The sequence below is a fragment of the Pristis pectinata genome, chromosome 13, assembly GCF_009764475.1.
Source record: "Pristis pectinata isolate sPriPec2 chromosome 13, sPriPec2.1.pri, whole genome shotgun sequence".
NCBI classification, from domain to species: domain Eukaryota; kingdom Metazoa; phylum Chordata; class Chondrichthyes; order Rhinopristiformes; family Pristidae; genus Pristis; species Pristis pectinata.
Genome location: NC_067417.1, coordinates 37,891,676 through 38,035,854, shown reverse-complemented (window position 1 = coordinate 38,035,854; position 144,179 = coordinate 37,891,676). Strand labels below are relative to the sequence as shown.

At 39.5% G+C, this 144,179-nt stretch overlaps 2 protein-coding genes across 2 annotated transcripts in view; one reads left to right on the top strand and one right to left on the bottom strand.

Moving 5' to 3' along the window:
• The window catches only part of LOC127577484 (uncharacterized), a 22,427-nt gene extending 8,676 nt beyond the window's left edge, over positions 1-13,751 (top strand). The window contains exons 8-13 of the mRNA XM_052028708.1: positions 1,896-1,977; positions 2,689-2,769; positions 3,096-3,176; positions 5,034-6,052; positions 7,685-7,764; positions 11,271-13,751. Of these exons, the coding sequence (XP_051884668.1) occupies positions 1,896-1,977; positions 2,689-2,769; positions 3,096-3,176; positions 5,034-6,052; positions 7,685-7,764; positions 11,271-11,337 (1,410 nt within the window). The 3' untranslated portion in view covers positions 11,338-13,751. The remainder of the gene's footprint in view (positions 1-1,895; positions 1,978-2,688; positions 2,770-3,095; positions 3,177-5,033; positions 6,053-7,684; positions 7,765-11,270) is intronic.
• A 17,879-nt stretch (positions 13,752-31,630) lies between these two features.
• Positions 31,631-129,351, bottom strand: carmil2 (capping protein regulator and myosin 1 linker 2). Its single transcript, XM_052028337.1, has 33 exons — positions 129,255-129,351; positions 120,504-120,595; positions 109,026-109,076; positions 103,092-103,151; positions 95,319-95,440; positions 92,699-92,796; positions 90,418-90,488; positions 87,873-87,946; positions 87,032-87,107; positions 84,530-84,618; positions 82,523-82,617; positions 80,181-80,267; positions 77,427-77,536; positions 74,702-74,779; positions 71,802-71,878; positions 69,965-70,069; positions 67,473-67,542; positions 65,952-66,033; positions 65,777-65,873; positions 65,616-65,670; positions 63,493-63,665; positions 59,545-59,613; positions 58,167-58,260; positions 57,948-58,046; positions 57,278-57,406; positions 55,916-56,029; positions 52,406-52,581; positions 51,300-51,387; positions 50,262-50,396; positions 46,103-46,169; positions 40,553-40,812; positions 38,099-38,201; positions 31,631-31,670 (listed from the first exon to the last, which is right to left on the bottom strand). Exons 1-31 carry the CDS (start codon positions 129,292-129,294, stop codon positions 40,745-40,747), a joined length of 2,841 nt encoding a protein of 946 aa, XP_051884297.1. The 5' UTR covers positions 129,295-129,351; the 3' UTR covers positions 31,631-31,670; positions 38,099-38,201; positions 40,553-40,744.
• Between the last annotated feature and the right edge of the window lie 14,828 nt (positions 129,352-144,179).

Below are 144,179 nucleotides of genomic sequence, written 5' to 3'. Positions count from 1 at the left end.
AATTTTTTTCCCTCAGTTATTTGCAGTTGTTGCTGTTGTTTGTGTTGTGTGAGGAGGATAAGAGTTCATTATGCTTTTAGTAAGTTATAAAACTTTGACGGTAACCTTCATGGTCAGTCCAAGTTGATAAAATACACATTTTTCCAGAACACCTAAGAGTGGGGCTTTCAAGTGAGATCGTTGCTGTCTCTAGTTTCACATCTGTATGCTGTACGACAGTCGTATATTAACAAGTCAACTTCCACATGTACCCAGACAGTACTCAGTGAGTCATCTGCCCCCTGTCACAAAATAGAACATGTATTGACCTCTGTTTAATCGTTCAAATGATTTTACTGTTGGGCAAGGTTTGTGGGAAAACTTCCATCTCCTCCTTGTGGAACTGCTGACATTTCCATTGCTGACATTTTTCCACATTAGGGGCAGAAAGTGTGGGATTTCTGCACACAAGCCAGCAAGTTCCAATCTTGATATTCACACTGAATATTCACAACTATCCCCTGACATTGGAGACCTCATGAGGTCTAGCGGCAACATGATTACAGATATTAGCTTGAATCTCTTTAATGTTGACTGTCAGGCCTTTAATCCTATGCCCAAGCCCATGATTTCGGTCTGTGAATATCTCAGTACCACATTATCTTGGGAATTACATGATTTAAGTGATTGTCCGTGTTTTCACTGAACTTGCTTGCTTCACTTATGTAATTAATCCAATTGTTGCTATCCTTTTTAAAAGTCTGATATCATTATCTATCCACTTGACACTGATGTACTACTTGTTTCTGAGAGATTTGCAACAAATTGTTAAAGCGAATTGTTAATCAATCAGTGATCAGACTAACACATTGCTCAATGGTTAAGGAGCAGGTTGCTATTAGGTGAATGTCACTTTAAAATAGAGTACAGTGGAGTAGTAGTGTGTGTGTGTGTGTGTGTGTGATGTCATCACGACAACAAGATAACAATATGCTGACGTTTTTTGCTCAGTGAGTCAGTGAGAAGAGAGAGACACTGACTGCTGGTCTCTGTATCGATGGATGAAGAACAGTAACTGTGTCTGTCACTACAATCCACATATGGATTATGGGAGCAATCCAGTGGAGTCCACTTTGTTGTTAACCTGTAGAGGGAAACAGGTATTTGTGTGGACGGCCACATCTCAAATGCCTTTCAGGGTGGCAGATACTTTGGAACAAAGGAATGGAGATCATCAGTGATTGAGGTGTCGTATGGGTTCCATCGTGGAACATTTGGATTTCGTAATTTCTCTCTCTCCTCTCTCTACATTTTCTCTTCAGTCAACGGTGGTTCTGCAAAAGCCTTTGCTCATGTTTCACCTTATGACTTGCTGAACTGAACTTTGAGAACTATTCCTGGACTTGGAGTTTGGGAATTTGCCACACACACACACGCTTTGAGTTTAGTTTTTGGGGTAATGTTTAATATCTAACATTTTTACTTATTATCATTAGTTATTAATAAAATAGTTTCTAACACTTATACATGACTCGGTGTGCTTTTGTTGCTGGTACGTAACAATGATTCATTGAAATATGTTTGCTTATTGTTAATTGTTGCAGATTGCTTGTTTATCTCCCTACTATGATCTTGGTAGAGCCACCTGATAAATAGGTGCATTTTAGATATAGACTATCTTAGAATGCCAGAAGAGCAAGTGAGTTATACTGACCATCAACAAAACAGACATTTATTGCAAATGAATGAAACCAGAGAAATGTTTGTTAGGATGGCATTATACCTAATCAGTTTGAGTTATTCACTTTTCTAGGGAAAAATGTTGAATATTTGATGATAAATTAAAAAAAATTAATGTTCCAAGCTAGCTAGTAAAGAACGAAATTAATTGTTTTAATTTTTGCTGTTTTTAATAGAACAAGAGAAACATTTTCACTGTATCAGAAGCAATGCTGATGATTTCTTCTCATCAAGAAGAAGCTTTAAATAATATAAAAGGTGAGCAAACTGAACAATACCCCAACATTTCTCTTTTTCCAAAACTTTATTATCAAGTATTAAAAAAATTCTGCTTTATGAAATTGTTTTTTAAAATATATTGTCTGGTACGTTCATTCCTGTTGGTGTATTTTGTCCCTCATTGCAAACAAATATTGCCATGGCTGCAAATTCTGTTGGTTCTGTTTTAAACCATTAATGCAGATGAGGCACCAATGGGGCAAAAATAAGGGAAGTTGATTGCTTGGGAGTTGCGGTTTCTAATTGAACAACATGATTAAGCTACTGGGCTGTCTGCATGCTTGCAACTTGTATTAAATGTACAAAGATACCATCCATATAAGACCTTGCGGTGAAATAAATGACAGAAGAGTAAAAATGCAAATAACAAGTCTGTGTGCATCTTTTCAAATTACTCAACTTTGAAGGAAAGCAACTAGAGTTATTTCAGTGCATCTCTTTTCAGATTTTAATTTTTCTTAACTGCTGTCTGGATTATATTTGATAAATAAGTCAATATTACTTGAATAATTTTAAAGAACATCATGAACTGTGATTGCTTGTTTTGACACTGTTTTGAATTTTTATGCTGTCAGACTCTTCTCGAAGCCTTTTTTTTGTTTTGTCTTTACTTTTTAAAGTTAAAGTAAACAAGAAAGCAGAAATAATTTTGTTGTAAGCTATTGGAAAACATTTCATTTTCTTCATTAGAATGGAAGGATGATTTTGTGTGCGCTGAAGATCCAGAATCTGAGCATAATGGCTACACGGATACATCTATGTGTATTGCAGGTATGTTTTACACATAATAAGAGTATTAGCCTTTGGAAAATCAAGTTTAACCATTATTTAAAAGGAATTTGGAAGCTTGGAGGGCTTACACCTGGCAGTAAACCACTTGCTGCAGAAAGGGGAAAACAACTTTTTATAGAGGTTGGGGCAAAATGAAACATTTCAACTTCTGCGTGAAAGTGTTCGTTCCAAGTACCGCTCTAATGGTTTCCCCTGACTCCAGTTTTGCAAGAATTCTTTCCACCTCTCCCTCACCCACTGCCTATTATAGTTTAAAATTACATCATAAAACAAATGGGTAAAATTGGTTATAATGTGTGTTACAGAAGAGCAGGAGGCTCCATCTTCACAGAATCCTTGGAATGCAGTATCACCTGTGTGCCTTGGTGGAATTCCATCTTCAGGAGGTGAGTAATACGCTTGGATTGATCAAACATTTCAGATTTAAGAAACAGCTTCACAAAAGAATTACTTATTTGCTCCACCCTCCTCTGCAGCAGAATCAGATTTTAATGTTTTCTTATGCTGAGCAGGGTGCATTTGGTAAGTATCTGCAAAGGGCAGTGTGAAGTTCTGTGGATTACCAGTTAGTTGCAAGTACCACTTGTTCTTGCAGATGTTCTTGCTTTGGATTCAACTTGGATCAAGTTGATCTCAGCATTGTCAAAACTGAAAATTGTACTGCAATCTATTACCTGAAATGTAATGTGTTGCTTAGCTGAATTATGCATTTTGTGCTTAAAAATTCTCCCATTCGTTTGAAAGAAGTTTCTCTATCTTGATATATCTGGAGCATTTATCAAGATATTGTTTCTCCCCCTCGTCTGTTGAAACGTCTTGAGTTTTAATCTTTACATAGACAATGGTGTTTGTGCTCACAGGATTTTCTTTTTTGAAATTCTGAATTTAAGTATTTGGGTTCGCTAATAGATGAGAAGAAATGTGCAAATAGAATATATGAAATATGCAAACAATCGCCAGACTGAAAGGATGAGAGTCTCTTCTGGGTATAACTTGCATATTCAGCCCTGCTATTCTCTCACCAAACTACTTATCAGAACTGACACCTTCCTTCACAACCAAGTTTCATTCTTTCTAATGCATATGAGAGGGAGGAAAAAATGGAAAAGATTTAAATTTAGATGTAGGGATGTATGATTTTCCTATCTTAAACATTGGTCAGATGATTTTCACTTTACTGCTTTATTCATTCTTAACTTTCTTTTTCCTGGCTTGTTAAGCACTTGTTTCTTAGGGGCATTGATCTGTATCCCATCATTTTTTTTTTGAACACATCCATTGATCTGTTATGAGTTTGCTAATCTCAATTTAAATGAAAGTTAAAATTCCCATTAAACCACCATCCCTCAGTTACATACTTGTTTAATCGATACATAACCCCCACTAGGGAAATAAATGCTTTACTATTTTTATCTCTTTTATGCTTCTCAGGTGCTCTCTCAGATCAGCAAAGGGATTTCATCCTTGATTACTGACGCTCCTCCTTCCCCTCTAATGTTCCTCTAACCTTCCTATAAACCTTGTAGCCTGTTTTATTTAATTCCTAACTGGCTGAATTACTTGGTCTTTTCATTTTTCTTACCTTTAGTGCCTAAAACAGAATTTCTGACTTTTGGACAATAGAACAGTTATTTAGAAACATCAAAGAAAAGCTCTAGTTATTTAATTAAATGTAATACATGAAAGCACTATATAATGCAAGTCTTTTTGTAGTTATTGCTTCCAAAAGGTGTTTAGGGACATTATTCTCATTATTGTCAGTTGGTTTACTAGGAGCATTCTCACTTCTGACAGAAAATCCAGGTTTCAAGCCCCACTCCAGTACTTGAATATGAAATCTAGACTAATGTTTCAGTGCGATACCAAGGATAGTTGCATCAGAGATAGTATTTCTGGCATGAGACTAAACTGACGTTCAGTGAAATATTCTGAGACAATATTTGAAGAGGAGGATTAGAGGTCTCAGTGTCCTAGCAAAATTTATCACTCAACCAATTGCACTGCAGGCTAGATTTTATTTATAGGATTTTGTTGCCACACACAAATTGTTACTGCCTACATAATAAGAGTGACAACAACTTGTCATGCTATAATTGTATCCACCTCCAGTGATGGCAGTGCAGTTTCCATTATAAATGATAACAAAGAATAACATTGATGAGAAGGATATGAGATTAGTTTTTTAATGTGTAAATTGAATGAAGTAACACAATTAATGCAATTGATCATTTATTTAATTCCAGAAACTTGTATTTCATGTACATGTACATCAGAATCTTGTAAGAAGCACGATGGCAAATGTCATGCCCTTTGCTCCACGTTCGTTGATGCTCCTGCTTGTGGTGGTCCAGCTGTTGAGTTTCAGCTTCCAGATAGCAACACACAGGATGACCCAGACAAATCGGTAGAGCTATATACAGAAGAGTCCGAACATTCAGAAGTACAATTCAGAAGTGCTAAAGGCCTGTTGCTCTCTCCAGCCACATCAGCAGACAAAGGAATGGACAGTATGTATGTGGCAGAGCTCAAGGAGGGCAACAGAGAGAAATCCATGAACTCCAGTATGACTGCCTATAACCATTTGTTTAAAAGCCTTTCCCCTCTATCAAGTACAACTATTAATTCCAGTGGCTTGAATTGTGTGGGCTCATTCAAAAATGTAGCCCCTGTATCAGCAGTTAAAAATGGTGGCCAGTGTAGACCAAGCGTGGCCATGTACAATCATGCAGCAGTAGCTGGAAACAGTGTACTGGAAATGGAAGAAAAGCAGGTAAATGATAGCAGAGATGAAGAATGTTATGAGATTCCAAGAGCTGCAAAAAGAAAACGGCAGCATATGAATGCAGAAGATCAATTGGATGGAAATGGTGTCGATCAGGGCACTTCCTGGATGCAGACAAGGGCTGAAGTTGAGGATGAGAACTCCAGGAACTTGAGTAGCAATGGGACCTTCATTGAAACAGATCATTGTGAAGAAATAGCTAATGATGTTTGTCAGGTGAATATCAATACTGAACACAAAAAGGAAGGTGGAATGAATAAAATGCTTAAAGATATTGATTTGAATAATTTGCCAGGAAACAAGAAGGCAATATTATCATCAAAGTATAATAAATTAGAATTTGTTTCCGAGAGACCATCTCAAGTTCGAAATTTTGAAGGACAGGCATCAGTAGTTACTCCAATTGGCCAGCACACAGAGGATGATTGGATGCATGTTTTGCATCAACATAATGCTAACCAAAACAAAGATGAACCTCAGGTAAGTTCTCTGAAAAATGGTATTGAGAAACTGAAACCAGTTTTTACGGAATTTTTTGGTTCTTTGAATTCCAATGCAATGTTTCAAGTTAGCATTTAAAATGCTTCTGAGTTCTGCTGTTGGTTTTACCGAATGTTGCCAGAACTTGCTGATTGCATCCACAAATTGGCACCATTTGGATTGTAGGCCTGCAGGTGTGGTGGAGCTTTTGCTACTTTCTGTGCACTGAACCTTTTACACAATGTATTCTGGTTCACCATGACTATACACACACACTTGTCATAACTCCTTTTAAAAAGATGCCCGCTTTTAAAAAAAAGGCAGCCAGGAAATGATAAAGAAAAATTGATGTTTCTATACCCTATGAATCTTAGAGTGCTATTTTGTAACATAGCTTGCCATTTCCGTCAATTGTCAGTATGTGAGGTAATTACAGAGTTTGGAGAAATTAGAATAGGTTTATGATGAATTTAGCAAATTACACCAGGTAAAGTGGGATTGAGATCCTGCATTAAATTGCATCCTAATGTAAGTAAGTTGTGAGCAACATCCCACAATACTCCTGGTTTTAATCATTCAGTTATTGAAAGCAATTTTTTTTAATGAGGATAATATTGATAGAAGTGGTGCACAATTATATTGCTAGATTATAAATGGCAGCAAATCAAATTAGCAATAAAGACACTGTGAATAGATTCAAAATCCCCTGAGAAGATTCGGTTTCGGCCTATATTTCTGATGTGGACAAAGAACACAATAGCTTACAAACACAGGTGTTCAAATTTTATACTGTGAGTGGAATGAAGCATTCACATTTTCTTTGTAAAGGCCAGTGCCACAGATGTCTGCTTGGATGCAGAATTGAAAACATGATTTAAACTTGACCTGAATACAGCCAATTTGGGCTCAAGCCAAGTAGTCATAATTTTTTGCCAAGTCCAACCAGACCATCATCGTAAATATAACGGTCTCAGACATGGTTATCTGCTTTCATGAATGAAATGCCAAATATGGGTCAGAAACAGAATACAAAGTAAATTGTCCTGACCTGGATGAAGTACTGAGCTGACATAATTTGAATATTTTATTACAACATTCACGCTACATGATCTGAACCTAGCGTATGTAATTGGGTTCTGTTGGGCATGGCTCAGTCAGCCATGATGTTGCCATAAAGCAGCTTTGGTGTTGCTCATCAGGGCAGTCCCAGCAAAGAATAAGTGCAGTCATCCTAAAGTGAATCAAACTTCCACAGATGACCAGGCCAGGGTGTCCCAATAGCAATGAGAGAGACAACTGGCATGATGGTCCCATTCCAGTAAAAGGTCCTAAACAAAAAACGAATGCAGCTGAATGCATTTTCAGTTAATGTGGAAACAGTTATGCCATTTTATATTGATGCTTCACTATGATTAGGGGATAAAAAAACTTCATCAAACACGCATTTGTATTAAGTTTGGTTTAGTAATAATGTTGCTTAACATTAACCAATTCTTTACATTGTTACCAAGTTTGCCAAACAGTTGGATGAATAGGCATGCTTGTGAAGTAAACACTTCGCAGCAGAAATTTCTGTAAGGTTTTGGGTTTCTTGTATGATATGAATCAAAATTCTTTCTGTAACTTTTGCAGAGACATCCTGATGGAAGCAGATTTTTATACAGCTATCCAGCACCTACTGCTGAGCTAATTGCTCAGGTGAACTCTGTAAGGTCTGTTCACTGTTAACATGTGTCTTCGTCTTTTTAAAGATGTCTCTCTCAATAAGTGTCTCTGCAAATACTGTCAATGTTAGAGCTATAGAGATTTACAGCATGAAAACAGATTTTTGGCTCACTGAGTCTATGCTAACCATTACCTACCCATTTACACTAATCCTACATTAATCCCACATTCTCATCAACTTCCCCCACATTCTACCACTCACCTACACGAGCAATTTACAGTGGCTAGTTAATCTACTGATCTTTGGGATGTGAGAGGAAACCGGAGCACCCCTGTGAGGAAACCCCATGTGGTCACAGAGAGACCGTGCAAGCTCCACACAAGTCAGGATTGAACCCGAGTGTCTCATACTGTGAGGCAGTGGCTCTTACAAGGTCTGCTACCCGTAATGGTTTATGAGTTAACCCAACTGCTTGTATACAAACAGCTTCACAACCAACTATTTACCTTCCCTCTCTCAGATAGCCACTTCAAGAGTAATTGCACATCCTTTTGGAGTAATTTAAGCATTATCAGAAAATGATAGCCTATTGTACCATAAAAATGCTCACCAGCCTAACCCCAATGCCCGTCTCTTGGTCCTTAAAGACTACAGCACATTAAGAGTTCATCCAAAAACTCTTAATGTGGTGATTTTCGGTTTCTGAATTGACTATCCTTTTAGATCCAGACCTATATCATCCTCTGTACGCAGGGAGGTTGTGGTAAACCTCAATCCCCACCCCTCTAATCCTTGACCCATTATTTATATTTTGTGACTCTTAATTAGGTCTTTGCTAAGGGTAAATGGGTCCTTCCCGTCCACTCTTAGGCCTATTGAAATAACGCAGGGGCTTCCTGGATTACAAAGGACCTAATTTATGAAAATCTGAGTTTACGCAAATTCCCCCATACATTTTTAAAGCCTATTTCAAACTGGTAATAGTAATAATAAAATGTTTCATGGTGTTCATTAATGACTGGATACAGCATATATTCCATCAGTTTAATCACCATGATTATTCAATGAAATGAAAGAATTATAGCAAGTGAATGTAGAGCGATATATTGGTAGCTTTTGAAAAGAATGTTTCTGACTTGTGGATAAATCAGTTTACAGATAGTACTAAGCAACACAGCTCTTAAGTAAACCAGGAACTGCCTGTCTATACCTTCAGCATCTTCCGTAATGGAAAAAAAACTACTCTGCCCAGCTAATAGCTCTTCAAGACTAAAATTCTCCAGGCCTGAAAATATGTTTGTAAATCTCCTATGTAAGCTCTCTGCTGTTGTTTTTCTGAACTGACCTGGCTTGCATCAAATCTCGTAAGCCCCCTTGTTACCTCAAAAAAAAAGTCATTAAAATTTTGCTCACTATCCTTGGCTCATGTATTTCCAACTGACTGTGTTCATTGTGTTAGAATTTTTCCCACCACTGACATTGAACATATTGACTTGTAATTGCTCAGTCTAGTGCTTTCTCCCTCTTAAATACAATAACATGTTAGCAGGTTTCCTGCCTTCTGGCACCAAGCTTTTAGTGAAAATGGATTAAAAAACAGTGATCAGAACCAATATTATTTCCTTTCATGAATCTCTTCCATTGACACTTCAGGGTACTCTTCATTTGGACCTAGTGATTTATCTATTTCAAAGATGCTAAAGCCCTTAATGTTTCCTATTCCATGCTTATCTGATAGATTCCATCTTTATCCATGTTTCCTTTTTTTGAAGACAACAAAATGCATTTTATATACACCCTGGTATTTTACCTCCACACATGGGTTACCACTTTGGCCTTTAATAGGCTAACTCTTTTATTGGAATTCCTCTTGTTCTTTTTGTATCAATTAAGAAAAGAAAAACTTTAGATTTTATTTTACTTGCCAATATATTTTCAATATCTTCCTATTTTCCTTCATAACTTCACCCCTGTGTACATAGTTCAAGAAGGGATGCTGTTTGGGAAGGATCCCCTTTTTCAGCCCAACGTTGCATATCCATGCTTCTGCCTGTATTGCTACTGCTTAGTGTGCTAACAAAAACTATTTCTTTGGTGGAGGAACTCAGCAGGTCAGGCAGCACCTACAGAGGGAAATGGACAGTCGACATTTAGGTTGAGACTCTTCATCTGGACTAGATGAAGGGTCTTGACCCAAAAATTTGACTCCTCATTTCCCTCTGTAGATGCTGCCCGACCTGCTGAGTTCCTCCAACATTTTGGGCTGCTCCAGATTCCAGCATCTCCATTTTCCATTTTGCTGCTCCACTGTGAAATATCTTCATTGGTATGCCCACTTTGAAGAAGTTTTCCTCCTTTGGGAGTTCTGTGACCACTCTCATTGCTCCTCTGTGATTTCTGCTGCTCTCTTCTTTGACCACACTCTCACCCAGACTTGTTAAATCAAGATGAAGGGTCTCAACACAAAATGTCGACTGTCCATTTTCTGCCATAGCTACTGCCTGACTTGCTGAGTTCCTTAGCGTTTTTGTGTGTTGCTCCAGGTTCCTGAAGTCTCCTGTGTCTTTATTTCTTTGGTGCTTTTCAAGTTTAGAAAAATATTCAACAGTGTTATTGAAGTCTGTTTAGGAGAAACAAGAATGATTTGAAGACTCATTTAACTGTATGTTTTAAGGAGCCTTCAGAAAGTAAGGAAGTAAATTAGCTGGAATGAGGTCCAGACGGTGAGAGCATTAAGGTTAAAGTCTGACTGTCATTGGCAAATAGAGAAATGATGATAAAACTGATGCTGAAAAAGGGCAGGGTTTATGCAGAGATGTATACTTGGGGTAAATCACAGAAATATGATGTGGGCTCTTAGAGGTTTTTGGAAGTCATAGTAAAATTGATTTCTGGGAATATGAGCGAGCTTGATGAGGATATAGGTAAGAATGCAAGTTGATAGATTCTGGGTGAGGGACAAACATAGAGAGCATTGGAAGTGTTGATTTTGAAACTGATGAAATAGTGGATAAAGGTTTTGATGTTACAGGGAAATGTCAGGATTTCAAATGTATAAGCAGACAATTTTAAGTGATCTGGATGGGAGAAGAGGAATTGAGTGCTGGGTTGAGCAGATCATGAGTTCGTATCTCAGTCTAAGCCTGAAATAAACCTGGAGAGGTTGGGGCAAAGGCTGAAGGCTGTATTCAGGAATCCAAAGAATGGTAATAACACAGAAAGAATGGTTATAATAAATGTAATGAATGGATCTGCTGAGAATAGCTCACAAAGAGTTGCCACACTCTGGTGCCATAGTAGCAGTGGTCTTAAGTTCAATGGCAGAAGCAATAACACACACCATTGTATGGTGTACAGGGATAGGACAGGGCTCTCAATAGAGGAAAGAAAATCACCAAATGAGCATTGGATGTGGTGTTGGAGGGAATATATCGTCTGCTCTCTGACTTGCAGGAGGAGAATCACAAGATAGCTGTATTCCAAAGATGGCTTGTAAACAGTTCTTTGAAAAGAATGGAATAGTCAACAAATATACATCTTCGTATTTTTCAGGGTTTCAAGTGAGCTACTGAAGTGGGCGGTTTCGTATCTCTCTGGACCAAGTTTGACTCGAGACTGACTGCTGCTCAATGCTGACATGCAATTAGCTATTGCTTGAATTCTTTCAAAGCATTTATTACATTTGAATGCCATTTTCTTTTGGTTTCAATGATGGTTCATATTAAAAGTGTGTTACTGTTAATTCTGCTAAATACCTCACTGGTTTATTTATAGGTACTATTGTATAGTAGTGGTGATAAACCCAACGTTGCAAGAGTGGAAAAACAGATATTACACTACATTTCCTGTTGACTCAGAGCAGCTTTGTCTTTGGACAAAAGACCAAAAGAATTGAGAGAGATCACAAAAATTTCTTGCTCTCGCCAAGAAGTGTAATTAAGTTTTTGAGGGGAATTTTGTGGCAGACTCGTAATTAGCCTTTAAGGAGGTGTATTATTATAGTGAAGGTATTATATCTAACTTTACTGTTTCTATATTTTTCTCTTGACATGTTTAACTCCAAATTCAGAGCTGTATTTTTGGTATGTGTAACATTCGGAGAGGAGCCTTTACTGTTGTTTTGTTAGTAAATAAACTTCTAATATTTTTCTTCAACAGTGTTTAATTTTTAGAAACTAAATTTGTTGTCAAGTAAGGAGTTTGTGTATTGAAACTTAATATACATTTGTTCACGATCGTTCTTGCTAAATCCAAAAATTCCACTGGTATAGTAATTAGGGTTAGGAATGATCAAAAAACCAATCTCAGGCGTAAAGATACTTCAAAGTTTTACAAAGAGATTACAAAGGTGGGAAGGGGCGAGATTATGGAGGGATTTGAAAATGAGTAAGAATTTTAAAGTCATAATGTTTGCTTGAAAAAAGGTATCTTCCTAAGACCAGTACCTGGAGCTCAAAAACAGCTTGAAAGCATGTGAGTATATACAGCATTTTCAATATTCATCAGATAAGGTAGCATTTGAGGTGAGAGAAACAGTGTGAATGTTCTAAGGTAACTGAAAATATAGTTTTAAAAACTACATCTCTGTGTGTAGCTGGACTGCATTTGGGTAATAGCATGTATTGGTGATTGAATCAGGCCTACCTGAAGTATTAGGTATAGTTTTAGTCAATATTGTTGTTTTCTTGTAACTTGCATTGGTTAATAGCCAACAATCCATTTGTTAATTGGAAAGGAAATTCAGCATTAATAAGGACAATTATTTTGCTCTACTTGGTGCCCTACTAGTATTGTTAGAGAACCCACCTTATGAAGTAAGACCAACTAATGTGTTTTGTCTCCAGACAACAGTATATACAAGTTCACTTCTAGCTGTTCATCCAGTTGCTAGATAAAGACAGGGGCCTAGAAACTAGAAAAGAAAACATCGGAATCTATCTATGCATAATCATGCATAGAAATCATTTTGTGTAGCTTTTGAAGTGAAAACACCCATTTCCCATTGGGTAATTGAACTAGTTATTTAGTGACATCATCGGGATACAAGATGCACATTTATGACTAACAGAAGTTACGTAACAGGTCACAACTATGACTTCTATTGTTCACTTACTGATAAATGAGCAGCAAATTAGACAGCAAGTCACGAACCATACATGATTCAAAGGATCCCTACTGGGACATCGACTTTATCTCCATTGAGACCCCCATATTAATTTTCAGGTGCTGAACTTTTCCATACAGCCAGTACCAAGGAAGACAGTATACATCTTAATGCAAGATGTGGAGAGTCGTGGCCCTGGTTTTTGCAGTGGCACTGTCAGTCATTATAGCAGGGGTGTGGGGGCTTCAGACTCCAGTGTGCCACTTCCACTCTTCCTCTTCTTTTCCCTCAGTTCCTTAATGGCACTGTTGTGCTTCCCAGTGGGCGACACACAAATGGATGTGGCAGCCTGCAAGCAGCTGCTGTCCATGAAAGCACATCTCTTCTATTGATGTAAATGGGAGGTGACCACACTGGTGATTTCTTCATGCAAGGATATCTCAAGTTACAATTAAGCAAATTTATTATTTTTGGGTGATCCGGATATGGTCTTGGGAAAAGCATAGCACCATTTAGTGCTTCGAGAATGGATGAAATCCATTTTGAGCCTTAAATCTGCTGGAATTGGCATTGAAGGGAGAACTGTGCTATTGGTCATCTCTGAGCTCTTGCGATATGACTATTGTAAAGTGCATGAACACATGTGCCTAATTTTTCTGAAGTCAAAATTGTCAATGAGATGAAGAAATTATTATTAATTGATGCACCGGGAAGGTAAATTAGACCTTGGCTTTTATGAAAATATGAGGAGGAAAGAAAATAGGATTTGTGTAATGGGTGTTTGATAGTCGACACTAAAGGGCTCGTTTCCATGCTGTATGACTCTGACTCTATTTTGTTGACTGGTCAGTAAATTAAAATTCTCGCTGGCCTCTTACATGAATTTGTGCATTTGATTGTATTGAGCTGTTACGACCTGTCAACGGCACTGGCAGACATCATGATTTTAAACTAACACTTTTGTTATTATTTAAATAAAGCAATAAATGCAATTACATTAAGATTTATTTTACCACTTTAGAGGATCTGTACTCTTTCGCCTGGAAGCATTGCATATTAATAATGTTTAACTGGTTTCTATTAACTACTTTTCAGAAGATATTTCAATTGACTGTTTTTTGTGTACAGTGAGAAAAATATTTAATGTCCAAATTGGAGCTGCCACTCAAGGACAGCTTCCTTTGTGTTGTCCACAGGCCAAACTGATTAATTCCTCAGTACCTGTAGTTTAGAACTTTAAAGAAATCAGGAAAAGGAAAATCATTACTCAGTTATTATTTCTGGTTTAATAGGCTTCTTTTGGCATGAAGGCTTTGATACACCTATGCATCTTTAGTTCACTTGACTGGGACTGTTTCCAGTTCACTGTCCCAAGACAACGGTACAATGTAAAACTTGTAACTTAAATAAAAAGGAAAATTTATTTCAGAAATCTATTGCAGAGGAATGGTAATAGGCGTGACATGCAGCCTTTCCATTGTCATTATATTCCTGAGAACGTATAGAAAGAATCATGGAACTGCTATGGCACAGAAGTAGGTCATTCAGCCCATTGAGACAGTGCCAGCTCCTATTGGAGTAATTCCATCAGTCTGTTCCCTTGCCCTTTCCCCGCAGCCCTGCATGTTATTCTTTTTGCCAGCGTGTATCACTTTACATTGTGTTACCTGCTACTTGACCAAGCAATTTGGGCAGCCTTTCAATGTCACCTTGCAATCTATTTCTGTCCTCCTTATTGTTTGCTACAGTTCCAGGCTTTGCATCATTTGCAAAATTAGAAATTTTATCCTGCATGTTCATGCTTGAATCATAAATGTGTACAAGAGAGAACAGTAATCCCAGCTCTGACTCGTAGAGCACACACTGCCATCTTCAACCTGAAAAGCAAGAGTTTCCCACTACTCTCTGCTTTATGCCTTTTAACCCTTTGTCCATACTACATACCCTTTAACTCCATGGGCCTCAACTGATCAGCCAGCTTCTGAAAATACACACAGAGAACATCGTCAGTATTCCCTTCATCTACCTTCTCTGTTACTTCATGTATAAGAGAGGGTTTTGTTTAACATGCTTGTACATTTTGGATTAAGCATTAGCAAAGGATTCTGAGGTGGGTTGAATTGCAATAGACCTATAAAAATTGTACAGTTTCTTCAGCGATTCTTCCATTGTGAACTTGGACAACATGCTGGGAGATTTCTCCACAGCCATTACTTTAGTGTTGGGTGGGTGTAAATGTTGACATCTTGTGGGGGTTGTCAAAACAGCTTTGCCAAGAAAATCAAGCATGCTGATAAGATGCCCCAGACTTAGCTGGAACTACTTAATGTTTAAACTTATAAAAGATTAAAAGTTTCTGAACGTTTTTAAATCTTTAAACAAATCTAAATTAGCAAGTTAATTCAGATTTTAAAAATCTTAAATTGTTAATTTAAAAAGCCCCCAAGACTAATTTACTTAAAATCTGTAACCTGGGCCTCTTGCAGCAGTTCTTTTCCATTATTATAATCTCCTGCTCAAAAGAAAATCTATGTGCTGCTTTAGACCTGGTGGAAAATTGCTGGATGAATTATTTCCTGTGGAACTTTGCAGTTAGCCCAGTTCCTTATTTCTGCTTGTTGTCGATTCTACTTGTTGAGTTCAGTGAACTTGTTGATTTCTGCATCTGAGTGCAGTAATAATAAATCGCTGACAAACTTTAGGATTCTTGCTTTCAAATGGGCATGTGGAGAAATCCTGAAGTTCTTATCAACTTTGCAGAATAATGATGATAATCATCAATAATTTTGCTGCCATTACTGCCTTATCACCTGTACCACCTTTTTAAAATAGCATTTTAAGGGTGGAATTTAAATTGAAGATAGTGATTTAATATTTACAGGTTGGGTGTTTTAAAATTTGCTGTAATCTAAAGTAATCAACCTGTGTGGATTCTGCATGTTTAAATGAATTGTTAACTAATTCATGATTCTTTGGTTAACCCACTGAAATAGTCATTTGAGTTTATAATATTATGTTGTTAAGGGAGATACAATGGGGGTGAAACAGATGGGTGGAGGGAATGTTATAAACTGCTTTCAATTCTTCCAGTTGTCTCCTGTGCAGAAACTGATACACAATTCGGAGCACACCATTTAAGTTCTTTTACTGCAGCCTTTGTACTTAGATTTGTCAAATCTGTCTTATGAAGAATTACAGTTCATCCTCAGTGGGATTTATTTGCATCATGTTTTGAAACTAGTTTACATCTTGCAAGAAGCACTATTATCTGGAGGATTTGGGAAAATGATTGCTTTTTGAAAGTATAAAACAAGATCCAATCATTATTTTGCAGATCAATCACAGCTTTAAAATTTTAGTTGTCCTTTTATAACGTTGGTAGACACCTTTATTATGGTTATTTTTAATGCTTGTTAGACCAGGCTTTACAGCCAGGCAGTGAAGACAAGAATAAGGGGGGGGGGGGGGGGGGGGGGGTGCACTACCCTGAATTACTTGCCAAAGATGCTTGTATTAAAAATGGATCTTTTGTATAGCCGAGCCAGTGAAAAGAATGTATAGTACCTCTGCAGTATTGTCTGGCTTCATCTCTAGGACTTCTACTACCAAAATAAATTTACTGATCTTGGTTATAAGGAATGAGCCCATAACCATACAGTATGGGAAATGATGGTTCACATTTTGGATTGTTGTTTCCTCTGCCTGTGGGTAGCTATTGCAGATTGTATTCACTTTTTCACCAGTGAGATCCTGGGTGGGCTTAAGCATTGGTACATTGCCAGTCAATAATTTAAAATTCTTGAGAAGTAGATGTTTGAGTCAATAATGTAGAGGGGCCCCAAAATCACTAGAAGTCAGAAGTATTTGTTAGGCAAGGTCTAATTATATCCATCCGACTGAATGCCTTTTCTTTATATATAAAAAAAAGTTTAATCATGAAATTTAAATATGCAGTGAATGTTAGATGACACCTGCACTTGGCTGAGTCTGCAGACGGTCAGAGAGAAAGTACAACTAAACAGTCTGCTTAATAACTTGAAATTTAACAAATTGACTTCCAATGAGTTTTACGTATGTAATTTGTAATTACATATTACAGGAGGAGTACAGTAGCATTATGCAGTTTTTGAGATTCAGTTCTAATCATACTAATGGAATGAACTGAAAATGTTATCTTGTCAGAATGTAAAAAGTGCATTGGAACTTATTCGTCTAATCTCTTCCCCTACAGACGCTAATCAAGTTTCCGTTTGTAGTGCAGAACTTGACAAATATTTTGATGTTCCTGAATGGTGATCCATTGGTAAGTACATTCTTTTTAGGAAATTAAGTTGTAATTGTAGCATCATAGAATTATACAGCACAAGGGACCTTTGAGCCGATTATGCTTGTTTAAAATGAACTGTCCACTCATCTGCTCTTTCCCTCTTTGCTCTGCAGCTTTACCCCTGCAAATACTTTTCCAATTCTACTTTTAAAATTATTTATTGATGAATTGGTTCCTAAGACATCTTTGTAATTGTTTATGTCTTGCAGCATAAATTTCCTCTTTATTCTTGGGTCTCCTCCAGTTGCTTTGTCAGGTTTGTATTCACTTGTTACCAATCCTAGAACAGGGCAGAGGCTGCTGATGGTAGATTGGCTTTGGCTTGACTTTTGTTCAAGGAAATGTAGAGCCCTCAGGTTGTGCCATAGGGTTTGGAGATGTGAAAAAGAGAGGATTAGAACCGGGAAATTTATGATTTAAGAGGTATTGGAAGCATTGTGAAGGCACTGGATACGAGAGGAAGAAAATGTTCAAGTAGAAAGAGAGAACAAGTTCTGTGGTGTAGGAACAAACTGAAATAAAATGTCTTGTCAGAAAGTCCTTCTAGTGGATCTGGGAAAGGAAGTAGAAGTGGTGTGTTGGGGAACTGGGAGGCTTTGGATAGATGATCTTCCATGGGATGAAGTTGGTGACTACCCAGAGAATAGCAGTGTGGTTAAAGTCCAGAGGAAGTTGAAAGTTATTAGAGTATAAAATAGCAAGATACCGTGTTCTTGCTGAATGGAGTGCAAACCAGGCCTCCATTCAGTGAAAACCATCAATGCCATCTAGTACTGGCTTTTCAAAAAAAAATCTGATCCCCTTTTCCAATGCAATAAATGCACACAAGCTTTAACAACTAATAGTGTATGCTCCAACTATGTCTTTTTAGAACTTACTTATAAAATAAAAGTACGAGTAGGCCATTCAGCCCCTTGCATCGTTCAACAAGTTCATGGCTGATCTAATCAGTGTCATTCCCCTGCAGTAATCCCTCAATTCCTTGAAAATCCAAAATTCCATCTGAAAATTATGACCTTATCTCAGAATCTCAACGATTCAGTACTTGGTGAAGAAATTTCATGCAATTTTCATCCCGAATGGCTGACCTGTTATTCGGAGACAGTACCCCTTGTGTTAGATATACCAGACGGGAAGCAGCATCACTGCATTCATCCTGTCAAACCCAATAAGAATGATGTATGTTTCAATGTGTAATCCTGATTTTCATTGTTTTATTTATTCAACATATGAACAATGCCTTAAAGATGCCAGACACTAGGATTTTTATCAATGTGTAATTTCTCATCAGTCTCCAAAAAAAATTTGTATTGACATAGCATTTTTACTATTTCAAAATGTCACAAGGTAGTTTACAGGCATGTAATCAAACAAAACCAACAACTGAGCCACAAGCCATTTCCCAGTCCACTGAGCTGTTCTTCCTGCATTTAAGAAAAAGTTGCCATGCACATCCAAGTACGTTATAATACTACTTTCTTTTCTCTCTTCATGGACTACTTGTATTAGGTTCTACTGGGGTACTCTTACAGGTCAGTAACTGTGGAGATATGAGTGGCTAATTAATCCTCCTCCTGTCATATGTAAAATTACCCAAAGAATAAACTGTAGAGTCTCATGATGAAACAGTAGTTCATCTAATCATTTGTTCCTGCATTCCTTCTCTGGGATTGAAAACAGACAAGGTAAAACGTAGACAAGCTGCAAATGGATATAATGCAGTGTGCTTTTGCCTTCATCCAGATATGTAATGTGGGTGATGCTGTTAGGGCCAGCATCTATTGCCTAACCCTAGGAACCGCAGTCTATTTCCAAATCAAAATGGTGCTTCTGTGTGCCTGCTGCTCTGGTCTTTCCAGGTGATGTAGATTTGGGAGGTGCTATTGGATAAACCTTAAGGTTACTACAGAGCTTCTTACAGTGGAGGATAGGATGCATTAAAAAGCTTTGTGCTGGAATGGTGTCAAATTTCTTGAGTATCATTGGAACTCAAGTGGAGGGTGTTTCCATTGCACCCCTAATTTGTGCATTATAGATGGCGGATCTCCACAGAATACTGACTTATTCCTGTCAACACATTTGTTTTTGGTTAATGGTTACTGTTGAATGTCACTGGGAAGTAGTCAGAATCTTGTTGCCTGCCTGCCAGCCAGCCACTCGATTGATCCAAGTCGGCATGCTTCGCTACTCGTACCATCACTCACCTTAACTCCAGAAAAGAACACTTTTGGCCATGTTTGAAACCATTGATGGAGAGTGATCTTGGCAAAACTAGATTATTGATACCTGTCATTTTGTTTATGATTAAGAGAAAACTATTGGCACTGGTTACCCGAGTTGATTTCATCCAGGCAAGTTTATACAATGTCAGGTAAATGGCAGTGGGAACTGTAATAGAATAGCTGCAGTAAAACTGGAATATTGGATGGAAAGGCCTGGGTTCTGCCAATGTCCACAGCTGTTTGATAACACATGGAATGAATCCAGTTGCCCGAATGCTGGTTTTTGTGACGATGGGGACCTCAAGATTGATCTGGACACTTTGGGCTGAAGATGATCCTGCATCAGATCAGAATTGCAAATGCAATTCACGTGTATTTTAAATCCACATTTCATATAAATTGTATCAAAAATATATAGCTGTCAAATGGAACTTATTTTCTATTCCAATTCCTTTTTCAACAGCTGTTCAGAGTAGGTAAACCAGACTGCAGCCTACTTTCACTTCAGCATTTTACTCATGAATGCACATGCTGGTTTTAGACAGTCCATCAACAATGATCATGAAGATTTTCCTCTTAAAAACGACGGCTGTTTCTCCAGCACATTTGGTGATCTCTTGAGGTAACAGTTCTACAGTGTGGGTTTCACTTTTATCTGGAAAACCAAAGAACACAAGTCAATAATGAACTAAATTTGCCATCAGCTTCTTATCAGTTGCTAATTACCTGCTTGGAAGGGGAGGGATGAGGAGTGGTGACTTTGGATTTGTGAAGGAGAGACAATGTGTGATGAACTGGAGGGGTTATTTTTAAGGGATACTAAACAGGAATTTTTATGGATTGTTATCAAATAAATTCTGTAAGTCCATATTGGTAAGGTCCCACATTAAGAATTGAAACAAATTGAAGCTCACAAAATTGAAGGCAAATTATTAACATGATTAGGAAGCTGGCGAACAGGAAACAACAGGGAGAAGTACTCCAATTGGAAAGATGCAATTTATGATGGAGGGGCTGGAACTATTCACAATATTTATAAATTACTTGGATTGTGGTAAAGAAAACTATGCATCCAAGTTTATACCATTGGTAAAGTTATTCTGCATTGTGTAGATTAAAGCATCAAATTACAAAGAAATCCTAACCGATTGAGGAAATTGGCAAAATAGTGGCAAATGGAATTCAGTATAGACAAAAATGAGCTTATTGTTTGGACATACAAACAGGACACGTTCTCAGCAGTGAAAGTTCAGTCGTTCAAAAAGAACCAATGGTGGTGGTGGATCCATGTACACTTTATTAAAATGTCAAGGAAAGTAAGGCTAATGATTAGAGTACAAGTAATGGTGGTTCTGCTGGTTATACAAAGCCCTGTTTGGAAAAAATCTGGAGTCCTGTGAGTAGTTTGGGCAATCCAACCTATGGAAGGATATGTTGGCCTTGGAGGGAGTACAGGATCATTTGGACACCGAGAGTTAAATTGCACAACTAACCTTTGTATTTATGGAACTCAGAAATTTGGGAGGTGACTTGATTGAACACAAGAAAATCAGTGCAGGAATAGGCCACCACGCTCCTCAAGTGATCAATGCTGGCCTCAACTACTCTTCTATGCCAGTTCCCTATAAACCCTCAATACCTCACACTTTCAAATATTTATCTATATCCACCTTAAATGTAATGTACCTAATGATCCATCTTCCATCACCTGCTGTGGCAGAAAATTCCAGAGATTCATTACCCTCTGAGAAAACAACATTTCTAAGCATCTCAGTTGTAAACGACCAGCCCCTTATTTTGTAGCTATGTCCCATTGTTTATGACTTTCCCACTAGTGAAAACATCTCAACATCTACCCTGTCAAACCCCCTTAGGATCTTGCATGTTTAAATGATGGAAGTTTGCAAAATATTATGAGGTACAGAATAAGGATAGATGTGAAAATTATTTCTGCTGGTTGGTGAATCTAGGATTTGGGTATGGTATAAAGAAAAATACAGACTGACCAGATCATGAAAATACTGACTGACGGTAAATCCTTTACTCTTTAATGTAATTAGTGAAATGGAACCATAGATAAAGAAGCAGTCAGCTGTACCTTCAGAGCTTGGTGTTACTTACTTTTCAACGTCAGGAGCCTCATCCAGAATTAAGCTATTTTGCAATGTGATGAACTTTCTTGGAACTGGTATAGGGTTTACATTCTGTTCTTTATTACGTTGTTGCTGATATTTTGTTCGAGGAGGGGGAAGCATAAGTTTCTGGTCCCTGCCTGATGTCATTTCTTGTCTTTTAGTTTCTTCTTCTTCACTGTCAAATTCTGCATTCTTGGCTTCTGGTGACAGTTGTCCTTCAAAATTCCCTTCTTTATCTGGATAGATAGATGAAAATACTTTCTTAAACATTATTTAGACATCTTGATCCTGGTTTAATCTCTCTCATCTGTTCTTCTGCAATGGCTTTTACATTACTAGGAATCATTTTATTTTTTTCAATTTACTCCTTTTTTTTCTCCCCTCTCCTGATGGCGGTAACTGTTCATGGTTTACAAAGCCCAGCATCTCATTGAAGTGCCAATACTGATGCATGAACCTAGAGAGTATTGTTGCTCACTTTAAGGGAACCTCTGAGAAAGTCCCACACAGTACTTGCAAGCAAAACTCTGGCAGACTTTTCCTTTGCCCAGCTGAAAGGAGCTCAGATGCTAGCCATCCTTGAGGAAAGAGCAATCTTCTTGTATGTACATCCTCCGAGTCATTTGGGACCTCCATATTATGTACTTACCATGATCTAATATGTGGAAGTGCCAAGAGGGGAGATCTGTCCAATAGTAAATGCTACAGATGCAGGAAAACTGAAATAAAACACACACCATGCAGATATGCACTGAATTGGCTGATTGTAGACACAAAGCAGCAAGGGTACTAAAGTTGGTACTGATGCCTTTAAGCTACTTAAAAGAGAAAGACAGCCATGATTTCCATTCCTAACTGCAATCTGCTGTGAAGTGCATACAAATGAAGATCAGGTAAGAAAGTCAAACTTGTCTTAGATTGGACCTTATGGTCTCCTCAAAATATTCACCAGAATATTTTACAAGATTTGATGTAGCCCCTGTCACTTAATCAACATTATGGTTGGATTTGGCCCTGAAAGCCCCACAAACCAGCAGCATGCTGGAACTCATTGTACACACATACATGAAGGGTGGTTTTTGAGTGTGGTACCTTATTGCCAAAATCCATGGAATGGTGACCCAGTAAGAAACAAATGTACTGAAGGGGTAATAGGAAAATTAAAGATGGTGAGGGGGAATATGTTCTTGTAACTCTGAACCAAAATCCAATATAGCCTACTTCCACTGTAGACGTTTTATATCAGGGAGAAGTAAATCAATTTTACCTGCTTTATGGCTTGCACAGGACTTGGCTATATTGGCTTGCACAACACGTTTAAGAGACTGAGATGGAGGTTGTGGTTTGTTCTCCCCTGATATTCCTTCAAATCAAACACAACTGCATTAAAGCTATAACTTGCATTACTATAGAACATTTCATATAGTTAATGTTTCCAGGTCCTTCGCAAGCCTTATCAAACAAAAATTTGACTCTGAATCACATTCAGATGCTTGAAAGTTTAGTCAAAGAAGTGCCTTAAAGGGTAGAGAAACAGGGAGGTTTGGTGAAGTGATTCCAAATTTCAGGGTCTGGAGAAGTCAGATGGTGTTACAAAGATGGAGAGAATTATAGTCATGTCAGAGGGTACTTAGTGCAAAGTTCATGTGGATGTAAAATATGATGCTTAGGTTCTGTACAGTTTAGTTCAATTTCAGACAGATGACAAGGGGGAGGATGGATTTGTTGTGCAGGGAAGATAATCTGATGGACTGTGAAGACAAAGTAATAAAATTCTGCATTTGGCTGTCAGCCTTTGATATGTGTGTAGATGTGTTCACTATACTCCCATTGTCATATCTCTGTCTTTGATTTCAATGAAGCTTCATGTAAGCTTGAGTCGTCGCATCTCATCTGCACATCTTTGGCCCAGTGCTAAAGTATGAAGTTACCATTGGACTCGCTGTTGAGTCCAGCAGTGGACCATTGACTTGCTGAGGGGGCTGAATGCAGGTCATATCTGGGGTCTTAGCATACAGCAGATGAATGAAGCTGCTGACTTTGACAGCTTTGTTTTTACTTATTTGCTAGAATATATAGGGGTGTTTAACTATATATAATTTTTATTTAAATTAAATTATATTTTTTGAATGTTTTAAACTTCTATTACTATCAGAGACATTTAAAAGCTGCCCCAGTTGCTTTAGTCTTCCCAATACTTAATTGGATAATGTGATTGAACAAATAAGTAACTGGAGGGATGTCATGGATGGATGGAATGCCAAAGGTAAAACTACTGGAATCTTGTCAATGCAGGTGTAGGTAAAATGGAAGAGAGCATTTCCCAGCATAACAGTAATAACATCCATTTCATCTGATAAATGAAAATCTTGAAGTTCTGCCAATTGTCAGCTCATTTCCCAGAATTAGTGGTAGCCCACACTGAGTTTCCAGAAGAAATGTCTGATTGTTATCCATTTATTCAGTAGTTTTAAGCAGTTCTGTCAGCAGTTCTTCCTATTCTACCGTATGGCAGTTGACATAGAAAGTGCATATGCTCCATACTAAAGGTGTTAATCAAAATTAAGATTATTAGGAAAGCAGTAAAATATCAAAATTATTATTATTTTGGGGAGATGAAAGTTGACTTTCAAAATCTAGTTGAATCTTTTGCTTTGCACTATTTCAGGTGCTTAAACATTATCTTTAGTAAAGGTGATTTTCAGTTGTACCTTAATTCATACAAAATGACAGAATGGATAGTCATTTATAAAAGCAAAATCCTGAAGATACTGGAAATACTTGAGGTTAGATAACATTTGTACAGAGATTAAATTCAATGACACAAGGCGAAAAGAGACGGTAACAGAACAACTAGAGATTTAAATGCAAATAGTGTTAACAATTTCTGATGATGATTCTAAGTTTATGATGTGTCTGATCAAAAGTTGAGGTGCTCTTCCTTGAACTTGCGTGGTGCTTTATTGAAACCAAAGATCACAATGAGGTGGAAAATTGAGATGACATTCAGCTTGAAGCTTGTGGTTATGTTGGTGGACTAAAAAGGTGAAATTCTGAAGAGCAATCAGGTGTTGAAGCTGATAGGAAGGGAAGAGATTATTGGGGATGGGACATTATGGAAGGAGAGGAGGAGAGAATTGTTTGATGGTGGCATCATGCTACGGATGGGGTATGAACTGTTGAATGTGGAGGCTTGGGAGATGAGAGAACAAGGGATATACTACTGGATTTCAGGAATGGAGGGGAGCAGTTACAACAGAACTGGAGCCAATGGAACAGACTTCAATAAAGACCAGAATTAACATTTCAGATCAGTGCCCCTTCTTTGGTCAAAGGCTCTGAGAAAGGGCCCTCAACCCAAAACATTAGCTGCCCTTCCACAGAATGCTGCCTGACTTGCCGAGTGTTTCCAGTAGACTTCAGTATTGTATGTATAGAAGCAGGAAATAAAGTGCCTTTGCAGTCTTATCACTATTTTATGGTTCAATTCTTTTCATGCATGCCAAATCACATTTTTATTGAAGTGGGATAAAACCCATCAAAGTTGATACTTTCCAAACAAGACTTTTTGCTTTTAAAAGAACCATTTCCTCTCCGATATCTGTTAAAGAAGTAAAATATGACAAATTGCAGCATTATTCCCTCTGTTCCACGGTACTGTGCTCACCATTGGATCTCAAGAGCAAGACGCCTTAAATTTACTGATTAATACTCTTTCACTACAGGGAGTTTATTATTCTGTATTTTCTTCAAATTGTTAAATTAATCTTAATTTCCTGTTGGCTTTTATTAAAATGGTGAATATTAAATTCCATCTCAAACCATTTTTTGCATGAAAACTATGTTTAATAAAACTTTCCTCTGTCTTACCTTTAAATTCTGTTACTTTTAACTCTGATTTTGTACTCTATAAATACAGGGAGAAAATGAAAGTATAAATTACCACATAGTATGCCAGTATCATGAAATTTTCTGCAAGTTTCAAATGGACAATTGACTTTAATCTCTTTCTAATGTCGTTTTTTAAGATTACTTTGTTTTTTTCTGCATTCTGCAACATCCATGCCAAAATTAATTTTTTTCTCCCTGGCTCCTGCTTACACAATTCTGAAACTATATTTTGTGAATCACATGCAAACCCCATAAATTGTGTATTTTTGCAGTTCACTTGAGAAATCTCAATTTTGATTCCCACAGGTTTCAACTTCCCCTGTATTAGTAATGACCAAACATTACTAATATTACCATGTGTAGAAGGACCAAGCAAAGGTTGTGGCATTTTCAGGTCACAAAGTCCTTAACCCAGGAAGAGGACATCCTAGCTTGTTATAATCAGTGAAATATTGGGGGAAAAGAGTCCGAGCGTCTTCAGCCTCTCCTTATAACTCAAACCCTCCAGTCCCGGTAACATCCTTATAAACTTTTTTTTTGCATCCTCTCCTGTTTAATGACATCCTATAGCAGGGTGATCAGAACTGTACACAGTACTCCAAATATGGCCTTCCCAATATCTTGTACAGCTGTAACTTGACATCCTGACTCCTGTACCCTGACTGATGAAGGTAAGCACGCCAAACACTATCTTTACCACCCCGTTTACCTGTGTCGCCACTTTCAAGGATCTATGTACCTGCAGCCTTAAGTCTCTGTTCTACAACCCTCCCTAGGGCCTTAGCATTTACTGTGCAAGTCCTGACCTGGTTTGTCTCACCAAATTGCAACACCTCGCATTTATCTGAATTAAACTTGTCTGCCGATCCTTGGCCCACTGGCCCAGTTGATCAAGATCCCGTTGTGATCACTATCCACTATACCACCAATTTTAGTGTCATCTGCAAACTTACTAACCATGCCATCTACATTCTCATCCAAATCATTAACATAAATGACAAAACAGGGGACCCAGCACCAATCCCTGCAGCACACACTGGTCACAGATTGACGGGAGACGGTCTCCCACCGTCAATGCAATTTTGTATCCAGTTGGCTAGTTCACCCTGGATCCCATGTGATCTACCTTTCCACACTAACTTATCAAAGGTCTTGCCAAAGTCCATGTAGACAGTGTCTACCACTCTTCCCTCATCTATCTTCTTGATCACTTCTTCAAAAAAGTTCATCCAAATTCATGAGACGCCAGTGAGTCCACACCTGGAGCACTGTGTACAGTTTCAGTTCCCTTATTTTAGGATGTGTTGGCATTAGAGGCAGTCCAGTTCTCGAGGCTATTTCCATTGATGAAAGGGTAGTCTTATTACAAGCAGCTAAAGAAATTAGAGTTATATTCTTTACTGTTCAGAAAAATGAGGGGTGATTTTAGTGAAACATATAAGATCATGAGGGGGCATGGCAGGGCAAACGTTGATATATCTTCACTACTGCGAGGATCTAACTCCATCTACAAGTTTGCAGATGATACCACCGTTGTAGGCCATATCTAAAACAGCGATGAGTCGGAGTACAGGAAGGAGATAGAGAGCTTAGTGGAATGGTGCTATAACAACAACCTTTGTCAGCAAAACAAAAGAGCTGGTCATTGACTTCAGGAAAGGGGGTGGTGTACATGCACCTGTCTACATCAACGGTGCTGAGGTCGAGAGGGTTGAGAGCTTCAAGTTCCTGGGAGTGAACATCACCAACAGCCTGTCCTGGTCAAATCACGTAGATGCCACGGCCGAGAAAGCTCACTAGCGCCTCTACTTCCTCAGGAGGCTAAAGAAATTTGGTTTGTCCCCTTTGACTCTCACCAACTTTTATCAATGCACCATAGAAAGCATCCTATCTGGATGTATCACGGCTTGGTACGGCAACTGCTCTGCCTAGGACCGCAAGAAACTGCAGAGAGTTATGGACACAGCCGAGCGCGTCACAGACACCAGCCTCCCCTCCTTGGACTCTGTCTTTACCTCTCGCTGTCTTGGTGAAGCAGCCGGCATAATCAAAGACCTGGGTCATTCTCTCTTCTCTCCTCTTCCATCGGGTAGAAGATACAGGAGCCTGAGGGCACGTACCACCAGGCTTAAGGACAGCTTCTACCCCACTGTGATAAGACTATTGAACAGTTCCCTTATGTAATGAGATGGACCATGACCTCACGGTTGTGACCTTGCACCTTATTGCACTGCACTTTCTCTGTAGCTGTGACACTTTACTCTGTACTGTTATTGTTTTTACCTGCACTACATCAGTGCACTGTGTAATGAATTGACCTGTACAATTGGTATGCAAGACACGTTTTTCACTGTACCTCAGTACAAATGAATAATAAACCAATACCAATCTTGAATGAAACAACATAGCTACAAGATAAAGGGGTGGTCATTTACAACTGAGGCGCACAGGGACTTGTGGAATTCTCTACCCAGTTGTAATTGTACCCTCCTATGCCACTTCCTCTAGCAGCTCAGTCCCTTATGCAGCCTCATGTGAAGTCAATGGCCATTTAACTACCCTTTCAAGTAATTGGAGGGCCTCAGCAAAGCAGGCCAGCATGTAAAAATAATTCATTGGTTGTAATGAGCAAAGATGTTCTGTTATCCTGGATTAAGAACCTTTTGGATGCCTGCCAGTTTCACTGGGCCTGAAGAACAAAGCGAGCTCAGACACTCATCTGATTTTCAAAGCAGCTTTCTCTTACCAGATTCATCTGAGGGTCAGAGGGCATTGTCTTAAGACCTGCTACGTCTAGTGCTTGGTGTATGTGTTCCTCAGATCTGAACAGCAGTTTTCCTTCATGGAGATCTGAATTAAGTTCCTGTGTGTTGACAGAAATGTTAGAGGCCCAATGTTAACTTCCAAAGGCTTCAGTTTCAAATGACAATACATGATCAGTTTAAGCAAATCTCAGACCGTAATTCACTACAGGTAAGCCACAAAAATTAAATAACAAATACAACATGCAACATTTGTTTAATAATATTGAATATCCTTCCTTTTCTAAACTCCCAATGTTGTTAACCCACTGGCTAAGGCTTCATGGTTGACCACATATGGCATCACACCAGAGCTTGATCCCATCTTAAAACACTTCTGACACTTTTCAGCATGGCTCTAAGGTAATCTTGCCCTCTTCTGAGCACAGCCTAGCTAATGTATTCTATATTCTGCTTTATCTACCTGTATTTGCTACTTTCAGGGTTTTATGATATGGATAATGTTTCTTTAAGCTTCTTGCTGTTATTGTATATTCTCTCCCCAAAAGCACTGGGCTATATTGCAGTGAACCCAGTCTACTCTTCAGGTTCACCCCTGCTCTAGCCCTTGGTCACTTTTACATTTTGCTACCATGTTCTCCCAGAGACGTTGCTATGACCCTCCTGCAAAGCAGAACCTGCCGTAAGTGGTGACCACCCCACGGGTTATGGAGATCAAGGTCCTTCCCCCAGATTGCTCGGATGGCTCAATAGACCATGCTGTCAAAGGCTTTTCTGCTATCTCTAAATGGTTCTGACGATATAAAATAATAAATTCAATTAAAAGCACATTAAATTTACATTTAATAGTGTTTTAGTTAATCAAATACTCACCCTTTTAATGAAGATGGGTAATGAATGAGGTTGGGCTAAATGCACCAGCTATGGCTTGCATAAAACTGGGGGCAAGGGCAGGCAGTTAGGAAATGCTCTTGGATGGTGGAGTGAGATATCAAATGCGAATCAGATGGTCACTTTTTTGCCCTTATTACCAATTGCCTTCTTGCAATCTACAATTATCACCCTCGTTATCAACCATGGACAACTTCTGCATTATTTGCAACTTTCTTAATCACTTCACATATTTGCCTCCATCAATAACATATACCATAAAAAATCAAAGGATCCAGCACTGAGCTCTACAGAATCTCACTACAAACAACTTGTTATCAACAATAACACTGATCATTTCTTTGTTTTAGATCCAACTTGGCACTTTCCCATCTGTTTCCCCTGAGCTATTTCCATGATGGAAGCTATCAACAGCAGCCTCGCTATAAATCTTAAGCAGACTACATCACATGCACTACCCTTACCAACATTGTTTGTTATCTCTTCTAAAAATTCAATCCTCAGCAGATACCATCTTCCTTTAACAAATCCATGCTGACTATCCTTGCAAGCCTTTCTAATTGATGATCAATACTTTCACCCAAAATAGTTTTCAATAATATTCCCACCAGCAAAGTTTATAAGCCTATAATTACTCGGGCTGCCCCTTCTCTCCTGTTAAAACAACACAGCGTTAGCAATCTGTTGGTCATGCAACACTAGGCCCATAGCTAGACCTAAAGCTTGAAAGGGGGACATGGTAGGGTCCGTTAGGATATTTAACAGCCTGCCATACATTTTACCCAGGTCTAGCAATTTCAAATACACAAAACACTTTAAAATTTCAATTTTTCTTTATGACCAGTGTTTGCATCATTCCCGCTCCTTTGTGAGGAGAGATGCAAAGTATTCATTAAGAATAATAACCACATCTTGTGTCTCCACAAACCAGTTTTGTCTGTCTTTGGCTCTGCCCTTTGCACATTCATAAAATATCATTACTTCCTCTGATTTCACTTGGCAATACATCTCTTCCCTAACTCTGTTTGCTTTCCTCTTTCACTCCCACAACATTGAGCCCACAGAAGCTTCCTTTTTTGTGCCTTTACCTTTTGTAAGATTTAAATATCTACGAGGGGCAAAATCTGAAGTTTAATGCTATCCCTGCTCCCTTTTTCTTTGTAGAAATGTATTTGATCTGATCTGACCTCCCCTCCCACCTCCCACCTCCCTCCCCCCCCCCCACACACACAGACACACACACTTTGAATGTTACCCTTTGAGGAGCTATTTCCAATCTACTTTTGCTACATCACATCTCATCCTAGGAAGCCAGTCTTTTCCCAGAAAACAACTTTTATTCTTAACCTGTCCCACCTTAATTATGATCATTAGCTCCAAAATACTCTTCCACTGCCCAGCTTTAGTTGCCAACACTGTCCAGAATTGATCTTTAAACCAGTTTCTCATCCCCTTCTGTAGGGCCAGAAAGAAGCTTCTGGGTAGTCCGATAACACATGGAGCAGGTGCTGCCAGTCCCCAGCAATGGCCCACGCTTACCTTGCCGGCCAGGATGCAGTCCTCAGCCTGATGTCTGAGCTGCACTGCTTGCCCTTGCATGCCTCACACCATGGAGCAAGTCATTGCTGGATTTGGCACAGGTTCATGGAACAACAGAGCAACAGTAATAGAGAGGGCAGGGGCATTCACGCCAGGTTCCCTGCATTGCACTGCCATCAGTAATGCATCTCTATCTCTAATATAATGCTATTCCATGCAAGCTGTCATTCCTGGGAACACATTGTGTGCACTAAGCAAGGTACCAGCATATTCATCTCAGAAGCAGAGCTTTTATTTCTCACCTGTGCTGAACTGCAGAGCAGGCCCAAGAGCCTGGGGCTGAGTTATGGTGCATAGCCTATTATCTAGTGAATGATGTGTGTATTTGAAGTCAGAATATAGAGAAATTAAAATCAGTGATGACTTTAAGATTACTAATGAATATTCTTATATTTCTAAAACATTGCCTGTCCACACAACAAAAAAAGACAGAAAATGCTGAAAATATACTGCAGTTTCATTAGGATTTAAGGAGAGAAACCTTGTTTCAGGTAAACCCTCTGTTTAGATTTTGACAAAGTCCAATTATCTTTTTAAATTTCAGATTTCCAGCATTTGTGGTTTTTAAAATGTGTTCTCATGCATACTGTATAGTGTCTGTTTTGCAGTAAACTTTGAATATTCTCACTGTTTTAATTGCACCTTGCCACATACCAAGGCATGAACTGACAAATTACTGGCATTCCGAGGCAACAGAATTAACGAGTGTGCTTTGACCCCTCGCAATGATGGTTGCTGTCTGAGAAAATTCTGTTGCTTGTCTGGTTCAGCATCGCCCTCTTGTGGTTTAGCCTGACCAGGCGTCTCCTCTGATTTACAGTGCAGTTTCAGGAAATCCAAGGATGAACTCTTCCTGCCTTTCTGTTGGTTTCCCTCTGGATTGCTCCCTGCCTTTTGCATTTTATTGATCTTTCCTTTCTTGAAGACAAAAAGGTCACTGAGTTTGGGATATCTCTTTTTAGTTTTTGAAGGGATTGATGTTGAGGTGCTTGGTTCTTCTTGCTTCACAGGCTGGGGTTTACTGTACAAAAATAAATAGTTCAAGGAAAACTCGTCAGATCACAGTGGTACAGGCCCATGAAATAAACACCTTCTCAAGGTTCGATACATCAGCCACTAAGGCTCTTCACACTTAAGTGTTTGAAACTGCAGTTAATAATAGACTTCATAACAGATCTCGATTCAGCTTGGTGTGGCACATCCAATTTTCTAACGTAAATAGCACAATAATCAAGGCTGTGATGGAAAATAATTGAATGTATGATCATCCCCATTGTGAAGCTGCAGATTGCAAGAATTCATCAAGATGACATGTTGCAAACTACAACATAATATCTTTGTGGGCATAATCTTGTCTAGTCACAATGCACAATGGCTCAAGTCAATGCTGGTTGTCAATGATGTCTCTGTTATCATAGAACAATATTTGAATGTCTAGTAGTTTTAGCTAAAATTGAGTAAGTTGCAAAAGACACACTCTTATAAATAGTATAAATTGCTGTCAGTTTGTTGTGATATAGTATAGGGAAGAATGATGTGGGCTTTTGCTGTTACTTGATAATTGATATACACCTCAAAAACTGCAAATTCCCTCAGGACTGCATGACATCAAACACATGTAATTAGGAGGAGTCTATGGAAATCAACCTAAGCAGCACTCCAAGCAGAGTCCACTGCTGGGGTAATTTTAAATTACCTCACCCACTGAGATTGAATCAAGTCCTGCTTTAGGCACCTATTCAAGTTAAAGGCAATTAAAATAAGATGGAGTATGAAAGGTGCATGCACTGTGCTGCATAGAGCATAGGAGAAGATTATCCTTTAAAACATTAATTCAGTTTCTTTAGAACACAGAATCATTGTCCTTTTATTTGCAATACCCAATTCAGCATCCAAATCCATGTTCCAGTTACATATTCAAGGACTTGATGTTAATGCTTGATTTGTATGTCTATCAGGATATTGGAAATTCAGCAACACTAATGAACCTAAAATATTGCAGAACCAACTGAGAAAAGATATTCACCAGTTCAGAGAAGGAGGGCATCATATTGCAAAGATTCTCAACACAATTCAGTGAGACTAGTGTGTCTCAGGTTACAGACTTCTGCTCTGAACAACAACTAGTGATAGATGATAAGTGCTAGTGGCTATAATAAATGTCAATGTACAATGACTGAAATACATGTTAATGAAATTTCAAAAAATGAGAGAAGGCAATCAGGTCTAATGACACTCTTGCATGCTTTGGACAATTTCTACAAAATATATCTCATTTGTTCCTTAAATTCCTTATTACCTTCAATCCATTCCTACTTAGCTCAGAAAATTAGTTGAAATGATTTTAGTTTCTTGAAAGTGATCAAGCAGGAACAACTGGCAGTGAAGGCTTAGCTGGTTTAAAGTTAAACCTTGGCCATTTCAAGTGGAGCATTGTGTAGCTGAGGTTCATCTGCAAATGATATGACCTCATTCCAAGGTTACACTGCAGTCTGTCAAAGCTGACTGAGTTGCTTTATGAAATGGCAGAGCAAAAGAAGGTAGTGTAATTGATGAGTAAACAGATGTTGGAAAAACATTTAATGAAGTGGCATATAATACAATGGTTAGCATTATTGAAATTTAAGGGATTAGTAGGCTGTGGCTGCAGGGATCTGGGTTAAACAGAGAGCAGTGATGAACACCTGGTCTGATAATGGTGTCCACCAGGGGTCAGTGTTGCAACAACAACTATGTTTGTGATGTTTCAGTATCCTATAGGGATACAAGACACAATTTTAAAGTGTGCAGAGGAGTAGTCAACTTGGAGAGGCATGGTAATCAATTAGGAGGACAAAGATAGATTGGAAATTGAGGAAGGCCCATGCAGGTGAAATGTAATACAGAGCCTTGTGATGAGATTAATTCTGATACAAATATAAGGAGAGGCACTAAAAACGAGTGTGGTGACCAGAACTGTACACAATATTCTGTGCAGTCTAACCAATGTTTTGTACAGCTGCAACATGACACCTGAATGCCTTATCCTATGAAGGGAAGTATACCAAAAGCCTTTTTCATTGCCATATCCACCTTTAGGAAAGGTGTAGACTTGCACCCCAAGGTCTCTGCACATCAATGCCCTTAAGGTTCCTACCATTTACTCGATATGTCCTACCAGAATTTGACTGAAACAAGGTTCAGGGTTACACTTGTTGACTGTTGGTCCACAAAGCAATTACCCAATCTATGTTTTTAAATGGAACAAACATCATTGAGGGCTTTGTCAACTACAGTGGGGGAGAATTCTTGGTTAGCAAAAGGATAAGACATATCAAAAAGCAATAGTTTTGAAGGTAACATTTGCAGAATGACTGCAGTAGAGGTAGAGAAATTTGGAGAATGGAAATTAAACCCTGTAAATGGGGCAGGAGAAAATACCACCAAGGTAGCTGTGGGAGCCAAAAGAAATGCTAGTCATGTATACACAGCACTAGAATTTGGTTCTGTTTCATAAGATTTAGATTTCTTTTTATGGTTTAAGAAGGGAGTTAAAGTAGTTCATTCCTTGAATCATTTTGCATTTGATTTGTCAGGGAACAGTTCAGCTGACACTTTGGTCTATTTATTGACCAAAAGAGCGAGAGGAATTATCTCCTGCATTATTTTCATGGCTACTTTTGAAAACTGTTAGCAGCCAGATTTGAGGTAAGCAACAGGACAATAACAGCAGAATGAAACAGTTGGCATCTGTTGTTTGAGGGAAATACATTTGCTTTGGAGTGTTTTGTTCAAAACAAACCCTTATCTTGCCAATAATAAATTATCTGTGACAGAAGTTTGTGATAAATGGGCTAAGATATTTTAGAATGTAGTAGAGACAAGATTAGAAAGTAACAATAAGGTTTGGGCTCTACTCATGGAAAACTAACATTGGGTTTTTTCACTATATGTTTATTGGTTAAAGAAACCATGTGTATCTGTACTTGGCCTCAGGCAAATAAACAGACCAATTGTAAACCATATTTTCCTGTTGGGTTTACATTCTTTGGCAGAGTCTGTGTTCTTAAGGCAGATATTATATAGCTCAATCAGCCCCTATATCATATCCACAACTCCCTCCCCCTCCTAAAGCCTACAGCACTTTCTCTTGCAAGTGCAGGAGATGCAGCATTCAATTTTTAAAATATCTTACTTTCCTACCATGTAGAGCCCTAAAGATAAGATTAGTCACATGTACGTTGAAACACACAGTGAAATGCATCTTTCGCGTAGAGTGTTCTGGGGGCAGCCCGCAAGTGTCACCACACTTCCGACGCCAACATAGCATGCCCACAACTTCCTAACCTGTATGTCTTTTGGAATGTGGGAGGAAACCGGAGCACCCAGAGGAAACCCACGCAGACACAGGGAGAATGTACAAACTCTACAGACAGCAGCCAGAATTGAACCTGGGTCGCTGGCGCTGTAAAGCGTTACACTAACTGCTACACTACCGTGCCTGCCCATCACACTTTCCAGGAAAAAATATATTGCATTCACTGCTCATAATACAGTCTCCTTTACGCTGAGAAGTCCTCCTAACTGGAAGGCTACTGGGTTGAACATCCTTGTTGAGTACACATGTTATTCGGAGCTTCAAGTTCAAGTTTATTGTCATGGGCATACATACCCGGAGTATAAATGCCATGAAAATAGGAGCAGCACAGTATATTACAGATATGACAAACATAAATTATACAGAACAACATTAGTGCAAGTTGACCTAGTCTGAGGTAGTATTAGGCTTTTTCAGGTCAGTTCAAGAACCTGATGGTAGTGGGTTCTTGTCACATTAATGCTGGAGTCTACTTCCACTCCAGTCCATGTCTCATACATTCTTCCAATGAAACTCCATGCAAAGAACAGGCCTGATCTTTCGGTACTCAACATGGAGTTAAATAATTTAAGATCATAACCACTGGCTACACTTCTTCTTAATTAGAAGGTATAGCTAATGATTGCATTTCCATCTGTTCCAGGCCCAGCTTTTGCTGACTTACCCTTTTGCTCCCTACATTTGCTTTGTGTCACCTTCCGCCTTATCACAGGCTTCCCTTTTTGTTCTTTCTTTACCTCCCACCTTTCTTTGCCTTCAGCTGCTTGAAATCTTTCACGTCAAGCCATCGACGTGAAACCTTAATTCTTTCCAAAGATGCTGGCCAACCATCCGAATATTACTTGAATTTTGGATTTTTATTTCAGGTTTCTATCATTTGGAGTATTTTGTTTTGATTTCAGAACTTGTGTTTAATCTTTATAAATCCCTTGTTAGGCCCCAGCTAGAGTACGATGACAAAGTCTTGACACAACACTTTAAGGGCTCTAAGACTTTAGAGAGAGAGAATAGAAAGGAGATTTACAACAAAATGGAACCACAGGTGAGGGACTCAGTTGTGCAGAAGGACTGGAAAAGCTGTGTTCTCCTTAGAGCAGAGAAGGTTAAGCAAAGATCTGATAGGAGGTGCTCAAAATTATGGAAGGTGTTGAAACAGTACATAGGGAGAGACCTTCCAACCAGCAGATGGTGAGTACACAAGTTGAAAATAATTAACAAGAGAAACCTTAGGCAAAGAGAATTATTTTTATGCAACAGCTTGTGACAATCTGCTTTGTGAAAATATGGTTAATAACAACTTTAAACTGGAACTGAATACTTGAGAAGGAATATTCTACAGAGCCTTGGAAAGAGTAAGGGAGTAGCACGAGTTGTTTAGCTCATTGTGCAGAGGCACAATGGGCCGAGAGGCCTCCTGCTATATGACAATGATGTAGGACATGGAGCACTTTGTAGCTTTCTAGCCAAGAAATAAAAATCAGTCATGTTGGAAGCGTGCTGAGGCAAATGAAGTACTGTAAATGTGTTGTGTATAATCTCTTTCCTGTCCATTCATTTAAAATCAAACATGTTAAAGGGGATACAAGAACACTTTTCTGGTAACGGTCAGCCTTGCATCTCTCGCATGTAATGAAAATATTCCTCACTCAGTCCCATCACCCTCTTAACCCTTGCAATTCCTCAGAAAAAGATGCCTGCCATTCTTCAAATGTCCACAAGGAGGTACAAAGGAGCAGTGAGTCAGGTCACAGCCTGAAATTCTGAGGGCCGGTTCATTGTTGTTCTATCCTGTACTCTTCAATCATACTTTAATTAGAAAAACACACATGATTAATTTTCAAGTTTGAAAAGTTTCTGGGAGGCAGAAACTATTAAATGGGTAGTCATGCTTATGATCACAGTTCCCTCAAACAGAATATATTTCCATGTAGATTTTGGACTGCCAGAGGACTGCAAAACATCCTTACAGACTGAAGCTTGAGGTCCCACTGGCTGTTCAGATTAATTAATTGTCCTATGTATGGTTGGTAGTTCCTATGGACAGGGACCAGAGTGTATCTCTCTACATATTCAGCAACCGGATGAAACTGTTGCATTCCATTAGGAATTCTGATCTCCCAAAACTACCACCAGAACATGTTCATAGTAGCAGTTGCACCATTGGCAGGAACCACAGTAATGAACAGAGCTGATTTTCACCCAAGCCAGTAGGCAAAAGGATACTCTACTCTCAAATACCATCTGCCTGAATGAAACACATTAGGTCATCAGTGAGAAAGGCCAGGCTGTCTGAAAGTTCAGTCAAGAGATCAAGACTTCTGTGCATCACTGAATATTGTAACTTCTTTGTCTGTGACCACAAAGCTGAGCAATGTGGTGTTGATAAAATACAAGGGACTCCAGATTACTGAGTTTATAAAGAAGAATAATAGCAATCACTTGCTCAGAAATTTCACCCATTAGTTAATGAGTAAAAAAAAATAAATCGCTCTCAATGAAACCCAAAGTTCAGATTTAGTCAAAATGTAATATTTGGCCCAATGAGTTCCAGAATTCAGGTCTGGAAACCATTCCTCAAAAAGATGATATTGTCCGTTAAAAAACAAAAATGTGTTCTGTTAAGGATTTTGCATTAATGGTTCCTGTGCTCTTGCAACCTTCAGCAGCATTGGAGACAGCCTAAAAGCATTTCCATTCAGCAGCTGTGGTTATTTGTTTTCAAATACAACACATTCTGAAAAGCTAGCTGAACCAGTAGTTACTCTGAGACACCTGGTACAGGTCTACAAGATACATGGATGACATCCAGACCTGGGCAGACGTGGAGCAAGGAACATTTGCAGCACACACACTGTAATTATCAACTTCATCAAGAAAAAACCCAATCACTCCTCCATGGCCTTCCTAAGCATATCCTTCACTGGGACCTCACCAATGAACAGAAGCTGCCCTGTTGTGTCAACAACGTGAATACAAGTGTAGACAGAGACTGGATATTGAGCTTTGCACCATTTACATACTTCAAGTTAGAATTGTGATGGAAAATTCGTCATTAACTTGGATGATACCTTACCCAAAGTATCAGCACGTACCTGGTTTCCTCACATACTATCTTATTCTTGAAGAATTCTTCAAGTCCATCATCCAGCTTGGTGTGGTTGCATTCTCTCTCTTTTCCTGGTCTGCAGATTTCACCTGTGTCATGTACAAACAAGACATATTGAGCATTCAGCAAGAATCATTCTCTAACAGGTTTTTAAGAGCTGCATCTCAGAAAGAGCCAATTGTAATTTCAAGTCTGATTAATAAGCTTCTACCAAAACACAAATGATTAAGGAACTGTGAAACAACTTTTTACTGGAGTTAATATACATGACAGACATAGTTGGTATTGAGGTTATTGATAAAGGTCCATACACTTCAGTCCAGAAATGATGGCCTTATTGCAAGTGTTAGGATTGAGAGTGATTAGGAAAAAAAGAGTCAAAGACAAGTCCATGAAGAGCCATGGAGTAGATAGTAGTCATTATTCTATTGATGTGATGTTAAAAGTTACGTGCTCAATAGCAATTCCCTTGCAAACTCTAAAGACCAAATTCTGGGACCTGGGAGGCAAAACATTAATAATAAGGTTTTCAGTCAGTTCAGAAGATACTGGGGCATGTTTCTTTGATACACAGCATCAGGGTTCTCTGAGATGAATTGTACGTGAAATATTTCTTGTCTTGGTTCAATATTGTGATCCTGATATTATACCCGTGAGGAGCGGACACAAAGATCTAGATCAGTACGCAAGAAACGGGAGCAGGAGGGGCCGTCAAGCCCTTCATGCCTGCTCCACCATTTCATATGATCATGGGCTGATCTCCGCTGGCCTCGACACCTCTTCAGTGCCATTTCTCCAAGCCACTCTCTTCTTCGATCTATCAAATATTCCAGAGATTCACCACCCTCTGTGAGAAGAAATTTCTGTGTACCTCAGTTTACATCCTATTGCTGAAAGTTTCACTTCTGCCCTGGCCATGCATACATCAGTGCCCTAATACTGAGGCCAAGCTTAAAAATACTTCAGTGCAGTCTCTATCCTGGAGTGAGACTGGAACAGGAAGACGTGCCCCAGTATGTTCTGCACTGGCTGGAAACTATATTAACTCTATGTGTTCCAGGTCCCAGATTCTGGTATTACAGTTTGGAAGGGAATCAGTATTGATAATGTAACTTCTAAACATTTATTGTCCCGTTGACCAATATGACACTTACCCTCCACAGCTCTCTGATGGATTGTGTAATGAATTGACCTGTACGATCGGTTGTAAGACAAGCTTTTCCACTGTACCTCAGTACAAGTGACAATAATAAACCAATACCAATACAGTTTTTTGGTCTCCTTGTTTCTGACTTTCCTTTGCCACACAAAATAACTAAATTCCCTCCCTCCAATGAGGAAACATCAGCTCTCCAGAAACAACATAAAAAGAGCAGGAAACCAGCACTGCTATTTGCCTCTCCTATGTGCTGGGTACTCAAAGTATTCCAGGTATATTGCAAAGAAGAGTTATCTTCCTAGTTTCCAGCACCCAACACCACTACATAAAAACAGTATGCTGTTAAAAGTGCAGATGTTATTTAAGAAACCATTGATTCCTAATCCAACTCAAAACTTTATTCATCATTTCATTAAAATTAAATCTAATATTTTTCTGGCTATTGCTCTCTTCTATTATTAAAGGTGTTTTATCATATTAGCATAGAGAATTCCTAATCTTGTGATTACACAGTGTATCAGGATAGCAATTTGTCAAACTAAGACTGTGCAGAAAATGCTCATATTGTATGAGGGCATTGACCACGATGAAAAGTGATAAATATATATCACCTCAATTATTAGCGAGGCAAGATCTGCAGCTATTCAATTTCAATTTTTGCCCACTGCATTCATGACATTTAACAAAATACTCTACAATTTGAGGCCTTCTTCATTTGCTTCACTGAATGCCTGCAGGAATTTCTCAAATGTGTCAGCTGGTACTAAATCTGCCAGATAAGCAATGCCAAGTGCCAGTTCCTGCCCGTTTGTTACAGTTGTGGTGATTTTGCGTTGATGTATTCACCATGGAGGGGGAGAGGCAGCAAGAGTTACACATGCACCAACACACAACGTTCCCTTTACTCTCCTGTTGGTGGACAGCACACGTTAAAAGATTATCCCAAAATTATTTAGAAAATTCACAAAATAACGAGTACTGAGAACTCTGATCTGGTGAGCAATGTAATCTTCAATGAGTCAAGGTCCATCCTAAAATTAGGGAAATAGAATGGGACCTGGAACCCTCATCCTTTATCATCACAGGGTCCTGACCGTACACCTCTTTTTGCAGTAGGGTAGGAGGAAGAGGCAGGACTTTACTGGTAGTTATTGAGTTCCTCATTTCCACCTGATCTCTTGTAACATCAATTATTAGCAAAAAGATTATTGGATTGTTCAACAATCTTTTACCACTTCACTAGTTTGTTTCCAGATGACGAACATCAGAGAAGAGACTTACTGAAGGCTTGGAAGGAGGCTGTTTCCTGGTCCCGATTTGGTCTGGTCTTCCCCGAGTGTGGTGCTGCAGTTTCATCCCTTCTGTTGGCAGATCTACTAGACAGGCTGTGGAAGCATTCTCAGTATTTGTTTCCATTTACAGCACTCATTTCTGTGGAGGCTGGATGTGACTTAACAGCCTGGATGCCAACTGTCAGCAGTTCTGTCGAAGCTGCAGAAGGTTCTTCTCAGCTTGTCTCTCTACCTCAACATCTGAGCTGCCTGAGGAAAAATATAATTATTTCAGCAAACAGTGAATTTGTAGCTCATACTTGTCCTGTTTTAATCTTCTTCCCTTCTTCAGCTGTTCACGGTCGTTGGGCCAGGGTCCCAATGGTGCCATTCATAATTGTGTGTTTTCATCCAACTACCTTGATACTAACTGGGACAGGACCAGGTTTGGATGGTGCAGACTTCTTGGGAATGCATTCAGGAAAACTTTTTTTTTAAAAGTCAGTAATGTGGCAAGCCCAACAGAGGCGGCAGTACCAGAGTCACTCTCAGGGAATGATGCTGGGCAAGGTGGGCATGATGGCTGTGGAAGAGCAAATATAATTCAGTTAAAATTAGTATAGTTATGGAAAAGGCCAAGACAGACTGGGAGTAAAAGTTGTAGAATAGAGACATGGAGTAATACAGCATGGAATCAGGCCCTTTTGTCACAACTGGTCCATGCTGACCAAGATGCCCAACTAAGCTGCTCCCATTTGCCCACATTTGGCCCATATTCCTCTAAACCTTTCCTATCCATGTACCTGTCCAACTGTCTTTCAAATGTTGTGTATTTACCTTCCTCAACCACTTTCTCTGGCAGCTCATTCCATATACACACCACCCTGTGTGAAGAAGTTGTCCCTTAGCTCCCTTTCAATCTTTCCCTTCTCACCTTAAACTTATGCCCTCTAGATTTTGATTCCCTTTCCCTGGGGAAAAAGACTGTATGCATTCACCCTCACGATGTTATACACCTCTGTAAGATCATCCCTGAGTCTCCTACGCTCCAATGAACAAAGTCCTAGCCTGTCCAAACTCTCCCTATAACTCAGGCCCTTGAGTCTTGGCAACATTCTTGTAAATCTTCTTTGCACTCTTTCCAGTTTAATAATGTCTTTCCTGTAACACAGTAACCAGAATTGCACATAATCGTCCAGATGTGTCTTCGCCAAGGTTTTGTACAAATGCAACATAACAACCCATCTCCTACACTCTGCCCTGATTGATGAAAGCCAGCATACCAAACGCCTTCTTCACTAGCCTGTCTACCTGTGCACCACTTTCAGGGAAGTATGTGCTTGTATGTGGTCCTTCTGTTCCACAACACTCCCCAGGGCCCTATCGTTCACTGTGAAAGTCCTACCCTCTTTGACTTCCCAAAATGCAACACCTCACACTTATGAGTTGAACACCATTTACTATTCCTTAGCACACTTCCCTAGCTGATCAAGATTCCCCAGTAATTTTTGATAACTTTCCAACTGTCTATTACACCACCTATTTCAGTGTCATCTGCAAACTTACAAACAATTGCCCTTGTACATTCTCATCCAAATCATTTCTATAAATGATGAACAACAATGGGCTCAGCACTGATCCCTGTGACATACACTAGTCACAGGCCTCCAGTCAAAAAACAACCTCCACCATTATCTTCTGCTTCCTACCATCAAACCCAATTCCCGCTGACCATTGGGGGGCCTATAATACAATCCCAAAGTGATCATCTCCTTCTTGTTTTTAAGTTCTACCCAGATAGCCTCACTGCACCCAAGAATATTCTCGCTAAGCACTGTTGTTATGTTTTCCCTCATCAAAAAGGCAACCCCCCTTCCCCTCTTACCTGTACCTCCATAACACCTGTAGCATTGGTACCCTGGAACATTGAGTTGCCAGTCCTGCCCTTCTCTCAGCCATTGCTACAATACCCTAGTCCCCTGAGCCAATCCATGCCCTGAGTTTGTTCACTTTTTGCCTGTTAAGCCTCTTGCAGTTTAAACCACCGCTCTTTACCCTCTCTTTGCAGTCCTCCTGGATCTCCTGACTACTAAACTTGCTTTCATAGACTACAGTATGTGCGCACCCAACTTCTGCTCAGGGACCCACCTCTCTGCCAATCCAATTTAAACCCTCCCGAGTAGCACTAGCAAATCTTCCTCCCAGGACGTTGGTCCCATAGAAAACCTACAACAGATACAGAGATGCTTTGACCCATTGGCATGGTAGTGCTGGGGCATGCACAGTAGCGTAGCTGTTAGCGTGATGCTATTACAGTGCCAGCGAACCAGGTTCAATTCCGGCCCACTGTCTGTAAGGAGTTTGTACATTCTCCCCGTGTCTGCATGGGTTTCCTCCAGGTGCTCCGGTTTCCTCCCACATTCCAAAGACGTACAGGTTAGGAAGTTGGGGCCATGCTATGTTGGCGCTGGAAGCGTGGCAACACCTGCGGGCTGCCCCCAAAACACTCTACGCAAAAGATGCATTTCACTGTATTTTTCAATGTACATGTGACTAATAAAGATATCTTAACCTTAAACAGTTACCCAACCTAATCCCACCTTCCAGCATGAGATCTGGAGCCCTGCAGGTCATAGCTCTTCAAGTCCACATCCAAGTACTTTAGACGTGCTGAAGATTTCTGCTTCCACCACTGGCGAGTTCCACACCTCTTCCACTCTCGGGGTGAAATTTTATTTCCTCATTTCACTTCTACCAATTACTTTAAATCTATGTGTCTTGATTTTTTTTTTAACCCCTCTGCTAAGAGAAATATGTCCTTCCTTTTTACTCTGTTAAGGTTCCTCATAGTTTTACTTAGCTCAATTAAGTCTTGCCTTAACTTCCTCTGTTTAAAAGAAAACAAGCTTAGCTTATCCAAATTTTCCTTATTGATAACATTTTCCATTACCGGCAACAATCTTGGAAATTTACTGTGTCCTCTCGAATGGAATCACATCTTTCTTCAAAACTGGTGATGAAAATTGTACAGAGTACTGTCTAACTGTTGCATACACTTCCAGCAATAATATCCCTGTCCTTATATTAAATCCTAAAGTGGCCAATAAAGGAAACCACCTACTTGACCTGTCCTGCTACCTGTAAAGGATCTGTGGATGACCACCAAGTCTCCTCTGTTCCTCCACACCGTTCAATATTGTGCTATTTACTATATATTGCAAAGATCTAGGAATAGAGCTTTGAGCCTTGTGGAAGCCCACTGGTGACAACCTTCCAAATAACAAAGCAGTTATCAACCATCCACCTTTGCTTCCTGCCACTCTGCCAATTTTCGATTCAATTTGCAACTCTCCTGTAGATCCCATGGGCTTCTACTATGTTGGCCAGTCTGCCACATGGGACCTTGTCAAAAGCCTTGCGAAAAAGTATGTGAGCAAAGGCAGTGCTCTCATCTACCCTCCCAGAATTTTTTTTGAGGAGGTAAATCAATTGAGTTGGTCAGGAACAACCTTCCTTCAACAAATCCATGATGACAGTCCCAGATTAATCTGTGGATTTTCAAATTAAGGTTTACCATTGTCCCTCAGAGCAGATTCCAATCATTTTCCCATGACCAAAGTTTAATTGGGATGTGATTTCTTGGTTTATCATTTCCTGCCTTTTTAAGCAACACTGCAACATTAGTAGCCCTCCAACTCCAGCACCATTTAAGTGAACGAGAATGAAATATTGCATGGAATAAAGAAAATAAAAAAGAAAATATTAAGGGATTGAAAATGGATAAATTGCCAGACAAATGATATTTATTTCAAGCTATTAAAAGAAGTAAGGGAACAAACTGGAGACTAAGTACAACTTTGCAATCTTTTCTGGCTACTTCAATATTGGTCTCATTCTCTTTTGTGAAGACAGTCACAACATACAGGTAGTCAGTCCCCAGGTTACGACAGGGTTCCATTCACGAGAGCGAGCAGGCGAGGGAAGAGCAGCCTCCAGCCAGTCTCACTGACTCACAGAAGGAACGAGTCTGCTCAGCACTCCCAGCTCCGCTCGGCTTGACCCAGGCCCCCAATCGTTGTGGCTCGAGTGCGTCGGGAAAAGAGAAGGCATGTGGAAATGGTGGAAATGCCCCATGCCTGCAGCCCAGGCCATCCCCAACGCTCGTTCACGTACTGGGTGTCCGTAAGTCAGTGATCATAACCTGGGGAGGACCTGTATTCATCAAATACCTTATCCATGTCCTCTGCCTGAACACACAGGTCACCTTTTTGATCTTCAACAGGCCCCACTCTTTCCCTCATCATCCTCTTGCTCTTTGTATACCACTGAATTTTCTTTCCTATTCGATATACTACTGGATTTTACATGCCAATATTTTTCATCACATCCTTTGCTTTCCTAACTTCCTTTTTCACTCCTACACCTCTGATTTTCTGCAGTATTAAGTTCTTGGTGTTTGATGCAAGCTTCCCTTTATAAAACAGAAAATGATGGAAAGACTCTAAATGCAGGCAGGATCTGTGGAGAGAGAGAAACAGAGTTAACATTTAATCATAACTGTCAAGGTGTTCGACCTGAAGCATTAAATGTTTCTCTGTCCACAGATGCTGCTGGACCTGCTGAGTGTTTCCAGTGCTCTGTCTTTATTTCAGACTTCCAGCATCTGCAGCTTTTGATTTTCATAAGCTAAATTTTTTTGTTTTTGCCTTATCCCAACTTCTATCCACCTTATTAAGTGGGGTTCTAGATTTGGTGTTCCCACACTTTTTGTTGTAGGAGTTTGTTTAAACTAAAACCCTTCTTACGTGCTTCCTATTGCTCTGAGACCAATTTACCTTTAAGTATGCATTTCCATTCCACTACTGCTAACTTACTTCGCAGCTTGGTAAAACTGGTCTCACAACTATTTAGAACCTTTATATTTATTTTATCTTCATGCTTTTCCATAACTATGTTAAATCAAACTAAATTATGACCAGAACCACCCAAGTGCTCTCTCACTGATTCTTCTTCCACTTATCCAGCTTCATTCCCTACAAGTAAATCCTGAATTGCATGCTCCACTCCTCCATCTTGTTGGGCTTGCCGCAAACTGGCAAAAACAGTCCTCCTGATTGCAGGTTGGAAATTCTGCACCCACTATACTTTTCTCATTGATTGTATCCCAGTTAATATTATGGTGATTGAACTGTCCCATTGTGATTGTCCTGGGGCTTTTGGACTTTGTTTACAAATATGGACAAGGGTTTCAGCAGCACAAGGTGAGGCAGGGAAAGAAGGGCCATGTCACAGAGATGAAATTAGGTGGTCTGAGGGACCGGCACTTATGCAAGTAGAAGGCCACCGAGGAGTCAAATATGACACCAAGGTTGTGAACAGCTTGATTCATTCACAGATGATGGCCATGGGGAAGGATTGGGCTCAGAGTTTATGGCAAGGATTGAAGACAAAGCTTTCCCTTTGAAAGGGCAGTTAGTATGGCAAACAATGACCAGTTTGTCACTAGGAAATGAAAAATGGCAGCAAATCTTTTTCAATAAATGTTATCATTATGACTTACTTTTCAAAGCTGTAGTTGGCCTGATTCTTCTGGAATGTATTGTCTTCCTACGAAGTATAGAGAGGCTCTATGGAAGAGAGATTACATGTGTTTCACTGAGACATTACGTTACATTTAGTTCATACTCGTTTCGTTTATTCATTTTTGGGACCCATCACTAAGTGCCTTTGAGAGGTGGTGGTGACCTATTTTCTTGAAACACTGCAATCCTTTTGGTGAGGGTGCTCCCACAGGTGCTGGTAGGGAGGGAGTTCCAGAATTTAGATGCAGTGATGATGAAGTACCTTTAACACATTTCCAAATCAGGATTTTGTGCATCTTGGAGGGGAATGTGCAGGTAGCCCTTACTGCCCGTGTCCTTCTTGATGGGTTTGGGACGTGCTGTCAGAATAGCATGTGTGAGTATTTGCAGTACATTTTATAGAAAGCTGAATCCAGATTTTAATTGCAGATTAATAATGCAAGACTAAAATCTGGAAGTCACTTGGCGTTCAGGATGAAGGAGCCAATTGGATTCAACATTGGCTTAGCGGGAGAAGCTAGAGTGGTAGTAGATGTTTGTCTTTCTGACTGGAAGTCTGACTAGTGGTGTGCTGCAGGGATTGGTGCTGGGTCTGTTTATCATCTACATTAATGATTTAGAGGATAATGTGGTAAACTGGATCAGCAAATTTGCAGATGACACCAGAATTGGGGCATAGTGGACAGCGATGAAGGATATCAAAGCTTGCAGCATGATCTTGACCAGCCAGGAAAATGGGCTGAAAGATGACAGATGGAATTTAATACAGACAAGTGTGAGGTGATGCACTCTGGGAGGACAAACCAGGGTAAGATTTACACAGTGAACGGTAGGGCTCTCAGTGTACGGTAGAACAAAGGGACCTGGAAATACAGATCCATAGTTCCTTAAAAAAGTGGCGTCACAGGTAGATACAGTTATAAAGAGAGCTTTTGGCACTTTGGCCTTCATGAATCAGGGCACTGAGTACAGGAGTTGGGATGTTATGTTGAAGTTGTACAAGACGTCGGTGAGGCTGAATTTAGAGTATTGTGTGCAGTTCCGGTCACCTACCTACAGGAAAGATTTCAATAAGCTTGAAAGAGTGCAGAGAAAATTTACACAGATGTTGCCAGGACTTGAGGACCTGAGTTATAGGGATAGGTTGAATAGGTTAGGACTTTATTCCCTGGAGTGCAGGAGAATGAGGGGAGATCTTGTAGAGGTATACAAAATTATGAGGTGTATAGATAGGGTGAATGCATGCAGGCTTTTTCCCCGTAAGGTTGGGTGAATCTATGAACTAGAGGTCATAGGTTTAGGGTGAAAGGTGAGATATTTCAGGGGAATCTGAGGGGAAACTTTTTCACTCAGAGGGTGGTGCAAGTGTGGAATGAGCTGCCAGAGGAAGTGGTAGATGCAAATTCAATTGTAACATTTAAGAGAAGTTTGGATAGTACATGAATGGGAAGGGTTTAGAGGGATATGGACTGGGTGCAGGTAGATGGGACTAAGCAGATCAGGTCAGCATGGGCTAGATGGGCTGAAGGACCTGTTTCTGTGCTGTAGTGCTCCATCACTCTAAGTGCTGCCCTGCAATTTGATACAGTGGATATTCTGATTGGACCACAAAGTCAGGGAGTGATAACTTGAATTAAAACTGGCTTAAATACATCCAACTTCAGATCAACTTTAAATGACGTAGTACCTTATTGAATACCCATTTGCTTCAGATTCACCCTCTTAGGATTGTAATATAGGTTTAAAGTCTCATGTTGGTAATTTCAGTTGGATGTTATCAAAACAACCTCAAGGCTTTCTGACAAAGCTATATTCATTTCAACACAGTATTGATTTAATTTGTAAACACATGAAAGATGAAGTATCTCTGCTTCAAACAGAAGAATGAGGTGCCCCATGGAATTTCAGGGCCAAAGAGTTTCTCTAAAGCCACCCTTCTTAAAAACTCACTGCCCCAACATTTGAAATCCAAGAAGGAATCCAGTACGTTTACATAATGAGAACAGGGTTGCCCCTGAGTTTAATTGATGGTCTCTGATTAATTACAGGTCACTTGCTATGCAGAAAGGCAATTCTGTGACCCTTGTCCAAAACAGGGAAGTTTTTGAATATGCTCATTGTCTTTGATATTCATCATTCAATCTGATGCTCATAACAAGACTGAGTGAGGATAACCTACAGGGGAAATGAATTGAAACTTCATCAAGTTGAAAGCAGGGACTGAAGCTTGATCTGGGCCATGATGGCGTTACTGGATTAGTAATCCTGAGATCTGGACTAAAAATCTGGAGAAATGTGTTCAAATTACACCATAGCAGCATGGGGAATTTGAATTCAGATAATTAAATAAATCTAAGCAACCATGGAGCTTTTGTGTAGTCATAAAAAGATCTTATTCACATTGCTTTTCAGGGAAGAAAACTTGCTGTTCTTGCCCAATTTGACTTATTTGTGACTACAGACCCATAGCTATGTGGTATACTCTTACATCCCCTCTGAAATAATCCAACAAGCCACTCAGAGATGGTCAATAAATGCCAGTCTGGCCTGTGACCCTCATATCCAATATATTAGAAAAAACAATATTGCATATGCGTCAAACTCTATGCAGTAGAATCTTTTACAATAAACAATATTTGATGAGTAAAATAACCTCAATAAGGATCCTATAATCTTTGATGAGCCTTGCAAAAAAAAGCACAACATAGGCCGTCCCTGGGTTATGAACGCCCGACCTATGGGCACCCATACATAAACAAGCTCCCATAATATTATTAAATTCAAAAGTCCGATGTACATACAAACTTTCATTCCTACAAATGGCAGAACTAGTTTCCCCTCTCTCTCCACTTTTAGAAAGCAGAGGGTTGTGGTGGAAGGAGTGCCCTCGGATTGTAGGTCAGTGACTAGTGGTATCCCGCAGGGATCGTTTCTGGGACCTCTACTTTTTGTGATATTTATAGATGACTTAGATGAGGGGGTGGAAGGCTGGGTTAGTAAGTTTGTGGATGACACTAAGATCGGCAGTGTTGTGGAGAGTGTGGAGGGCTGTCGGAGCCTACAGAGGGATATTGATAGGATGCAGAGCTGGGCTGACAAGTGGCAGATGGAGTTCAATCCAGAGAAGTGTCAGGTGGTACACTTTGGAAGGACAAACTCCAGGGCAGAGTATAGGGTAAATGGCAAGGTACTTGGCAGTGTAGAGGAGCAGAGGGATCTGGGGGTTCATATTCACAGTTCACTGAAAGATACCTCACAGGTGGATAGAGCAGTTAAGAAGGCCTATGGGATGTTAGCTTTCATAAGTCGCGGGATTGAGTTTAAGAGCCGCGAAGTGATGATGCAGCTTTACAAAACTCTAGTTAGACCACACTTAGAGTACTGTGTTCAGTTCTGGTCGCCGCATTATAGGAAGGATGTGGAGGCGTTGGAGAGGGTGCAGAGGAGATTTACCAGGATGCTGCCTGGATTAGAGCGTATGGAATATGAGGAGAGGTTTAAGGTGCTAGGGCCTTATTCACTGGAAAGGAGGAGGATGAGAGGAGACATGATAGAGTTATATAAAATATTGAGAGGAATAGATAGAGTAGACAGTCAGTGCCTCCTTCCCAGGGCACCAATGCTCAAGACGAGAGGGCACGGTTTTAAGGTTATGGGTGGGAGGTTCAGGGGAGATGTCAGGGGGAGGTTTTTCACCCAGAGAGTGGTTGGTGCAATGGAATGCACTGCCTGGGGTGGTGGTGGAGGCAGATACATTGGACAGGTTCAAGAGTTTGTTGGATAGGCATATGGAGGAATGTGAGATAGAGGGATATGCGGGAGGAAAGGGTTAGATAGTGTGAGGGTGGTTTGATGGACGGCACAACATGGTGGGCCAAAGGGCCCGTTTTGTGCTGTATGGTTCTATGGTTATGGTATAGAATTTGTTTTTTGTAATCAGTCTGATGTGCTTTTGATGCCATTCATTACAAAACTGTGACGGGATGGTTACCGCACTGAGTGATTTTTGTCTATTTTCTGATTTGTGGACAAAATTGACCAAGGATGTCTGTACAAACGGAACCTGTTTGTTATCCAGGGATGACCTGTATTCAATTTAAGCCAATTCCCAATCTGAATATCTGCTGTGAGTAATACCTCAATTGGAGCCAAGACATCAGGGACGTTCAATGAAACGTTTATTTTGTTGCTGATGGTTTCTTCCTCTGAGGCTTCTACACTTGTTGTATTTGAGTCTGATGTTTCACATGGTGGCTTTGTTGCATAACATGCCTACATGGAGAAGATTTAGAAAGAGTTTAATTGAATTGTCCAAAATTAATGATACCTGGTGCTCTTAATTAATGAATTTAGACTTAAAGAAAAAGTTGATCATTAGTTAACAGGGTGAATGATTTAGTAATAAGCACAGCATTGCTTCCCGATCCAACAATTAACTCTATGATTCCGATTGCTGAGGCCAGTACTACGCATCCTGGAATTGTTTATTGCTTTCCATTGAAAATTATGCAAAATTTTCAGGCGTGACATTATTTGGAGCTGTACTGTTCACATCTGCCGCTCATTTTACAAGTGGAAAGTCAAATTACAATGGCTGTAAACAGGTTCCTGATGCGATTTTATCTGTTTGCTACCAGGTGCAATATACGTAAATGTACAAAGAAAACTAAATTGAGTAAACACTCCTCGTAAAATAGATTACAGTACATAGAATAACACATGACCACCAGTAAAGTAAGTTGATTAACAAAAAGGGGAACATCTCGGGTATGAAGCAAGTTTGGGGGAAGGGAGAGATAGTTCTAGAATGAGCTAAGAAATGATTATATGGATGAGGAAAGGCAGAGGGAGCCCTGCAGCAAGAGAACAGGCCAACTCCTACTCTGCACTGGTAAAAGGGGAGACAGAAGCCCGTGATGGGAAGAAATGGGAGAGTAGTACTTGTGGGAGTTGGGTTGGAGAGAATGGGAAAGTAGACTCTGTGCAGGAATGTGTGACGGGTTCAGTGGGGAAGGGGTGTGTGTGGGGATGGGAAAAGTAATTCCAAGACATGGTGGAGAGAGGACAAAAGAGCCAGTGGCTGGGAGCATTTCAGCAATCAAGCTGCCAGAACCTTGTGTAATTTATGATTTATTAAATAGTTGTCACATAATTTACTTGATCAGCAATACTCACAAGCTTCTGCTGAGCAATCACCAGGTCCTTCAGAACATGGTCCACAATGTGACTGATTAAAGCAGCAGTGACATGGAGCTTCACTTCACTGTGACAACACAGAACAAAGACCATTTGTTGTTTATCTTAATACTTGACTACCTCACTTTAAACCCTAATTCACAGTAGATTCTGAAAATAAACAGAGTTTGACATTTCTAATCCTGATTCTCTTTCTTGAGCTATTTATAATTAAACACAAAACATCCTGGAAAACACTGGTGAAATTTAACAGAACAGGTAAGATCTGTGGAGAGAGATTTCAAGTTGATGGTCCTTCATCAGAAATGGAATCATACTTAATCAAGCATGTTCTAGAGGGAAACTCTTTTTCTCTCTGCAGATGCTGCCTGACCCGCTGAGCATCTCTAGCATTTTCTGTTTTTATTTCAGATTTTCAGCATTTACCAGTGTTTGCTTTTCAATGACAATTATGTGCTGTCATGTGCTGATAACATCCACTGCGTTCAGGAGGCATAAACTCTCAAGGTTAATCTAACATATGACCTATGGGGATGGGGGTTATTATTATTAATTAATGAACTCCTCTCTGTAAAGTTTGTCATTTCAATTTGTTAACCTGTTAATCTGATCTGTAGTCAAAACATAAAACTCAACAAATGGTTTTGATTTTATTTCAGAAGTAATGCTAATATATTTAACAATAATTTGTCTTTTGAAATTGGACTTTTATTATTACCTGATTATGACGGGGACAAAAATTGTTTCCAAGAACTAGGCTCAGGGATATTTAGTTATTAAAAGAAAAAGGAAAATCAAGGGGGAGCCAACTCTCATATATAACTACCAATGAGGAAAGCCACATGGCCCATTCTAAATGCTTTTATTCATGATATTTTCTCATCTCCCCTTTAAAAATTCATTTGATAAAAGATGATGCTTCTCTCTCCTGAACTTAAAAGAAATCCAGCAATATTTTGCTAAATGCATGTTTTTAAAATAGACATTGGGTGCAGTTGCATGAAAATCTTTTCAATTTTTCTTCCCTATTGAAATCTAGTTCACGAGGCCCTATGTTGTAATCCCACGTGGAGGAATATCCAGACCTGAGTTTGTTCATGATCCCTAATCCTGTTTGATCAATAATCATGCTTCTTGCAAAATTCTTGGGGTTGAAGATTCTGTCAGATACATTGTTGATGAGCTGTTCCTGCATGTTGACTTTCTGTAGAAGAGTGGGACACAGGATACCAGTGGATTTCATGAGGGACTGAATGAGTGTCTAGGGAAAACAGAGAAAAAATTTTATTTTGAATAGTTTTTCATTTGATGCAAGATTTTTAAAATATGTTCCATGAAAGCTTTTATGTTTGTCTTCACTGAAGTTATTTCTAGATCAAGATACAGACATGGTTCACAATATCAAAAGGTTACCCACTTTCAAGTTAAACCCCTGAGCAGTACAGGTTACAGAGCAGGATCAAGTGAGTTCTCAATTTAAGACAGTTAGCAGTAATATACATATAATTCACTGAGTTTTAATAATATCAGTTGTCTTACTGCAATCTTACATGCCCTAAAACATTGTGAGAATATCATCACAATTACAAACCTATGCTTATTTCATTATCTATTCACATAGCTAAAAACTCAGAACAAGAGATGATGGAAGAATAGCAAGCCCAGTATAACACTGCAGCCCTGTCACAATCTCTCTCCACAACTGTGCACTACGGGGAAATCCTCTACTTTCCAGCCCTAGTCAGGTCCCCACTGCCCATACCCAGCCCTGCACCACCTGTGATTTCAGTTGTTCAGTATTCCTGCTCAAAAGGGAGAGCCATTTGTCTTGTCCTTCATCAACTCAGACTGGCTTTGCTGCTTTGACAGAAGATCAATTTCTGCAGGCATTAGAGGAAGGGGGAACAAATTTAAAGACCTAGTTCATAAAGTCTCCTACAATCAGGCAGACTGAAATTTTCACGATCAACAGCAATGCCAGGGCAATATGTTTTCCTGAAAGATGGGGGAGCAGACCCTTGTCACCATTCCCTGTGGTTTTTGCTTTCTGCCCAGAGAAAATCAGTGAACTACAGATGGCAGACAAACTTCCCAGATGCAGGTTAGGAGACTTATATTAGGGGAGCAAGTACGGAGGATGTGGTTCCCTTACTAAGCAGGAGAACAAGTTACAATGGTCAGAAAGTTCTGATTCATCTCAGAAGTGGCAGACTAGACGACAGAGTCACGGAGTCATACAGTCAAAAGGTTCATTAGCCCACCAATTCACGCTGACCATCAACCACCTATTTCCACTCATCCCATTTTTATTCTCCCTCAGTTCCATCCACTCACTTACACACTAAGGACAATTAATCTACCAACCCTTTCAGGATATAGGAAGAAAACTGGAACATCTGGAGGAAATCCAGGTAGTCACAGATACAATGTGCAAGGTCAGGATTGAACCCTGGTTCCTGGAGTTCTGTAGCTCTACCAGCAAACACCATGGTGTCACCCCATATGTAATATCATACCGCAGTTATGCCATCTCATTCTAGAAAGATGTTGGCATTCTACATTCAACTAACAAATATAAGCTTCTATTGTAACATTCTGATCCTTTTTTTCAAATTCCTCCACAGTCTTGCCCCTCCCTATGTTGTATTCCCTCTAGTCACACAATTCCCCAAGATTTCTTTGGTTCTTAAGTTCTGGCTATTAGCAGGATTGGTCAGTGGTTGGTGCAGAGTCAGTGGGTTGAAGGGCAGGATCTATGCTGTATGACTCCATAACTGCTGCAATTTCTTAGCTCTTGCAAGTCTATTTAAATATAGATGAGCAGCTGTAAGGGAGAAGGGCAAGTAATTTACCTCTTTTGATTTAAGTGAATTAATTTAAATCAATTTAATTTTAAAAGCTTTTCTTCTAATTTTTTTGTTTTAAAATGCAGCAATTTTAAACACATTTAATAGGATATATAATTTGTAATAGTTTTGGCATATTTTTCAACATCAGAGCTAGTAAGCTTGTTGCAAGACTCAGAGGTTTTACTATTTGTGGTCGAAAAACCGTGTTGCACAGGGCCTCTCTGATCTGGTTGGAGCTGCTTCACTGAAGAAGTTTGTTCCTAAGATTCTGATGAAAGGTCATCAATAAGAAACATTAACTCAGTTCTTCTCTTCACAAGTGATGCTTGAGCAACTACCATAGAACAATATAGCACAGTACAGGCCCTTCGGCCCACCATGTTGTGCTGACCTTCAAACCACTCCTAAGACTATCTAACCCCTTCCTCCCACATATCCCTCTATCTTAAGTTCCTCCATATACTTATCTAACAATCTCTTGAACTTGACCAACGTATCAGCCTCCACCACCACCCCAGGCAGCGCATTCCATGCACCAACCACTCTCTGGCTGAAAAAACTGAATAATTTCTGGCATTTTCTCTCTTAATTCAAGATTTTCAGCACCTAAAGTATGTTTTCTTTTGGATTTCCACTAAGGTAGTAGTGGATTTAGATGTTTGCTAAGCAGCAAGCCTATGACATGAAATGTCTGTCTGCTGTCAGCAGAAAGTTCAGATCAGTACGTTAAAAGCACTATTTAAGTAGAATTGGTTTTAAATTCTCCACTTGGCTTCAGACCAAGAATATGTTTGCATCTTTAAATCTGAATATCCTCCTTCATACGGGCTTTGACAAGGTAGATACAGAGATGATGTTCCCCCTGGCTGAGGTGTCTGCAACCGGGGGTCATAGACTCAGGAATAAAAGGGGGTGGCCATTCAGGACTGAGATAAGAAATTTCTTCACCCACAAGGTAGTGAATAATTGGAATTCTCTACCCAAGAGGACTGTGTGAGCTCAGTTGTTGAGTATATTCAAGATAGAGGTTAGTAGATTTTTGGATATTAAGGAATTAAGGGATATGAGATTAGTGTGGAAAGTGGTACTGAGGTAAAGAATCAGCCATTACTGAATTGTCGAGCAGCTGGGAGAAACCAAATGGCCTACTCATTTTATATGTTCTACTTTTTACACTTAAGATCACTATCCAGATTTGAAGCAAATAATCCAAGTTTTGAGGTGACTCACCAAATTTTCAGAACTAAAGCATTTTCAGTTTTTGGATCCATTTATGTATCTAAACATGCAATAGGAAAACACAAGCACATATACTTGTGGCTTCATGGATACACCAATTGCTCTTTGTTTACAGGCATTGGTGCACTGGTATTTCCAAGTTAGAGCTCCACCTGTTGTCAAAGCTCCCTTTCTGACTTTAGATTAGGCAAATCGTTTGAGCCCTGTCCATAAACACAACACATGGAGGTCCTAAAGGGAATATATACAAGAAATCTAATGCAGCCGAGCGAAAGCACCTGAGAGATGAAAAGAAAAACTTAAAAGTACAGGAATAAAACATTAAATGAAAGAGGAGGTAGGCCAGGGATGTGTTGGCATATTTCCCATATTCTCTAACATCAGAGAATCAGAAGAATAAGGAGGCATCTTGATTTGCCAGACATTTGTAGCATTTTAAACATAGAAGGGTTTATTTTGGAATAAAATCATCCGCAGATGTGTAGAAGACGTATAGGCAGTTCTTACCTGGATTTCCTCAATTATAGCTTTTGAGACCTCTTCAGCAGCTAACTCCAGCTTTCCCTGCACTGTCCTTACCAAAGGTGGTGTGTTACCCATTTGATACAAGGCTGGTAACAGCTGTAACATAAGTACGAAAGGGAAGGAGAGAAGCAGAGAGAAATTCAAGGTGATACATAAAAGCGCTTGTAACAGTAATAATTAAAAACAATTTTTAAAGCTTAACTTTTAAGGTATCATAACATTGCCCCTCAATCTCTCATTTCTCCGGCCTAATTCAGAGAAGTGGGGATGTTGCAAGATGGAAGCATTAATGAGCACAAGAGTACCAAGATCCAGCAACAGGAATGAATTTCAATGTCATGATGAAAGGCAGTGACCTGATTTCTTTCAAAGTTGTTCATTAGTCAGAATATGAGGATGGAAAAGGATGAAAACAGATCACTCAGCCAAAGTATTCCAGTCACCTGGCCCACTGCATTATGAAGGCCAGAAGACTACTTCCCTAATGCCCCAGCCATCTAATTAGTGGGTTGGAAAAAAAAGACATCATTGAAATGACCTCGTATCACAAAGCAAGAATAAATCATTTGGCCCCTTGAGACTGTGTCATCGCCACGTGACGAATCTAGACTAAATTTACTTTTGCTCACTCCCCCTACAGTTTTCTAATAAATGGTTCAAATGCAGACAGATTTCAATGCTACAACAGTCTAGTTCCTTCACATGAAAAAATGTCTAATGCATTTTTAAAATATATTTTTTGAACTAATCCGTGTTTTTCAGTGGATATAGGAGGTAATGTATGGACAAGTTTGCAAAATATATAAGAGCAGAGCACATGTGAAGCCATCGTCCTGGACAGATAGCCTGGTCACTATGAACACATGCTATCGCGAAACCTAAAACTTCCATATGTCAAATATACTGCCTACTTCTAACTTGCACAAACGGATTCACTGCAATTCCTATTCTCTCCAAGATAAATTCTTCATAAGATCAAACCTTTACCTGCATATTCATTCTTAATTTGTCAGAGTTGTAATCTGAATGGCCACACTTGAATCAGTTCAGACTTGTGCTTTAAGCTTGTCCTGATCAATAATGCACTTATTACAATCCAAAATAAAATTCATAATACAATGAAAAAAATTTTCAAGCATTTATTATAAAAATATATTTTTATTGAGATATCGGTAAATTGTGAAAATTGAAACATGCCACTTAGTATACTTTGCAAAGGTTGTTATTTAAATCATATCAATGTACACTCCAGTGGGCCCTCATTCCAGCACAATGATGCAGTAAGAAGGTGTACTCTTAAATATCTAATAATTTGAAAAGACATCAATCTTTCCAGGGACTCACTGTGGTTAATGTCTTAGCATCCTTAATGATTTCTTCAGCAAATATTACATCTTCTTGCCTTTCTTTTACAGATCCATTATTAATAATATGCAGATATTCTTGCACTTTCTCACACATACTGTCCACCACCTATACAAACAAGAAAGTAAGTTATTTTGGATTTGATTATTTGCTTGACAATAGATATTACCTTTTATGTCCTTAGTTGCTGCTAACACAATTTTTGGTCAGTATTTACTATTGTAGTTTTTTAAAATCCCAATATTTCCCATTCAACTTCATAATGCAGTTGCAGGTTTTATGGAGGAGTTTTCTAAACCCCCTTCCCAACTCCAATAAAATCTAAATAGAAAAGCAACTTTATAGTCAGGAAATCACCAAGGATAATATTTGTAAATTACTAGCATTAATACGAATTTAAAATTAAATGCACAAGTTCACTTTAACCACTTTAACATCAGTTTTGCAATTTCGTCTTTGATTCCATGGATATGGTAATGACAAACAATATTAAAGTTAGCCCCAGCATTAAGATTTTAATTTCCACCAACAATGGTGCAAAGGAAAACAACTCCGTATTCTTCTCCAATCCTGCTTACTGTTAACCATTGTGAAAGGTAATAATAAATAACTAATGATTTTCCCCATTAGTAATGAAAGATCTTCCTACTTGTTGTGTGGAACTTGTTACAATTCTCTCCTGCAGCCGAAAAGCCTGCTCTGGAGAAACTTTCTTCATCTGATTGTTCCGAAGGAGATAAGATTGTATCTGGAAATCAGAAATTGGCTATTAAAGTTCTTAGTCTTGTATACCTCCAAGCCAATGGGCAGATTCAGTGTTATAACATTTCCATCCTGCAGGGCTGTGAAGCATAATGACTATCTTTACCTTCTGCAGAGCTTCTTCAGTTTTCTCTGGATTGCTGCGACAAGCCTGGGATACATCACTCATGGGTAAAGGCATTGACCTCAGTGTATAATTCCTGAAAACAATCACAATTATTGCAGAAATGACTGATTGATCTTCTTTAAAATCACAAAATAATATCTGAAAGCAATGAGAAAATAAAGCAGAAAAAAGTTATTTCAGACATTGGAACTATAATTTTTAATCTTGTTTCTTTTATCAACACTTTTATCAGATGTTAAATGGAGTTCAGAATTATCTTTCATTGTGCTGAATCTCATTAAATTCTTACTTAATTTAGTATTTAGCTCAGATGAGTGATTGAATCAACATTCATTTTGGAATCTCAAAATAAGGATAGGCCATTTAGGACTAAAGGAAGGGCTTTCTTTACCCAAGAGAGCTGTCAACGCTGCCATTGATTGCATTCAAAACAGAGATTGATAGATTTCTGGATAGCAGAGGAATCAAGGGTTTTGGGGACAGGACAGGAAAATGGTACAAAAGAAGCAGCCACTTTCAGATTCATATTTCCTGACAAAGCCAATATCTTGTTGTAAGGTGGATGAGTCTCCACAGGATGAATGCTGCTCCTATTTCTTATGTTCTTAAGACGAACGTTATAACAGGATGGATCTTACTGGACTGGGGCTGCCAAATGGAATTGCTACCCTCATTTACCTGGGTTGGGTGTGGAAGGAAGATCTCGCTGGAATTCTGCCAGGCAACCAGACTCAGACAGTAACTAGCTGTGACATGGTGCAGAATTATGCCTTGTCAAAGCTTTTATGGATTTTATGAGTTTTAAATGTTTCTGACATTCAGAGACATCTAAAAATGATTAAAACTGATAACTTAAAAAGTAATTTAGAAATGAAAAAGCATTTAGAAGACATTAAAAAAATACTTAACTTCCCCCTTAACTCTAAATTTGCGAATCTGGAATCCCCAATGAAATCAGTGTCTCAGAGTCTGCAGCAAGTCAAATGTCAAGTCTGGTTGGTGCAGGATTTGAGGGTCAATTGCCCAATATACTGACGGGGAATCCCAGCCAGACTGGATGAGTGAAGCAGCAGAGGGGGATGTGTACAGCATCATCTGTCACTCAGTAAGTCCTGGCATGCATGTAAGGCTGAAATACAAGTCCTGGAGTTCCATGCACACCAGGACTTGACTCAATTCAAAGGACTGAGGGTGGCAAATCCCTTCAAAAGTTCTGGCTCTAGTCTGTAGGACTGGCCCTAAAGTGAATCTTTAATTTGTTTCCAGCTGTTCAATACAAAAAATAATTCTGTAAGAAGACTGCAGTTTTTAAGTTTAACAGAAGATCAATATTAGCAGTACATTATATCACAATTACCTCTCCAGCGCCCTTGCAATATCCAGGAATCCCACTGCTGTTGTGTTATTTCTGTCCCAGATCACAGTTCTGTCATGACAAAATCAAGATTGTCATTAACTGTTTTCCATCTGCAAGCAAAGTCTATATCACAAATTTGATGGAAAATCTTCAATTATCTCACAGGTAGAGACATCATTTACACTATGCCTGCACGATAATTGAATGTAAAAATATCTTTTTGTAACATCATCTCTTGTTTTTCAATGACATGCTCATTATTGCATCAAAATTTTTTTTTAAATAGAGTGATAGAGTCAGACGACACAGAAACATGTCCTTGGGCCCACTGCGTCCATGCCACCATTAATACATACAGTATCTACACTAATCCCATTTACCAACATTAAGTCTATAGCTTGGTTAGATGTTGAGAGAACATTTGCCCCCACCACCTCTTCAGGCAGCACATTCCAAACTCCAACCACCCTCTGTGTTAAAAAGTTCACCCTCTAGTCCCCTCTAAACCTCCTGCCTCTCACTTTAAACCTTGTCTTTGAAACCCCCACCGTATGCAAGCAAATTAAGACATCATTTTTAGAATTTACATTCCCCTAGGAACCTTATTGAAATCTGACACATTCCTATACAGGAAATGTCCCAGAAGATCATTTAAATAATCCGAGTGCTTTCAAATCCACTGCACTGGAACCACATTTTATGCGGTCTGAAAACTGCTTAGTGGGATCCAAACAACTTTCATACTGTACTCGTGAGCAAAACCAAATTCCAATCTATATTGGGAGTGAAAGTGAGAACTGTAGCCTGATTTTACTTTTATCTATGAAACAAACATGGACAAAAAGTACATTTTATACCAATAGAAAGCAGTTAATCTGGTGAAATTTGGATTGAATCAGTTTTGTCTCAGTTGGTTGCACTCTTGACTGAGTCACAAGGTTGGGGGCTAAGCTTCCAGTGAATACTAAGTACTGTACTGTTCGAAGTGCTGGCATTCATTTAGGATCTTCTCTCCAGCCAGTGTGAGAGATAAGAAGGTACTAGTTCAGAGAAGACGAGAAGAGCTCACATCCAGAGGCTTAGCCAAAATTTATCTCTCAATCAACATTACTGAAAATAGATGGTCCAGTCATAACTGCTTGTGAGCAGTGACACTTCAAATTGTGGTTGCAATAAATTTGTTTTGGGTCACCTTGAAAGGGATGTGAAAGATGCCATATAAGTGGGTCATGCAAACATATAAATTAAGTGAGGGAGTAGCAACTTGCCCTCTTCAGCCTACTCCATTCAACATCACGCTGATCTGATTGTAATTTCAACTTCACATTTCTGTTTGCCTGTGATAACCTTTCACCCCCTTGCTTACCAAGTTCCTGTCTTGAAAATATTCAAAGACTCTGTTTCCACAGCCCTTTGAGGAAGAGAGTTCTGGAGAGACACAACCCTCAGGAAAAAAAATGTCAACCCCTTACTTTTAAACGATAACCCCAAATTCTAGTATCTTACACAAGAAGAAGCCCAATCTCCATCCTCTCTTTTTTTTTCTTTGATGATCAGTGATACAAACACTGTTGATTGAATTTGATGTAGATGAAGGACTAGTTCTCTGAGCAGATGCTCCTCTTACACAACCCCTGATGTCCACTTGACAAAATTAATGGATGGAAATCAGGTGTTGTGAGTATGTGAATTCCTGGAACTAGACCATCTCCAAATAACTATTTTCACTTCCTTTCAACTTCGTCTGATCAATCCTGAGCATGTTTGCCCCAAACTTAGGAAAACAGCACGAATAGTCACGATGAAATGTTGTCAACCTGAAATGTTAACCTGTTTCTTCCTCCACAGACACTGTCTGATCTGCTGAGTACTTCCAGCATTTTCTACTTTTACAACACATACACTTTGGGGCTGTCTCTGGAAGAAATCTTAGATTGAATAGAGGTCAGGAAGGACTCTTTAATACCACTGAGATCTTTGAACATCACCAAAACAGACAAGGTTTAACATCTCAATACAACCTCCAACAATGCTGTGCCCTGTGCCACTCAGAAATTCGCTGAGATTAAGTGCAGTGGGACTGAATGTTAAGACTCAGAGGTGAGAATGTTACAAAATGAGACATGCTGACATTAGCGTCAAAGCTCAGACAGGCCCTGCTGAGTGCTGATTAAGGGCTTTAATTAGAACAAAAATAGGAAGTGAAAACATACAATTTCAGGAAGTTAACACGAGGAAATGTGTAAGGGTGAAAGTAGGGGCAATGAAGACTGAGTACATGTTTATCTTAGACGACATAGCTCTCAGTGTCGTGTTTGAAATGGCTGATTCAGAGAATAATAGACGCTGGATTTGATTATAAAGCTGAGAGACACAGGTGAATAAACCCAAACAGTATAGTGTGATCACAGCATTCAAATCAAACCAAGCATCTCATTTTTAAGTAATACACATTATGAGAATCAGGGAAGATATCACAAAGAACACAGATAACCAAAATATTTAGTTATTTGGAGACTTCAGGCTGATATCCTCACAGGACAGTCCAATTCCAGGAATTCACATACTCAAAACACATGATTTCCATCCATTAATTTTATCAAGTGGACATCAGGAGTTGTGTAAGAGAACCATTCTACAGGAACATCTGATCAGAGAACTCGTCCTTCATCTACATCAAGCTCTATCGACAGCATTTGTATCATTGGTACAGTAGCAGAGCAATTAAATTACTGAACAAGTTTCTCAAGGCCTGGATTATTAATCTGGATGAGTCTAAATCCGACCATGACCACTCCAGAATTTGATTTCAAGAAATTAAATATCCTAGAGTGAAAACAGAGGCCAATGACCACGAAGTAACAGAATTATTGTAAAAACCCATCTGATTTACTAAAGTCTTTAAGAGCAGGATATCTACTGTCCTTACTTGGTGGCCCTTTAGATTCAAACTACCCTGTGAAATGGCCTAACAAGTGCACTAAAATAAAATAAATTAGGGGTAGATGACAAATGATGGCTTTGTCATCAAGTTCTGCATTTTACAAAGGAATAAATGAAATGAAAAATGTCCTTTACAAAGTAGTAATAATTGTGTTGATAATCACACAGTTTGTTGAAAGAGGATCAATGTCTAGTTATTGGGAAATGATATAATCAATGTACATTTGACATTTGGAACATATCCTTTCTGACAAAACTGTGCAATTTCCATATGATAGCATTGGTCATCACCATTAGATATTGACATGCAAAACAAGTATTGTTAACGATAATCTGAAGCACTACACAGACCATGATCTCTGGAGAAGTATTACACTATTCTCCTTGTTCATCATGAGGTAGGACATTTTTATTGGATTCATGGGTTCAGTTTGAAACTTGGGTGTTGCTTTCAGCATCACCATTGTGAAGGTGCAGTTTTGTGTGGTCAAGTAGCTTTACACTGCTGTAAAATCAATACAGTTCTCCCAAGGTTACGACTGCCTGACTTATGAAGAGCCTGTCGACATGAACAAGCGATTTTGTGAAACCAGTAGGACAGATGGGGATGAAATCGTCAGCTGCTGCAGGGCCGGGGGCATTCCCTGCATGGTGGGAACGGGGTATTTCCGTGCCCCTACACTCCTACACCTCCCCCTCCACCCCCAACTACAACAACTGAGCTGAGCAGAACTGAGAGTGCTGAGCAGAGTCATTCAGTGAGTCAGTGAGGCTGGCTGGCCCTTGTTCACTCTCCTGTCAGCTGTTTGTAATGAACAAAATCCTCTCCCACACACTGATTTTGTTCATTACAAACAGTTCTCAGGAACGGAGCCCTGTCATAACCTGAGGAGGACCTGTAAAGTGCAGAAGAACCATTTTCTGCCGATCTTTGTTAACAGTCCATGTGACGTAAACTCTTGGTGACAGAAAGCTAACTCATATTACATGTATAATCACACCTACCCAAGGGTTGTATTAATCTGCAAAGCTTTAGCCAACATCTTTGCTCCAATGTCTCCCATGGCATTTCCACTGATATCAACCTTTTTCAAGCAGGTGTTGCTGCCCAGAGCATTAATGAGGACATTTGCTCCAGACTTTAATCGTGAATCAGCAACTGACAGTGATTGGAGAGGCTGAAAAGAAAAAAAAAATTTTTATTATTACCTTATAAAATGTGCATTGATCACAATTTCCTCCTTGTTAATTCTTTGCTTTCATGCACCATTCATAATTCATAGCTAAAAGGGGGAAGCAAATGGCTGAATCGAAGGCTTCAACCTATGTTATTCTGTGACAACTAGGAAAAGGCAACTTCTAAGAGCCTGCTGTCCATGGACCTCCTTCTGAAAGGGTTTGGGCACTCAGTCTGTGAAGGATACGAGAAGCAATCCCTGTCCTGCACTTCCGAGGAATGTTCCACTCCACCGTACCAACCAAATAAATTCACACCATTGTCTTCACTATCATCAGTAAGTTGCTCCTCAAATTGATTTTCAAGCCTTCAGAATTTGAAATAAATCTGAAGTCAAAATGCCATTTTAATATGCGAATTGTCAAGTCAAGAGTTTCATTTGGGTTTACCCAAATACAAAATAATTCCCAGCCCTCTCCTCCCTCCAAGCAATTTCCTTGTTGGGAGATATTGCAAACCTGCAACTAGAAGCTTTCACAAAAGATCCTGAAAAATTTCCAAAGTATCTTTCCTTTTGTAATGTGATATGAGTTAGATCCATACAGAAGAGTGCTACTTGAATACACAACTGTATCAGGTCAATGCATGCACTTAACAGCTTCAAAACTAATTGAAACACTGAAGGTAATCACTGTTCCTACTTTATCAGAAAGCACTGTTTTTGCTGTAATAACTTACACCCCCTTTATATTTTGTCATATGTTGTCCCTGCACGCTCTCATATCTGCCACCTTTTACAGATACAGGCCGTTTCTGGGTTACGAACGCCCGACACAGACACCATACATAAAAATATGCTCCCATTATATTATTAAATTCAAAGTCCAACATACGTACATACGGTCATTCCTATGAATGGCAGAACTACTTTGCTCTCTCTCCACTTTCAGTAATTGTTCTTTCTTAACAGTCTTATGTATTTTTGATGCCATTCATTACAAAACTGTGGATTTACAGTTAGCATATTGAGTGATTTTTGTGTATTTTCTGACATGGACAAAATCAACTTATGGACATCTGTAAAAATGGAACCCATTCATTACCCGGTGATGGCCTGTATTTTGTTTTATGGAACCCATTCATTACCCGGTGATGACCTGTATTTTGTTTTATATTTTCCTCCTTTGCTTCCCATTTTACCTGGTTCACCACAGGGGCTCCCTGGGTTATTAATGACCTGACTTATGGAAATCTGCCTTTGTGCACCTTCTCCCAAACATTTCCAAAGCATTTAAGCTAGTAATAAGAATAATAAAATATTTCATGGGATTCATTAATGACTGTTAATATTATATATTCCATTAGCATAACGCTATTACAGCGCCAGCGACCCGGATTCAATTCCGGCCGCTGTCTGTAAGGAGTTTGTACGTTCTCCCCGTCTCTGGGCGGGTTTCCTCCGGGTGCTCTGGTTTCCTCCCACGTTCCAAAGACATAAGGGTTAGGAAGTTGTGGGCATGCTATGTTGGTGCCGGAAGTGTGGCGACACTTGCGGGCTGCCCCCAGAACACTACGCAAAGGATGCATTTCACTGTGTGTTTCGATGTACATGTGACGAATAAAGATATCTTAATTTAATTATGTGTAGTGTTAGGGTGATTATTCAATGAAATGAAATGATAGCAAGTGTACGTAGAGCAATACAAGACAGGTTACTATGGAAAATGCACGTTTCTGATTTACAAAGAAATTGGCTTACAGTTCTCAGAAGCAGAACTCTTATATAACCCAGGGACTGCCTGCACTTGCTTTTAACCAAAGTTTCAACTTCCAGTGCTGGATCAGCCTATTTTGTCAGATTTTTCTACACTGAAGATGCCTCGATTTTGCAATTTTTTTGGTTTTATTTAATTTTATTATCAGATAAAATAATTGAAGGTGATACACTTACACATTCTTCATCCTGGATAAGTTGGACAATCCTGTGAAGAACATCAGCCAAGGCTCTGAAAATATTAATGCACACATATGCTATTAATTCAAATTAATCCAAAATGTGATCAGTAAGTCTTCTTTAAAAAAAGGTCAACACGTGACAATGTCTATATTTACTTTGACTTTATATTGAAATTTTTGCCAAGTGCTACGTGTCGGATAGATTTGCTTCTCCCAATTGATAAGACCAACGTTACCATGTCAGAGTCAAACCCTGCAAAAGAGAGAAAACAAAGTAAGCAGCATCAACCTCCTTGTGTCAGTCAAATTACTTCTGCAGAAAGTCACTTACCATTGTCTGATAAGTCCAGACTGCTGATAGTGCTGGCATCAATAATGTGATCCTGGATCACCTGAGCACCTGCTGATCTCAACTGAACAAGAGAAAAGGTTTGTTTTAAAATACCACATGTCAACAGGCACACTAGGCTGCATTTGCCTGTAGTGTTGAAAGCCAAAGACCCACCCAGGCTGGTTAAAGGCAACGGCAATAGACATTGTTTCCCTCACAATGAGAATAAATAAACTTACAGGTGATTTCCTTTTCTATTTGGGTATTCAGAAATCTCTGCACCAAAGAGTCTCGAGAGCTGTGAATGACGAGTTATTGAGTCGCACAGCACAAAAGCAACCCACTACATCCATGTCACCCATTGTACCTAACCACACTAATCCCATTTACCCCATTAGGTCAATAGCCTTCTATGCCTTGGCATTTCATGTTCTTGTCTAGATGCTTCTTGTCCATCTTGAGAGTATCTGCTTCTATTACCTCTTCAGCCAGCATATTCCAGACTCCAACCACCCTCTGTGTGGAAAAACTCCCCCCTCAGAACCCCTCTAAATCCTCCTGTCTTTTACTTTAAATCTATACCCTCTTGTCTTAGATTCCTCCACCGTGGGGAAAGTTATATTTTTACTTTCTACCTTATCAATCTCCCTTATAATTTTATATACCACGATCAAGGTCACCTCCCCCATACCCTCCAGCCTTCTCTGCTCCAGAGAAGACAAACCCAGATACTCTCCAATGCAACATCCTAGTGAATCTCCTCCACACCCTCTCCAGTTCAAACCTGACCAATCTGATAGCAGCCCCAGAGAAGTGAAGGAGGAGGAGGATGAACACAAGATAATTCAAAAGCAAGCTCATGGCAATTATTTATTTCAGATGACCCCACATTCTGCATCTTCACCCTAGGCTGCCTCCCAGTGAGGTATACGGCTGCTTTTATTTGGACATAGGCTACCTAATACCATATCCTGATGCAATGGACTTAAACAACCGGGAACATTACAAGGTAAATTTGCAAAGCTTGGTAGCTGAAAGGTGCCCAGTACCCATTGTAATATAATGGCTTGAGTTTGTTTCTTGGTGGCAGGTTGCACAGGAGAAAGTGATGTTAAAATTCCTGCTTTAATATAAATAAGAGGCTGATGAAACTGCATTTACGGTATTTCATGGCTGAGCATTTTCACCATTTGCTTTTACGGATCATTAACAATATAGTACGTTCACATTTTTCTCATTTTGTTAGAAAGCCAATTTATATACTCATTTACCTAGCCTCTACTTCCTTTCAGATTTCACAGGATTGCTAATTTAGAATTGTTGTTTTAATGTACATGATTTTCTCTTTCACTTCTATGCATTGAAACAAAAAGTTACGAGTTGAGGACAAATAGTGCACATGTTGGAAAGATTTTTTGTGGCAAAATACAGAAAAAGGTCATTTTTTTTGCAATATGGTCACATGGATGCTCTGCAGGAAATGATCATTACAATCAGAATGTACAGCTTACTGCTCATTACCTCACAGTTACTAAGATCCAGGTGCACATTACAGATGTGAGTGTTGTAGGCCAGGCCCTGCAGAATGGCTCTGAGGAGTTTAAAAAGAAAGACTATTAGCAAAACAATTTGGCAATCTAAGCATTGAATGACGAAAGCAAACACAGTCTCAAGAACTTGATGAGTGCCTTTAGCAGTAAAATTGGAATTTCCAAAATTGGTTTCACACTTAGAGCCTTCTAATTCTTTGTCTTTCTCAGGATTCCAGGCCAGACTGTCTGACCTGCCTTTGCTTTCCATGTTTACAAAAGAGGCTGGATCTACTGAATAACAAACCAGCCTCCTGACAAACCACTTGCCGGCAAGGCCTGACCCTCGCTGCTGTTTTGGAATCTCCCTGCCTTTGCATCCACAGGCACCTCCATTGCGCCCTCCCCTCCGCTGCCACCTCTTTATACCATTGAGCAATACACCTCCAGCCAGATTTTTTTTTGAGCAACAGCACTGCTAAGTGCACACATCTCTAGCCAAGTGAAGTTGGATGATCTGGCACAGTAAAGTCATGTGATGGCAATTGGATGGAGCAGTTTATCTGACCGGATCTTTACCAGTCCTTTGTTAGTCCTGATGTAAATAAAATAGGTGCCAAATTCTTCCTGTGCATAAGTGTGCTGATTTTCAAACTAAATTTATTTATAATTTATCTAATTGAGATATTTCAACTGTAAATAGGGATCCCATAGGCTAAGTATAGAGAAATTATGTTGACTGGTGGGTGTATCCTGAATAAGGTGGTGCAGTCTTAGATTTCGCTCGCAATGAGCAGGCACACTGAGTGGGAGGCTCAGATTAGGGAAGGGGAGAAAGAGGCAAAACAAAGGATAATCTATTGGTTGAAAAGGGATACATATCTGAGGTGTGCGCCTGTCTGTCTGCATGCGTCAGGTAGGAGGAGGATGTTGTTGAAGTGAGTGAGGGGGAAGGTCAAGAGCAAGAAATGGGAACTGTCATTAGCCAGAATATCCCCACAAATTAAAAAAAATCAGATTGCAATATGTATGGAGGTTGGTTCTGACGTGTGCTGTTTTAGTTGTTGCAGGGATTGGTAATCATTGGCCATTTTTTGCCACGTATTGTTAGTTAATATTGTTGGAAGTTTTACCAGATGAGCACTATTGAAGTCAGTGTTCTGGTTACAAACATGATCTTTCCACAGTGGGGTTTGAAAATGAACTTCAGAGGTATGACTCGACTGAGTGGGAGGGCAGCCTAATTTACATCGTGTCTGATTTTCCTTCACTTGACCTTCAAGAGCTATTTGCTGTCACTCACTTGCACTACTGCGAAAGACCAATTTCACTTCATCTTTCTCAATAAATTAGCCAGAACTTCCTTTTATTCTTTAAGTGTAATAAAAAAATGTGCTTTGATCTGTCAGCATCAACACACAAAGTCTGGAGTCTAATGGACACTCTCAAAAGTTTGTAAAGTTTAGAAGTGAATAGAAGAGATACAACCTGTGGCTTGTGCACCTTTTATCAGTGATAACCGTAGGGTCACAAATACAATGGGGTTCCAAGCCACAGTACACATGTTAGCATTAAAACAACTGCCAGTTACAAACTATCTTCTATTTATAAAGCTTTCGAGAAGAATGGTGGTTGGCCAGGTTCTAGTCAATAACTTTTCTATTCATTGCTGCTGCAGGCTCTGCAAAAGTATTTTCTGACCACAGAAATCCACTAGTTAGAGCAATTACTTTGAGAGCAAAATGGATTCTTAGTATGTTTTGAAAAGTAATAAACCAATGTAGTGATATTTAAATCACCATTAGCAGCTTGCACATGCAAACCCTGCTTACTGATCAACCATCAGGATCAGTTGCATCGTCTGGTTTTTAAATCATAAAATGATTGTAAACCGACATGCCAAAAGCTAGACTGTTTCAAATAGAACCAGACACTGAAAAATAGGGAACAAATAGAAATATTATGTCACTTTATCGGGAAGAGTCAGATCCCCAGATCTACACACAAGGGCAATTTACAGTGGCAAATTAACCTACCAACCAACTCATCTTTGGGATGTGGGAGGAAACCGAAACACTCTGAGGTAATCCATAGGGAGAACACGCAAACTCCACTCAAACAATGTCGGACGTCAGAATTGAACCTAGGTTGCTTGACATCTGAGGAAGCAGCTCTACTCGCTGTGCGACTGTGCTGCTGACTGTTTTGGGTTTTACTAGAGTCTTTTGTCCTTGTTCTACTGATTTCTGGAGTCTCTATTATGTGAATGAGAAATATTTGCAGGTTTGCTCTGTGAATTCAGTGGTTCCTCTGCATCAGTCACTCACTGTTCCGCTTGGGAACATTACAGCACTGCATTATCTTAAAGTGTTGCCAACTCAAGGCATAGAGTCATTTATAGAACAAAATTAATGGCTGTCTTTGGAATGATGTGGACATTTATTACAAGTTTACATTTAAAAGCTTTACTGGTCTCTCGAGTACCTTACTGCTTCTAGAGGTAGCTTAATACCAGACAGTGTGATGCACTTCAAGGATAAACAGTTGCTGAAGAACTGCTTCATTGAAGAAGGGATTTCCTTTGCTTTCCTGCAAGAGATGACATTGCACAGATCAATAACCAGAAAGCTCTGCATGAATATTCAAGACGATTTTACCAGAGATCAGGGTAGATGTTCAGTCTGCCTCAGGACACTAAAACTGATTAACTGCCTAATGGAAATGAAACTTGGACAGAAACAGAGAGCTGATGGAAATGTCAGCTTTACGACTAGATTGCTAGCTGAAAAATCAGAAGTTGGATACTCTGACCTGCTCTTAACTGAAAGAAAGATGTCATTGCTGATAATTTTTGAAGGTCACCATTCTGAGTTAGATTCATCACCAAAACAGTTTTACTTAATATATGTGAATGACTTGCAGCTCACACACTCAGTCTTTCTATACTCATGTGAGCTTGATCCCTCTTTTCCCTCCAGCTTTCTCCTCACATATCTAAATCTGCTACTTCACAGGATCAAAATGATATAAAGCTGAGTGTGGTTGCTATTTGTTGACTTCATGAAACTGAAAGCTAGGGGCTGAGATGTTTAATACGAGCTTGGGGTGGAGAATGTGAGGATGTGCTGGGCCAGTGAACTGGGTTTTTACAAATGTTGGTATGGTTGGAGGTGAGATGAAATGTTAACGATACCTACAGTTGACGACCAACCTGTGGCCCTCTGCATTAAGTGTAAATAAACACCAGATTCAATATTTTGAGTTTCCAGATTTTTTAAATGATTTCATCACTTTCTGTTGATTTTCATGACAAGCATCTACACTGTTTTGTTCTTCCCTGAATCCTTGCTTCAGCAACACGCCAGAGAGGGAAGTGGATAAGTATATAGAAGAGTGGATTAGCTAAGGAGCACAATTTAAGGGGATGTAGGTTATATTACTGGGAATAGAATACAATTCATGTAGACACAATGGAACAGAAAGATGCAGGATCCATAACTGATTTGCCAAGTGGATTTGTCCTGGTCTTGCCACAGGAGGAAGTGCAGTGTGCAATGTAAATCTTGTAAGAGAGTCTCGTATTTTACTTAATCTTGCAAGCTGAGTTTAGAAAGTGCTGCAACCTACAAGATATCCCTGCCTACTGTAAGAAACCAGTTCAGTGCAGATATTCATAGGGTATGAACCAACCTGAGATTTAAAAAAGTACAATTGATTCATGTGTTCAGAATGGTTCAAATTGCAGACCCTTTGGAGAAGCAACAAGGATATCACTTCAGTTTTACAGCTGCAGTTTCACTGGTACCTCTAATGATTTTTTTTTGATTTTCAGCTAACATGTGATCCAGCTACCAAAGCTGCAAATTCAGCTGAGCTGTGAAGACACCGGAATCATTCAGGCCGTAGACAATTCAAATGATTTGGGATTTCTGCTTCTGTCTGTAAATCAGCCTGCTTCAAACGCTAACAGAGAAATCAAACAATAATAAAAAAAAGCAGACATCAAAATTCTACTTGTTCTCTCAGCTGAATGTAAAAGATCTCACAGGACAATTCTGAAGGGGAGCTATCCCTTATGTCCAGGTCAATATTTATCCCTCAAATTATGTCACTAAAACAAATTACCTGGACACCACAACACTGCTGTTGGTGGGAGTTTATTCTGTGTGAATTGGCTGCAACCATCCTGACAGTAATGACCATATATTAGTAAAACATAATTGGTGGTAAACCATTTTGAAGCATCCAGAGATTGTGAAAGGCACCATTTAAATACAAGAACTTACTTCCATTTGGTTTCAGTTCAATTCATTTTACTTACTTGTGTGAAATAACATTTCGGTTGAGAATCAGAGAGGTCAGATGTGTACAACACCCTCGATTCAGTGCTCCAAAGAGCTACAGTGGAGAAAACAGAAAATCAGCTGTGGAACGCCAGAATAACATCACAACCTGTATAAATTTATCATTAACAAAACCTCTTTATGAAAGTTCAGCATATGACAGGGAATCTTTCTCATGGTTCTTCATTAATCAAGAATAGCTAACAGCTTCATTATGGGGCACACCACATTGTAACATTACAAGACTTACAAAATTAGCATTCCAGGAGCAACTGTGCATGCAACACAGTTGTACTGAATCCTGACAAGTACATCTGTCCTTCACCTGCATCAGGTTTGTTGAAGGGACTATACTATGTCATCAAAGTAATGGAAGATATTATTGACAATGCTATCAAATGCTCACCAGTAATCTGCTTTATCAGCTCCCACATTGGGTTTTGCCAGGATCACTCAGTCATGACCTGATCCCAGCCAGGTTTCAAAGGTGGAACAAAGAGCTGAATTCCAAGGTGAGGTGTGTTGATTGTGGTTGACAGAGGTTAATTGTCCCAGCCCTAGGACATCACAGCAAGAGTTCTTCAGGGCAGTGTCTCAGACAACCATTTTCAACTCCTTTATCAATGACCTTCCTTTTGTCACAAAGTCAGACGTGGGAAAGATTGCTAATGATTGCACATTGTTCAAGTCAATTAGCAAGTTCTCACCAAAAAAAGAAATCCATGCTTGCATGCAGCAAGACTCAGACAACATTCAAGTATTGGTTGATGAACAGAAGGTAACTTTTGCACGATGAGAGTGCTGGGCAATGACCCCCTCTATTCAATGGCACTCCCATTCACAAATTCCCCACCATCCAATATCCTGGGGTTATCACTGACCAGAAATTCAATTCATCCAGCCACATAAATACTGTGGCTACAGAAGCAGGTCAGAAACAAGATACCTTGCAGTAACACAATAACAGTAACATCTCCTAACACAATAAAGCCTTTCCACTCTTTACAAGGTACAAGGCAGGAACATGATGGAATACAAGCCAGGAATATTGGATGTTGATAGGCTCTTGATTAGTGAGGGCATCAAAAGTTACGGAGAGAAGGCAGGAGAATGGGGTTGAGAGGGAAAAATAAATCAGCCATGATCAAATGGCAGAGCAGACTTCATGGGCTGAATGGCCTAATTCTGCTCCCACGTCTTATGGTCTTGCTCTTCATTTGTCTGGATGAGTGCAGTGTCATCAACATTTTGAAGCCTGACACCATCCAAGACACAGCAAGACTGGCACCTCAAACATCACATTAAACATTCATTCCATCCACCACCAATGTTGATTATGTACAAAATAATTTACAGTTCTTGCCAAGGTTACTCTGACAGCACCTCCCAAACACGAAACCTCTACCACCGAGGAGGACAACTGCAGTGTTTGGGAACACAAACCACTTGCAGGTTTCCTTCCTGGTCCACACCATCCTGAATTGGAAATATATCACCGTTCCTTTATCATTGCTGGGTCTAAATCCTGGAACATTTCCCCAAGAACACTGTGGCAGTACCTTCACAAGAATGACTTCAGTGGTTCAAGATGGTGACTTATCAGTGCCATTTCAAAGATAATTAGGATGGGGAATAAAAGCTGGTCTAGCCAGTAATACTCTCATCCCGAAAACTGAACTCTTGCGGATGGAGGAAAAATAAATGAAATCTTCTCTCCTTGAGCATGGGGTTTGGCTGGTCTCCATAATACAGCAATGAGCAACAAACTATGAAAAGTGACAGAGATCAGTGGCAGCAGTCCGGGCTGATCCTGAGTCTGGAAAGTTGGGGATGATCTTGACTGTAATCTCCATGGGCAAAGCAGACAATGCACGTGTGCGGGGCTCTATCTGTGGTCATGGTAAGTCATCCATCACTGTGAGGGCAAAAAGTACATTTCAAATGTCGCTCCTTTAAATAGCAGGAGAAACTGGGTTAACCAAACTTAGTGATTGCATGAATAAATAAGAACCACCATTTCTCCAACCACTGAGATTAAGCAGCTCACTGCAGACAAATTCTGTTTGTTGCTTTATCACCAGCATCATCACCCAGGAGGTAATTTTACGGCAGAATAAAGTGCAGAGAATATGTAAATCCCACTGAAAAATAAAGAGACAAATTTCCCAACAGGTGCTAAGAAATGTGCTCAAAACTCTTGTACTCTGGGTCAAGACAATTTTCAACTATTTGCTTCTTTTTAGTACGGAATAGTGTAAACAAATTTCAAGCCTTTTGTTTCCTTGCCTAACCTAAGAATTTCCCACAGCCACCACAACAGTTTGAAGTGCAGTCAATGTTCTACTGCAGCACAGTGCTGAATGTCAATTTGCGAACAAAGGTCACACAGACAGATATTTGTGAATGCACGTTCATTATCTCAAATGCGAAGTTCCAAATGCTAATTCAGTTTCTGTTGGGACACCAGCAAAAGATTGCAACACTGTGCATACCTCCTTCCTGTCAATTGAATTCAATGAGCAGGCTAACTTCCCAATCTTCGGGTGAAGGAAAAACGATGTTCAGGGAACTGGAGAGGTGGGGGAAGAAAGGGGGTCTTACTCAAGGACAGCAAAGGAGCATCTGTTATGGTATTGCGTCAAATTAATGCAATTAAGAGCATATTTATTTCTCTTCCCTCAGTATTGCTAAGGAGGATAATCTTTAGGAGAAACACATTGATATTGCTTACACCAGAAAAGTAATATATGTTATGCAGAGTTTTAAAAAATGGACAGTGTCCGAAATATGACCGAGTCTAAGAGCTGAATTACAGTCATTCTATTTTTGGGAAAGTAGGAATCACATCAGAGAACTGTACTAAGAAAACAGTACTTACAGAATCCAGGGCACAATCGGTACCAGATAGATCCAGGTGAGCCAGTGCATTCGGACGGGCAAGAAATGTATAAAAGTTCTGACACAGGAAGAAAGCAAAAATCACAGCTTTAACTATTTTGTGAAATGCTGGGTTATGCTTAAGAAATGAAAATTTAATCAGATGCCTGAATCTTGACACATAAAACCATGTTCTATTCCTCAGTTATTTCTATTTTGCTTAAAAGCAGTCTTGGATATGGCTGGTCACCTGATCAGAAGGTTGCCTTGCTGTGATTAATGCAAAACTGGGAGTAATGATGGAACATCCTGGTGCCAAATTAATGCCCCTACTACTCAAAGCAACAGTTGAGCCATTGAGAAGGCCAGCATTAACTGCTTCCAGATGCCGTTATCCCAGTGCAAGTGCTAAGTAAATATGAGTTGGCAGCATGTAATAATATATCCAGGTACCTTGATTCCGAGTGATACAAAAAGGCCCTCCTGCTTGTGGAGTTTATACTCTTCACTGCCATGACAGGGGATATTGTTTTATTTTAAACAATGAGTTTCACATGATTCAAGCAAAATAACAAATGTTGGCAGTGTTATAACATTAAGTGACAAGCAAGTTCGGCATGATGGCTTTGAGCCCTGGATGATTACCCTTCACTCTGTAAGCTGTCTATTAACCAATAAAGAAAAACTGACCACCATCTCTAGAATTATACTTCACAAGCTGGTGTCTAATTACATATACGCCACCCTCATCCTGACTATTTCCTGTTGTTAACCAACTATACCTATATGGTCCTTGCACAGCTACAGGATTAGTTCAGATTGTTCTTCAATACCCAGTACATCACCAGGGCATCTTAACTTGCATTGTGACGGGAAATCAGTCAATGGTCAATTTTCTTACAAATGGTGAACTTCCCTTTCATTCTTCAAACTCATGGGGTCACAAAGAAGGTAAATGCATCTTGCCCTTATAATTTAACGTTTTAAGTTCTGGCTTATTCTTACAGAACTGCACTGTATTATCTGGACAGCGGAAAAACTCAGCTCATACCATCAGCTGCACCCTTGCTAAAATGTCTGATTTAATTGAGCTGGGAAATGTATATTCAAACCATATTATTGAATCAACATTAGCAATAAGTAACGCAGACCTAGCTCTGATTACTAGCATTTATAACTACGCTTATAAAATTATGCATTCTGCCACCTCTTTTCTAATGAATAGAGGATGAAAGATAATTAAACAGACCACAAGGAAGCTTCACTAAAATACAAGCCCAGGAAGAAGAAGAAAATAATACTGATCTGGAAATGTGAAATACAACCTGAGGAAATACTGGTAATACAAGTTAGGCAACATTTGTGGCAAGAGAAGGAAAGTGAACATTTCAGGCCAATCAATTTTCATCAGAATTAGAACAGTTAGTGATAAAACAAGTGAACACTTACACTACCTCATTGTTCCTTTTTTCGCACTATTTTGTAATTTATAGTTTTTTTAATGTTTTTGCACTGTACTGCTGTTGCAAAACTACAAATTTCATGTCATACAAAACAATGATAATAAACCTGATTCTGATCAAGATTCAGAATGTGGAGAAAGGAGGAAAGAACAAAAAGGAAGCTCTTCATCAAGTGGAAGCCAGGAGAGATTTCTCTAATTTCTCCCACTTTCTACCCCAATCTAATTTTTCTTTCCTCCTCCTTTTGCTACTTCTTAAAACTTGGTTTTATCTCTAAATCTTTAAAATTCTGATGTAAGGACATTGACCTGAAATTTTATACTACGTGCTGCATGCAGCTTCATTCCCACAATTAAAGTACAATGCATTTTTACAATTACTGAGCAACTGAATCTCTCCATAAAATATGGCAAAATGATCCAGCTGTTGGTAAGTCTTATTGATTTAACAATTTGTATTTGCATTTAAAGATATGGACTTGCTGCAATTTTCAGAATGGAAAACATCAATTGAAAATATAAAAACTCTGCTTTATTCTGATCCAAAAAGGAATAGATATTCCAAATGGCATACAAATTAATTTTTAAAAATCTACAAAATCTAGTAAAAACAAACTTGGAAAAAGAATGTGTTAGATGCTTAAAGAACAATGCCCAGCACAATGCAGATTGTGTTTTAATTTGTATTACAACCCCTAACTTTTTAAAGCCAATTCTTTCTGGAAAATGACAAAAATATCTGCAGTCTGTGGGGTTTTGTGCAGTTATTAGCCATTGGGATAACTTTGAAGTCAATGAAAATAATAAGTGAAATACTTCATATGTCTGCCCATTTTCACTGCTGCACAGTAGAAATTTATCCCTATTAACTTTTAAACAGAAAACCAAAATGAGCGTGGAAGTGTGACATTGCTTTGTAAACTCAATCACTTTTACTAATGAGAAGCAGCAGCTCTAATATATGAAAAACCAAACTGGGAGTAGATCCAAAAATACCTTTTATGTAATAAGATGTCTAGGCCATAGCAAAAGTTTTGTTTTAACATGATTGCGAAGGTTTCAGCTTCACCTTTAATTGTATAGTTTCCAAATACTTAACTGACACATTCAGAATCAAGTATATTATTGATAGTAAGATGAAATGCCACACGTTCTTAGATCTAATACTGTAAATATCAGATAAGAATATTCAAAAAAGTTAGACTCTTCAGAAATCAAAATGGTGTGTGCCTTCCAAAATATGAAACTACTTTCACCAACTTACACAATTTTCTTCAACAGCTAAGATCCCAGGATTCCCAGAAAGATCCAGGTGAACAAGAGATGATGCGAAAGTTTCATTAGCAATAAATGACTGAGCCAAAGAGTTAAGACCTGTAAAGTTAATGGTGAAAGGTAAAACACAGTGCCTAAATATCTAGATAATTACCACTGAGACACTAATTTTAATTTACAATATTTCTGTTGAGGCAGTACTGGCAGGAAGCAGAGATTGGACCAGGAAGAGAAGATAGCCAAAAATGGCCACATAACCCATTTCTTCTGCATTTCCCAAATTTTCCACCAAAGATATTGGAAAACACCTGCAGAAATACAGTGCTGGTCTCTCTTGATAGGAGAACATGATTCCCTGCCAGATCACTGGTGGATGAAAGCAGAGAATAAGATGAAGACATTCAGATATGTTATTAACATTTTAACTGCCAAGTTTAGAACCAAGTATCAGACTAATTACCAAGTTCTTCTGGTTAATTTATTCCAAATTATCTGATACTTTTTCTGATACAGATTCTTGTAGATGGCCTGATTCAAGAGCTAACACTCACATCCTACTTGCTTGTGTTTGCTCACTGTATTTCACTTTACACCCATATTTAGTGCCTGGTCAATCTGTTGGTGAACCAGTTAATCCATTATGTAGATGGTTAGTCAATCACAAGCTCTTTTATAAGGCAACAGCTCTTCTCATAATTAGTAACACATGGTCAGCACTGTGGCGCAGCTAGTGAAGTCACTAGCTCACAACACCAGAGATCTGGGTTCAATCCTGACCTTGGGTTTGCACATTTGTGGGTTTCCTCCTGGTGCTTCAGTTTCCTGCCACATCCCAAAGACGTTTGAGTTGGTGGCTTCATTGGCCACTGTAAATTGCCCATAGTGTGTAGATGAGTGGTAGAATCCAAGTGGAATTGTTGAGAATGTGGGGACAATAAAAATGGGATTAATACAAGATTAGTGTTAATGGGTGGTTGATGGTCAGTTTGGACTCGATGGGCTGAAGAGCCCATTACTGTGCTGTATTTCACTATAACTCTATATGATGGTCAAATATTAGAACTGCCATTCATTTTACACATAATGTATTATGCCTGATGCAGCACTTAAATCTTTATGTCAACCAGAATGGACATTAAATGTCAAGGAAAATTTATTTCTGTTCATTAATTTTAAGAGTATGATATCAAGAGTCTAGAAGCAGCATATTCCTGTTAGGGTGAAGGGTAAACTTGGCAAGTCCAGGGAACCTTGGCTGATGAGAGATATTGAGGCTCTGGTCAAGAAAAAGGAGGAAGCATACATTGCATTTAGGAGGTTGGGGATAAGTGAATCCCTTGATGACTATAAAAAGATTAAGAATACCTTTAAGAGGGAAATCAGGAGGGCAAAGAGAGGGTATGAGATGGATCTGGCAGGTAAGGTTAAGGAAAATCCCAAGAGGTTCTGTAGCTATATAAAGAGTAAAAGAGCAGCTAGGGAGGGAGTCAGTCCCTTTAGAGATCAGTGGGACCGTCTATATCTTAAGCCGCAGGAGGTGGATGGGATTTTTAACAAATTGTTTACCAAGGAGAAAATCATGGTTGCTCAAGGGATAAGGGAAACTAGTGGAGATGCTTTGGAGAACATTTCCAGGGAGGAGGTATTTGCAGCCTTACACTTGACTCAGGAGTACAAGTGCATAGTTCATTGAAAGCAACGTCACAGGTAGGGTGGAGAAAAACGCATTTAGCATGCTGGCCAACATCAGTCAGGGCACTGAGTACAGGAGTTGAGACATTATGTTGCAGTTGTATAAGTCGTGGGTGAGGCCGCACTTGGAGTACCGTGTACAGTTCTGGTCACCCTGTTATAGGAAGGACTAGGTTGAGCTGGAAAGAGTGCAGAAAAGATTTATGAGGATGTTGCCAGGACAGGACAGTCTGAGTCATCGGGAGAGGTTGGCCAGGCTAGGTCTTTATTCTTTGGAATGTGGGAGAATGAGGGGTGATCTTTCAGAAGTTTATAAAATCATGAGGGGGATAGATAGGGTGTATGGTCGCAGTCTTCTCCCCAGGGTAGAATAGTCCAAAACTGGGGGGGCATAGATTTAGGGTGAGAGACCAAAGATTTAAAAGGGACCTGAGGGGCAACTTTTTCACGCAGAGGGTGGTGAGTATATGGAACAAGCTGCCAGAGAAAGTGGTTAAGGCAGGTATAACAGTATCATTTAAGAAGCACTTGGATAGGTACATGCAGGGGTGGGGTTTTAAATTTAAAACTGCAGAACTGCATGTAACATTAAAAGTGGCATGAGAAAATTGCTGGGCAATCTTCCTTCTAACTGCACCAAGCAACCAAAATTCTTTTTTGTAACATTCCAATGGGTTTCTTTTGTGTCGTGTTCCATAGTTGTATCAGGAAGGTTAAAATTGGGACAGGTGAAAATAGAAATAGGTTGTCACTGCTCTGTTATGTGGTGATACGAAGCTAGTGTTATCTTCCTTTTGTCCAAACCTCAGTACACATAAAATACTGTAGCTCGAATGTCAGTCCTCTTAACCAATTGCACTGTATAAAAACCAGAACAAGTTTGAGGTTGCCTATAATTCTCTTGTCGCAAATATTTCCTGTAATACAGTGTACCTTTATGATTTGTGGGCCAGAGGTATTTATTTTGGGCTGATCATCTTTTTCAAAAGATGGTCCATATAAGAGTTCAAGCTTGCAACAGCTGAAACTTGGTGACTTGTAGAAGACTTACCCTTTGCAGCCAGTGATGTCCTGGAGAGGTTGATGGACTTCAGTCCTTTGGTTAGCTTTTCAAACGGTTGACTGAGTGCTGATACCCCTATTGAAAAGCAGGTATTGCAATATCATTGATCAGTTTACCTTTGTCTTCACATTTTCACTAATTTTTCATATTGCCGTTAATCTGTATGCAAGACAACTGCAAGGCCTTTCAGACATTTTCTCCATTTTGTTTCATTCACTTATTGCAAGCCCACAGGATAATTGCTTCCATTGCTTCAGCAACGTGTTTTGCTACCAAAACACATTACATTTACAATAACTAAGGTGCATTTTCAATGAGCTGACAAAAGTTCAGTTCTATTGCTGCTTTTATTTGAATGTATTCAAACCTTTTTTAAAATTGCTTGCCTACAGAAACCTTTCATCATATTAACAAAATCAAAACCTCGGCGAGCTCTGCAATTACTATTGAATTTAAACATCTTAGGTTAGGATGGTGCAATCAGTAACAGTAACATCATCCTCCATTCGCCATGCTGATGTTTAAGCTGATAGGTCAAGTAAATTATGTTCATGAGGATGAGACATGCCTGAAATAGACATTCCAATGTATAGAAAAACAGTATTAATCCAACATACTCAGCACTTTGGTGGTGTTGGACTGCCAGATTTACTGACTAATGGATTTTATTCCAATTAATAGCCCAACTCACTTTTAGTTCACTACTTTCCCCCCTCCCCTACATGTTACACAATAGTCTAATAAACTTTCCAGTGAACCCAGTCAATTTAAAGGGTCCTTCTATTTAAAGTGAGCATGAGAACTGGGGCCCTGGTGAGTTGGAAGGGAGCACAGCAATCTGGGCCCCCGAGAGTTGGAAGGGAGCACAGCAATCTGGGCCCCCACGAGTTAGAAGGGAGCACAGCAAACACCACCTGGTGAACCAGATGCTGAACCATCAGGATTGGATACTGTTGGATACTGGATTATCAGAGTTTATTGTAGTCGTTTTTGATGTTATTTGACACATTGTATGAGATGATGAAAATATTCACACTGATGAAAATATTGATGTATGATTTCACTTTTCAGGAAGGGATAGACAAGTGATTATTTAATTTACCTCCCCCCTCCCCCCCAACACACACACCCCAATTTTAGAATGAGAATGCCTATTTGGATTTAACCTAATTATCCAGCATCCAGACATTCCATAAAATACATTGAATGCCTTTTAGAAATCAATTAAAACAATGTAAAAGTATACTTCTGAAGTCTATGGTATTCCGTGAACTAATGTCAAAACACAAACTGTTGCACACCTCTGTTTTGATTACACGGTAGGCCTCCAACATATCAGCAATGATTCAAAGGGACAAGTTAAGAACCACAGATATATAGAATGTAACCTTATTACAGATAGGAACATTAAACAACGTGGCTGAGAAATTCTCCAAATCTGTGATAAAGTGGTGAATGGAGGTTGGGGTGAGTGGCTTCTGCCAATTTTCTGCAAAGCTCCCAGGCAGCCAAATTCTATCACTCACGAAGCCCAGATTGTGAGGGAGGGGAGGTGGTAGAGAGGGGAACAAAATAGGTAGTGTCAAGCCTGGATGCACTTGGGGATGGTGGGGGAGGGTGGAAAAGGGAGTACACAGTATTAGGAGCATCAGTGAGAGGTGACAGGGGTGGTCAGCCAGATATGAGATGGGGGGCATTAGGATATAATAGCAGGAGGGGTTTGAATGTAGAAGAATATCAAGGAAATCGCTTAGGAGATTTATGACAGAAACCTCAGACCCCATAACTGTAGAAAAAGTAAATTTGGTTTATACTTTGTACCATAGCTCCTGTACCACAGTTTAGAAGAGGAATATGTTATGTGGGAAGGTTACATGAATTTGGGCACTTGGAAGCTTCCAGATAGAATGGAACTGCTGATTCACAAATTGAAGCATTTAAATATTTGACGCTCATCCAGAAGAAAATAATTTAAGCTTTGCGATAGCTTCTTAGTCAGTTTTATAATTCCAAACTTGGTCGTAAAATTTCATTGCATTCAGCTGAGGTGTTCAAAAAGGACTGCATCTTTATCAACAGGGAAGGAAAAGCCGATATCCAGGGAGGATGCTAGGATCATTATCCTCCAGCTTGACCATATAACACCCCTAAAGCTGCATTCATGGATTTTGTTCACCACCTCACTGGAAAAAGAATGTATCATGGTTTTCAGAAGGGCTTGCAATGGCCTCAAAATGGAAAAAATTGTCAATGCTACAATTGTTCTGTAAACTACTTTAGTTGTAAAGATTAAATCAATGAACTTGAGCTGAACAAAATCTGATCTTTACCTCTGTCCTCCAGTTGATTGTTGGATAGGTTTATTGTGTGAAGTGCAGGATTCACATTCTCTTCCAGAGCCTGTGCTATTTTCTGTGCAGCATCACTGAAACAGTAAAATACTTATATGATGTACACACTGATCAAAATTTTAATGCACATCAACACAGAAATCCAAATTCCATAACTCTGGCTAACATGGTTCCTTTTTGTTTGGATAGAATGATGCCTCTGCATGAAAACAAAGGAAAAGGACCTATTCACAGATGTGTATGGATTACAAAACATTAAATTCTATGGGATCAAACAGAGGAGCAACTCAGGGTGTGCACAGCAGAAGATCCTTCTTATTAGCGGAATCACTAAATCTTTTTCATGTTCCATGTAATTAAATTTGCTACAACAGATATGATAATTTTACAATAAAATTATTAAGCATACGTACAATTTAGCTCTACGTGATTATTACATGGTTGGGTGAGCTTCCTTTAACCATTTAACGTAGGTGACTTCCTTCTTGCAAGGTATTAAATTCACAAAGAAATTACTCATTTTTTCCCCTTATGTATAGGTCATCAAACAAGAAACAAGTAAATTTAGTAATGTGTGAACAGAAGCAAGTTGAACCTGTCAACAAATTAGTTATTAATTTCCATGAGAATAGTAGTCCTTCTAGTGCTTAGTCCTGCAGCCCAGACTTAGTGTACAATAGAATTCAGGATGGAGGGGCTCCCAGTTAGGGTGTCAAATAGTGTGATAAGTTCCATGTCCTGAAGTAGCCTGTCATTTCACAATTTAAAAGAATTTCTCTCAATAACAACCTTATGAATGGCACTGGTGACCCATGCTATTGTTTGAATTACAGCCATGTAAAGTCAATATTAAACAAGTTAACCAACTAAACATTTAAGTCCAAGTTAAAAATCAGGAAAGTGAAACATTATTAACAAAAATAATGGCATATATTTTTTTTAAATTAAGATTTTCATCATCACCTTAAACGTCTAGCATTTCAACAATTATGAGTCTTTGACAAAAACAACCAAAACATCATTATTGGTTTATCTAGCTAAAATAGTGAGCAAATGAACTATTATTCAGGTGACTCCCGTGTTACACTTATTCAGCTATAATGGAAATTCACCTCTCCAGAATTCCCAAATTATTACCCAGAATTTTGAGATATGGAATAAAATTCGCTCACAGAATTTGTGAAAAAACGTAAATAAATAAACACAAAACTTTTCTTCAACTTGCATTTCTCGGCGCATGCACCGATAACATGGCTTTGTGTTATGCAAAATTGGGATGTAGACTACTTTTTGGGAATGAAACCCCCTCCCCCAGTAATATGACGGCCGTCTGTATTCGCTACTTTTTTGTTACAACGTAGAGGCAAATTTGGCTTATCGAGCCTGTGCTGAATCTCAAAGCAAGCTCATTCCCCCAGTTAATTTCGTGTAATTCATCCTCTCTCGCATGCCCTTCAACTCTCCACTTTCCTCCCACCTACAATAGGGATAACTTACGGTAATCAATTAACCTAGCAAACAGCACATCTTCGGGAAGTGGGAGGAAACTGGAGCACCCGAGAGAAAACGTGCAAACTCCACACAGACAGCACTGGAGATCAGGATTGACCCCATGTTGTTGGAGCTCTGAAGCAACAGCACTACTTGCCGCATCACGGTGTCAGAAAAGTCTTTGGTTTAGTCTCTTCAGAAAAATTAATTCAGATTTCCACCCAAAGTTTGTAATCGCAAATGTTAGCTGAGTCTTTCTGAGCTTCTGGTTCAGCTGTGATATTCTTTCCCAATACAAATTATAACTCTGCTGTCGGATAACCTGCCAATTATTAACAAGTTAATTGATGCCTCTGTTCACACATCAAGGACAGTCCCTTGTAGCCATGGAACCAGCAGAGAAGGGAGAAAGTTGCTTGATTAAAGAAGGGAGAGAAAGTGCATTATTGAACCTTAACATAAAAGAAACAGCTTCAAAATCACTTGTCTACTTACAACTTAATTCCAGCATTTTCTAAAACCAGCTCCTCTAGTTTAGTGGACAAACTGATTACATACAAAACCTGTTCTGTCACATCAGGGCTCTGCCAATGACAAGAAAAAATAACGTAAAGGATAAATCATTTATGTGCTAGTATACAAATTATTAAAAGCATCCCCCCAACCCCCTTCTCCCACCATTCCCTTCAGACGTACATGCACTTATATTGGTCAGCTTGGTAATTCTTGACCAACGTGGGTTGTACAACATGTAATGAAGAAGTTGGGACTGCATCTCCCATAAGGTGGCAAATCTCTTTCTGCTACAAAAAGTGGATCAAAACAACTTAAACTGAAGGGGAAAAATGGAGGTGCATTTAGCCAGACATCTGAATTACATTGAAAAACAACAGCAGAGTTTAGACAGCTAAACATGAAGAAAGACAACCCGAGAGGAATTAAATTCTGTTCATTGATCTATTTTCAGCTTCAGTTGAGATAAGCCTATTTATCATGTCAAATTAAAAGCTTTTTTTTAAATGATCAGAAGACTGCTGGACACACAAACTGACAGGAAAATCAAATCTCAAGGTCAAATTACTTTTCTTACTCAACAATTCGAGTAACTTTTAATTTTTTTAATTCCAATGGCTATTTAGTATTCCTGACTATATTAAGGAGTGTGGATTTTTCATACACTTTCTTATACCCCTGGGAAATACCAGCTGCAATTAATTTTTTCTCCATATCCTTCAAGCAGTTTCCCTTCACAATACACCAGACAAAGTAAAAGTTCCAGTTTCAGGAGCTTTAATAACCAGAAATTATTTCCTCATTTGGACAGTGTTGTCAAACCTCTTAAATTGCAGTTTCGCTGCTCAGAGGTGCAATGGTATTAGATCCACGATAAAGCAAAAGGTATAGGAAATAAAATCTGCGATATTAAGTATATTTTAGCCCTGTGAGTTTGGCTCAGGAGGTTTGTAAAACAAAAATATATTTATTACTATGGTGTGGTAAAGGTACAAGCAAAGGAACTACCATTGATTTTCTGCCAAATAAATTTGCTACCAAACTGGAGTTGTTGACAAATCACAGCACATTATAAATTCGTTTACAACAAACTCTGAGATGAGACAATGAAACTTCCAGTTATTGACAACTGTCCAAAGTTATGTGTTGTCCCAACTCTGCTACGCTTATCAAGTCACATCTCAAATTACTCTCCAGTCAAATTACTTTTCGTAAAAATAAATCCAATTTGCATCTAAATGAATCAATACTACCAGCTTTCAACTTATTCTGGGCTCACCCACACTTCCAGTTTACCCTGCTGTACAATTGCAAGTATAGTTTCCAATAATCACCTTTGAGACACAAACCCATTTCAAAAATCACCACAATGGATGGTCAGTCAGTTCCATTTGTCAGTGTCTAATTAACACCAAACCTGTAATTTATTTATGATTGACTATGTTAATTGTTAACCAACTTGCAGTACAATCTTAAAAAAAAGCTGGGAATAAAATTTTGTTGAAGTAATACAATTTATGTCCAATTTATACAAGATTTACCACTTTTGTACTCTTACCAATTACCATCTAACATCCTCTGTTATATTGTTTACTGTATAATTACCAGGCCAGACGTGGCAAAGCTCTGCACATGCTCAAAACTCAAATCCAAGTACAATGGTCTTTAATAGTTGGAGCACTATTCAGCCATATGTGCAAATTGAGCATCACATAGGTAACTTAGACCGTCACCAATAAGCAGTCCTTCATTTGAATCAATCATCATCAACATTGACTTATCATGATCACCCAGTCAGGCTGAGAATTAAATTCCAATCCACTTAAGAAGACTTCCACCATTTCCCAAGATTTCTAGAGCCACAATTCACTAAATAATACTTCAGTTATACTAACACACTTTCCCAAGCAGAAACATTGCTTGGATGAATGGAAATTTTGATAAAGAGTGGGAATTTTTGCAGTACCTTTTTCACAGATACAAATCTGCAAGAATGTTTGTTGGAAGTGGGAACAATAAAAGTTTTGGGAATTTCTCTGTTTTCTTTGTTTTTTGTTCACATGATGTTTATGCTATATTCCTTTGGGCTAATTGGCAGAAGTATAATTTCTCTGTGAAATTAGATAGTGGAGCCACAGAGTATACTAGGCCAGCAAGAACATCAGGTTGCTAGAAGGAGTTTCCCTTCCCCCACCCTTTACTCTTATGCTGATAGTAAATTTTTGTGAAGTTTATGAATAATCACTATATATAGCATTGTTTCAACCAATTATCTGATTATTTCCTTTACTGCAATCAAAAATTGGGTTGCACAAAGGAATAATTTGGAAAACAGTCATTTAGCTGGTTAATTTGGATTTAAACCTGCTTATTAAGATGTAGGCATTATTATAAGGCCTTTTAGATTCTCTGGCAATGCTACCCAGAGTATCTGTCAGACCAAGTCTTTGCATAATATATCTAAGTTGTTCCAGATGGACTTACCAGTCGCAAATCCTTTGAGAAAAGTTTTGTAAACCATTGGTTGAATGCTAAGGCTGCCACACTCAACGCTACATCTCTGTTAGAATGAGCACATTTAAATAGCTGATTAAGACAGTAAATATAGTGCAGGACATTTTGCAAAGTCTAATGGATTCACTCACTTCAAAAGATGTTTCAACAGAAATCACTTCCCACAGCAACCACCTGCAACCTCCAGAAACCCCCCTGCCTGCTCTCCACATCTTCGCGCCCCCCCACCCCCCCCCCCATTCCCTTTCGAGGACTTGGATAATGTTACCTTAGGGTGGCAAGTAGCAGGTAACATTCACACCACACAATTGTTAGTTAACAGCCAACACAAATAAGAGGAATTGCAACCATGATTCACTGTCTAGACACACAAATAAAGAACAGTATTGAAGTTTTGCCAGCATCAGTGGAACTAACATTAACAGAAGTACCTTCAGAAGAAAATCAATGAGATTCAAATAACTGCCAGTTAAAGAAAATACATTTTTGTACGTTTCATATTGACCAGTATCCCCATATACGATAGTTACATTTTCTTCCAACATTTAGCCAACTACTTCATCTCTTTCCCCAATTATAGATTATGCATTTCTCGGATAACACAGGACCTTGCTCAGTATGCAGCTGAAGTCAATGGAACAGAATATTACTGGTTCATGTATCAAGAGGCTGATACAACAACATCTGCTTTGTATTGACCCCAAAGTAAAATTCCTACTCTTTTATTGATTTGGCCCAGGGTGCACCTTGTTGGAGAAACTTAGTTTTAGTTCAACTAAATGATCTGAAAGGAGGACTTGGCTTATTTCACCTTGTATCCAAGTGGCTGAAGTCTAGAAGGTTAAACTCCTTGGTGTTCTGGCTATGGTAGATGGTATCTACATCCTGGGAAGAGAAAACAAGAGTCTCGTTGAAAGACTACATTTGAAGTGCATCACAAAATGCTGCACCACGGAAAGCAGACTATTTACATATATCACTACAAGAGAGCTTGTTTTCTCAAGGTCATGCAGTGGATACTTAGGCCTGAGAGACTAACTTGGAAACTTTAGGTGTTATTAGTCCTTATGCCAATTGTGACAAAGTTCCTAACACCCATTATTAACAGAGCCATTCAGATAAAATTTCTGATCAGGGATAGTCAACAAGCAATTTTAAAGGGCAAGTCACAAGTATAATTTTTTTGAAGAGGTAAATAAGGGAGCTCTTCTGAGTGTTACTTCTCTGGACTTCAGGAAGGGACCTGGCAAATTTTCACTTTAGAGGCTACATAGAGAGAAAGCACAGAGGAATTGGCTTGCACAGAGAACTGCTTAATATGTATGGTATACAGGGAAAAGGATAACTAGTATTTCTTCAAATGAGGCAGGATGTGATTCGTGATGCCCCCCTCACAGCCGCCCCCCCCACCCCTCCTCCCACCCATGAAGTTCTGATGAGGATAGCAGTCTTCATTATATTTATAAACGATTCTGATGATGGAATAGAGAATAAAACATCTAAATTTCTTAATGGTATTACATTTGGTGATACATTAAATAATGTAAATAGGAGCAGAATATTACAGAGGCATTGCTAAATAAGATGATTGACTAAAACCATTGCTTAGCCAGGAGTAAAGAGTAAGCAGGACTTGTTCTTAGAAAGTACAATGAAAAAGAAAGGCTAATGGTTTGTTGGGATATTCAAGTCAAGAAGAAACAAAGACAAGGATAAAGATTTGCAGCAGTATGAGGTGAGAGGGGGTGAAGTTAGGTAATATTATAGAGGTAGAAAATGATATTCTTAGTAATGGTTGCAGAAAAAAGGTCTGATATTTGGGGTCAAGTATGACACAAAGGTTGCAACAATCCAGTTCACTTTCAGAGAGTTACCATGGAGAGAAATCTCAATGGCAGATAGGGAACAGAGCTGATGAAGGTGACCAAAAGGGAGAAAGTTGATTAAGTGTTTTGCAAATATAATTTGGAGGAAATACTAACTCATCCAACATTGAATAACAGCAGTCTGACCAAAGTGGAGGAATCAATAGAAGTGCCATTGACATTCAAAAGCACAGCATCAGTTCCACTTGTACACTGGTAGTCCTTAGTGTACAGGTGGAACTGATGATGCGTCTTTGATCTTCAATGGCAACATGTGGAGCAGTAACTGGAGTGGACCAAAGACAGATCCTTGGTGAATGACCCTGAAGTAAGTAGTGTGCATCTAGGAAATGAAGCCTTTTCTGGTGATTCTCTAGATCAATACAAGTGGAATCAGGGAGGTGTTCTCCCAGCCAGCCAGGCAATAATACAGGGGCACTGAAAGAGGACGATGTGGACAAACATAGAAAACGTTTGGCGACATGAGGATAGATACACATTACTTTTGTCACAGTCAGATATGATGTCATCAGTGACTGATCAGAAAATAGTAGTTGTTTTCTTTAAAACAGTGGAGGAAATATTAATTAAGAACCTAGATAATGCAGATAGGAAGGTCAATAACCAACAATTATTTCAAAGTAATTGTTAGAAATATTAGTGGGGAGTGGAGGAGTTTCTGTTTTCATTCAGAGATTGATGAGGATATGGAACTGACTGCCTGAAGTGGTGGTAAACTCACAAGGGATTTAAAAAATACTTGGAAGTACACTTGAAATTACATAACCTAAAAACATTGTGGACCAAGTGCATTTAGGGTAGTTAGCTCTTTTTCTGGAGAGTATCGACCTAATTGTCTTCTTCTGTGTCATAAATTTCTATGATTTTATCATCACTGTTCCTCAGAATTGTTTCCAATAATTTTTGCCCACTGCTAAATTTATGCTGAAAGGCTAACATTTACTTGGTCTCTTTCTCCCTTTTAATTCAAATGTTACAGTGTTAGCTGTCCTCCCATTCTATGGCTACTGTTGTGTCAGAATGGTTAGAAAAATGGTCCAAACCTACACTATTTACCCCCTCACCTGTCAGCATTCCAAGATAATTCCAGTTAATTTCAGGAAAGAAATAATTTCTGCACCTTCTGAATGGGGCAACTTTAATATTTTTAATCAAATATCCTCCAACATTTAGCCACCTTTCTTATTACGGACTGTGGACTACAAGGTCTTACCCAGGGCTTGTGTGTAGCAGGCGACATGATCTCAAACAATTTTTGTTTGAGATTTGCCCAGTTTGTTTGTTGATTTGCCCAGTTTCTGTCGCTATAAATGCCATAGGGAAGTCACATGTTACCATTGGTGATGCATTGTTTCCACATGCAATCATTTTCATTTATATAATCATTTTCCACCACATGACCATTTCATGTTTTATATTAAGTAACTGCAGCTATTCATTTTGGAAACACTGTATTCAATGTAGACATACCCACTGGATCTCTTCTTTGAAGAGAAACCCATTGTAATCACACAATGCAGCATACATCTCCGAGTAGCCACCTGAAAATAAATTAGAATTAAGAGACTTGCAGGCCAGTATGTGATGTGTCACATGAACGTGCTGGTTTAAATTAAGAGTAATTCATGTTTTTGTGCCCAAAAGTATATTTATTCATTAACTATGCAGTAATACAATTAGGACATATTATCCTCATTGACTGTACCAAGCAATTCACTATACAAAATGTCAAAGTCACTAATACTTCATCCCTGAACATTTCATCCGTGAAACTTTGGAAGATCGTTACATAGCCCAAACCCAACGTGATCCTTCCCCACACAGCTTTTGCAATGGTAGCACCAAGATTTAGCGCGTCCCTCAGCACTACTCCTGCATCTTGAAATGCGCCTGTCAGCAGAGATCAGTCGCTAACAGCTCTTTGCCTTGGAAGACCGACATAATCTTCTGGCAGTAGTCCATGTTTTTTACAAATTGTGTCTCTCTGAAACAGCCTGTTGAGCACAGAGTCCTGTGCTATGCAGCTGTTCAGGATGAACCTTGGCAAAGACCTTCTTGACAGACACATTTCATAAAGGAATTGAATGAACATGTCATCTGCACCTCAGTCACCCTGAAAACAGTGGCAATGGGATTGAGACTCTGGCAACGTATGAAGGATCTGACGGGGAGGGTCCTTTTCACCACAAGCCAAGTGAAGTCTCAATGCTTGTTTGAGAGTTATGGTAATGAGGCAACAGAGACATAGAGTCAGAGTCATACAGCATAAAAACAGGTCCTTCGGCCCATCATAGCCATGCTGATCAAGTACCCGTCTACAGTAATCCCATTTGCTAGCACTTGGTCTGTCACCTTTTGTGCCTTCACCACCCACTCAGATAGTACATTCTATATTCCACCCACCTGGGTGAAAATGTTCTTCCTCAGATCCCCTCTAAACCTCATACTTCTCACTCTAAACCTATTCCCCCTTAATTTTGGCCACCTCTGCTATGGGAAAAATTTCCTGCTATTTATGCTCCTCATAACTTTATATATCACTTCCAGGTCCCAGCCTATCCAGTCCTTCCTTGTAATTGAGATACACTATCCCAGACAACATCCTGGTGAATCGCTCTGCACCCTCTGTCCAGTGCAATCACACGCTTCCTACAATATGCTGATCAGTTGTGGCCTAACAAATGTTTGATAAAGTTGTACCATAATCTCTACGCTCCTACATTCTATCCTTGACTAATAAAGGCAAATATCCAACACGCTGCCTCCACCGCCTTATCTACTTGTGCTGCCACTTTAAGGGATTCTCGGACTTGTATACCAAAGTTCCCCGTTCCTCAATACTCATGAGTGTCCTACCAATCAGAGTATATGTCCTACCTTTACTCACCCTCCCAAACCACATCACTTTGTACTTTTCTGGATTAAATTCCATTGGCCAATGCTCTGGCCTTATTATCAACTGATCAATATTATCCTGCAGTCACAAGTTGCAGATGCTCAATCTGCAGACTGACAGTGGGTCCAAGCAGATGATGGTGACATCATCCATGTGCATGTGCCTCTTTCTCCAAACTGTTCATCTGGAGAATCCTCACAACAGGTCAATTAGTATCTGTGATCAGAATCAGGTTCATTATAATTGACCTATATGTCAAAGATGCTGCCTGACTGTTCCCAGCATTTTCTGTTTCTATTTCATATTTTCAGCAATTGCAGTTTTTAAAAGAATTGTCATCCTCATGGCGGTCACTGGGGGCAAAGTTACGATGCTGAATGGAAGCAGGCTCTACCTCCTCACACTCGTGTGTGGCACCTGCTAATCTCAGCAGGGTTGGCAGGAGCAATACCCAGCAGACGCAAGGTACAGAGGGAAATGTAGGCTAACAGAAGTTTCTCTCCAGAACGAAAGGCTGGAGCCTACAAGCATATTAATAAGCCTAAAAGTGAAAACTCTGCAGATGGGATCAACTTTTGCCATCATAATGACTTACAGTATCCTAACTTTGGACAATTGGAGGCAAACAAGGCTATGACTGGCCAGTGTAGAAAAGGAACAAATCTAATGCAATTAGGTCTCATCTAGTGTGCTAAAAGAACTCGTTGCTTGGTACCATTAGATTATGAAAGCATTTTGGAGGTGTAATTAACACAAAATGCAAATTTTCAAACTCGTCAAATAGGTCAAATAAACTAGGCCAACAGAAGGAATATCAGAGCTGTTGGCTCTACAATGGGGTGAACCATTACATACCACATGGTCCTGGATTAGAGCCAGTCTCTTCCTCCACTGCCAAAGTGATTTTTTTGATTCTCTCTTGTAACTCAGGTGAATTCTTCTTGAGCAACTTCCTACAAAAGTGAATTAAAAATGAAGGGATTCCTAGTCACGATCTACATTAAAAGGACCATCTCACAGCTTTTAATTTAATCTTCAGTCTATGTTATCCATCAATCACTATAAAAGGTGATTATAATGTCATAATTTGTTAAGGGGTTCAGATGTTCCATGACACTGAGAGAACAAATTAAACCTTTGGACTACAGACCTTTAATTAATTAATGTCGTCTGTTGAGATCATACAGTTGGATCCACTCCTATTTAGTCAGAGTCATATGAGGATGTTATTAAATTCAAGACCAGAGAAAGTTTACAAATTATTTTTAACTGGGACAATCTGTTGTTTGGGAGAATGGGGTGATTGCAAGGGTAGAATTTGATAGAGGACTCAGTGTTTTGTGATTATACTATAGGCCTCTCAATAGCCACCAGGAGATAGAGGAACAGATTGGTAGACAGATTATGGAAAGATTTAAAAGCAACACTGTTGTCATAGTGGGTGACTTTATGACTGGGACTTCTTTAGTGCAAGAGGCTCAGATGGGGCAGAACTACTTGAGTGCATCCAAAAGGGTTTCTTGAAACAGTATGTGAATAATCCAACAAGAGCAGGGACCATACTGGACCTTGTTTTAGGAAATGAGCCTGGCCAGGTGACTGGCCTTTCAGTGGGAGTGCAGTTTGGGAACAGTGATCACAACTCCTTGTTTTAAGAAAGCTATGAATAAGGATGTGTCTGGACCTTGCGGTAAAGTACTAAATTGGGGGAGAGCAAATTACAAAATTATTAGACAGGAACTCAGGGGGAGTTATTTGGGAGCAGCTGTTATCAGTCAAGTCCACATCTGATATATGGGAATTGTTTAAAGACCAGCTGATCAGACCTCAGGACCTGGATGTTCCAGTGAGGTGCAAGGACAAAGATGGCAAGGTTAGGGAACCTTGGATGACAAGGGAGGTTGTGAATTTAGTCAAAAAGAAAAAGGAAGCATATATAATGGTGGGCCGAAGGGCCTGTTTTGTGCTGTATGGTTCTATATAAGGTTTAGGAAGCTAAAATCAGACAGAGTCCTTGAGGAATATAAAGAAAGCAGGAAAAAAATTCAAGCAGGGGATTAGGAGGGCCAAAAGGTGAGGGGGAAAAGTTTAGGGAAATGCAAGGGGGCAAGTTTTTTTTTCAACTACACAATGAGTGGTAGGTGCCTGGAACAGACTGCCAGGTGTAGTGCAGTTTAAGAAGCTTTCGGATAGGCTCATGAATATGCAGGAAATGGAGGGATCATATGCAGGCAGAAGAGATTTAGTTTAGTTTGGCATCATGCTTGGCACAGACAACATGGGCCGAAGGGCCTGTTCTTGTGCTGTACTGTTCTATGTTCTAGTATCCAAATCAATTTTTTCAACAATTCTACTGATATGAATGAGGCTCTTATTGGAGGCATAGAGCAAAAATGCTATTAGTTGCAATTACAGCAAGTCTAAATTCACTGATTTGTCCCCTTGCATGTGCTTTGGTACCCATTACAACAAGAGCAAGAGTGTGCCTAATAGACTCACAGATAAGATAATTCAGTTTTTAAAAAATTTTGATATATAACATAAGACTGATTAAATTTTAATTTAATTTGAATTCTTTATTTTCTGTATCTTCGCAATACAAAGGTTTGTTTCTTTGCTGATAGCATCAGAAAAAACAATCTTTATGGATCAATTAAAATGACATAACTGGTGCTCCTCCTCTTCTTTAATACATACATAAACAACAGGTTGAGCGGAAACATTGGACAATATTAATAGGTTAAAGTAAAAATAACAACCAGTGTTCTAACAAGGACAGAAGTAATGAGCTGCCCAAAATAGTTAGATGTTTCTGAGGAGGCAGAGAAAGGTTCTAGCTGAGGGAACAAGCAAAGTAAACACAAAAAAAAAAATCAGTGTATACCATGCAAACTTAGTTAATGTTCACATCAGTGGACTCTTCTGGAAGGGTACAGTATGGTTAAAAACATAATCATTTCCAATATATATAGTGGTCTGATAAAGAATTGCAAAACCAAATTTGTGGGAATTTCAAGAGAGGTTGATGACCTCCATAAAACAAAACCATAAGTCTCTAGGGTCACCTGTTGGCAAACTAGGCTCCTGAAAAGTTGCAGGACAAGGTTGAAAATGACTGTGCATCGGAGGAGTATTGTGGAGAGGTTGGCTTAATGCTAGGTGGAATCAAGGGCACAAGGCACCTCATAAAATTAGTTACAGACAGTAATCATACTCGTGGCACACACAAGCAGTTTAATATCACCACCCACTCTACAACCAGAAGATGGGGTGACAGATTATCTCACCAATTGTCCCTTTACCTCCTAAATTAACTGACAGGTTTTCCTGCAGCAATACCGTCTTCGTTAACTTTAACACTGCTGCTTCAGTTAGGGACCTTCAACACTGACTGTTTTTGACCAGCAATCATGTTCAAGTTGTCAAGGTCATGAAACAAAGACAAAATAAAAGCATGGATCAGCTGCCTATTCACCTGGGTGACGAGTCTGGAAATATTTTTTTGAGCGATGCTGTGACATGGGTAACCACCTGTTCCAGATCTTCAAAGGACATGAGTTTCAGAGTGTATGAAGTTTTCTCAGTTTCTATGACAACCTGCAAAAACAAAGGGCAGTTCACTTAATTTCACTTTAATTTCTAATCAGTTCACCAGTTCTCTTTTTGTTATTAAGGGAACTTCACTCTGGATTTCAAAGCATAACACACAAGGGCACTGCTGGAATAGATGACATTTGTACTTGAAGGAGTTGCACTGTTTACATTTATGTAGAGATCAGCCTCAGGATGTATCAGTGCTCAGATGGCAAATTCTGAACAGTAAAATCTAAAATGCCATCTTAACTTTGCCTAAATAATAGTCTGTAGTTTCTCCTCTTTTCCTGATGGCACTGGATTAGAAATTCCTCAGCCTTTAAAATAAACATGCTTATAGAGTGCTGCACAGGGGACCCAGTCTCAGTTTTTTTTCATTACATTCATTCTACAAGGTTTCATTCACATAGTCAAGAGGTTCTATGTGCTTAAGATTTTTATATTATTGAGTATGTAACTAATAAAGAAGAATTTGTGGATGTGAAATGAAAAGGAATCTTTCAATAAAATTTTTTAATAATGAAAAAAAATTCTGACAGCACTGGACAGACCAGATACAGGAAGGTCATTTCCAAAGGGTGGGGAATCCAGAATGGAACGAGGAGTCCCAGCCTCAGGATATGGGAATATGACACTGAGATGTGGGGAAAATCTCTTCACCCAGAGGTAGAAAATTTTTGGAACTCTACCACAGAAGGTAGTAGAAGCCAAGTCACTGAATCTATTCAAGAAACAGGTGGATATCTTTCTTATGGTCAAAGGGATCAAGGAACACGGGGAGTAGGCAGGAATAGGTTACTGATCAGCCACGATTGCCTTGAATGGAGGAACAGGCCTGAATGTACCTGTTTTATCCTGTTGGGAGAAATGACTGAGAATGACTCCTATTTTCCATGTTTCGATGTTAAAATACATAGAACCTTTATTTCTCTATTTATGCTCATTATCTAATCAATACTGATCAGTTGCCAAACTGAACCTATGCTATTTAGCATCAAAGTTGCAGCTGTGAGCTGATCATTCATTTACAGCACTAAGTTACTCTGAACCTCTGTTGTATGGTGCAAACAATTTTTAGTTGGCAGATAGCAGGCACCCCAGCTTCAGTGATGGTGACCTCAATATTCTAGTGAATGAGGTGTAGAGCAGAAGGGAAGTGTTTAACACCAGGGATGCCAGGAAACCCATCTCATCCCATGCTGAAGAATAACAGCAAAGGGAGGCAGTGCCAAAGAGGAACTATCAGAAGTGAATCCCTTCGGGCCTGGTTTCAGTACAGGCAACCCCTGCATTATGGCCGTTCGGGTTACGGAAAATCATCCTTACTGAATTCACAAATCACCGCCCAAAAAATTGAGATATGGAATAAAATTAAATTTTCTCACACAAAATAATTTTTTTCAAAATGGCGGGGGGGAGTCTTTCTCCAACATTTTGCTTTGTGCCTGGATTAATTTTTTTTATTGGTACAGTCGTATCACTAACATTGTCATTTTTAACCCATCAGAACTAATTGCTTTGGCCAATTCCTTACTGGCACATTGTACTAGCCCACAGCAGCTTACTTTCACCTTTGCTTTGAGCGGTGCACATGGTTGGCATTTCTATTCCAGCTGGCACAGATCCATCCATGGTACAGCAGCTGAAGACAGGGATTTCAGATTCCCTGGGCAGTACAGTCATGGGCCACCCAAGGACTGTATCCAACAGGGAAAGACCAGTCCACTCTCAAAGCTCTGCTTGCTGGCATCACAGCACTGGAATTGTCCATTGGCACAGTTTTTGAGATGGTAACTTCCAGCAGATTACAAGGTCATCAGATGGTCTCAAAGAGTGCTGGGGTTCTTGGCATGAGTCTGTCATCTTCCCGCAGGATGACAACATTAGACCTCTCATTACCGGCACTCCATCAGTGGCCTTGCAGTTAGCCTACAGTTAAAAGGCCAACTGTCAATCACGCAAGACACTGCAGTACTCAGCACATCCAAAGAAGACCTCCTTTTTCTGCCACGTGCCTCCTCCACTTGATGCTGCAGATCATCAGGTAAGGGGTGTGCCCTTATGACAACAAGGTTTTAGACTATACAGCTGACAATGAAGAAATGCAAGACTGAGTAGAACTGCAAAACGCCAATTGTTCCAAGCATGGGGATCACATCTTGTAGATTCTGATGTCACTCTCCACTGGAATCCAAGCCCTGTGATTCTGTTTATGCCAAAACCATGGATTAGCCTTTCCACCAACTGGCCTTGTTACCGCATCGTGGCTTAAATATTCATTGCACTGTGCATTGTTTGAGGATGACAGAGTCATTCAATCTTCCCCAGAGATATGTCACTGACCACAAAGATCGTCATTTCACTTCAGAAGAGATGCACGTTCAGGGAATGATTGCTACATCAATTCATGTTCAGCTCCAGGTTCACATTAGCAGCCTGCAGAATCCACATTAGTGCAGGCTGTTGCTTCCTGTGCCTTTGAAAAACCTTTGATAATTCTGTCTCCTGCTCTTAACTAAAGATGGAATAGATAAAGTGCTGCCTTCTTAATTAGAAAGTAACAATTCTGTCAGTGCAGAAGTGAGCTGCAAGCTGTGAAATACAGTGTAGATTAAACAGCAGCACCTGCAAAGGTCTGCAGGTTAAGTTCAGGCTGACAATGACCTTCATCTCTACAGGCATTACAGTCTAGTCAAACTTCCTGCAGTTTCCCAACACAGCTGCTTCTGAAAACATCAAGCCTTCAAATATATTGTTCCTCAGAGAGCTGAAGGTAGGAGCGTGGTCCTTGTATATGCTTGGAGGATAGGATGTCTGGGCAAAAGCCCTTCTCTTACTTCTCCTTTAAGGTTATCTGACAAGTCTGCTTTACCTTTGAGCCCTCTCCTTTTGCTACTGGGATGTTGTACATCAAGCAGTTGTGTCAATGGAACACCCATGATAAAGAAGTATTAATTGAAAAATATCACTGTACTCACCAACAGTTTGGAAACCAGTTGTTGTTACACTGGACGCTCAGCAAGCACCTGAGATCATCTGCATCTGATTCTCCAATAAAGTTTTATTTGGTGATTGCCCCTTTAGATAACATAGGCACTGGGCATCGGAACACTGTTAAAACCCTATATTGTATGAGTGGCCCACATAGTTTCCTAATTAGAAATGTGATAGAATTTCAGTGTGAAGGTACAAAAGGAGCATAACATATGACTTGCGTCAGTGTATGCGCTGTGTTGTGTGTGCAAGCATATCACGGACAAGGAAGTGCTGTTAAAGGTTTTAAATGATTTGCATCACTGTTTTGCTGGGTTTGCCCAATGTGCTCACTAAAATGGAGGCTTTCAATCATGTAGAACTTGAAAAGCATAAGCAATGCAACAGAGTTTCTGGCTACTGACTTCTTGCAGCTATATTAAACAGCTATTCAGTGAACAAGCTATCCAGCATACAACACACACCTTGATTAGTGGCACTTTGGTCACACTAGTAGATTAGAACTGTGATTTCAGACCCATTGAGAAAAATAGACTGGAATATACCCTCAAAACATAATTATATTTAATAATCTGCAGCTGCAAGCTAATTTTTTAAAAAAAACCTATTTAGAGCAGAGATTGCTATCACTCTATTAACATTTCTTGCTTGCACTCAAAATGTTTCAAATTAAGTTGCTGCCTGTGATGCCTCAGATAATAGTGGCAGCAAACTGGAAGATCCATGCATAATTGTCAATCTGCACCAAGTTCACCAATCTCATCTACATGGGGATGGGAATGCTATAATTGGTCTTGATGCTCTTCGGCCAGAAGAGGGTCAGAAGACCACCACCATGAATGGTATGAATGACAAAAAAGTAGAATACTTGGCTGTGGTATTACGATGAGGATGCTTGGTGTCAAACCTGACATTTGTAATGAACGGTGGCCGAATCATCAACTGCATATCGAAGCAGGAATCAACACCTTCAGAACATACAGTAACCTGGTGAAACAAACCTTTAAAACATCTGCAACACCTTAAATACTATTTTGTAGAATAAGTAAACAAAAAGGTGCATCATGTGCCAAAGAGATAGACTAGTTGATTTTTATTACTCCTTGTGAATAATGGAAGATCACAGGTTGCATATCAGGAAATGCATTTCCAGCGAACAAAGGAAATTCTCTTTAAAAGAACAACCTTTTTAAAATACTATTCACTCCCTTGCCAGGAATATTATGTAACATTTTTTAAAAAATAATAAATTTGGGTGAAAGTTTTTGGAGAACAAATTGTGCTTGTGCTGCAAAGTCAAGGACAGTGCATCGAAAGATGAGGGAGAGAGAACTTTTAAGTAAAATCAGTGGTTATTCAAAGCAGTGTGATGCATTTATTTTCCATTACACAAGAGTGATAAGATCTTTTGACCTGAGCAAATTACTTCCTGCCATGTTTCAGATGGAGACCAGCATGCATACGTTGGCATTTTACTGGTTTTGTTGGAATATAAATCACGTGGCTCAGAGAATGACTTCTTTGATTTCTGCTTTTACAATTCTTTTTGTCCCCTGTAAATCTAAAGTTCAAACACAGAATGGCAGAGTTCTTTAACAGGTTTGTCTTCTGTATGCAGTGACACGATTTTGGCAATTTAAAAATTGCAGTGCTTCTCCCCTCCCTGAGAGTGATGATCTTTCAGTTGCCTATAGTACAGAGTCTACTGAGAACTTCTGATACCTCCTCAAAACAGCTTTTATTTGTGAACTTTCAAAGCGCAGCATGCTATTTCTATCATTGCCTGCCCCAGCACTGCACGATACAACAGAGGGCTGTGGATGACACAACTCCATTATTAAAACACAGATGCTGAGGTCACTCAGGGTCAATTAGGATGAACTCTCTCAGCACAGATCAAATCTAAACCTGGTATTTCTCCAGTGTGTAAAACACAACTGCTCACTCAGGATTGCTGGGACAATCTTAAGTGCCCCGAGCACCATTCAAGACAAAACACAATTAATTATGCACTTACTGAGATTGATCCTGTGACCAGATTCTGTTTTGCTTAAATGACATACTGTGCATTATTGTCATCATAATTACATTTTGAACAGGTAGTGTATTTCAGTGTTACATATTTAATTGAATTTTGCACTTGTTAATACGTACATTGCCTCACACTTTTTCATGAAGATGGTCATGCTACAAATAAAGAATATGCCATAGTAAATGTTTTGATTTAATATTTATCACATCATATAGTAGGTCCAGGATGCTTTTCCTAAAACTTCTATGACTGTCATATTGTTGTAACATTATAGAATCAAAAGAATTGTACAACACACCAGAGTGATGGCCTTTGGAGTCTACAGTGGCTTATTTGAAGAACAATCCATTTAATTCTACTCCATTGTTTACCCCAAATTCCTGCAAGTTTCTTTTTATCCCCCCCTGAACATTTGTTACTTCCCTTTTAAAGGCTACATTTGAATTTGCATCCACATTCCTGTCAGAAAGCACATTACAAGTACTAACCACACTGTATTAATCCATGTTTTTCCATGTTGCCTCTGGGTCTTTCACAAATCACATATTTGTGCTTTCTTATTAATCATATAATACATTGAATAAACACATAAACAATCTACACGTTGTAATTTTTTTCCCACCCAGCTCATAAATTCCCCACAGGTAAATAAGATCTTTTCACTTTACTCCTGCTTTGGTGCATTTTTAAAATTTGGTTTTGTTGTCCTTGTAACTTTGCCATTCATTGATCCCTGAGATTTTTTTAATGGGGGCAAAAAAACTTAGGATGTTGCAATTTATTCACAACTTACGTTTTATGAATAAAAGAGCGGAAAAACAAGTATGATGGCAAAATGCTAAAATAAGAGAGAATACGGAATTAAGGTAAGGGGATGGGAATTCATGGTAAAGGAGATAAATACGTTATTCAAGTCTTTATATTTTATCAAAAAACACTGTATATTTTGCGACGACTAGGATTGTTCTAAATTCTGTCACTGTTTATATTGACTTTCAGCTGAAGGAACAGGAGAACTACTGAAACTGGTCTCAATATCTTTGGGGTCAGGAGAAGCTGTCAAAGGGTTCAGTTAGAGATCCTTATCAAACAATTGCTTACGGAAACCAATGGACATGGATATCAAATGGGAATACAATAATTTTATCTGATAAACCCCGAGACTAAGTAACTGGCTGACGATGCCAAAATTATTGCCAGGTTAAGAGGAGACAGGAGAACCAGCCACATGTTATTTTACTAAAAATGTCATATATATTATCAAAATTAATTTAAAATCATAATTTCCTACATCCATAATTTTCCTCAAGGCAGATAAAAGTCCTTTAAACTCTGAGATCAATGACAGTCTTTGCCATCAGTATGCCAAATACATGTTTATGGGTCTCCTCATGCAGAAGCTAATTTACCTAGAGTCAGTTATGCATCTGCTTTTTCCAATCCCTACAATGACAAATTCTGAGAAAGTCAGAATATTGTCCTAATGAGATAAAATCACACACAAAACTAAGCTCCATTAATCTGCATAAAACCTAATTCCAATGGGAGATTTCCATTTACTTTCTAAATTTCAGGAATGTAAAAAATGCATGCAGTAGCTGAGCAAACATTTCTATGTCTTTCTTGATACACTGTAGAAAAACAGTGATTATTAACTCTTCGAGATTCTGCAAAGTCATGATTTTTGGCTTTTTTTTAAATCAAGTTTACATTACAGCACAATATATAACATAATCACAAAGTATGACAGTAAACTAGGTGGTAGAGAGCCTTACAAGGCCATTGCCAATTGCAATATTGAGTACAAAGGTTGGTGAATGGAGCAATACATTAGTATTTAAAAGTAAACATGGATTCTTAACTTGGAGCTTTTAGACTGCTGCACCTTTATCCTTAAAGACCTTACACTTTCAGATGAAGTCCATTTGCATTTTTATGTTAAATTTATTTTGATAAATCAATGAAGGCCCTTCTTATGCAATTATTCCCTATAGTAACAAGCGCATTTTCTTCCTTTATTAGTAACAATTTGAACCATCTATATCTACACTACGTGGAAGCAGACAGTGTTGCAAAAAGCTTGAGGTTGATGCATTTAAGGTTGATATGAGGAAGTGCAGCAAGAAAGGATTGCAGCAGTTTCTTGCAGCTCCGAGCATGATCTTATAGCAATACATTCTAAATGCTCAATCCAATTCCAGAAGGTCATTGTATTTAACCTGCTGTGTATTCTGTATTTCATTTTAATGAGAGAATATCTTTGATAAATTCAAATTAAAGCAACAAAAGGCGTTCTCTATCTTGAATAATAATATAGTGAAAAACAAATTGCAGGCACATTTAGCCAAAACATCCAACACCTTTTCACGTTTTACAATTCATATGAAAGATATGATTAAAAATGTGATAGCAAGTTGATCATGCAGAGGTCATTTGCGAGTTTTCACAAGATTTTATCTTTTTAGGACCGAACAAATCTAAAGGATTATGATAACATATCTGTGTTTTTGACATATTATCTTATGTAACCAAATTACTGTAGGAAATGTTCTGTTTTACTAACACTCCTGTGGTAGTAAGAGGTTACTAATAGGGGACTTACTTAGAAGCAATAATTGATATGCTTACCTGATTGTGATCAGCAGCATCAATTGCATTGATCTCCAAGTAACTGAAAGAACTTTCCACCTGAGAACAAAGGCAGATGCATGAATTGTTAGGACTGAGAGGGGGGCTGCAACAGAAATATGAACGCTGATCCATGAAAACCACAAGCAATAACTCATCAGCGGAAAGCAGGAATTCTAACAGTTAATTCTGGAGCTGGTTGAGTACTTATCAAATCAGGTGTTTACCCTGACGATTTCAGCCAACAGTAGTGTTTCATACACATAACTGTCATTTACATGTGCGTAAGATTACTAAACTAATTAAAGGCAAACTCATAGGATAAGAAAAATTGCCTTACAATGTTGTATTTGTATTTAATACACACACCTAGTAGGGAACATATAAAAGATTACCAGATTTCCTCAAAACAGAAATTACAGCCACTTATCTCAGAATTTTAGCTTAATTACAAGGAAAGCATGGGGTCAATTTGAACCATGGGTTACTTTTGAATGGGCAATGGGGAGAGCAAAGGGTCCACAATCATTGTTCTAGGTGTTTAGCATTTTAATGATTGAATTTCATTTATACTTCATTGATGAGCTTGCCCATGATTTTCTAGCAATTGTAGAGTGAATTTCTAGCAACCCCAAAAGGAATTTACAATTAAGTGCATCTGTGTTCCTGCAGGAAGATTTCTGGACAATAATATGGCATAGGTAAAATGAAAGTTTTATCTGTCTGAGTTGCAATTGCAATACTGTTTGTTTTATTGTAATGTTAAGTTTTAGTATCTGTTAATTGGATGCATGATTCAATTTTAAAATAGTGCACATTGAAAATTTGAAAGGAGATTGATCCCTCTTTTAGAAGTAGGCTTGAATATAAAATCAGAAATTTAATAAGGGAGCTGAATTAAAGATGCAGTATTGAATATTAGTTCTTAGTGCCTGGCAGATTGCAAAGTCAATTATTTGCCTTAGAAAACCCAAAAGATTTTGTTTTGGAACTGGAATTCTGAAGCACGTGAAGAGTTTCTGTTAAACATGCAGAATCAAAGCCATCCTTTCCATTAAAGATTTTTGTGGTAATGGTAATTTTGAGTAATAACAGAAAAATAGCTGAGAAACTCAAAGTACAGAAGATGTAACAATTTCATTAGGTGGTCCTAAAAGATATAGTTAGGAAATAAATTGGATTATTACTTAAAATTTTGATCTAATGTGAAGTCAATGCCTGAAAACTTCTGTTTCTCTCTTTCTGCTTTCTGACCTTCCACATATTTTCAGCAATTTTAACTAACTGAAGAAATTGATAGATCAACTGAATTCTGTTTACATGATGGTGTATTTCAGGATTTTGGAACAATTATGTAATGCAGAGATATCCTAATTATCAGTGAGAGAAATTATTTGTATTTGAAGTAGTTTAATAAATTATTTTCATTTGAAGTAGTTCAAGAAATCTAAATTACTGAGTTCGAAATTGTAACGTCTCTATTTCCAATCACTAACATTTTAAGTGTTTAAGCACTAATGTACGTACTTTGCTCTTCATTAATTTATGAACTCTTAACCCTGAAGATTTAAGAATCTAGATGAAAAACACTATGATGCTGGAGGAACTCAGCAGGCCAGACAGCATCTGTGGAGAAAAGCAGGCAGTCAACGTTTTGGGTCAGGACCCTTCTTCAGGACTGAAGATAGGAAAAGGGGAAGCCCAATATATAGGACGGAAAAGCAGAGCAGTGATAGGTGGACAAAAGAGTGGAGGTGGGGTGGGCACAAGGTGGTGATAGGTAGATGCAGGTAAGAGATAGTGATAGGCAGGTGCAGGGGAGGAGGAGAGAGTAGATCCACCAGGGAATGGGTCAAAGGTGAGGAGGAAAAAGAGTAGAAAAAGAGGCTAGGAAAGGGAAAAAAAAGAAGCATGGTTGGGGGAAGAGGGTGGTGGGGGCTGTTGGCTGGGTTTACTTAAAGTTGGAGAATTCAATGTTCATGTCGTTAGGCTGCAAGGTTCCAAGATGGAAAATGAGGTGCTGTTCCTCCAGTTTGCGCTTGGACTTCTCCAGGCAGTGGAAGAAGCCAAGGACTGACATATCTGCAATGGAGTGGGAGGGGGAGTTGAAGTGAAGTGACTGGCAATGGGAAGATGCAGATTGCGCTTATGGACAGAGCCAGGTGTTCTGCAAAACGGTCACCTAGTCTGTGTTTGGTCTTGCCAATGCAGAGGAAGCCACACCTGGAGCACCGAATGCAGTAGATGATATTAAGGGAGCTGCAGGTAAATCTCTGTTTCACCTGAAAGGACTGTCTGGGTCCCTGGATGGAGGTTATGTAGGGGCAGGTGTTGCACCTGTGGCGGGGGCAGTGGAAAGTCCCCAGGGTGGGAGTGGGATAGGTGGAGAGGGGGGAGTGAACTAGGGAGTCTTGGAGAGAGTGGTCCCTGGAAAAGGCAGAAAGGGGTGGGGAGGGAAAGATATGCTTGGTGATGGGGTCCTGTTGGAGATGGCAGAAGTGGTGAAGAATGATGTGTTGGATACGTAGGCTGGTGGGATGAAATCTGAGGACAAGGGGGACCCTATCCCTGTTGGGTCTGGGAGGGATCGGGGTGACAGCGGAGGTGCGGGAAATGGCAGAGATGCAGGTGGAGCTCTCTCGACCACAGTAGAATCTTATATGTCAAGAAAAATGTAGGGCATCTAGTCATAAAGAAAAACTAAAATAGGGAAGAACATATGGCTTCTTAGACCAAACAGAAGTACAAATGGAGCAGGCACAAAACATGTCACACTCCGCTCAGGCAGACAATGTTAATGCAGCAGCATCATCTTCTGGACATATGTCCAGTGCAGCAAGCACTTCCATAGCTTGACCTGGACAATATGGCTGAGAATGATAGCTCTGAGCTTCTTTTTTTTTACAACATTAGGTCTGGCTACAAGGCAGCCCCAACTCTAATAATCCAAATATTTCTTTCCCCCAACCTTATTCTCCTCTGTACATGAATTTCCTCAGTCACAACTGTGTCAATTCTCCTTCTCACGACAGGCACACATTCACCCTGTGCTGTCTGATGGCACCATTAGATTGCCAGGATAATGGGCACAGATCTGCCTAATGCTGCTGGTAGCTATTCATGAATGAACATTGATGAAGTGGCAGTCTTTCTTGTTCATGAAGTTTGATGGCTCATTCCTACATGGGGACTATTATTCACAGCTATAAATTGGAGGAGGCATCTTTGGCGGCAATGCCTCAGAGCCCTTTCCACCTGAGTATGGCATCGATGAGGAATTATTAAAGGTCTCTGTCCCTGACAGAGGGGGTGTGAGTTACTAATTTCAAGCAGGTTTGAACTGCAGACTGAATTATTCAACTTATAGCATCTGATCTAGCCCAAAAATTTCATTTTGCAAAGGATATTGAGGATTATATTTGAATACTAGACCAATACATGAAGAGCTGATCAACTATGTGATGCAGATCTTATAATAAGAGACTAACAGCATCTTTAAAGAAGCATAACCTCCTAAGGTACTGGTCTTTGAAAGAACTGGAGTAACTATGTCTACAGGGTCTATGGGAAGAGAAGGAAACAAAACAGCCAACAGCTCCTTTTACAATATAAAGACGTCACAAGGTGTCTTATAGCTATTTAAGCACAGCTAAAGAGTACTTATTGTTGTAAGATAGGCAGGTATGCTTATAAACAGTCAATATGACACTGAATTGGAGCATGATGATTTGTGGGTCACGATAATACAGTTCCCATTGGGTAAAATAAGTTAAAATCACCCCACATAAATAAAGGGAGATCAAGCTGCATCATAAAGCTATATTAGAAATACACTGTATATTCAAAACTCTATTTGGAAATAAATACAACTATTTTTAACCTTACAGATGGAATTTTGAATAAAATACCAACAGAAGAGGCCAATGCATCAGAATCAATGCATTTTCCAGTTTCCACATGGCTCATTCACTGCAGGTTACGATAGAGCATAATTTTGCAGCTGAGACTACGCTAGCTGTACAACATAGCTGCATAAAAACCAGCAGCTAATGAAACCTACCTGTAAATGTAAAGGTCTACAGTGACAAAACATTCCACGTGTACGTGCTTTCAGATCCTTTTGCATTTACTCTTTATGGTACTTAGAGGGAATAAATCTCTTTCACTTCATGATATTTAGTCCTGACAAACAGCACATTTTACTAGGAACTTTGATGTTTATTTAGTATGTATCCTCAACCTAGATTGCATTTGGTGCTGGTGTTTATATAAATAGAGCTGTGGTCTCTATGAAGCATGCCCACCTCCCTACTCCAGAGTTGTGGTTAGTCAGAGACTAATTAGTGCATGCAGCATCTGCAGGCCTTTGCACGAGGCAATATATTGTTTCAATGTTGTGTAAATTAAAAGTGAAGGATCTTTGCTCAGCTGCTGGTATTCAAAGATTAGGATTGTTCACTTACATAGAGGTGAGTTGTTTCAGTATTTCAATAATTCAGCTACAAAGAAAGATTATTTATTCTTTAGAAATGATCCTTACCTGTTAGCAGGTGGGCGCTAAGAATTCATTTCAATATATGCTCAAGCTTCTACAAAGAGTTCCTATAGATACCATTCACATATCTCAGCAAGACAGTGAACTGGACAATTACTCTCAAGCTAAACGGTACATCCCTTCAGCTTTCAAGAGTAACAGTTTTATCACTCAATGAACAGGAAAACTTCATTAAAATTTCATTTTTGCTATTCTTTTGTTTAAAACAAGATAATAAGATTGTGAAATTGATTTCATTTTGTGGTGGCTGAGAGCATCTTGTTGAAGTAAAAAACAAATTAAAAGCCGTATAAAAGCCATGGTGGGAATGGGGCTGGGCTGAGGCAGGAGATCTAGTGTTCCAGAGTCTGTATGCAGACTCTCTCAGAGAGAAAAGAAAGCTCATCATGGGGCAATTTCCTTGTTTTAGCACATGGCATAGAAGGTTTCCTGTACACACAAAGAAGCATCACACCCACAAAGGCGTTTGCTTGACTTTCAGCCTACTTAAATGCACAAATAAAAAAAAAATCAGTCTAGGTCCATTTTGGGTGTGCTAGTCTCTCCACTCAGTTTTCCAGTTAATCCTTTAGGCTTTATATACTGGAGAACCTACTCCAAATTGCAGGCAATTTTAACATCAACAAATTCATTAACAAATGTGTTCTTGGAAACTAAGTCAGTTGCCAAAATCTTTTAGGCTGCATCCATTTTAAGAGGGCTTTTTCTCCCCTTTACCTGTTTTGGTTGGGTTCCCCTGATTTCAGAAATCTGAGAACATAAAAGTTGATGAAAAGAGATGGATTAATAAAATTGTATTTATATTGCTGCTTTGGGGCCAAGAGGAGAAGGAGTGTTTCCTCTTAGACCAATATATCAACTTGCTTTCCTCCCCACTAATGAACAAATCCCACAACATTGGACTTTGCAATAACCCTTCTAATCCTGATGCCCCTCCACCAACCAGATCACAATCCTTCCCATGACAGGAGAAAGAATTTGAAACAAAAACATCCTGTTGTTGGCATGGAGGTGGTGGGCTAAATCGCCTGTTTTTGTGCTGGATGGCCCAATGACTCCATTTTAATTTGTTTTATCCAGAGGAAAAAAGTGACTGCAATAGACTACCTAAACAAAGGAGCTACCTGTGAGATTTTAAGAAACTTCACACTCATCTGGTTGGACATTTGTCAATTGCAGAGATCACTTAATGGAAGAAAACAATAGAATATCCATCATATTTGCTATACTGGGCAATTACTCACAAGCTTTGGGGCACTGACATATAAAGAGACCAATTTTTAGCTAAACAGTTTAAATAATGATCAAAAGTAGCTCCAAGAGCTGCAACATGTCAAGAATGGAACAAGGGAAAAGATGATAAAATCTCCACAGCTTACCTTAGCAGGAATCCGAATGGGCAGCAAAAATGCCCGCCATACTGTAAAGGCCTGAAACATAAAAAAAAATCCCAGTAATTTATGAATAGAAAACATCTTAAAATTAAAACCAATTTTTGGAGATACAAAATATATTACTTGCACATCAAAGGAATGGCCAAGAAAATATCTAATGGCCCATTCAGCCTGTATTCCAACATAGCTACGCTGTATTATGAATCACAATACACACACCAGATTTACTATGCTCTATATTCCCCTTCCTGGGAAGGCTGAATAACAAGATTGAGGCTTATACTCCTCTCCAACTGTTTCATAAATATGTGTAGTTGATCTAAAATAATTAACCTAATACTACAATATTTTAATTACAGATGTTTTGCTATGGCATACATTTTCCCATCTTAAGGTGGCCATTCAATTTACCCACAACCCAGCTGCAGCACTTGAATGAAAAAGGACATATCCTTGTTGATGCCTACTCAACTCACACACTTAATCATGCATTGAGGCAGACAAACAATTAGTGACATTCCATTGAATATCACTGTACAAATTTCTGCAAGCTATCAAGCTCTAAACCAAATTATATAACATATTTAATGTCGAAAATCATCCTGATGTACTTCAAATAAGCATAATCAGACACCTTTGACAATGAGGGGGAAATGAAAACTTGTTCCAAGTAGTAGTTTTTAAAGTAGCATCTTACTGGGAGAGTAAGAGGGCAAGTTTAGGGCAAGAATTCCAGGGTTTAGCCCATCGATAGGACAAAGGAAATTGGAAACATAAAATAGATCAGAGTTGGAGGAACACAGTCTTGGATGGTTGTAGGACTAGAGGAGATTACAGAGGCTGAGTAGGTAGGTCATGAAGGCATCTGAACAAGCCAAAAAAAAGTCATCAAGAGATTTATTCAACTTTAGGGCCTTTTTGGTTCAGCAAGACTCTGATCTGAAGACTCAGATACCAGCAGCAATTTCTTGCTTTCCGATATCATCTCAACCAATGGCAAGAACTTTGAGTCTCCCCAGCTGACATAATGGCCATGGACAAGGCAGAGCATACTTCACGCGCTCTACTTTTGTCCAGTACCAAGTCACAGAAGAACTGAAAACATTCACTTCCAAGTCTGCAATTAAATACTTCCACTAAAAACTGACATAACCATTGGCCACCTGTAAAACATTCTGCTAAAAGCACAAGCAAATCAAGCTTTAGTGACTGGAACGCTTCTGTGTAAAGTAAAATCCCAAGAATAAAATACTACCTCTCAATTGTGGATTTGATCCCTAATTTTGTTAGTTTAATAAAACATTCAGTCTATCATACAAGTTGAACACAGAGCTTTTCCCAATTTGATTACACATTTATGTTTCTCTTCAACACAGAAAAACTTCCCAAGACACTGCATAAAAGCATAATGATTAATTATTCATTTGAACATCCGCAATCGTTCTGCTTTCTTTCAATATGCAACACCAAGACCTTGATGTACAATTGGTGATTCATTTTATAGAGGATCATTCAGGTGAAGTTCCCCATTTGCCACACACTTATTCAATATATGGTAGCCCTCACTGAAAAAAGCTTGAGCATTCGGCTGCAAAGATTGCAGATATTTAGCACACCATATTTTAAAATCTAAGTCCTGGAGTATTTCCAGAAGGCATTAATGCTGATGCTTTTATACATTAATAAAAAGAAACACCTGGAAGAAAATATTTTGTGGTAGAATTTGGGGAAGAGGTGTTATTGCCCAATACATTTTCTAGAAGAGGAAAATGTTGGGTTAGTCACTTGAACTGTTTGGAAAAATAGGGACGCGAGGTAAATTGCCATGTACTAATTTAAAGGCACTGCTGAATACTTGCAGCTTCCGAAGATCTCATTGCTTCTGATGAATGACAGGAGAGCTTAGTTACGAAACAAACAAAAGAACAAATAGCATTTGAGGTTGAAATAATCCTGCACCTGTCTCCAAATGTCATGGGATTATTTTGTGGAGTTTAATGAATTATATGAATACATGTAACATGATGGCTGATCATGTTTGTTAGCTTAGAATGACTCTCGCAAGGGAGCTTTGGTAACTGTGGTCACAGTCTTAACTTTTGTGCAGTTATTTCAAATCTAGCACAGCACAGCATCCAGATTCTGCTTAGAAAACACAGGTATCGCAATAATTGATACGACTGTAAATTCTTCCTGTAAAAGAAGATTGTGGGACAATAACATCAGGGGTACAAGTGCAGCTTTCACCTATGATTTTGCCTACTTTTTAATCATATTAAAATATGTGTAAGCTGTTGTAACTGCAGGAAAGTTAGGTGGCTTATTTCAAAGGTCACACCTTATAACCTAAATATGAATATGCATGCAAATTAATGTGGTGGAAGTAAAGCTTCATTTAAACACATTTTCAGCAAAGAAATCCTTCATACATTCATTTGCTGTCACGCATACATTAAGAAACAAATAGATTTTTGTATTCAAGAATATGCGCTGTGAGCTGTGGATATGCTATTAGCTCCATCTTTACTATATAAGGGAACATTTGAAAAGGAAGTGAAATTATAGGTTGAAGTTGCACTTATACCTCCACTACTCTGTCGCACTATTATTCTGAACCTTATGAAACAACAGCTCAGGAAACAGATTCACTCTTCTCTTGCTCTTGTAATTGAGATAATGCAAACTACAACATATGTATTGCCTTTCCAAATATTGACAAAATGTGATTTTACAGCAATACAATTTTAAAAAATGATTCTAATTGTACTACAAGTACTAATAAGTACTATAACAATGCAGCACTTACATCAGCTTCAATGCCTATCTTAGCTAATTCTCAGAAATGATCTTGCAGTGGAACAATGATGTCATTTAAAAAAGTAAATTATGCTTATTACTGGTATATTGGTATCATCAATACTGAGAGTGGTATGGGGGTAAAATACCTGTTTTCTTTTAGTCTAGCCTATTCACAACTTAGACACATGACCCACTTAACTTTAGAATCTGTTGGCACTGGGTCTGAGGAATCTGATCACAAAGCACCTGTGGCAGGAAGCATGCATTTATTAAGAGCTGCCACATTTGTAAACATCAAAAAGCCTGTTTGCCATGCCTGAAATATTTCATTCTTTACAAATGCCGAAAAAGGGAGAAATAATGCCTGCTGTGATTCCCCTGCACTTTTTAAAAATGAAGCAAATGAAACCACTGCAAATGTCTGACCCAGGACAAAAAAAAAGATGTCTCAGAGGAGTACTTTATTCTCTCAAAGCATTTTTGTTCCCTTTCTGAGGCCTGGAGAAGCAGGAGTAGAATGTGGAATCAATGTTATAGTCAGATCATCCACATTTAGCAAATGTTAACAGGCCTTTCAATTCCATGGTATTTTCACTGCAGGAAATTTAAATTATAATTTAGGATTTCAATTTTTGAATCGACATAGAACTCTCAGATGCTGAGGAATGATCGAGAGTTTAAGAAATAACTTGAATTTATCTATTCAGTATATTTCAAATTAGTTCAAGGGCTCACAAGATCACAAGACAAGGGAGCAGAAGCAGGCCATTCGGCCTATCGAGTCTGCTCCAAGGAAAGGGAAATAGAAATGAGAAATGGGGAATGGGGGAAGAAGAGAAAAAAAAACCCTATTCTAATCCCAATTTCCGGCCTTATCCCCATATCCCTTGATATCCTGACTATTTAGATATCTATCTATCTCCTCCTTGAACGCCCCCACTGATCTGGCCTCCACTGCTGTACCTGGCAAGGAGTTCCACAAATTCACCACCCTCTGGCTAAAGAAATTTTTCCTCATCTCTGTTTTGAAACTGTACCCTCTAATTCTAAGATTGTGCCCTCTGGTCCTGGACTCACCCACCAAGGGAAACAGCCTAGCCACATTTACTCTGTCCTTTCCTATCAATATTTTAAATGTCGCCATGAGGTCCCCTCTCATTCTTCTGTACTCCAGTGAGTACAGTCCAAGAGCCGACAAACACTCCTCATACGTAAGCCCTTTCATTCCTGGAATCATCCTCGTAAATCTCCTCTGAACCCTCTCCAACGTCAGCACATCCTTCCTAAGATGTGGGGCCCAAAACTGCGCACAATATTCCAAATGAGGCCTCACTAGTGCCCCGTAGAGCCTCATCAACACTTCCTTACTTTTATACACTATACCTCTCGAAATGAATGCCAACATAGCATTCGCTTTCTTTACCACCACTCCGACCTGGTGGTTAACCTTTAAGGTATCCTGCACGAGTACCCCCAAGTCCCTTTCTACTTCCGTACTTTGGATTTTCTCTCATCCTAGATAATAATCTGCCCGCTTATTTCTGCTTCCAAAGTGTACAACTGCACATTTCTCAACATTGAATCTCATCTGCCATTTCCTTGCCCATTCTCCTAAACTGTCTAGGTCCCTCTGCAACCTTCCTATCTCTTCAATACTCCCTACTCCTCCACCTATCTTGGTGTCATCCGCAAACTTAGCCACAAAACCATTTATACCATCATCCAAATCGTTAATGTACAAGGTAAAAAGGAGCGGTCCCAACACCGACCCCTGCGGCACACCACTAGTAACCGGTAACCAACCAGAACGAGATCCTTTTATTTCCACTCTTTGCTTCCTGTCAACCAGCCAATGCTCCACCCATTCTGTTATCCTACCTGTAATTCCATGACCTCTTATCTTATTAATCAGTCTCTTGTGAGGCACCTTATCAAAGGCCTTTTGAAAGTCTAAATACACAACATCTACCGCCTCTCCCTTATCCACCCTACCTGTGATTTCTTCAAAAAACTCCAATAGGTTGGTCAGGCAGGATCTTCCCTTCACAAAACCATGTTGGCTAGGACCTATCTTGCCTTGCACCTCTAGGTATTCCGTAACCCCATCCATGAGGATAGATTCCAATAACTTTCCCACCACTGATGTCAGACTAATAGGTCTGTAATTTCCTTTATGCTGCCTCCCACCTTTCTTATACAACGGAACTACATTTGCGACCCTCCAGTCCTCCGGAACCACGCCGGAATCTATCGATTTCTGGAAAATTATCGCCAATGCCTCCGCTATCTCTAAAGCCACCTCCTTCAGAACCCGGGGATGTACCTCATCCGGTCCGGGAGACTTATCAGTCTTTAGCCCATTTAGTTTTCCTAGCACCTTCTCCCTAGTAATCTTAACTGAACTCAGTTCCATTTCGTGAGACTCCTGACTAACCGGCACATTGCTGATGTCCTCCACGGTGAAGACCGATGCAAAATATTCATTCAATTCCTCTGCCATCTCTCTATCATCCATTATAATAGCTCCTGCACCGTTATCAATTGGTCCTATATCAACCCGTGTCTCTCTTTTACATCTTATGTATTTAAAAAAACTCTTAGTATCCTTTCGAATGTTATCCGCCAACTTCCTTTCATAATTCATCTTTTCTTTCCTAATGACCTTCTTAGTTTCTCTCTGCAGGTTTTTAAAAGCTTCCCAGTCTTCTGTTTTCCCACTAATTTTTGCTTCTTTGTACGCCGCCCCTTTTGCTTTTATTTTAGCCTTCACCTCTCTCGTTATCCACATTTGTGCCTTTTTTCCATTCAAAACCTTTTTTCTTGGAATATATCTATCCTGCAATTTCCTTATTTCCTGTAGAAATTCCTTCCATTTCTCCTCTGCTGTCCCTCCAGCCAGCAGAGGAGAAATCAATTAGGGCTAACTCCTCTCTCATACCATTGTAATTTCCTTTGTTCCACTGAAATATCGATTTCTATCTGTGCCTACAGCACAGATAGAAAGGCCAGCTAGCTTAACTGGTGCATGACAATCTTACCCCTTTTCATTTAATGTGATTGGCTTGTCTTGCTATTCTTTTCTCCTAATACACTTACCTTGATTCCCCTTAAATGCCTCTGTCTTATTTAACTTAAATACTCTGCTGTTAGCACATTCAATATTCTAATCACTCTCTGTGAAAGTTGGTTTCTCCCTAATTTCCTTCTGAATTTATCAGTGATCTCCTTATATTCATAAACTAGAGTTTCTGAATCCTTACAACTGAAAACATCTTTCTGAAATCAAATGTTTCACCATGTTAAAGACCTCTGTTAGGGCACTTACGGAGGAAGGTGCCTCTACCTATTTGATATTTCCTAAAAGCTACAACCTCTCAGTTCTGGTAATATTTCTGGAAAGATTTTTTGCACTTGATCCAACACCCCAGTGTCCAGAAGTGACCAAAATTGAGCACAGCATTCCCAATGTGAATCAGCAAGGTTTGATAAGAGAAAAAATTAAAAAGAAAGGAACTAATTTCAAACTTATGGCCTTGTCAAGCTGCATTCCACTTTCAGTTAATTATCTGTACTCTGGGGTCCCTTTGCTCTTCAATCCCACTTAATCTCTCATTATCCAAGAAACATGCAGTTTCCTAGCAGTTGTCCACAAAATGCACTACTTCATTTACAATTTCCCATCCTAAAAGATTATTAATGTCTTGTATTTCATTTATTTTAACTTCTGACCACCTCACCCTCTCACCTCCCCTAACATTTGTTGTTCGAAAATTTAGAAATTGTACTTGCCATTGTTGAGTCCAAATTATTAATGTAAATTATGAAGAGGTCACAGCAATCCTTGCAGAACAAAACATCACAGCTATTGTCAATCTGATTAGCTGTCCTTAATCCCTAGTTTCTGTTTTGAGTTTTGTCAATAGTTTGCTAACCATTCTGCTACCTGCCTGCTAATACCACCTTGAACATGAGTTTACCATGCACACCTCATTGAATTCTGGTTGGATCAAAATGGGAAAACTCCACATTCTACCCTAAGTCGTGTAAAGAGAGCTTCTATACACAGCCGAGATTCAAGAGTTAAGTTTAATTTATTATTTGCAATATACAAATTGGCAATGCAGTATTTTTGCAGAACAACACGTAAGTGACAGGTCTCTGGAGTGAACTTTGAATCCACAACCTTCTGACTGAGAAGCATAAATGCTACCATTTTGGCTGTTTCATTGTAGATGTTTTCAGTGATTATGTGAGGGATTAATATTTTGAATACAGTACTTCAAAACCTTTTCAATGCTATTATAACCCTGGGTAGGCCATTGAACTTATCAAAGCATCACAATATAGGTCCTATTGAATCAATGTCAGTTAATACTGTCAGTTAACTGTTAAAATAGTTCATTTTAAATTTGTTTCAGATAGCATTCTTAATATACATGAATTTAAAAATAACTTTTTATTTGAATTATTCAGGAATATACAAGTTATATTAAGGGCCATTTTGTGAGCTGTTGAAGTATCTTTCACTACAGTTTGCATTGCTGAAGTTCAACCAAATATTCTTACAAATATGTTCAGTCCTTCACTTTTCAAATGGCCCATGAACAGTTGCTGCAAGCATTTAGAGACTAAAAAAAAACTTGAAGCCATTGAACCAAAAGATTCAGAAATGTTGGTCAGATAATTGCTCACCAGGCTATCTCGCCAACAACAGAACATTTGGCATGAAATGTATGTATGTGGCTTGTAAACCACATGATGGTAATTTACACTGGTGAGGTAGTTAAATTTCTACAGATTCAATGCCCATCATGCGTTCAGGTTTTTAGTCAGTATATATTTTAACAGTGCTGGAGGTTGAGGCTTTATATTCAGACTCGCATATTGGCAAAGATCTATTTAGTCAATTCAATGTCTCCAATCCGACATAGTAGGTCAGTGTCAGGTTGCCACATAGCACTGAATTTAGATCATCTAATATACAAATTTCCTTTCTCCCACAAGGTTTGAGATGGGGACGGGATCATTACTGATACATTTCGTCTCAAATTTCAGCAGTTCAGGTATTCTTGGAAATAAACCATTCTTCCTAATATCATAGCCAAACAAGAGAAAATAGGTTCTGGCACAGATAGATGTGTAAGCTCCCATCACATAGTGATGGAGCACAAATATTGGTAATTTTATAGCAAATTTGTGTATGAGCATTATCAATATTCATTTCCTATCCATTATTTGGATTCTACCAACCAAAATTATAAAGTCACCATGCTCAAGTACCCAAAACACACAATTGAACACTCCCATCCAGCCCATCATTCCACTGTGTGGGTAAATGACAATAAATATTCCTTTTGCAGCTGTGTGCCTCTAAAACAAAAAAATCTGCTGCAGTTTGTAAACTGAGTTCACCAAGCCTCAATGACAATGTTCATTGTGGTTAAGAGCAGAGTTTACATGCAGTCTACTACTAACAGCCACCAAGAAACAGTCAAACCTCACTCTGTTATTTCCATCACCAGATCTCATTGTTTCAGCACACAAACCCAAATTGCATACATCACCACACTGTGGAATTCAATCATCTGACTGAAGGATATAATGTATTCATGGTTATTCAGCATGAAAACACGCCCTTCGATACACTTGAGTCCATCAAACATATCAATTCTAATCCTCTCAACTGCCTCCAGATACTACCACCCACCTAGACACCAGGGGAAAAATCCTACCCACCACACATCTTTGGGATGACTGAGGAAACTCAAGGCCCTGAGGTAATCCACATGGAGAATGTGCAAGCTCCACACATACAGCACCAAGAGTTCAGAATTTAACCTGAGAGCTGTGAGGCAGTAGTTCTGCTATCTCTGCCTCTGGACCACCATAAATCCCATTTCAAAAGAAATAAAAGTTGGGGTAGACTTATCGACCTGGCTCTGATCATAAACAAAATCAAGGCAGATCTGATAATTGACCTCAACTCTATTTTCCTTCTCAATCCACATAATTCGTCATTCACATGTATTCCAAACATCTGTCACAGCTTTGAACATGCTTAATAGGCTGAAATGAGCTAGCTGTGGCTAGCAGTTCTAAACGGAACTACCAATGCTTAGCTGCCCCAAAGTACGTACTATTTTTACATGGACTTACTGCAAGCCCAGGATGCGTTGAGGAACAGTTGCTGGCACATACATCACTCCATGCTACCTCTGCAATGCAGCCAGTCTTATGTAAGGTTGGAGGCCCCATTCAGTTGGAGGATGGATCTTAGGAGAAGGTAGCTTTTTTGATTTTTTTTTCTTGGTGTTTTAGTGTTTATTTGATTTTTTTAAAACTTCTCACTTTTTAAAATTTACAGCAGTTTGAATAGTTTCCATTGTCTCTGAATATCCTCTCTCAAAGGTTGTCTTTAGGCAGGGCTCAGCAGTGTGCCAACTGAGGCTTACTCATCATTGAGACTTTTAAGCCTTGTTGGATGCCTATTTGGGGGGGTGGGGGGGTCAGCTCAACTGGCCCCCTGCATCCAACCCAGGTCACTGGAGACAGGGGGACACAATTTGACTCAATTTGGCCCAGTGATTCAACGGCAGTTTTCCAGAGGTAGAGAATTCCAAAGATTCACAATCCTCAGAAATGAAAATCCTCATCATGTCAGTCTACCCTCTAATTATGCCCCCACTTCTAGACTCACCTGGCTGGGGAAATATCCTTATGGTATCTACCCCCATCAACCTGCTTCAGAATTTTACATTTTAAAAATAACATTCTTCTGAATCTCAGACAGTGCTCCATTGTTATCTTGAAACATCCTCTAAATCCTAAGAATCAATCCAGTGAGCCTTCTCTGCACTGCCTCCCTCCCAAGGAAAATATATCCGTCAATAACAATACCAAAACTCTGCACAGTGCTCTAGGTGTGGTCTCAAAGTCCTGGAACATTTGTACAAAGGACATCCGACAACCTTTGGCAGGATATTCCAAGACATTTAGGAAAAATTACAATGCCATAAATTTTAGGAAGTAACAATTATTTAAAAATGAATTGAACAGTAAAGCACAGAAAAATTAAAAATAGTGAAGTAAACAAAATAAGCTCTGATGAAGGGCTTTAGAAGTGAAACATTAATTCTATTTGTCTTTCTGCAAATGCTGTCTGACCTGCTGAATAATTTTTGCATTTACTGTTTTGAATTTTAGGTTTGTAGCATGGGCATTTTTAAAAAAAATTTATTTACTGCAGAAAGACTTCACTTTGTACTTCATCTCTTTCACAATACAAGTCAACATTCCATTTGGCTTCCTAATTACTTGTTATATCTGTGTATTAACTTTCTTTCTTGTAAAATAATACCCAGGTCTCTGATGTATAGCATTTCTTGTAATGAAAATAAGCAACAGTATTACTAAAAAGGCATGGTTATTTTCCTTATTTCATTTATTTTCTCCTGCCTCTCAGAGAAGACGTTAAAACTTGTGGAAATACAACTTCATGGACAGCTGCCAATTTCAAGTATCTTGCCATCTGGTTGTTGTTTGATGAATCTGACAGTATTTGCCAGATAATTACCAATGCATAATTCAGACATGTCCACATGTAAAAACTTATAGATAGCAAACTCATTTTTTCCCTCCTTAGTCTGGGGTACTGCATTCAATTGAAGCATTCCTATTATGTCCTGACTGAGATCAATAAACTCACTGCAGTCTTGGGAGAATCAAAGACCTGTGGTTGAGATCTTTTATAGTGAAATTCTCTGCTATCTGCATCTGCTTTTTGACAAATTCTAAAATATCAAACACTATATAAACTCTTGTGGGTATTCTCAGAAAGCCAAAAACATGAAGCCACTGAAGCATTTTCAGGATTTGAAATAAAATATTTTTAGGCACCATAACAAATGCAAGTGGCAATTTCAAATTATACTTTTGAATTAATATCTTTAAATTAGTATTTCCCTCTAACTCCTTCTTGATTTTTTGTCTGCGTGCTTCTGTGTATTTTTCCAGTTGGAGATAAAAAGTACCATCTTGTCATCTACCAATGGAGTTCAAAGAAAGAACATAGAAGGTGGGGTTTCACTGTGTAATTGGCAAGAATCCCAGTATATTGAAGCATTATCAACAATACTTAATTGAATACATGTTAATATCAATGGGATAGTGAAGCGAGTATTAGCAGCATCACTGCTGAGGTTATCACATTGTATTAACATATGACAATTAAACATTTATACCCTTAATATCAGCTCTCCAGTATGTTTTCCAATGTCTTGTTCCTTCACAATTTTCTCTCCTATTAAAAGGGGCAAACCCCCACAGTGGTATAAATGTACATGTATAAACAAGGTACCAGCACCTTACTGCAAGGCCATACTCTATGACTGAAACCAGACAGTGTCACAACTTCTGGTGTCAAATCTGAGTCACATTTATTCCCCCCACCCAACTCTATACTCAAGTGAGTCTAAGGCCTATTGCAGTTATCCTGGATAAAATCAATGGAAGACAGGAATGAAATATTGGATATTCCAAGTATGAGCTGTGGAGTAAGTGGTTTACTATTGTTACTGCTTGCTTAATGATACTTTTAAAGCTCATTGCTCCACTATAGCAGATATGCACTATTTGTCAGAACATCTCAAACAATGATGAACATACCAATATTTTTTCTTCTGATTTACATTTCACTGTTGATTTCACTTTCTTCATAAACTCTACTTTCTTTGGTTGTAAAATCTTGGTTATATGTTCTGTAAACAAACAAAACGCTATGAAGCATTGCTGGAAGAGATGAAATTTCCCAATTTACAATCTCGTTAATAGACCTCCTCATCACGAAACAAGGCTGTCTGTAATTGTAAACATACAAAAAACGTTAAATATTGTCAAAATTGCAAGATAAAATGTAGGCTAAGGTGAAGTGCATTTTTTTGTAAACTGACGTGCAACAGGAACAGATTCCACTTTGATGGTTAAAAGATCAGAGGCTTCCACGTAAAGGAAGTCATGAGCATAACCTAGTGGTTAGGTGCATGGTATGATCTGATAATTGTTTACCAGTCTGGGGCAGACAGATTCAGGTTCAAAATGTGGATCCCTTTGAAATAAATGGACACCAATGGACATATATTCCTTTTCAGCAGTGCCAACACTCATGTAATTGTCAAAGAGCAGACAACCCGACATTCTGATTCTCTGAACAGCTATATTGGATTTTTTCCAAAGGGTAATAAATATGATTTGTTTCAGCAGGATAAGGCTGAAACGATGAGGAAAGTTGCAGGTTTAATCAATTGGTGTTTATTTTAAAGCTAGGCTGGCAGTAAGCATGGGTATCTGTGTCAAGCTCTCTAAGCCAACAATATTTTCAGGCAGAGATCCACTGTTGCCTTGTGGGTTATTTTGCTCTTGGTTTATGCTGCCAAATCTGGCATACATACTTTTGTAAAGAAACCACTTCCTGTTGCCATAAGTATATACCTTGCATTGAATGTACCAGCTTAATATTTAATGAAAAAACATTGAAGTGTACAGTTATTTATGTACTTGTGTCAATTTATGACATGCTCAAGACAGCCTTGTACAACTCATTAATCCTGGCCAACAGAGATATAGCAGAAGCTATGGACAATTATAGTGAATGAGTGCACTTTAAGAATGCAACAGCAAAGCTTCAGTTTCTTTATTGATTTGTGACTGGGGTAAGAGAAGCCCCCTAAATTATATCCAAGGACTCTTGTTGTGCTGTTCTGCATTGCAGAGGCCTCTATAGAGGAGGCGCAGCAGCAAATGTAGCCCTCACTTGACAAATGTACCTAGATGTACTGCTTTCAAAGACAGTGTGGAGGCAGGTACTCTAACAATATTTAAAAAGTATTTAGAGGAGCACTTGAATTGTCAAGGTATAGTAGGCTTTGGGCTAACTGCTGGTACATAGAAGACTACAGCACAGTACAGACCCTTCGGCCCACAATGTTGTGCCGACATTTTATCCTGCTCTAAGACCTATCTAACCTTTCCCTCCCACATAGCTCCCACTTCTCTATCATTCATGTGTCTATCTAAAAGATAGGATTAGTATAGATTGATACTCAATGTTCAGCATGGATATGGTGGGCCAAAGAGCTTGTTTTTGTGCTATGTGACTTTATCAGTTTCATCTAAGATGTATACTTTCAACTGTGATAACTTCACAAAATATGACTGTTCAAATCCTGATCAGCTATTGAGACAGTTTAATTATAAAATGTTAATGTCAACAAAACAAAAGAGCTGGTCATTGACTTCAGGAGAGGGGGCGGTGTACATGCACCTGTCTACATCAATGGTACTGAGGTTGAGAGCTTCAAGTTCTTGGGAGTGAACGTCACCGACAGCCTGTCCTGGTCAAATCACGTAGAAGCCACAGCCAAGAAAGCTCACCAGCGCCTCTACTTCCTCAGGAGGCTAAAGAAATTTGGTTTGTCCCCTTGGACTCTCACCAACATTTACAGATGCACCATAGAAAGCATCCTATCTGGATGTATCACAGCTTGGTCCGGCAACTGTTCTGCCCAGGACAGCAAGAAACTGCAGAGAGTTGTGGACACAGCCCAGCGCATTACGGACACCAGCCTCCCCTCCTTGGACTCTTTACCTCTCGCTGTCTTGGTGAAGCAGCCAGCATAATCAAAGACCCCACCTACCTGCGATATTCTCTCTTCTCTCCTCTTCCATCGGGTAGAAGATACAGGAGCCTGAAGGCACGTACCACCAGACTTAAGGACAGTTTCTACCCCACTGTGATAAGACTATTGAACAGTTCCCTTATACAACGAGATGGACTATGACCTCATGATCTACCTTGTTGTGACCTTGCACCTTATTGCTCGGCACTTTCTCTGTAGCTGTGACACTTTACTCTGTAGCTGTGACACTTTACTCTGTACTGTTATTCTTTTTACCTGTACTACATCAATGCACTCTGTACCGACTCAATGTAACTGCACTGTGTAATGAATTGACCTGTACAATTGGTTTGTAAGACGAGCTTTTCACTGTACCTCGGTACAAGTGACAATAATAAACCAATACCAATACTTCTAACATATCTTTATAAAAGGGTTTTAATGTCTAGCTTTGCACAAGGCTTGTTAATTATTTTTAAATGCTTTCGTATGACAAGGTAAGAACTGAAAATTATTAATCCTTGAAGATGCTGTTCATTTTTCACTGGCATTAATAGGGTGTGTTTTGTCTTTCTACTTCTATTCATTCTCTGTTGCAGTCATCTGCTCATCTCAGTGTGCTTGTGGAAAAGTGCCTTATCTTGATCATGCTACTCTCTACAGAACTGACAAATTGCACATTTGTGCTCCATCACTCCCTGGCAATTCACCATTACGAAACACAGACTTCCATTTATTTATTTTATTGTATTAAACACCGCATACATAATGACCAAATGGCACAATGAAAGCCACAAGTCTGCATCAAGGAAAGAAATGTGGCAAGAGGAAATTACAAGGCAATCCAGATGTATGTTAACTTCTGCCAAAGAAGGTTGCTGTAATTGTCAGAACAGCCATACCAGTTATCAAAATCTGAATGAAAGAAACCATGGGTGTTGTGCATGGATGAAGAAACAAAACTGCCTTTGGAAAACCAAACGTCATCTCCAAGGAGCTAAGTAAGATATTTAAAATCATTATAATCAATAGAAAGAGATTGCAGGGTGCATGAAACTGAGCAACCTACCACCAATGATGTGTATGCAATATTGGAGGAAGTTCAAAGCACTCTTATGGCAATTCTGCTCTTGTACTCTTTGATCAAAGCTACATTAGTTATAATCAGACTGATCACAGGACTCAAAACACACATGATTTCCTATCCTTACTCTCCCTCACTTTCCTACAATCACAGGAGCAAATTACACATTACTTTATCCTCTTGCATTATTACAACCTTCAGCTTCACCAATGATTCAACAAATACAATATGGCAGTTACATTTTCAAAGCATGTCAAGACTTTCACTAACACTCTCCATTCTTGCAAGAAAAGATGGACACAATTCCAGACAGCAGACAGGCACTCTTGGAGTGGGTGCTTGCCTGTACACCTTGGCTCCCTTGATGAAAGCGTGCTTGCCATTGTGAGCAGATCAGAAGTGATGCTGTGCTGGAGGAGACATTGCATGTTTGTTCCTTCATTCGCTACCCTCTTTGCTGTTCTATCAAACTATACGACAAAGTGCAAATAATTTCACTGTCCATTTCCTTTTCTCAGCTCTCTTTTCAGCCCCGAGGTAACTCCTACCTTTTTGTCCATGCCAGATACTGAAAATGTGGAAGCTCTTTTGAGAGTGGAAGAAGATAACATATGAAGAGACTCTTAAAAGCACCATCTAAGACACTGGTACCATGAAGACTCTTGAGCCCAGATGAGGAGGTGGTGTGTACATGCAGCAACCCACCAGCACAAGTGTGTAGGAACCTGGGTAGCGCAATTGCACAAGTGCCCACTCACTGCAGCAGTGGACTTCAAGGGCCTGGGGAACCAAAGGAGATTGATTTATCAGGTAATATCAGAAGCACTAGGCTGCCCTTCAGCCAATTTGCACAGAACATTGTGAAGAATGGGGAAGCCCAATCCAACTTGACACATCTTTTTGCCAAGGTCAGAGACCATTCAATCCAACATGGACGAGATAATTAGCTCCATTAACAACAGTGACCTCATCATTCTGACAACTCTCATAAGACTCCATAGCACAGACTCCTGTCACAGAAGCTGAGGCTACCAGTACATCAACTCGTATTGTGGTCATACAGTCAGGGGTAGGTATCATCTTGGTTCTGGAAGGCAATGTTGACAGTGGTCATCACAGCAGTCCAGCACTGTTGCTGGCAAGGCCAAAGGCTTTGTGGCAGGAGTGAGTTTGGCTCCATGGAAGAACCATCTCTCAGGATGACAATATACCTGCTCCTTAAAAGATAAATTGTCTGTGTCTATGCAAATATTACAAAGCCAGCCAGGCAATGGTTCTTTAGTTCACAGTGATATCCTGCAACTGGCCCTCTTGGCTCAGAACTGGCACAGATCATCCTCCACAGAGATCCAGTGTTCTGAGAAGGAGCTCAAGACCTTTCTAGCTCAAGCTGCAAATCCTAGTGGAAGCGCCTAGAGGATATGGAAAGTCAGGCCCCGTGGACTAGGACGAGGTGATTTTTTCATTATTTGTTATGAGATGGAAATGAATTGAGTAAATTGATCATTTTTTTCCTGATTTTTATTAATTTTCTGTAGCAGAGCGAGTACAATCATAAATCTGAACAGAAGAACGGTAGTCACATATGGTTATGAGGACAATGTAATGGCTGGCATTTTAGTGATGTTACCTGATGAGCAGATGTGAGAGCTTAGACATGAAGAGGCAAAATCTGACTCCTTCACTTTTTCATCTGCTGCTGGAGGTATACCTGTGACTTCAATGATGATAAAGTTGTAGTCCATACAGACAAGCACATTCCTGTATTCTCATTTGGGGTGAATTCCTCTGGAATATTCCTGGCAGTAGAAATGTTGCTCTGGCAGAATGCTCCCATTCTCTGTGGATGTTCACGATTCATGATAGGGTAGTGAAGGTAGCATTTGGCGTGCTTGCCTTCATGGGTTGGGGTATAGAATGTAGAAGTTGGGATGTTATATTGGAACTTTACAAGACTGCACGGGAATATTGTGTGCATTTCTGGTCACCACACTATAGGAATGATGTGATTCTGCTGAAAAGAGTGCAGAGGAGACTTACCAGTTTGTTGCCTAGATTGGATTTATGGGGAGAGATTGGATAAGGTGGCTTTATTTTTCCAGGAGCCAAGGAGGCTGAAGGGTGACCAGAAAAAGGAACTTAAAATTATAAAAGACATAGATAGGTAGAGTTTTTTTTTCACCTTCCTAGGAGTATCAAAACAAGAGGGCACAGGTTTAAGGTGAGAGAAAGTTTTTTTTTGCACAGAGTGGTTGATATCTGGAACTCCCTGCCAGAAGACGTGCTGGTATCAGATATAATAACTAGGTTTATGAGACATTTAGACAGTTACTTAAATAGGCAAGGGGAGAAGGATACAGACCTAGTGCGGGTAAATGGGATTAGTGTTAAATGGAATGGGCAACAAGGTTGGCATGGATGTGGTGGGCCGAAGGGCCTGTTTCTCTGCTGTACAACTCTGTGGTTCTATGCTGGGAGGGAACTTTCCTTGCCACGCAATAGGTAGAATAGAATCTGGTGACCTGTTTAGAATAACGTGGCAAAAAGCATTGCCAGGAGACAATAGAATCATGAGCAGTCAGGATCGTGGCAACTTCAGTTAGAAATATGCACGTGTCTCCAGCCTGTCCTATTCAGATTTTGTTAGTATCCGTAAAGAAAACAGGCAACATGTGATTAAATTTTGAGGCCAAGATTTGGTTACACAGCCATTATTCAAAAAATAATATAAACTCTGGATGACTGTTAAATTTTGAACTAAGTTTAATGTTAAAACATTTTATTTAAAGCTTCAAAGGATATGCAAGACTAGAAGCAGGAGTAGGCAATCAAGCCCTTTGTGTCTGCTGCACCATTCGATAAAATTATGCCTGATCTTTTACCTTCCTGCATTAAATCAAATATCCCTTAAAATATCTTAATACTTCGAAGATTATTTACCCATTTTCTGTCTTGAATATACTCAGGCATTCTTGAGTAGTGAATTTCAAAGACCCACCACACTCTGGGTAAAGACCTTTCTTCTAATCTCTGTCCTGATTGGCTGACTCCTTATTTTAAGATCGTGACTATAGGTTTTAAGACACCCTAGCCAGGGTTAAATATCCACATTTACATTTACCCTGTTGTTTACTATGAAAACTGTACATTTCAATAAGAACACTTATCATTCTTCTCAATTTGGGAGTACAAGTCCAGTGTACTTAATCTCTCCTTATTTGACAAACTTGCCATCCTGGTAAATTAATGACAAACTAAATAATGCTTAAATGAATACACTTCCTTTAGAAAGCTGTTTTCAGTTAAAATTATATGAAATGGATTTATTATATACTTATTATTATAATGTTATATATACAGCAGAAGGATGACGAGAGTAAAGGTAGGACTGATTAGAGACAAAGGTGGGAAAGATGTGCCTGGAAGCTGTGGAAGTGGGTGAGGTTCTCAATGAATACTTCTCTTCAGTATTCACCAAGGAGAAGGGCCTTGATGACGCTGAGGACAGTGTTGGTAATGTTAATGTTCTAGAGCATGTTGATATCAAGAGAGAGGATGTGTTGGAGCTGTTAGAAAATATTAGGATAGGTAAGTCTCCGGGCCTGATGGAATATTCCCCAGGCTGCTCTGCGAGGTGAGGGAGGAGATTGCTGAACCGTTGGCTAGGATCTTTGAGTCCTCATTGTCCACGGGAATGGTACTGGAGGATTGCAGGGTGACAAATGTTGTCCCCTTATTCAAAAAAGGTAGTAGGGATAGTCCAGGGAATTACAGACCAGTGAGCCTTACGTCTGTGGTGGGCAAGCTGTTGGAAAGGATTCTTAGAGATAGGATCTATGAGCATTTAGAGAATCATGGACTGATGAGGGACAGCCAGCATGGCTTTGTGAAGGGAAGATCATGTCTCACAAGCCCAATAGGATTCTTTGAGGTGACGACCAGGCAAATTGACGAGGGTAGTGCAGTAGATGTGGTCTACATGGATTTTAGTAAGGCGTTTGACAAGGTTCCACACGGTAGGCTTCTTCCGAAAGTCAGAGGGCACGGGATCCAGGGAAGCTTGGCCGTGTGGATTCAGAATTGGCTTGCCTGTAGAAAGCAGAGGGTTGTGGTGGAGGGAGTGCATTCAGATTGGAGGGCTGTGACTAGTGGTGTCCCACAATGATCGGTTCTGGGACCTGTACTTTTCGTGATATTTATTAATGACTTGGAACGAGGGGGTAGAAGGGTGGGTTAGCAAGTTTGCAGACGACACAAAGGTCGGTGGTGTTGTGGATAGTGTGGAGGACTGTCGAAGATTGCAGAGGGATATTGATAGGATGCAGAGCTGGGCTGAGAAGTGGCAGATGGAGTTCAATCTGGAGAAGTGTGAGGTGGTACACTTTGGAAAGACAAACTCCAAGGCAGAGTACAAGGTTAGTAGCAGGATTCTGGGTAGTGTGGAGGAGCAGAGGGATCTGGGGGGTTCATATCCACAGATCACTGAAAGTTGCCTCACAGGTGGATAGGGTTGTTAAGAAAACTTATGGGATGTTAGCTTTCATAAGTCGTGGGATCAAGTTTAAGAGCCATGAGGTAATGATGCAACTCTACAAAACTCTGGTTAGACCGCACTTGGAGTACTGTGTCCAGTTCTGGGTGCCTCATTATAGGAAGGATATGGAAGCGTTGGAAAGGGTGCAGAGGAAATTTACCAGGATGCTGCCTGGTTTGGAGAGTATGGATTATGAGGAGAGACTAAGGGAGCTAGGGCTTTACTCTTTGGAGAGGAGGAGGATGAGGGGAGACATGACAGAGGTATACAAAATATTAAGAGGAATAGATAGAGTAGACAGCCAGCGTCTCTTTCCCAGGGCACCAATGCTCAATACAAGAGGGCATGGCTTTAAAGTAATGGGTGGGGAGTTCAAGGGAGATATCAGAGGGAGGTTTTTCAACCCAGAGAGTGGTTGGTGCATGGAATGCGCTGCCTGGGGTGGTGGTGGAGGAAGGTACATTGGTCAAGTTCAAGAGATTGTTAGATAAGCATATGGAGGAATTTAAAATAGGGACGAAGAGGTTAGATAGTCTTAGGCGTGGTTTAAAGGTCGGCACAACATGGTGGGCCAAAGGGCCTGTATTGTTCTATGGTTCTACACACACACACACACACACACACACACACACAGACGAGCCCAAGTAATACTCACATAGCAAGGGGGGGGGGGGGGGTGTGAGCAATCCTACAGTTTACATAAAATAGCAATTTAAAAGTAGCACAACATCATCTTTAAGATGAGTACATCCTCAAGATGCTGTAAAAAGGTAAGAGTTTAAAAATGCCTACTCATCAAGTGAACTTAATAAAGCATACATGTTCAGCTTACAACCTAAATTTTTCACACTTTTAGTTAACAAAATATTCATGGATATTCTCATGTTAAAACAAAATCAAATAAAATGTTCTTGTATCTTTTTTTAATCTTGATTTACTTTGCTCATAGACTTAGCAGGTGTTGCTTTTGCACATTGCAGGCTGAATGATATGTCAGTTGTTAATCTCGTTCATGGTTTGCATTTTCAAAAGCAACACCCTTAAAACTGAAAGACTACACAGAAATTTAAAGGTGGTACACACAAAACTCTTCTTTTAGAATTAACAAAAGCCAAAATCATTACCTTGCAACTCTTCTGAAATATCTTGACTGGAGATAGCCATTTTCTAGTGACAACTTCAGTGGAGTAACTGAGAATGAGAACTATCAATTAGAAGCAGTTCCACATCCTGCATCAGTAACCACACGACCCTGAGAGGAAACAGTGCTCTTTGGAAATATAATAAATGATCCAGTAAACAATATTGTCAGTGGTGTGCTTCAACATTAACATTTACCTGAACTGTCATCATTGTATTTAACCAGTTGTTACAAAAAAATATCAATCAGCTTTGTTTGGCTTTACTGCAATTGTTAGTTCAGCTGTCAACTCATAGTAACACACATACGCTTCCCTGTACGTTGTTCCTGCAAGTTACAGATTCATGTTCGATTTCACTTCATTTGGTTGCTGGAAATGTTCTGCACTGAAACACCATGGAGAACCCAATAAGACACAAAGTAAAACTGGAGGTTTTACCCAAGTGATGGACAAAATTATAAATATAAACATGAACAGATGCAGTCATATACAAAATGAACATAAATAACACAATGAATAAAGGTAAAAGCAAAGTATGGGTCAGAATTTGATAGTTGAAATGATGGCAAAAACTACAATTCGTCACTATTACACTTCAAAATTCCCATGGATTGCGTATGTGCAAATAAACTTGGAACTTCAGATGTTGCCATCAGCGATTCCTTGCTCCTTTACAGGTGCACTATTTTGCAACTTTCTCTGGTATAATCCACAGTAATTTGTAATCTGATGAGAAAGTTGGGTATTCATAAACTAATTTTGCTGGGGAAACCTCTCCTGAAAGCTTCGCACTGTTATATGTGGTATATACAAGATCTTCATGATGTGCTAATTTTTACTCAACTATTTCCTTGACCCAAAGAAGTTATTATAAATGCACATTGCAGTTCTATCAATATCAAAATGGATATTTTCTTTAACAAACAATTTACATTTTTTCAACTCCCACCTTGATCTCGTTTGTAGCAATGCTTGTTGTGCATAATGTCAAGCATTGAAATGTTTCCTTCTTGCTTTGTTGCCATTATTCTTAGTTGTGACTGGCTATTCAGCTGGATGACATCACAGTTGTTGGACAACAGGAGTTTCCAAATGACAACTGAAATCAGCAGATATCAGAAAAAAAAAGGAAATACAGGGTTGTAGTCACAGTAGGCAGTTTTCCTTTGAGGTTAGTGCAAGGGTCATTGTTTCATCACTGACTGCAAAATCCAATTCACAATGAATAATAGATACCTGAAGTAATATTGTATGAACACAACTAAATTGAGAGAGGTTGTGATTCAGTTACAAAAATCTTTTGAAATCTTAATTAGACAATAATCACGAAATCTCTGTTGAGTTTGATACTTCAACTGATGAACTGGTTGGTTGGTTAGTTGTAACCCTCGACAATTAATGGTATTTCAATTTGTTAATAGAAAATTCTAGATCAAGTTGACACTAACATTATTTTAAAAATTCTTTACCATATTAACACTACATAATATGATTTTGTATCTTTTAACCTTTATATTGTTAGTGCATACATTCAGTTTCCCATCACCGTTCATTAATGTTTGTAAAAATTTCACACTATTTGTGTTAGATGATTTAAAAGATAATATATTTATTTATTAGTCACATGTACATCGAAACACACAGTGAAATGTGTCTTTTTGCGTTACTAAGAACGTGCTGGGGGGCAGCTCGCCAGTGTTGCCACTCTTCTGGCGCCAACATAGCATACCCACAGCTCCTAACCTGTACATCTTTGGAACATGGGAGAAAACCCACGCAGACACAGGGAGAATATACAAACTCCATACAGACAGCGGCGGGAATTGAACCTGGGTTGCTGGTGCTGTAATAGCATTATGCTAGCTGCTACAAGTCTTTAAAATAGTCCCAAGCCTGTAAAGGTCAATTGTTAAATTCATAAAGCTCTATAAACACATGTACCTTTTAGTCATAAAGTCATTGAAGTGTACACCATAAAGACAGGCCATTCAGCCCAACTTATCTACGCCAACAGTGAGCACCTGTCTGTGTTAATTTCATCTCCCACACTAAGTCCAAAGCCTTCTATGCCTAAGTGATTCAACTGCTCATCTAGATGTTTCTTTAATGCTGTCGGCGATTCAGCTTCAACCACTCTCTCAGCCAGTGCATTCCAGGTACTTCCCACTCTATGGGTCAAGGTCAACCCCTCATATCCCCTCTAAATCTTTTACCCCTTGCCCTAAACCTATGTCTTCTAGTTTTATCTACCTCTAATATGGGGAGAACTTTCCTGTAGTGTACCCTATTTATACCCCTCATAATTTTAAGTACTTCAGTCACATCCCTCTTAACCTCCTCCACTCCAGAGGGAACAGATCTAGCTTCGCTAGTCTCTCCAAGCTGCTCCATCCTGGCAAGTCTCCTCTGCATGCTCTCCAGTACTATCACATGCTTTCTACAGCAATAGTGACCAGAACTGTTTGTAATACACCAGCTGAGGTCTGACCAATGTTTTCTAAACTCGGAGGATGACTTTCCTACTTCTGTATTCAATGCTCCAATTAATGAAGGCCAGTATCCCATATGCCTTCATAACCATGTTACCACCTTCAAGGATCTATGGACTTGCACTCCAAGGTTCCTGTTTCTCAATACTTCCCAAGACCCTACCATTCATGACGTCCTTGCCTTAAAAGTACTCCCAAAATAGATCACCTCACATTTGTGTGGACTAGACACCATCTACCATTTTTCAGCACATTTTGCCAACACGTCGATATCTCTTTGCAGCCTAAGACTCACTCCCACCCTATCAACAACTTTTCCAATCTTCGTCTCATCCATGAACTTATTGATCATACCTCCCATATCCGCATTCAAGTCATTCACGCACATTATAACTGCAAGACTCCCAGCACCAATCTTGCAGAGCATCCCTAGTCACAGGAATCCTATTGCAACCTCCAAAGTGATTCCCTACCAACAATCCCTCTATTTGGTCAGCTACATTCCCAAGGTCCAGTAAAGCTCCTTCCCTCATAAGTCTATTTACAAACTGCGTCTAAAAGCTCTTCTGGACACAGCTCAAAAATTCCACCCCCTCTAAGCCTTTAATATTAAGGCAACCCCAGTTAATATTGACTATTCTATCTCCATCTTAAGCCCACGGACTCCCTCAGCTACTATCATTACACCTCCTGCAATCCTGCATCCCATCAGCACTCCCAGTTTCTCAGGTTTCATTGCACCTGTTCTGATAATGGGGTTTTCTTAGATGTCTTCTTTTTTTCTTAACCATGGCTACCCTCTCCATGATAGTCAAAGCTCTCACTCAATGTAAATGCACTATGTAATGAATTGACCTGTACAATCAGTATGCAAGACAAGTTTTTCACTGTACCCCGGAACAAGTGACAATAATAAACCAATACCCACATCTGTTCCATTCACCACACATCTCCTCTCCTTCTCTCCCTCTCCCTCTCTCCCCACCCACCCCCCCCACCGCAACAAAAGGGTTCCCCTTATCCTTACCTTCCACCCGAACAGTTCATCCTCCCCACGTTTTGGCACCTGCAACAAGTGACACTTCATCCCTGTCTCTCCTCAGCATTTCCAAGGGACCATTCTTTCAGTGATCCCCTGGTCCGTTCTCCCATTTACATTAACACTGCTAGAGTGGCCCTGAACCAATTACCTGTCACGTTCTACCTAGGCATGCTCCAGCCCTGGGGACTCAACACTGGAAGGAACAATTTCAGATAACCACCCTTTCAAGCTCATGGCAGAACTGGCCAGGTGTGATGAGAAACAAAAATCAGTAATACTATCTCAATTGTTCCTCTCTCCACAAATGCTGGGATTTTCTAACACTTTTCAGATTTGTGAAAACTATGTTTTGTATCCCACCATTTCAGTAATTTTCTCCATTCATATACACCTTCTCCAACCGGATTAACTGCCATTAACAAGCCTTCACCAATTTCCCTCGGCCAACACAGTCCACGTTGAATATTTTCTTTTAGTCTCCATCCTATCACTTGGCACTCAGCACCCTTCAACCACCTCTGCAAAATAAAACGTGCCTGCACTGATGAAAGGTCTTCAACCTGAAATGTTAATTATTGTTCTCTTCACAGACACTGCCTAATCTGCTCTTTCTGGCGTTTTCTATTTAAGTTGTAATTTAGTATTCTAAAATAAAGCTTACACTGCATGTTAGTTGTACTGAATAAAACATGATAATTGCGTGTGAATCACTGAGGGTGTACTCAGCAATTAATTTCCTGTTTTCTCAAAGCTATATTGACAATTTTCACTGATATTTCAGCTAAACATGCTTTTTGTTAAAAACAGAAATACACGATTTTGTTTAACATAACTGTAGATCAATAGATCAAATGTTCCTGTAAGGGTAAAAGTAAGGGGTAACAAATGTAGAGAAACCTGGGTATCAAGGGATATTGACGGTTGGATAAAGAGGAAAGAAAAGCATATGACTGGTATAGGGAACTAATAAGGAGGAGACCATCAAGAGTATAAATATTTCAACAAAATCCCTCTCTGATAAAAATAAAATGATCCTGAATGTTAGATTCTTTGATCAAGCTGCAGAAAAAGCATTTTCCAGTTAACTTCCTTTTACAGACATTGTGATCGACCTTCCCAATTGGCAATATGGAGAATGGAGACAACAAAGGGAATAATGCATGTCAGATTACTCTGCTGTTTTATTATACACAGTAGATGTCCTGCAGAGGTCTTGAAAAAGTAAGTGTACTTCAAAGAACACAGATCCAATAACTGATGTGAAAGAGACATTGGTACCTCATTAATCCAATTTGGAGAACACCTGACAAAAATAATTCCTACTCAAAAATTGTAATAGAGCAACAAGTGAAAAGATCTACAAATCTAACGTGGAATTGCAACCGTCCAACAGGAGACAAAACTCTATACAAAACTGCATGGGACTGATTTCTCTTGAATACATGGTGGAGGCTGCTGGGTAAAAGATACAGTACTATGATCACCTATCATACTATTCTTCCAGCAGATGTATCATTGACATGTCACTTTCTCATTCTCTCCAATGTGATAAAAGCTGGCATATGGACATGGCTTCCTTCTGTGCTGTAAATTGTTATGATTTGAATTTCTAAACATCTGCAATTAATGTTGGAATCCTCAATCATTTTTGACATGAAAATTGAGAATTATTCTTGTCAAATGCTCCAAATTCTGGAATTCCACTCATGTTCAACGAAGCAAAATTTGGTTTTAATTTCATAATTAAGGAAAATTTTACTTTTGTTGCCTATATTTTTGCATGTATTTTTGAACAGCTGCTTAAATACAACTGGAGGACAAGTTATGGTAACATTTATGAAAATCACCATGCCAAAAATCACCATAATTCCAAACAAACTCATTTCCCAACTCCTAGACCCAGGACTCTCCATCCCCCTCTGCAACTGGATCCTCGATTTCCTGACCAGCAGGCTGCAATCAGTAAGAATAGGCAACAACACCTCCTCCATGATTATCCTCAACACTGGTGCCCTACAATGCTGCATCCTCAGCCCCTTACTATATTCTGTATACACTCAACTACGTGGTCAAGTTCTGCTCTAACTCCATTTACAAGTTTGCAGATGACACCACTGTAGTAGGCCAGATCTCAAACAACGATGAGACGAAGGAGACGGAGAGCCTAGTGGTATGGTATCAAGACAGCAACTCCTCCCACAATGTCAGCAAAATGAAGGAGTTGGTCATCAATGTCAGGAAGCAGGGTGGAGTACACGCCCCTATCTGTATCAATGGTGCTGAGGTGAAGTTGGTTGAGAGCTTCAAGTTCCCAGGTGCAAACATCACCAACAATTTGTCCTGGTCCAGCCACATTGATGCTATGGCCAAGTAAGCACACCAATGCTTTTACTTCCTTAGAAGGCTAAGGAAATTTGGCATGTCTCTATTGACTCTTACAAATTTTCACAAAGGCACCATAGAAAACATTCTATCTGAATGCATCACAGCTTGGTATGGCAACTGTTCTGCCCAAGACTGCAAGAACTTGTGGAGAATTGTGAATGCAGCCCAGTCCATCACACAAACCAGCGTGCCCTCCACCGACTCCATCAACACCTCACTGACTTATGAAGGTGGCCAACAAAGTCAAGGACCCCTCCCACCTGTCATTCTTTCTTCTTCTCTCTTCCATCACGCAGAAGTTACAAAGCTTAGAAAGCACATACTACCAGATTCGAGGACAGCTTCAATCCCGTTGTCATCAGGCTCTTGAATGTACGAACCTCCCGTATGCCATAGATGAATTTGTGATCTCCCAATCTACCTCGTCGCAGCCACTGCACTTTGTTTACCTGCATTGCATTTTCTCTCTAGCTTTAGCACTATAGTCTGCATTCTGTTTTCTTTCTACTACCTTGATGTATTTATCTCTTGCATGATCTGCCTGGATGGCATACAAAAAAAAACTGTTTCTTGGTACATGTGATGATAATAAACCAATCAGAAGATAGCCATCTGGACCTTTAAGTTCAACCCACAACTTTATAGAATCCACAACTCAGTGATGCTGTTGACTAAAACATTGGTTTGAATTTTAGGGCTGCTTAAGACTCGTTTGCTTGTCTCTATTAGATGGAATTCTAAGACAGGCTGGTAGTTGAAAGGGGCAAAACTAGTTGCACCCTCTACCTGGCACAGAGTTGATGATGAATAAGAAGTATTTCTGCATCCTTCAGCAGGTTACAGCTTCACTGCTGCACGTTGAGCACTCTATATAAATGCTGAATTTGCTGATTTTTATATAGGTGAATGTTAGGGATGGCTTCAAAGTTACCCTTATCTACCCAGTGAAATGGGTAATTAAATATGCAAGGATGAATCTAGCTGAGGGCTCATTGTGCTTGGGTTGAACTTAAAGGTCCAGATGGCTATCTTCTGATTGGTTTATTATCATCACATGTACCGAGAAAGTTTTTTTTTGTATGCCATCCAGGCAGATCATGCAAGAAATAAATACATCAAGGTAGCAGAAAGAAAACAGAATGCAGACTATAGTGCTAAAGCTAGAGAGAAAATGCAATGCAGGTAAACAAAGTGCAGTGGCCGCGACGAGGTAGATTGGGAGATCACAAATTCATCTATGGCATACGGGAGGTCCGTACATACATAATTAACAGCCTGTCCTGGTCAAATCACGTAGAAGCCACAGCCAAGAAAGCTCACCAGTGCCTCTACTTCCTCAGGAGGCTAAAGGAATTTGGTTTGTCCCCTTGGACTCTCACTAACTTTTACAGATGCACCATAGAAAGCATCCTATCTGGATGTATCACAGCTTGGTACGGCAACTGCTCCGCCCAGGACAGCAAGAAACTGCAGAGAATTGTGGACACAGCCCAGCGCATCACGGACACCAGCCTCCCCTCCTTGGACTCTGTCTTTACCTCTCGTTGTCTTGGTGAAGCAGCCGGCATAATCAAAGACCCCACCCACCCGCGATATTCTCTCTTCTCTCCTCTTCCATCAGGTAGAAGATACAGGAGCCTGAGGGCACGTACCACCAGACTTAAGGACAGCTTCTACCCCACTGTGATAAGACTATTGAACGGTTCCCTTATACAATGAGATGGACTATGACCTCACGATCTACCTTGTTGTGACCTTGCACCTTATTGCGCTGCACTTTCTCTGTAGCTGTGACACTTTACTCTGTACTGTTATTGTTTTTACCTGTACTACATCAATGCACTCTGTACTGACTCAATGTAACTGCACTGTGTAATGAATTGACCTGTATGATTGGTTTGTAAGACAAGCTTTTCACTGTACCTCTGTACTAGTGACACTAATAAACCAATACCAAAACAGCCTTTTATATTTGAATAAGGCAAGTTCAGTGGAGTAGGGAATACGCACAGCCAGCTCCATTGGTTAAATCCAGGTGAATATTATATGATTAGCTGCTGAAAGGACAAGCTTATCACAGAGCAAGAATACAGCATGTAAACAAGCAAGGAACTGTGTAGCTCTCCAAGAAGATTGAAGAAATGTTAGTTAATAGGAATGAGAATGTGGCAAAATTAGAGTGGGTGAATTCAACGCCTAATCAAGGTATCAAAGTAAAAAGGGGGAAGATGGATTGATTCAAGGTGGACAAAAAGAGACAAAAGCAGTCAGGCTTTGCACGTACTGGCAATCAGAAAATTTGCTTTCAAAAGCCATGGTCCCACTGGGGGTCATGAGGCCCTGCATTTGTCCAAATTACCCATAAATGATCATCTTTATTTCAATTATGGTAAAATAAAATCAATTTTTAAAATTGCAAATCATTGGGGGGTGGGAAGAAACAGCACAATGCAATTGGATTTCCAGGCAGCAATGCCTTATGTGCTTCATATCTAAGCTCAAGTCTCGATCTATAGCACCATCTTGTGGCCAAGCATCGCAGCATCCAATCCTGTCATAGCTAACCTAAGTAAATTTTAATTTGTTCATCATAGATCTCAGTTAACCAAGGGGGAGGGGGGTGGGGGCGGGAAGAGAAGGGGTGTGGGGGGGAAGAAATAAAAGAAAGAGTATGATAGTGAAAGAGGATTCATTGGTTAGGGGGCAGACTGGAGATTGTGTGAACAAGATAGAGACTCCCAGATGGTGTGCTTCCTTCCAGGTGCCAGGGTCAGGGACGTCTCGGATCAAGTGCACAGTATTCTTAAGGTGGTACACATTGGCACTAACAACAAAGGTAAGATAAGGGATGAGATCCTGAAGCGCGAGTATTGGGAGTTAGGAATGAAGCTAAAAAGCAGGACCTCAAGAATAGTAATCTCTGGATTGCTGATTGTGCCACGCACCAGGGAGGGAAAGGAGGATAAGGCAGATAAATGAGTGGCTGAAGAGTTGATGCAGGGGTCAGGGGTTTAGACTTGTAGACCACTGGGATCTCTTCTGGGGTAGATACGACCTGTACAGAAGGGACGGGTTACACTTGAACTCAAGAGGGACCGTCCTTGCGGACAGATTTCCTAGAGCTGTTGGGGAGGGTTTAAACTAGGTTGGCAGGGGGATGGGAACCAGAGTGTTAGATTAGTTGATGGATCAGTTGGTGTAGAAGTAGATGTGATGTGTACAAAGAATGTGAGGAAGGAGAGACAGGGGATAGGGCATAAATGCAGTCAGTTAGATGGGTTGAAATGTGTTTAATGTGAGAAGCATTAAGAATAAGGGTGATGAACTTAGAGCACGGATCAGTACATGGAATCATGATGTTGTGGCCATTACAGAAACTTGGCTGTTGCAAGGGCAGGAGTGGCTGCTTGAGGTTCCAGGATTTAGATGTTTCAAAAGAGATAGGGAGATGGTAGAATGGGTAGGGGGTGGCATTACTAATTAGGGATAGCATCACAGCTGTAGGAAGGGAGGACATCATAGAGGGATTGTCTATTGTGTCAGTGTGGGTGGGTGTCCGAAACAGGAAGGGAGCAATCATTTTATTCAGAGTATTCTATAGGTCCCCAACTAGCCACCGGGACACTGAGGAGCAGATAAGTAGGCAGATTTTAGAAAGGTACAAAAATAACAGAGTTGTTGTCATGGGTGACTTCAACTTTCCTAATATTGATTGGTACCTCCTTAGTGCAAAAGGTTTAGATGGAGCAGAATTTGTTAGATGTGTACAGGAAGGATTCCTGACATAGTATGTTGACAGGCCGACTAGAGGAGAGAGCATGCTGGATCTGGAACTAGGCAATGAATCTGGTCAGGTGACAGACCTCTGTGGGCGAGCATTTCGGGGATAGTGACCACAACTCCCTGACCTTTAGCATAGCCATGGACAAGGACAGGAGCAGACATTACTGAAAGTATTTAATTGGGGGAGAGCAAATTACGATGGTATTAGTCAGGAACTTGGGAGTGTAAATTGGGAACAGATATTCTCTTGTAACTGCACTGCGGAAATGTGGAGATTGTTTAGGGGCCACTTGCAAGGGGTTCTAGATAGGTTTGTCGCACTGAGATAAGGATGGGAGGGTAAAGGAACCATCATTAACAAGAAAGGTGGAAGGTTTAGTCAAGAGGAATAAGGAAGCTTATTTAAGGTTTCGGAAGCAAAAGTCAGTCAGGGCTCTTGAGAATTATAAGGTAGCCAGGAAGGAACTTCAGAAGGGACTTAGGAGAGCTGGAAGGGGGCATGAGAAGGCCTTGGCAAGTAGGGTTAAGGAAAACCCTAAGGTGCTCTACACATATGTGAAGAACAAGAGGATGACTTGGGTGAGGGTCAGACCACTCAGGGATAAGGGGGTGGGGTGGGGGGGGGAGGGAATGTGTCTGGAGGCAAAGGAGGTAGGGGATGTTCTAAACGAATACGTTGCTTCAGTGTTCATTGAAGGGAGGGACTTAGACAAAGGGGAGGTTAGTATAGAACAGGCAAATGTGTTGGAGCACGTTGAGGTTAAGAAAGAAGCAACGTTGGAGCTACTAAAAAGCTTAAGGATGGATAAGTCCCTGGGGTCGGATAGGATATACCCCAGGGTACTATGGGAAGCGAGGGAAGAGATTGCTGGAGTGCTAATGATCTTGGAGTCCTCCCTGGCCACAGGAGCGGTACTGGAGGATGGCAAATGCTGTTCCATTGTTCAATAAGGTAAAAGGGATAATCCTGGGAATTATAGACCAGTTAGTCTTATGTCTGTGGTGGGCAAGCTATTGGATACTTAGGGACAAGATTTATGAGCATTTGGAGATGCATAGTCTTATAAGGGATAGACAACATGGCTTTGTGATGGGAAGGTTGTGCCTCATGAGCCTAATTAAGAGTTTTTCAAGGAAGTGACAAGACAGATTGATGAAAGTAGAGTGGTGGATGTGATATATATGGATTTTAGCAAGGCATTTGACAAGGTTCCCCATGGTAGGCTAATCCAGAAGGTCATGAGATATGGGATCCATGGAAAATTGGCTGAGTGGATTCAGAATTTGCTTGCCCACAAGAAGGCAGGGGGTGGTTGTTGAAGGGGAGTATTCGTCTTGGAGGTCAGTGACTAGTAGTGTTCCGCAGGGATCTGTTCTGGGACCCCTGCTCTTTGTGATTTTTATAAATGACTTGGATAAAGAAGTGGAAGGATGGGTTGGTAAGTTTACAGATGACAGGAATGTTGGTGGTGTAGTAGATAGTGCAAAAAGGTTGTCATAGGTTGCAACGGGACATTGACAGGATGTAGAGCTGAGCAGAGAAGTGGCAGATGGAGCTCAATCTGGAGAAGTAGGAAGTGATACACTATGGAAGATCTAACTTTAAGGCAGAGTATATGGTTGATGACAGGATTCTTAGCAGTGTGGAGGAACAGAGAGATCTTGGGGTTCTAGTACGTATATCCTTTGAAGTTGCCACGCAAGTTGATAGGGCAGTTAAAAAGGCGTATATAGTGTGCTGGCCTTCATTAGCTGGGGGATTGAGTTCAAGAGCAGAGAGGTAATGTTGCAGCTCTATAAGACCCTGGTTAGACCACATCTGGAATATTGTGTTCAGTTCTGGTTGCCACACTCTAGGAAGGATGTGGAAGCTTTGGAGAGGGTGCAGAGGAGATTTACATGAATGCTGCCTGGATTGGAGAACACATCTTATAAGGAGAGGTTGAGCAAATTAGGGCTTTGCTCCTTGGAGAGATGGAGGATGAGAGGAGATTTGATAGAAGTATATAAGGTTATTACAGGCATAAACAGAGTGGACAGCCAGCATCTTTTCCTCAAGGCGGTAATGGCCAATACTAGAGGTCACCCGTTTAAGGTGTGTGGAGGAAAGTTCAGGGGGCGATGTCAGAGTGGTGGGTGCCTGGATGCACTGCTGGAGGAAGGGGGGTGCTAGGGGCCAATACGATAGGGTCATTTAAGAGACTCTTAGATAGGCACACGGCTGAAAGAAAAATAGAGGGTTATTGGAGGTGAAGTAGAGAGGGGGAATAGAATATGGATAATGTTTATATAGGTTGGCACAACATCGTGGGCCAGAGGGCTTGTACGTTGTTGTACTGTTCTATGTTCTATGATATTCCTTATGCAATCAAGGAGCAGCAATGTTTATTTCTCAATTGACTTGTGGCATCACAATCACTAACAAAAGGCAAAAAAATTACAGTTTAGGAGGTAGAATTTTTCTTTGATAATGTCCAATGGAAGCGTAACAAGAAAACCTAGACATACTCTGCCCATTTTGTAAAAGACTCCATGTAACAAGATCTAGGGATCTTAAGATATTACAGCCCCTTTGAAATTGCAAGTAATTCATCACATTCACTCAAAACTATTAAAAGGTAGAAATTGAAGCCAAGTATCTATACTATCCAAATGCAGCCTTTACATTTATAGTCAATAACATACTTGGCTTTTACAACGTTTTGACAATTTACCAAATTACATTTTCTCATGATCCCTTTCTATCTCAGTATTTCGCTAGCTAGTTAATAAAAACCTGTTAACCTGCTATTATTTGGCATTGTTTTAATTAAGTGATTCCTACCTTACTAAGGCATTTCTGTTCTATTGGATTAAAAAGGAATTCTTCTGGTGCTTTTCATCTTTGCATTTTCATTGGTATGGAAAGAGGGGTTTTGATGAAAAAGAAAAAAAAATGCTATTATTCATAACAAAGCTAAATAATCATACAATTTTAATCATGGGGGGGCAGAGCATTCAATTATAATTATCTCGATTTCCATATTAAAATTATCTTGAATCAATTCTGCACATTTCATAAAAGCATCATTGACTCTTAAACAAATGACCAAGTATTTTCATCGGCAACCACACAAGATCATGTTCAATTCTAAAGTGCTTTTTTAAAAAATTTCATAACTGGTCAGTTAAGATCATGTTCCAGACTTCACAGATGTAGAAGGGATAAGGAGCAAAAGAAGCTTGCACTTTTTTGGGTAATTTTTTCTTTAGACTAATTGACAGACAAGAGGAACCAAAGCTTTAAACTGTTAACCATGAAGAGGGGCCTCAGAGCCATAGAGTTATACAGGATGGAAACAGGGCCTTCTATCCAACCCGTTTGTGCCGACCAAGTTGTCTGAGTTAGTCCCATTTGTCTGCGTATGGTCCATATCCCTCTGAACTTTTTCTTTCCATGTAACTGTCCAAATGCCTTTCAAGCGTCGTAATTGTACCCATCTCTACCAATTCCCTTGGCAGTTCATTCCATTTTCTCACAACCCTCTGTGTGGAACTCAGGTTCCTTTTAAATCTTTGAGGAACTCAGCAGGCCAGGCAGCATCTATGGAGGGAAATGAACAGATGATGTTTTGGGTGGAGACCCTTCATCAGGTCTGGAAAGGAAGATGGCAGAAGCCAGAATAAAAGGGTAGGGGTAGGAGCACGAGTCCCAGGTGAAAAGGGGAAGGTAGGTAGGTGGGGGGGGGGGGGTGAAAACACAGAAGGGCTGAAGGTGGAATCTGATAGGAGAGGACAGTATACCATGGAATAAAGGGAGAGGTGGGCAGGTCATGAGGGTGGGGGAGGGGAAAGAAGCAGTCTAGGAACCACAGGAATGAAGGAAAAAACAAGGGGGAGGGGGGATGAAAACAGTAGGGAGTGGTTACTGGAAAAATTCCTTCTTCTTCTGCCCTTTGCCTCTTCCACCTATCACCTCCCAGCTTCTCACACTAACTTGGTCTCTAAGTGGTTGCAATGGTTATACAGTTCCAAGCCCAGCCCAATCTGACCCAGTAAAGCTAATAACTTAGTACACAATTGATAAGTTGTTTCAATTTCAAAATCATGCACAAAATGTAGCACAAGCACACAATGCTGGACTCTTGATCTTTGACTTTGCACCCAAGATCACTGGAAAAGCAGACCACTGAACTGGATTCAGCATTAAAAAGTTGGGTAAAGCTGTTTTTCTAACAACCTGCTTGCATTGTGCAAGTACTTTTACCTGCACACTAACGATGGGTATAACAAAAGGTCAACCTCACTTTTCATCAATATTTTAACAGTATCAGAAAGGATGCAATTGTGCTGGAGAGGGTGCAGAGGAGATTCACCAGGATGTTGCCTGGGTTGGTGGACTTTACTTAAAAGGAGAGATAGGATAAACTGGGCTTGTTTTCTCTGGAGAAAGGAGGCCAAGGGATGACCTGAAAGAGGTATATCAAATTTTAAGAGGCATGGGTAGGGTAGATAATCAGAATCTTTTTCCCTTGATAGGGAAGCCAAAAAGATAACAATATTTAAAGTGAGAGGAAGGAATTTTAAAGGGGATTTGTGGGGAAGGTTTTTCCACAGTGGTTGATATCTGGAATTTGCTGCTGGAGGTGGTGGTGGAAGCAGATACAATCACTTCATTTAAGAGGCATTCAGACAGGCACTTGAATGGGCAAGGCATAGAAGGATATGGATCTAATGCAGACAAATGGTGTAGATGGGCAAACGGTCAGCATGGATGTGGTGGGCCAAAGTTTCTGTGCTGTACAATTCTGTAACTCTGAGAGGCCCTTCCAGTTTCTGTTCCAACTGATGTTGAAAATTTGCAGCCAAAATACTTATCCAGTTTAGGCTGCCATTACAGACAGCAAAGTATACTAATGATTTCCACCAGAAAGTAGTAACCCACTTATCTTAATTAAATAAAAGGGTACTTTTTTAAGAGCCTTAGCAGCATCCATGTAACAGAGTCTACATGGCATTCTGCACTCAAGAATATGACTAACCCAATTTCTGCACCATTGAGACCAGTTACAGGATGTGGGCCCTTTGCAGTATTAAGCTTCATGTCTTGGTAATATAGTCATCCAGATAAAACTGTATTTCCCCACACTCCCAACTTCAGAGACAGAACTAGAGAATCTGACCACTGTTGAAATGCAGCTTAGACAATACAGAAAGGCAAAATCACAA

Excerpts from the sequence above, each read along its gene's own strand:
- carmil2 (XM_052028337.1), bottom strand. The coding sequence starts at position 129,294 with ATGGCTATCTCCAGTCAAGATATTTCAGAAGAGTTGCAAG. Across the intron at positions 92,797-95,318 it reads TTTCCAGACTCGTCACCCAG|GAAGTTGCTCAAGAAGAATT; the intron begins GTGAATAGGCAG and ends TCACTTTTGTAG. Across the intron at positions 59,614-63,492 it reads CAGATTAATACAACCCTTGG|AACTGTGATCTGGGACAGAA; the intron begins GTAGGTGTGATT and ends TTGTCATGACAG.